Raw genomic sequence first — 138433 nt, forward strand, 5'->3', positions numbered from 1 at the left:
TGCGGGTAGTTAGTGACACAGATTTCAACGTATAATACGTGCGCAGATTACACCCTGCGGAGTGTGTTTGGGGGGTTAGGTGAAGATGCAGCCTCTTGCGTCCTCTCTGCGAATTCTGGAGTCTCAGAGCAGAGACGGAGCCTGTCCTGGGACTGCTAAGCCTTAGACCCAGTGGGTTCAGAGGCGCCCTTCCGGATTTGTGGACCTCTACGAAGGAAACGCTAGGGGCTCGCTGATTTATGCGCATTCCTTTAAAATTGATCGAATGCGTGTCAGAAGCCCAAGACCTGGAGAATCAGAGAAATGTGCAGCGCGTCGCTCACATCCCACTTTTCGTAAGCAAAAATGTAGCGTTATCCAAGAGGGCTGCGGAGATTTATGCCTAGGTTTTAGGACAGGCACACAATAATTAAGTTTTCATCTGCTAGGCCGGCCGCCGGGTAAATAACAGCCGGCTTCATTCTTCATGAAAATACCCACTTTCTGATCCTCGCACATCTACCCAACGCCGACAAATGCCTGAAAGGTGTTTGCTATTTTCAATTGGATTTTAAAGGGAAGAAAATAGACGTTGGCACAGAAAAATCCCTCCGTGAAAGAAGCCAAGGCCTTTGCCACAGTTGATTTCACTTCTGCCCGGCCCGTCGCGCCCTTGAAGAGCTGGATCCACCCGGCAGAAATCATGACAACGGTGCCTCTGAGTCGGTCAAGCCTTTGCAGGGGGTGTACGACGACGCGGGCTTCCTCCAGGTGCGGGGACGTGGGTGAGCCGCTGCGGACTCAGCCGCCTGATGTCGCTCCCCTCGGGGACAGAGGAGGCTCAAAATCTTCACGCTTCTCCATGAACCCTTTACTCAAAATGGAGGCTCAATCCTTTAAGAGCCGGCCTCGCTTAGGGCTTGCGGGTGTGCAGCGGGACGTAGGCCGAGGTCAAGGCCCTGGACGCCCGGCTCCGCGCCGGGCGGACTCGGGAGAGCCGGGGACCCGGGCCCAAGAGTCGCCCCGCAGCTACAGGCTGACGTCACCGCCGCCGGAGCGGGCCTCTGCGGGCCTCTCTAGGCGTTATTTGATTAGGACACGCCGATTGGAACGAATGTTTTGTGCGGGTGCCCCCTTCTCTGCCCCGCCCCTCCTTCCCCAAGAGAATAATCGGGTATTTAATCTCTCCCAGTCTTAATTCTTGGCAGCGTGGAAGGTGGTTTGCAACGGGAAATAAAACTTGACAGGAGCATTTTCTCTAAAAGGGGTTCTGAGACGGGCTGAAAAGAAACCGTGTTTTTCTCTACCAAATACTTCCGCTTTCCGAGCCCTGGGCCGTGGGGTGGGGTGAAAACCGAGGGCGCAGAGAACAAGCTGGGCACGAAGGACCGCGTTGTGGACCTGAGCAACCAAATCGGGTGACCGGAGCAGCCGCGCGTCTCCGCCTAGGCGGACATGGAGCCTCGGGCCTCCGCGACGCTCCGCATCCCGAGCCGCCCGCATCCCGAGGCCAGGACCCTGCGCGCACGAAGTTGGCCCGGCGAGGGGTCCGGTTGGTACCTAGAGTTGTACGTGGCGCTGGCTGAGGGCGGCTAGGGTCAAGCGAGAGAAGAGGGCGCTAGGGAGGGCCTTAGAACGCTTGGCTTTAGCTCTGAGCCTTTTGGCCTAGGGGAGATGGTGACAAGAGCTGGAAAAGCTGGTGGCGAGAACACCGCTGGGGGCTTTGTTCCAGCTGCGGGTCTAAGGACCCTGCTCAAAATGGAGGGGGGAATGGGGGTGAGCGGCAATGCAGGCGTGGGTTGTCCCCGGTTGCTACTGGGTGGGAGAAGCTGGAGACAGAGAATCCCGCTCCCGCCAGCTTAGAGAGAGACCTCCCCCCGAGCCGCAAAGGTCAAGTCCTGGCGCCATGGCCGCCTCCACGGTCAGGGCCGGTCAGGGCGGGTTGTGGCGACGGCCTGTCCGTAGGAAGGCGCAGGACACACAGCTGGCTGGGCTCTTGGACTGGAGGCAGGGGTTCTTTCTTGGTTTCCAATTCCATCGCCCCCAGCCCTATTCAAAGGAGTTCAGGCAGCCAGAGGTGGGCCAGGCAGGCTATGTCTTGGTCGTGTCCTGGGACAGGAGAGGTGGAGAGTCCAGGAGATTTCCAAGCCCTGGGAGGCCTAGCTTGGGTGAGAGGTGGCACCTGCAACGTGGGGAGACTGGAGGTGGCAGGATCGAGTTCAGAACTCCCATGGAAACAAGGGACCCGGCAGGGCCAGTGGGGCTTGTGGGCCAGGAATTAGATGGGGCAGCAAGCACCCTGCTGGGAGCCTCTTTTGAGGTCCCTGAGTCCACATCCTCTCCCTCAGTGCGTGGCAGGCCTTTGGTAAGACCTTTGATGTTCTTCTCCTTCCTAAAATCTGGGCCAAAAAAGTGAGGTACACTCTGCCAGAAGTAAAAATCCCTGACTCCTGGGCCCCAAGAACCCCCTCACTGTGCTCTGCAGGTGTGGGAGCCCCTTTCCCTTTTCCCATAGCTGGCTGCAGCACGGCACCATATCAGGCCCACTGGTCAGCAAATAGCTTACGCCTGGTCTGCCGCCGAGCTTATTGCTCCAGGTGGATTAAAGAGGCCCTGCAAATGACTTGTCTTTTTTTCACAGAAGACAGAAAAGCCAGGCTTTAATCCTTAGGGCTGCATGGTGGAGCAGGGCCTTGAGGGGACATTAGCTGCCAGAGAGATTGTGGATGGATACCATCGAAGAACTGCCTGGCAGGGCATGTTGCGCAGACTCTTAGGGCAGGGTTGGACTGGACAAGGGCTCGCTCTTCTCCAATCTGGAATGTGAGCTGTGGATCCTAGCTGAGTAGAAATGGAGAAGCCTGGGGAACTGTCCTAGGAGGCAGCTGAAACTCGAGGCATGGGGGTTTCCTATGAGACACAGCTGTGGGGGCCAAGACCCCAGGGCCAGAGCTGAACTTCTGGTTGGGCCACCCTTGTTTGTTCTCTTTATTGCAGACCTACTCAGCTGAGGAAACCCGTTTGGGCCGAAGTTGCAGAGAATGGAAGGCAGACACTGAGAATCAGGGCTTTGCTCTTCAAAGTTGCCCTCACCCCACAAGTGTTCCCACTTGGTAGGGGGGGGGAGATCTTTAATAGTACACAACAATAAAAATGATAGTTCTCAAAGGAAGTAACCCTCTTTCTCCCATCAGTTTGGGACTCACTAAACTAAATAATAACCAGATTGTTCGGGTGTCTGAGACCTTCAGTTGAGCCCTATGCCCCACCCCTCAGAGGCCAGGAGAAGGATGTGGACTTTTTCAGATGTTTAGGGACCTCTGAGAATTGATCCTGTGGATCAGAACCAACCAAAAGGTCAAGTTCAAGGTATTACCTGTTCTTATGCTTTCGGGAAGGGTAGAGGAGCTTGTGGTTGGGTGGGTACCTCATCAAGCCAAGGGGATAAATTAACCCCTGCCTCCACCTGGCAGTGATAGAGGGGGAGTCTCCTGATACTTCATCACAGCCTCAGCATGTGTAGCCTCCAGATAGCGCCTGGAAATGTGATAGACTGGCCCTGACCTGCCAAAAGACCATTTCCTGGTTTCCTGAAAACAAATACTACATTTCCTGGGCCTTCTCAGACAACCCATCTCCCAGGCTCACCATGGAGGACAGATGTACCTCCAGGACACCTCCCACTTGGAAGGAGAGAGCCCCCAGTGGAGGCCTGGCCTCCAACCCGGAAAGGGCTCTGTGGCCATTTCCACCGTCAGTCCTCCAGCTGGCTCTTACACCTGCATGCAGTATGGTCACTAGGGTTGAAATAGTCTTCTGTGTAGCTTTCTAGAAATAGTTTTCTGTGTGACATTTAAGGACAGAGGAAAGTAGGAGCTCAGACCAGCAAGAAGAGGCAAAAAAAAAAAAAAAAAAAAAAAAGTTGGTGTCTTAAGCGATCCACAGATAAATGACTGTAGATCTTTGGGAGAGAGTTTCCATCTGTCAAGTGGGTTTGACTCCTCCCAGGCCGGCTGCCATCCAGGATTGCTGGGCCTAGAAAAGCAGGAGCTGGGTCCCAAGAAGAGAAAATGGAAGTGTTGCCGAGAGAGAGAAGGAGAGAAAAAGGACACGGGTAGGGCCTTGGAATGGAGTATTCAGAAGGTGAGAAATCCGGTTCAGATCCCTGGTGGAGGCCAGAACAGAGGAAGAGTCAGGAAGCTAACAGCCCGCTTCTCTGTGCTTGAGTACTGGGTGCCATCCAGTGGCACCTCGGTTCTTGCTCAGACTCAGAGAGGCATCAGAAGAGGCAGGAGGCTGAAGAAGGGAAGACTCAGCTGGAAAGAGGCAGGGTGGGAGACAGGCCAGCAGGAGCTGCAGGGAGACAGGACCAACTAGGGAAGGAATGTGATGAGCGGGCAGCCTGGTGTTGGCCTTCAGACTGTGGACTATCCACTGAGCAATCAAAAGGCAGCAAGTGCAGGCACTGGGGACTTGGGAATTCTCAGATTTGGGGCACTGTGAGCCACTGCCGGCACCTAAGCCAGCCCCAAGGAAAGAAGAGGGCAGCCTAGCAACCGGGCCAGCGGGGGTTGGGAACCCTGCTCGGAGGTGCTCCCTGCCTCCAGCTCTAACCTCCATTGGAGTGAGCGGGTGTTAAGCTGCCTACCAAGTGACAGTCCTTTCTGCTCATGTACCTCGGATGACTGTGCTGGAAACACCCCCCAGCACAACAACCCCGGTGTAAAGGCCTCCCATTACCGCGGTACGCACTGACCACGCCAAGGCTATCCAACCCCGGGCATCGCCAACAACCGCCCTCCGGCTTCTGCCTAGACCCCTCGGCTGCAAGAAGAAGCGGAGGCGTCAGTGCTGGGCAGAAGCACCTGGACACACTTTATTCCGATCTCCCACCTGGGAAGGCGCGTGGAGCGCAGGGCGCAAGAATCGTCCCTGCCAGGACGCACTCAACCCGCCCGAGGAGGGTCCTGAAGCGCTGCAGAACTCCCCAATCCCCCCATCTTTAGGGCCAAATCAAACGAAGCCTTGGAAAGACTTGGTCTGCTTTGCTGAGCAAATCGTCTCGTTAGCTGTTTCAGCTTGACAAGACTGGCGCGGGCGCCATCCTTCTCCTCTCCGGGTAGCCATCTCCAAATACTGCGCGGGGAGCGACCTGGCCGGCCCTGCGAGGACTGCCTAGACCTTGAAGTTTGGAAAAACAAGAAGAGATTGAAATGGTTCCCTCCCTTCTCCGCAGACACACGCACCGTCAGGCCGCCGCCACTTCCTGCCTTTGTTTTTCTTCCTCCAAAACATTTTTGGCCTCTTGCATTACGTAGCTGCCGTGGGGCTCCGGGTAGACGATTAAAGGAAACGCACGCTGAAGGCTGTTTTCTGGAGATGGCCCCGCGCTGTGGAGCTCCTGAGGAAGAACTGCCCATGGGAAACCAGTCTTTAGGGCCAATGCCATAGTCTTGCTCATCTCAGATTCCTCAAGAAATGCAATTCAGACTTGGCCTTTCAGGGTAGCCTTGGCCCCCGTCGAGTCTTCCCCTGAGCCGGGTGGGCTCAGCAACGCTGTTGGGCCTCCTGCGAAGTGGAAGAGTCAATTAGACTCAGAGCAAAGTCAAAACCAAGGACCCGCAGCTCTGCCTCTCTTGCTTCCTCGAGATTTGGTCTGCTCCTCGGAACTATGCCCACTCTCGAACTCCCCCCCACCAAAACATTCATACCGCGGGTATGTTCTGGGCAAGAGGAGCTGCAGCAGGCAAAGCTGGGAACAGTGTGCAGCCTTGGGGATCTGAGCACCCCCTCCTGTCCCTGCTGGGGAACTAAACCATTCGCCACTCCAGGCATTTCCCTTTCTCCTGGTGTCAAAAGCCTTTCCCCTCATCCATCTTCACGGCAGCACCCCCACAGGCTCCCTCCCGGCTACAAGTCCCACCCGGCACCCTAATTCAGTACAGCCTTCGGAATTGCCCTGCCCATTTCTCCCGGAGTGCCTTCCTCCTCTCCAGCCTTTCCTCGGGAATTCGCCTTTGTCTCCTGCAGACACCCATGGGATCCAGACCTGCCGGCACCCTCTTGGCTTGGCTCTCCAGGAGAGGCATTGGTTATGCGGAACAGAGCATATCCCCATACCGACCTTTCTGTGGGGACTCCTCCCTGGCACCAAGGGGGAAAGCGATCTAATTAGGAGAGGTGCTGCATGCTGCTGGGGGAGGCGGCCTGGCGTCCCCCGCTGGCGGGCCACCGCAGCCGGTCTGCTCAGGCACAAGCTGAAGTTGACTGCCAAAAGTGCTATAAAACCCCAGGTCTGTCTAGAACTGTTTTCGGTTCTCCTAGACGCCCCCGGGTTCAATTATCGTCTTAAAAGCCCTAATACAAGTGCAAGAATTTGTTTGCCTTCACCCAGGGGCGGGGCAAGCCCCGCAATGGTGGCGCCTTTGTTATGGCAAAGTCACTGAAACCCCTCAAGCATTCCTTTTGTTCGAGGGTGGGGGTGGCGGGGACTGGGTGGGCTGCTAGGAGAGTTTAGGAGAGCCAAAATCGAGCCAGGGAACGCTCAAATACTGCTGTTCGGGAAGTCTCCTTTTCCCTTTTATCCTCTGTCTCCGAGAAAGAGATGCTGTGGAGAAATAAGTATTTTGCCTTGTTGGTCACCGCTGGAAATCGAAGTTTCTTCGTCGCAGGGCAATCCTATAACTGTGATTCCTGGCTTTAGGAGGTCTCAAGCTACCCTTCCCCAACAACCTTCCTTTCCACCAGCCCTCCTCCCTCACACTGCTACTGCCCTCTGCACAAGTCACAGTGGACAAATGTGTCAAGCTGAAGATGCACAAATAATTTCAAGTTCAGCTCTCAGGGATTCAAGGGGCATGAAAGTTCTTGCAGCAAACCCTGAATAAAGAGTTCATTAAACCAATGTGTCTGAGTAGTATGATTTGTGATAAGCTAACCTTGTAAAGGAGGGAGTTAGGAGCCACACAAACATTAATGCTAATAAATTAGTTTACTCTACTACAAAGTAATTACTCGATATTATTGATATTTACAACCGGCATTCAAATGCAGTGGTGGGCCATCATTTGGAGAAAATACATAATGAGAATATTTCTTTTCCAGTGCAATACATGATTAGATTTGTTATTGAGTCAGTTACAGTCAGCTCAGCTATAAATAAATAAATCGATGTTGACACTTAAATACCAAAGATCTTAGAGTTTATACTCTAAATCTCCCCAAGATATATAAATACCTTTGGCTATTTCCTGCGTGGGGAAAGGGAAAAGGTTATTCTTTTTCATTTTCAACTTTCTTTCAGCGACATCCAGCTCCTTCCAAGAAGATAGGTGTGGGGAAGCCTCAGGGCTGGGACCCTCCCAGCTCCTGGCCCTGCCTGGCTGCCCCTTGTCCTCTTCGTCGCTTCTCCCAAACATTGTTCATTCAATCCTGCAGGGTGGTGAGCATTTTTCACCATCAATCTTTCCTCTTCCCAAGAAAGCTAGACTCACACTAGCCGATACGGCCTCTGTCTGTATCTTTAGCTCAGATCTAGCCTTTTCAGGAGTTCTTGTCACCCCAAGGTGCTGGGAGTTTGGGAAGCGCGTCCTTTTTCTTTGGCATTGTGTTTCTTCTGTGGGATGAGTAGCAGGGAAGGCGCCGAGCCTTCTGAGTTTCTGCCCTGCACATCCCTGGTTCTCACGCTTTGTAAGTAAGGAGAGGAGGCGCGTTACCCCTTTCTCAACCACGCTCCCGGATCTTCGCTCCTTTCTCACGGCCCCCATTCTCGCTACAGCTCTGGAGTTCGCTAGCAGCCTAGTGGGCCCCCGGAAGGTGCAGCATACCCAGGAGAAGGCTCCTCGGATGTCAGCGCCTCTAAAACAGCCCAAGACTCGCCTCTACTGCATGATTTCCCGAGTCCTCAGCTCCAGAAGACCAGGCGGGCTCGCGGGCCAGTGCGCAGCGGCGCAGCCCCGGCGCGTCTGGAGCTGCAGAGGACTCCGAACCCCTGCAGGCAGCGAGCAGGAGGAGGGGGTTTCTCCAAGGGCAGGGTGTGGGGTGAGGACGCCCGCTAGGAGGATGAAGGGAAGGTGGATCCCGGGTAAGACGAAGGCCCTCCGGGACCTGCGGATCCCTGACAAACCGCGGGGGAAGCCGCCCTGGTTGTTGGCGGTTTAGGGACGGAAAGCACTTAAAGCGCTTCGGAAGTGACCATGAATGCGAGCGTGTAATCAAGTCACCGTGCAAATCAGGCAAGCCACGAAGCAGGCACATCCACGGCTGCGAACCCTGGCCCCAAAGGGTCGGAGGCAGAGGTGACTCCCCCAGAGCAAGTCTGTGGGAGGGGGACAGCGAAGAAGGAGGCGCGAACGCGATCCTCCAAGCGAACTTGTTCCGAGACCACGCACGGGCCACACACCGATGAGCTCCCACCCGGCCACCCCCAGCCTAGGGCATCCCTCACCCGGGGAGTGGTGGGTGGCAGGAGTTGAGCTCTCTCACCGCCCTCGGCGCACTTGAGAGCCAGGACCGTGAGCGCAAGCAGAGCACAAGCGGGGCGCACCCCAGCCCCCAGCCTCGCCGCGCGCCGGGAGGCCCCCCAGCCAACATGAGTTACACCGGCGATTACGTGCTTTCGGTGAGAACACCGAGTGACGATCTGTTGCTTCCCCTGAGGTGGCTACAAAGAAAGGAAGCCGGGGAGGGAGGGGGGAAAAAAAGGAAAGGGGAAAAAAAAAAAAAAAAAAAGGCCCGGACTAGCTCGCAGCTTGTCAATTTCAACATCGGGTCACATGACCAGCACCTCCCTGCTAAGGATGGGGATAGATTTCCACGTCAGCTTACGTCTCCAAATTTCTACTTCACGGATCCGCTTCAAAGAGGCAGCTGCAGTGGAGAATCATGTTAAGCTCGGCTACTGCGGAGAGCCCAAGGTAGCCCAATGATGGATTTTGATGAGCGTGGTCCCTGCTCCTCTAACATGTATTTGCCAAGTTGTACTTACTACGTCTCGGGTCCAGATTTCTCCAGCCTCCCTTCTTTTCTGCCCCAGACCCCGTCTTCGCGCCCAATGACATACTCCTACTCTTCCAACCTGCCCCAGGTCCAACCCGTGCGCGAAGTGACCTTCAGAGAGTACGCCATTGAGCCCGCCACTAAATGGCACCCCCGCGGCAATCTGGCCCACTGCTACTCCGCGGAGGAGCTCGTGCACAGAGACTGCCTGCAGGCGCCCAGCGCGGCCGGCGTGCCTGGCGACGTGCTGGCCAAGAGCTCGGCCAACGTCTACCACCACCCCACCCCCGCCGTCTCGTCCAATTTCTATAGCACCGTGGGCAGGAACGGCGTTCTGCCACAGGCTTTCGACCAGTTTTTCGAGACGGCCTACGGCACCCCGGAAAACCTCGCCTCCTCGGACTACCCCGGGGACAAGAGCGCCGAGAAGGGACCCCCGGCGGCCGCGGCAACCTCCGCGGCGGCGGCGGCGGCGGCAGCGGCCACGGGCACGCCCGCAACTTCAAGTTCGGACAACGGCGCCGGCAGCTGCCGGGAGGCGGCTGCTGCGACGGCGACGGAGGAAAAGGAGCGGCGGCGGCGCCCGGAGAGCAGCAGCAGCCCCGAGTCGTCTTCCGGCCACACTGAGGACAAGGCCGGCGGCTCCAGTACGTATAAAGGCAGCGCCCTGCGCTTTATGAAAGGGGAGTTGGAAATCTAGCGCAGCACCGCTGTTAAATTTTTATATGCTGTTTTATAAGCATATAAGGTTTATGAAGGGCCTTTAGGTTTCCCCCAACAAAACTTTGTTATAAAAGGCGGGATCACGTGGCGAGTGCTGAAATTGGCCGTGAAATACCCACCGGCCAAGGCATGCCTGCAAAAAAAAAATAAAAAAAAAAATACAACTCCCTTTTTCCCTTTTTCCTTCTCAGCTCCCAAGCCCGGCACCTCGACCCCGCTCGGGGCCAGCTCGGGGCTGGGGAGCCGGAGGTGGGCGCCTGTAAATTCCCCCTGCAAGGGTTCTGGGAGCCTTTGATAGCAAGGTAATCCGGAGATTTTTATAAAAGCCATGTGTTGCGCCGGGTCTCCAGTCCCGGCCGGGATTCAAAGGCATCGCTGTTTAACGATGGCGCTAGAAGCGTGCTTAACAGATAAAATAGCCCGCTTAGCTCGAGCAATATATTAAAAGAAACAAATTAACCCAAAGTTGGCCTTTTTGTCCAAAGGAAGCCATTTTCTTCTGGCGCAGTGGCAATTACGTGCCGCCTTCTGTCCAACCGCATGTTATTCAGAATTGTTATTCAATCTGTCAAAAGCGGGTTTTTTCCTTTATGTCTTGAGTTTTATCGAAAAGGGGAGCAAGACGAGCCTGTCCGCAGCTTTGGGAAAACCCTCTTCCCTCCACCTTATTTAAAACAGCAGCCTTGCTCTAACGGGGGACCAGGATGGCTGTGTGCCCTTGGGGCTCAGAGAAGGCCCAGGGTAGGGGGCTTCCGCTGCCATCTCCTGACCTCACAGAAGCCAGGAGGCTGGCCAGGAAGGCAGGAGCTTGTGGCCCGTACTCAGGCTGACAAAAAAACATCAGCTGCCCCAGATGTTAACGAGGAGAAAGACGGGCTGGGGCCGCCTTTACTGCCTCGGGAACCGGCTGCCCAGGTGCTGGAAGGTGAAATGTCCTCCAGCGGCTGTTTGTTTAGTCTGGCCGGGCTGGAGGCAGTGGGCAACCCCCACTCGGCGGCTTTGAAAGCAGCCTCCGCAGCACAAACTCGCCTGTTGATGTGAGGAGCCCTCCTTTCTGCTCTGGAGGCAGCGTCAGCAGCCTCCCCCGGGGCCTATCTAGGGAACTGACTCTTATCTGGGGCTGAGCTTCCTCCAGCAGCCTGTCCCTAGCCCACAGTAGGAGCCTGAAGGTAGAGGCCTGGGTAGACTCTGATGAGGCTTAGGCAGGGCCTCCAAACCCTGGAGCTAGCTGTTTTCCTCCACTCAGGGTGCTGGGATGGATTGCAGCCCCCCCCCCCACACACACACACCTGGCTTACTGCCTCTTTTTCCCTCCACAGGTGGCCAACGCACCCGAAAAAAGCGCTGCCCCTATACCAAGTACCAGATCCGAGAGCTGGAGCGGGAGTTCTTCTTCAGTGTGTACATCAACAAAGAGAAGCGCCTGCAGCTGTCTCGCATGCTAAACCTCACCGACCGTCAAGTCAAAATCTGGTTTCAGAATAGGAGAATGAAGGAAAAAAAAATTAACAGAGACCGATTACAGTATTACTCGGCCAATCCGCTCCTCTAAGGCTCTGGCCAGCTGGAATTGGGTGGGGGGCTTCATACACATGAGATTATATGCAGATTTTGCCCTTGACAAAGTCAAGGCACAAGGTGACTTTTGAAGAAAGGAGGTGTGCAAGAGAGGAGCTGCTATCGGGAGATAGCCCTAAAGGAGGCAGCCCAGGAGGCAGCCCGGGACTCTCTTGGGCATCTGTGGTTAAGATTCCTAATAATAATTGGATTCGGAATTGAGCATCAACAAGAATGAATGGTTTGGGACCCCTGGTGGTTCACTCTTGGAGACTACGGAGCTTTGGGCTGGGTGTGGTCTCCATCAGGGACTGGGCCCCCTGCCAGGCCCCCTGGAGATCAACCCCCCCTCCCAGGACCCTCCACAAGGAGCCTGCCCACCCCCAAGACCCTTGCATCAAGAAGCTATTCAATCTCCAAACCCAGTTCAGCTTGGGGACAGGAGCAGGAGGAAAGGGGAGGATTCCTAGATGTCCGTAATGGGGCTGCTTTCCAAAGCCAATGTGAAAGACGACTGGACTAAGATGTGGATATGAGGTGGGAGGCTGCTGATCCTTGAGGGAAAACAAAAAATTCTACTATTCCAGGTGGCATTAGTGGCTCCCCAGCTCTCCTAGCCACTCATCGCACTGTCTCAGGCCTGAGCTTCTAGCAGTCGCTTCCTGCAGCTCACCTAGGTTTTCCTACCGATGAGGGTCTTCATCCTGGTCTGTCACTCAGGCCTAAAGTCTGGTTGCAGAGCAGACGATTCCCTGAGGTAGAAGACATCAAAAAGCTAAGAAGCTGCACCCAGTCCGCTGGCCCTTGGATCTCTATAGGAAATGCCCATGGAGTGCAGCAGCTTGGCAAAGTCTCTGCCACACTTATTTGAAGCTTGGATTTGCTCAGCGGAGGAGTGGGCCTGGCCAGCAGTCCCCAGCGATGAGGGGCTCAAGTCCCCCAAAACACCCATTTCCGGCGCTGCACTCTGCCCTTCAACGCCTCAGAAGAGAGCTTGGAAGCTTCCAGCGACCTTACACGAGCTCAAGAGTGATTTGGAATTATTTTAAAAGATAAATATTATATTATATATATATATATTTCCCTGCAGGAACCAAAGTGAATTTTAAGAGATGCAATGTAGAGGGGGAAAAAGATGAAGAAAATATTTAAAGGCTCTATCTGTTTACAGTGTTCCACGGTTAAACTCACTCACTGCTAAGAATATTTGAATGTACGCTTCATACAGGGATGGTGTTCAAAAGACTTGTAAATAAAGGAACCATAACCTATTTTGTTTGAATACTTTTTTCTTTTTCTTTTTTTTTTTTTTGCCATTAGTTGGTTTCCTTTGGGGTGTTGGAGGAGGCGGGAAGGGTGTTGGGAATGGTCTTTTTAATTGCAATATTTGGAAAGTGTTGGGGGTTTTCTCTGAGGTAATTTGCCGGACAGTGTCTGGGGACTTCAGCTGAGAGAGCCAGAGCCCTCCCGTTGAATCTTCTCTGCCTCCCTGGGTTAAGAAGAGTCTGGTGGCTCTGTTTGTAACAGGAGTGTTGGCCTGTCCTCCATTTTCACTCACCACAAATGTCGCAGCATGTATACAGGCTATAGGGCACAAGGAAAATAAAGACTGTGGAAACTTGAGTATTGGGTCCTGGTGTGACATTCCTCTCCTTGCTCACCTTTTACTGCCAAATGTCTACTCTCCAGCACCCACACACACACACACACACCAAGGAAAGGGCAAGTTACCAGGCCTCTGAGAGTGTGGGGAGGTGGCTTAGTCAGGATTTAACTCCACCAGAAAGCCAAAGTGACTGGCCAGGTCCTTTGGGGAAATAGGGTCCCAGAAATGGGATATCTCGTGACCTGGAATATGGGGTTTCATCTTCTGAATGACCCAGCCCTGGGAGAAAATCTTGGGGCTTGAGGTGGTCAATGGGTCTGATCCCAGGTTGGGCTCCCTCACCTCAGGACTAGCAGGACTGAAGTGGAACCACTCTTGGGTGCCCTGGGGAACCCTTCAGCAAGAGGGAGACCGGCCTGGGTACAAAGACAGAGCTCTCAGGAGTCTCTAAGGGCGCTTTCTCCCCAGCTCCCAGCTGAGGCTGCCTTTTCCTTTTGGGGAAAGAAAGATGCCGGTTTCCTCTTTGTTTGCTGCCTTTGAACTTCTGCCTTAAATTTGGACATCACCCATAACCTTGAGGGGCAGGGCGGAAAGGCCAGAGCCTTTTGTTGCCACCCCACCCCACCCCACCCTCTCCCTAGCCACCCAGGCAGGGCCAGAACAGCAGAGATCCGAATTTGGAAAGAGGCCCCAGACCCCAGACTCCGCTTTGTTTATTTGTTTGTGTGTTTGTCTAACTGGCGCGACTGGGGAAACCGAGCTCAAAGGGGAGTGGAACAGACCCCCGAGATGAATGTCTAGGTTGATAGACACAGAGATGAACAAGGACTCTCCTGGGGGGGCAGGGAGGGGGTGGGGAGGGAAGCCAAGGTTTAAGGGAAGACTTCCTTTAGGACAGTTAAAAATTAACCGAAGTATCGCAAGTTGTTAGAGAGAGTCTAGCCAGGAGGACTGTTCGCGGGCGGGCGGCAAGCGGGCGCGGGTTTGATTTCTGAGCCCTATAAAAGCCCATCCTCCGATGGCTGTGACAATGTGGTCGTAAACCCGTCCGGGGCCGGCCAATTTGCATATTTGGAATGCGCTGCTATAAACCCGGCTGGGGTTTTGCAGCAATTTCTTAGATGTAAATGTGAGATCTCTTCAGCAGCGGTCTGGGCACATTTTCTCCCTCTGTCTCTGCCTGGAGCCTGCTTCTCTCTCCCGGCTGCGGCTGGAGTTCGGGCCGGGCCTAGGCGCTCAGCCGCCACGAGATGGCGCACTTCCGATCAATGTCAAAGCCGCCGGGGAGCCGGGAACCCCAGCGCGATTCTTGGCCTTTGTTCGCTTCTGATACTAAGAGCAGCACGTTACATTATTTCACTTGTCCCGCTCCCCTTTATACCAAAAAATTGGGGGCTCACCTTCAAGAAATGATTGGTGTAATTTAAAGCAACGCGCCTTCTCCAGGCCTCGCAGGCGTCCCGACGTGGAGAAGCCAGCTGTCCCTTGGCAGTGATTTTCGGAAATGTGTCAAGGTAAGAGGCCACAAGTTTAGCAATTTCAGACTGGCTGGGGCGAGAGTGGGGAGGTGGCCGATGTCTGAGCAGGGCTGGGGAAAGTGGCTGGATTTGTGCGGTGCTGGGTGACGCTGTAGGTGCTCAGCACATCCACACTCCCCACCCCCTCCCATCGCTCCCTAAGTTTGAAAAGCAAGGGGAGGCCTAAGTGGAAAAGTTGACGATTTTAGCTCCTCGCGCAAGCTAAAAACCCAAAGCGATCTTTCGATCTTTCGATTTTGTAAAAATATTCAGAATGGGATGACCCAGGGATGGGGGCGGGTGGAATCTGAGCAAAAGGGTCCCAGCTGTGCTGGGATAGGGGATTGTGGGGGGGGGGGGAAGGGGGAGTTGGCGGGACTGGAGAAAACGGAAAGTTCCTACTCAAAACAATGGGGTGGTCAGCAACCGTGGTCACCAGGGCAGGCTTATTCCCTGGGGCAGACATTGGGGTTGTCAGTGGTTTCCAAATAGGTGTATTCTCTAGGTCTATCCAGCAGCCTGGGGGAAACCTTTGTTCTGAAAAAGGCCAATTCAGAAAAGTCATTTGATTTTCAAGGCTTCCAGAGAAGTCTGTGTTGCTTATTTGGAATGTACCGCTATAAACCTGACTGGGGTTTTGCAGCGATTTCTTAGATGGAAAAAAGTGAGATCCTTTGCATGTTTTGCAAATATGCAAAAATTGTACCGGTAAATACCTATAAGTTTCAAAAGCTGGCACTGAGGATAAAGTCTGATGGACCCATCGCTCCATCCAGGTTGTCATAAAACAAGTTTTAACAAATAATTTCACTTAATTTTGGAGGCCAGGTTCAAATTCCCTCTTTTCCTATATTTAAATCTTTATTCCAATATGTTTTCATCGGTTTCTTAAAATGGTCATTTTTCTCCCCACAAATATACAGTGCATGGGTGAGCAGGGGGAATCTCAGAGAAAGTAGGTGATGTATGTGCGTGCATGTGTGTATAAATTTTATCTATCAAAATCATTAGTCTTCCTTAAGCACAGGCTCCCAAACTCTGCCAGAATAAGGCAACCAAGGAGTGGGTGCGCACACGGTGCTCTTTGCAGCCTGAGCCTTCCCTAAAATCCCAGAGTCTCCTCAAATTTCAAAGCCAGAGGCAGTTTATTATGGACAAAACTAAGGATATTGCAATTTAGGGTGTGTGTGAAAAGGCCCCAACACTTCCCACATCAGGAGAGAAGGACCAGTTCAGTGGTTGGATTTAGAAAAAATACTTAAAGCGGGTTGTTTAAGGATAGATTGCACCTGATTGATTCAAAGCAAACACATCAAATATCCTGGAAATGTTGACATTCTTAAAGATGATCAGGAAAAGAACGTCATTGCTTAAACATTTTTTCTAACTGCAGTTAAATGCACGAATCTGAGAAGTCCAGAATTTTTGTTAAAGCCGGATATGTGGAAGTAGCGTTTATTTTTTCCTCAGCGAGGCCGAAGCCCAACTCCGCGGCGGGTCAGATAATTCTGAACCCTGAAAGCATTGATAGTGACCTCCAGATATAAATTGTTTACTGGCTATCTCAATCTCAACTAGGTACTATACAGTACCTAGTATATTTTTTCAAAAAAATTTTTTTTGTAATAACAGTTTATTATTTCTCGTCGTTTGCAAGGGCCTTCTCCGGAGGAGGAATCGCTATCCGGTGAACTGCATCGTAATCCTCGCCAAAAGGCTTATTCCACCCGCCTGGCGTTTACTTCGGCTACACAGTAATGGGGGAGGGCGTGTTATTACCCAGGTAGAAATGGGCTATATTTACTCCTAACTAATACGTGGGCCCTGGCGGCTTTCACATAACTGCACAGGCCTGGTTGAAACAAGCAGGCACCGAGACTTTTAGGTCAAAGGCATCCTGAGGGCGAGAGGGAAATTCAGCAGCTGGGAGGGAGGACGAAAGGGAGAGAGGGCAAGAAGGTAAATGGGCGAGAGGGACAGTGTGTGTCAAGAAGCCGACCCTTGCAGCAATTGAATCTCTTTTCTTAATCTCTCGGGGTGGGGCGGGAGGAACCTCGGGAAAGCCAAGGCGATCGATAAACGGAATATTCTATCGAGAAAGCTACCATCTCGGTGTTGCATTGTGGGGACTGTGGAGCCTTGGGGGCGGTCGGGGATGCTGAGAGCTCCGAGACAGGATGAGAGGGTTTAACTTGCGCTTCTGTGGGGTTGATACCTTCTTGTCCTCACCACCAGCAGCAGGCCAATCCGCCCCAGGCAAAGCCGCAGGCTCTCTCCATTCGCTCTCCGCGCAGCAAGCCCGGGTGGGGGTTGGGCGGCGGTCCTGGGCCAGAGACGGGTTCCCACACGGGTTTACACACTCTTTTTCTTTTTTTTTTTTTTAAAAAAATTAAGAAACCGTACAAATCCAACATCCCCGTTTGGTTTATTTCAAGGGGTGGGGGGTGGGGGGAAAGACGCTGGAGAAAAACATCCGGCTCTCCTCAAAGGTCGGTGAAGACCCAAGTGCCAATGCCACGGTCTGGGACTCGCAGCTGCGAGCCTTCCACCTCCGCTACTCCGCAGCCGAGGGGCCTTCTTGTAGCAGATGCAGTACCAAGCTGATTTCTGTAACTTTGTTTGGCACGTGCACGCTCTTGGATTCCATCCAGCCTAGAAGCCCATTTGGCCACCCTACAGGGCCCTAATCAGAAGGCCTGAGCTGCCTACAGCCGGGCACCAGGCTTTCTTACCAGTCAAACTGACAGGGCCACCGAATTCCCTGACAGCCCTGGAACATTCTGGAGGGCTTCTCGGCTTTGAGGGGTCTGTGATCTCCTTGAAAATGATGGGTTAAATTATCGGAATACACAGACATGCATTTTTTCACAGGTTAAGAGGCAGAACTTGGCTTTAGATTTTCCAAAGGGGCCCTAACTTCCAAAAAGGTTAAGAAAAATAGGTTTAGTTTAGATCATTGTCTTTCACTGTATTTTCCCAGCCTCCATCATCTCAAGCATGTTGTCTTATGGCCACTGGCCCTTCCCAACCTGTGGTCTGGGAAGTTGCTTTCTGTCTTTAGTCCACAGAAGCACCAAGTCCCCGGCCACTGGCCTGCTGGGGCTTATGTTCTCTTCAAGGAACCCTCTCCTATTCTTGGGACCTACTTCCCAATTGGCAGAGCTTTCCTGAGAGTCATAGACAGTGCTGAGGGGCAAAGTCCCTTTCTCAGGTAGTCCTCGGCTTTGTGGCATTTCCCAGTAGCACTGCTGAGCACAACCGTCCCAGTCAATTCCACCCTCCTGGCAAGGCGAGCTGGGTAAGGACCAGGCCCACCCTGGAAGAGTCCTAGTCTGTGGTACTCTAAAGCTTTTCTGTACTTAAGTTCGTTGGCCTTGTGGGCCTGGCCAGGTTACAATTTGCCTTGGCCCTAGTGCATAAGAGTGATGTGGAGAGCAAAGGGCAGTTCCTAATCTCGTGCACAGACTCCTGACTTGATTAGGCTGTGCTGCTGCTGCTGCTGCAGCAGCCTCAAGACCCTGTCAGATTGGAGAGAACTGGCTTTCTCATAGTCTTGCCTCTTGTCTCACCCTCTCTCTTTCCTCTCCCTCTGTTCTTCTCTCCTGTCTCTCTCCCTAGTCCCCTTTTCTCCACCCCAGATGCCCGGTCCACAGAGCAGTAACCTCGGGGTGCAGAGGTGGAAGTGTCTGGAGCGCAGTGCAAGCGGTGCTGCGGCCTCCCGGGCTCCGCACTCAGAGCTGCTGCAGCTGGCAGAGACTGCAACTGCTTGCATCTCAGAACTCAGCCCCAGGGCTCAGTCGCCCGCCAGCTCTCCCATGCACAGTCTCTGGGTCCTCTCAGGCTTTGCTTCCTCCTCAGAAGCATTCATACTGGGAGGAACAAGGCCAAGTGCCTGGCAAAGCACCTGGTGTGCAAGTCTTTCCCGGCTGCAGAGGCCTGAGCGGTCTGTCTGCTTCCTGGGATCCTGGCGTGCAGCAGTTCTAGTCAAGGCCTCTGCAGGGGCTAGAGCTGGTGAGGCAGGCAGGCCTGGGGCATCCTGGGGCATCCTGGAGAGCTGTAGCCTGCAGGCCAGGGGCAAGGCCGCGACCTCCTGGGCTTCACTGGATCCGGCCGGAAAAGGTCGCATTTCCTGAGACATGTATGAGGCCCACGCTTGGGGGCTAGTGCCCTGGGCCGGCCATTTCCAGTTGACGAAGAGCGCACCCCGTCCCTACTGCCAGGGAAGGAGGAGGCCCCGGGGTCCGCTGAGCAAATAGCCTGGCCTCGGAACGTTCCTATAACTGGGCCGTGAGCCCAGCCCGGCCTGGAAGAGAACGGATTTCCTCACCGCGGGCCTCGTTAAAATGAGCACACGGCGGGAGTGAGGGCTGCCCCACAGCCACGGGTTTGGAGGGGAGGGGGAAAAAGGGAGGGGATGGAGAGGCAGGAGTGCGGTGACACTGGTTCTTGTCATAGCCTCAGGGAGCTTATGAATGCCAAAGCTAAAGGGAGAACTGCAGAATAGTGTGGCAGGGGTGTCCGTTGGCCACCCCCCTCCAAGTTTTCCCCTCCAGGTCTTTACCTTAGGGCAAGCCAAAGACCCTGAAGATCAATGTTTCTTTCACTTTTCTGAAAGACCCTGGAGCTTGGAGCCTGCTTGGGTGATGGGGCTGTGGGGTGCCTGAAACTGGCCCTGGCCTCAGTGTAAGGGTGGGTGAGTCTTTCAGCCAAGGTTGCCAATTGCTTCTACTACCCCCACTCATGCCAACCCACCGAGGCCCACCAACAGGCAAGCATGGTGAGCACACCAGAGACAAAGATTTTAACTGGATCAACAGACTGGCAGAAGAGAGTATAGGGGGGCTGAGAGGCCCGGCATTGCATTTGGGGGAAAATTGTGTGTGGGATGCAAGAAAAATGTTGCAATTGTCAGTCCATTCCACTCTAGATTTCCGACACTCTGAGGGTCCTGGTGGCCTTAGGAGCAGGTCCGCCACTTTTGGGAGACAGCTCCAGGTCTACAGCTGAATGAGAAGAGCTTGGGGGCCCTGACAGAACCACTTAATGTTTATAGTGTACCGAGGGCTAGTGGCAGATTCCGAAACAAGGATGGGGAGCATGCAAGACGGGTTGGGGTTCGCGCCATAAACACCCCACTTATTAACTGTGCGGGGCCCAGAGGCCCATCAAACAAACCCGAAAGAGGGCTCACCTCCGGGCATGGGTCGGGCGAGCCCAAGGGCCAGGTCCCCCCGCCAGCCACGTTGGGGCATCCCCCGCAGTTTCTGGCCTTTGGGCTGAGGTATCGGGTGTGCGTCTCGCGGCCCATCAATACAGATTACATATTTATATCAATCGCGGGCTCGGAGGGCGCCCTCCGAGAGCGGCCCCGCGCCTACGAAATCAAACTGGGAGTGGTCGCACGGAAACTCTAGCTCAGGATTGGCTGCGGGCGCCTGTCGCGGTGCGGGGGGATTGCTAATCGTATTCAGCATGTTTTGCACAAGAAATGTCAGCCAGAAAGGGCTATCTGCTCCCTTCGCCAAATTATCCCACAACAATGTCATGCTCCGAGAGCCCCGCCGCGAACTCTTTTTTGGTCGACTCGCTCATCAGCTCCGGCAGAGGCGAGGCTGGAGGCGGCGGCGGTGGCGCCGGGGGTGGAGGCGGCTACTACGCCCACGGCGGGGTCTACCTGCCGCCGGCCGCCGACCTGCCCTACGGGCTGCAGAGCTGCGGGATCTTCCCGGCTCTGGGAGGCAAGCGCAATGATGCGGCGTCGCCGGGCGGTGGTGGCGGCGGTGGCAACGGGGGCCTGGGTGCCGGGGCGCACGGCTACGCGCCCGCGCCGTTAGACCTGTGGCTGGACGCGCCCCGGTCGTGTCGGATGGAGCCGTCCGAGGGGCCGCCGCCACCGCCACAGCCCCAGCAGCAGCCGCCGCCTCCGCCGCAACCACCCCAGCCCCCGCCGCAGGCCACCTCGTGCTCTTTCGCGCAGAACATCAAAGAGGAGAGCTCCTACTGCCTCTACGACTCGGCGGACAAATGCCCCAAAGGCTCGGCAGCCGCTGCCGAGCTGGTCCCCTTCCCGAGGGGCCCGCCACCCGACGGCTGCGCCCTGGGCACCTCCAGCGGGGTGCCAGTGCCCGGCTACTTCCGCCTCTCCCAGGCCTACGGCACGGCCAAGGGCTATGGCAGCGGCGGCGGCGGCGCGCAGCAGCTCGGCGCCGGCCAGTTCCCCGCTCAGCCCCCCGGGCGCGGCTTCGACCCGCCACCCGTGCTCGCCTCCGGCTCGGCGGATGCAGCCCGGAAGGAGCGAGCCCTCGATTCGCCGCCGCCCCCTACGCTGGCTTGCAGTGGCGGCGGCGGGGGCTCGCAGGGCGACGAGGAGGCGCACGCGTCGTCCTCGGCCGCCGAGGAACTCTCCCCGGCCCCTTCCGAGAGCAGCAAAGCCTCGCCGGAGAAGGACTCCCTGGGTAAGCAGGGCGCGCTGAAGGGCCGCAGTCAGGCGGGCAGAAAGGCAGGCCGACCGACCCAGAGGAGGGAAGAAGCAGAGAGCCAGGAGTCCGTGCAGCAGCCGGCGGGCCTTGGCCCGAGCTGCAGGCAGGCTGACCTTGTGAACTTGCTTTTTAATATTTGGGCGTGGGGACGCAGTAAAAATTCATGTCCAGCTTAGAGCCCCACACCAAGACGTCCTCCGCGCTAGCCTCAGCTCACCCCGACTCGGCGCAAGGACACCGGCGAGCAGCCCCCTGGTATACATGCCCTTCTTCGTGGCCCGGAGCACCCTCAGCCGTGGTCTCGGCCCAGCCTGCGAGGCGCGGCCCACGCGGGGGGAGGAGGAGGGAGGGAAAGTGGCTCGCCCGCAGATAGCGCGGATGTTTGTAAGGCATCCAAAATAAGCAGCCGCCAGCACCAATAAATAAGCCCATTAACCGGCGAAGTTCGAGTTTACGATCCCCCAAGCTTTTTTCAAAGTTGCTGGAGGGGCGGGAATCCTCGTTGCGGGTAGAAGAAAAGGCAAATCCGGCCCGGACGCCGGGGCCCTGAGCTGGGAGTCAGAAAAGGGCCATTTCGCTTCCCCTGCAACTCAGAATCGCCCAGATTGCATGTGTGTCCCTGGCTCCTGGAGAGATGTGAGGGCGGGCCCTTGACCCCGAATCAGCTTTTCATGCCTTGCCCAGGTCCCAACTATGTTCTTCCCCCTCTCCTCACCCGGCCTTGGGCAACGAGGGGGCTGGAGTGAGACACAGTCGTGCTGCCAAGTAAGCACCCCGGCCTTCAGCCTGGGGGTCTTCAGGAAATGCTTGTCTGCCTTGGGGGGAGAAGCAAAGAAAAAGTAAGGCGTTAAGTTCAAGATATACAGACTGCCCTCCCAGGCCGTTCATTGTGCAAGCAAATGGCAGCTTTGTGTTAAAACAGGTGTTTGGAAAAAAGTGGAGGAAAATTTAAATTGTGAGGGTAGATGTAGATTGGAGGCCCACTGGATTTTGCACATGCCTTTTGAAGGACCTGCTCTTTCTGGGCAAGCTGAAGGGAGGCATAACTGTGTGTGTGTGTGACTTAGGGCATCTCTCTTGTGGCACAGACGGCCCAAATTCACCCCTGCAGGCAGCCCACATAGCCTCTATTTAACCTTCCCCTCTTTATTCCCTTAAATGCCAGGCAATTCCAAAGGTGAAAACGCAGCCAACTGGCTCACTGCAAAGAGTGGCCGGAAGAAGCGTTGCCCCTACACGAAGCACCAGACGCTGGAGCTAGAGAAGGAATTTCTGTTCAACATGTACCTTACTCGAGAGCGGCGCCTAGAGATCAGCCGTAGCGTCCACCTCACGGACAGACAAGTTAAAATCTGGTTTCAGAACCGTAGGATGAAACTGAAGAAAATGAACCGAGAAAACCGGATTCGAGAACTCACAGCCAACTTTAATTTTTCCTGATGAAGCTCCAGGCAACGCCGTTTTTATTTTTACTTTTTGTTTTTGCGCTTCCAGAGAGCCATTCTTCTCCCTCTGTCTTCAGCCTCTGCCCAGGAACTCGCACCTGTGCGGGAGCCCCATTCCTCCCTCCCACACTAGCCATCTCGCTGGCGTTACATCTGTGCAGGGCTGGTTTGTTCTGACTTTTTGTTTCTTTGTCTGTTTGCTAGGTGCCGGTTTATTTGTTGTTTTCTGGGGTAAAAGCCATATCGCTCTAAAATTCTATATAGATAAATATTGTCCTAAGTGTCAAGTGGTGACTGGGGTGGTTTGCTGTCTCTGGATTCCACTGCTCAAGATGGCCCCTGTCGTCCCGGTGGAGCTGGTTTCCTGCGGGGGCCCCGGGCAAACCTAGCCGGAAGCCCGAGGTCCCATTGTAGGCGCTGAGGTGTCTGGCCTGAGGTCAATGGTGCAAGGAGCTGCCACCCGGCTCGCGGGCCTGGAGTGTTGGGCTGTGTTTAATCAGGGGATACAGGCCCCTGGGTTTCTTTTTTCTTTCTTCCTTTCTTCCTTGGCAAAGAGAAGGGCTTATGGGCATGGGCATATAGGTTGGCAAAAGGGCTTGACTTTGGCTGATTGGAAAATCGAGAGAGTCAGAAAGATGAATTTTTCCTTCCTCTGTAAGATATCCCAGCTATATAAGAATAAAACAATGACCAGGACAAGGAAACTTCTCTTCCAGTTTGAGTAAGGTCTTGCATTGCGGGACTGAATTATTTCCCTCACCTCTGAATTTCTATATCCTCTGGCTGTGGATAAATAATCTAATGTCGTTTTGTGTATACATGCAGATTTAGTGGATTTTTTTGTCATTAAATAATTGTTACCACTGGTAACACACGACAAGCACACCACAATTCTCCTATCTTGCGGAGGGTTTTTTCCTCACTTTTTTCTCTTCTTTTCTCTTTCCAAAATTCATGGAAGCCGAGGAGGGCTGGGGCAAGCGGAATAGACTAGAAAAGGGAGACATTGTTTGGGTTTCCTTTATACTGTGAAGTTACATGCATAAAAGGGTCAAACCTGTAGGTGCAGAAAAAGAAAAAAAACCTATAAATGCAAATCTGTATAAATGTCTATTATTATGAAAAATTGCCAATCTTGTTTTATGCAAATGCATTCTATCGTTATTATAAATGTTAGTTCTAGCTCTATTTACTTCTAATCTTAAATCAGAATAAATTAATATTGTAATGCTGCTGTGCGTGGAAAAAAGACGATGTTTATGTTCTTATAGAAGAATAAAAGCTGTGGAATGAAGCTTTTTAATTTTACCTCTTTTTTTGACTTCTTATCTTCACCTTCCACTTTATCCCGTCAACCACTTTTACAACAGGAGGACTAGCCCTCGCCCCCTGCAATTACTTTAGGCATCTATTTAAATATTACCTAGACAGTCGTAATTTGTCTGGGCCCTATAGCCCTGGTGCCGTAAGGTTTGTCGGCTTTTGTTCAGTTTTATGACTTGCTAGTATATCTGGATTGTGGCTGTCTTGGACCGGTGGTTTCAGTTGAGAGGGGAGCTGCATAGACAGAGGAAGCCGAACAGGATTTCTTTCGGGAGCCCCAGGGAGGCTCACAGAGGCTGGTTATTTTGTGGGTCCCCTGGTCCTAGATGACCCCATCCTAGGAATCCCGGGAGCAGGCCGGGCCCACAGCACGTCACTAGCGTCCGCGGCAGCGGTTAGGTAGACAGCGGCCGGGCTGCCTGAGCCCCCCCTCCCCCAGCACAACCTCCCCCACCTGGTCGCCCTCCGCTGGGCCACGCGTTTCCTGCTCGCGGGAGGTGGGGGGGGCGGCATGGGGGAGGGGGCGCGGGAGCGCGCGCCCCGGCTGGCTGCCTGGCGGGGAGGGTGAGAGGGAGAGAGCGAGCGGCGGGGAGCAAGCGCGGGAGGCCGAGACCAGACAGGGAGCCAGGCTCGGGGCTGTCCCTGGCGTTTTCGAGTCACCCATGGCTGCCGCTGCTCGGCGCCGGCGTGCTGAGCTGCAAGATTTGGGAAATGAGCACGCACACTGCTTGTTCCCTCTTCTCTCTTTCTCCTTTCGTTCTTCTCTCTCCTTTACCTTCCTTCCCTCCCTCTCCCAGGTTTACCTTACCGGGGCTGGTGGCTTCTTCCTCCGAGATGCCTTAGCGGCAGCCCGGGACACAGTAGGAGCGGCGGGCGCAGGTTGGCGAGGGGCCGGGCCGGGTGCGATCGCAGGGTTCTCCCTTGGCTGCGGCAGTGGCGGCGGTGGCGGCGGGCGAAGCAGCCCCGCGCGGGCAGCACCAGAACTGGTCGGTGATTTAGGTAGTTTCCTGTTGTTGGGATCCACCTTTCTCTCGACAGCACGACACTGCCTTCATTACTTCAGTTGAAATCGTCTCCAGGTACCTGTGCGCGCGGGGGCCGGGCCGGGCGGGGCATCCAGGCTCTGGTCGTGCGGCGCCTGCGGTGGCAACCTCGGCTTTTACCCCCGCTCAGGAGTCTCGTCCTTGTCTCCTTCTCAGCGCTTTGCCAGGCTGCTGGCCTCACCCACCCTCATTCCCACCGGGCCCCGAACAGGTAGGATCAGGTTAGCTGCTCCTAAGCGGACGCCGGGGGCGTGGTAGGAATTCTGGGCCCCGGGCCATTCAAGGTCAGGGGCGCACGCTTCCATCCGGTGCCTCCCCCGCTCCAGGCCTGTGCCTCCTCAGGGACCCCGCTATTCTCCTGCAAGGGTGCAACACCTTCGGCCCCAATCCAGTGTAGGAGATAAGGGAAGATCCCTTTGTCAGTGGAGACTCAGGCCCAACTAGAAGGGACGAGGCAGACAGGAGCTGGGATCCTGGCCTTGTCACTTACCCTTCTTGTAAGCGCTCTCTGCTCCCAGGAGTCGCCTTTGACTCTTTTCTTCCCTCCTTTTTTCCTTCCCTCCTTCCTTCTTCATTTTTCTGTTTCTTTTTTATTTTCTTTACTCCTTATTTCTTTCTCTCCCCCCCCCCCTTCTTCATTTTTGTTTCGTCTTCGGTCTCTCTGTGTCCAGTTTTCTATCTCCATCTCCTCTCCTCCCCTCCTCAAGTCTTCCTTCTTGAGGGACCCAGGGCTGGCTTGGGGAGAGCCTGGGGGAGGTGTCTTATTTTTTTCTACGCGCTCAAGTAGAGGTCGGAATCTGCCAAGGAAGGGCTCGTGTGGGGCGTCTCGAGGTCTGTGGATCTGGGCCTGGTGTGCCGCTGAGCAGACAAGGCCTCGGTTACGATCACGACCGGATGGCGGCGGCCTTGCGTTTCTACTCCGCGGGTCAGCAACAGCAGCCTAGGAGATTAGATTACGGGGCATTCCCTGCGTTTTTGTGTGCCCACACCGAAGGCAAGGAGGCCCTCGCCCACCTCACAAGGAAGCTGCGTTAGGCTGGGATCTGGGCTGAGACTCAGCCACGCTCGGTGGAGCCCGGTTACGCAGGGAACTCTCCAGGAAGCTTCTTCGGCTCTCTGGGTCCTGCCGTTCTCAGCTCCGGCTTTCACCGCGATCACGTAGCCCCGCTAGGGCAAAGATTGGCTGCTTGCTGGTCAGTAGCTTCTATCAGGTTCAGAGTATGTTAGATATGGCTTTTTTGTGCAGACGACTGCTCAAAAAGGAGACACTTGCAGCGCCAGCTTGTTTCAAATCATAGGGGAAAGGAGTTCTAAATTCCAGAACCATTGGAATACAAACTTGAGTCCTTGTTCCAAGTTGTAGTCCACCGTTGGAAGCCAGCGGGACCATTCTCGTTATTGCCGGGAACTGAAAACAATCTTCATCCCTCCCTGCCCCCAACACACAAACATGCGGGCCTTCAGACTCATTCCCACGGAGCAGTGCTTCCTTTCCCTGCTCGGCTTTGGGCCCAGGAACTGTTTTCATTGCTCAGCCCCTGGTCTTCTTATCTGAAAGGCAGGCACACCACGTTCTCCTCAACTCTTCTCTGCCATTTTCAGGACCTGAGTATTGGATTTCTTTTGGAAGCCAAGGTTTTAGAACTCTCAGGAGAGAAGAGGCAGTTTGTAATCACACCCATCTATTATTTCTTTATGCACACGAAAACCCTTTTACTTCCAAAATAAAAGCAGACAGAAAAGCCTGAATAGTCTCTCCCCAAACCTCTGGGCTAAAGAGGGATAATTTTTGGTTTTGTGATTTTCCCTTCTTCTAGGCACCAGTAAGGACTGCTTCACGCTCAAGGCCTGCTAATTATTTAATAACTGTCCTATTTGGAGGGCTAAGGTTATTTAAAGGAACGGTCTTTTTATTTAAAATATTACTATTAATAATTTGTGTCTTCTCTGGGTACGAGAAGTGGGACAGGCAACCAGGCGTTTCCAGCCCGTTTGCAGACAATTACAATTAGGAGCAAACGTTTCCTCTCGAATTAATTTTTCTTAATGAAAATCTCGGAGGCCCCGCGAACTGCCCAATATTTGGGACACTTTGGACTGAAGTGAGGCTGGGGATAACGCGGAGGAATTTACTGGGAAAGGAAACATATTAGGGGGAAGGGGGCTGAGGCGGCCTGGACTGGCCACGTCGGAGTTCATTGTGTCGGCCACTTCCCTCTTCCGGCGCCGGCAGACAAGGGGCAGCCGGTTGGTATCCGCGGGGCTTCTCGGCCTCGCTCTCAGGGAGAGCCTGGCATTTGAGGGTCCCAGTGCGGGATACGGATGTGTCAGGGTTGTTTTTTGTTTTTTGTTTTTTTTTGGGGGGGGGGCGTTACTGCAACTGTTGGGGAGGATGGAGGCAAAAAAGGAGATGGAAGCGCCGGAGGCCGCCCGCTCGGGCCGCCAGGGAAGTGGGCTAATGAGAAACACACTCTTGCAGGCACAGTGTTCACACGTGAATTTAATTACCTGGTTTTTTTTAGGAGTCGCTGCTTTCCGTTTGGATTTGGGGTGGGTTTTTCCTTCTAATTAACAGAGGCCGAGGCCTTTTAATTTACCCCTGAAAGACTCTAAGAGGTGAGAAACACCCTCTTCAATTTGGCCAAGCTGAGGATGGGAGTAAAGTCAATGCCCCGTGCCCCTCCCCATTTTAATTTCTGGCCCTGGACTTGAACAGCGGCCGCCTCACGTTGGGCCTTGTAACTCCGCTGAGCCGCCTGGCCGCTTGGATAACCGAGGCAGACCCGCCGGGAGCAGCGGCCAGGAAGGAAGGGAGAACTCAGACTGGGCCCCAAGGCCAGCTGCTCCTGTGCGGGCCTCCCAGCTACTGGAGCCGCCAGGTCTCGTAGGCCGAATTCTCCTTCCATTGATGCTGCCTTGTTTTTTTTTTATTTTTTGTTTGTTTTGTTTTGTTTTTTGCAGGTCGGGTTTGGGGAGTGCGACGAGGCTTGCAGAGCTCAGCGTTAGGGCCTTCGAGGTCAGAGCACAGGACTGGGGCGCCTGCTGCGTCCGCGAGGGGGGTCGTGATTCCCGCTGACGCGGAGCAGGGAGCGCTGAGCGTGCGTGTGCGCTGTCGGGGCCGGACGCGCAGCACAACCAGGCCCCCAAACCCATCATTCAGGGATGGCTGGCCGCTCCCTCCCTGGCCGCTCCTCGGTGGGGCGCTCACTGGAGACGCAGCAGCGAATGTGGGAGCTCCCCAGGCACCCTGCAATCCGGTCGGGCAGATTCTCGAGGCTGTGTCCTCTGGGACGGTGGTGGCTCAGTTTGGGATGGCTAATGCGTTGAATTTGACTTTTCGCGGCCGGCCGGGAGTAAACTCACATCTCCTGGGACTGCGGGGATTATTTACAGGGAGCTCGCCAACTAAACACAACAGTCTAATTTAACCTTTCCAAATCCTCGTAAATTTTTACAGCTGGGAGCCACGACGAGGTAAACGAATCTGTTGGTCGTTCCCAACTTCCCACCAGCCTGTGTGGCTTCTGAAACAATAACTCCTTATGAAATATCATAAATATAGATTTAAATACAGTAGAGCGAGAATGCGATTTGGCTGATTTTTTATAGCTTCAATTATTGTCTAATTTTATGTGAGGGGCTACGCTGGCCGCACTCACACGCGGGACCTGCGCCTTGCTGATGGCGTGATTAATTGTGATATAAAATAGTCCGCTTAAGAAGTGTGTGTCTGGTGGTAGCGGTGGGAGGGGAGGGAGTCCAGAGGCACGGCCAGATTTGATCTTTTAATCTTCGTTGGCCACAATTAAAACAAACCCGATCGTGGAGCGCCGCGATCCCTTTGCATAAAAACATATGGCTTTTGCTATAAAAATTATGACTGCAAAACACCGGGCCATTAATAGCGTGCGGAGTGATTTACGCGTTATTGTTCTGCCAGGCGGACACGTGACGCGAGCGGCCAATAGGGGCGCGAGCGCCGGCAACTTATTAGGTGACTGTACTTCCCCCCCTGGTGCCACCAAGTTGTTACATGAAATCTGCAGTTTCATAATTTCCGCGGGTCGGGCCGGCCGGCCGGGCGCGGGACACTGCGATGGCCACCACCGGGGCCCTGGGCAACTACTACGTGGACTCGTTCCTGCTGGGCGCCGACGCCGCGGACGAGCTGGGGGCGGGCCGCTACGCTCCGGGGGCCCTGGGTCAGCCCCCCAGGCAGGCAGCGGCGCTAACTGAGCACCCTGACTTCAGCCCCTGCAGTTTCCAGTCTAAGGCGGCGGTGTTCGGCGCCTCGTGGAACCCGGTGCACGCGGCAGGCGCCAACGCGGTGCCCGCGGCGGTGTATCACCACCATCACCACCACCCCTATGTGCACCCCCAGGCGCCTGTGGCGGCGGCGGCGCCAGACGGCAGGTACATGCGCTCCTGGCTGGAGCCCACGCCCGGCGCGCTCTCCTTCGCGGGCTTGCCCTCCAGCCGGCCTTATGGCATTAAACCTGAACCGCTGTCGGCCAGAAGGGGTGACTGTCCCACGCTAGACACTCACACTTTGTCCCTGACTGACTATGCTTGTGGTTCTCCTCCAGTTGATAGAGAAAAACAGCCCAGCGAAGGCGCCTTCCCCGAAAACAATGCTGAGAATGAGAGCAGCGGAGACAAGCCCCCCATCGATCCCAGTAAGTGTCTCCTCCCTCCAGAGCGGCCGCTGCCTCCAAGCCGGCCACCCGGATCTGCCGGCCCGCCAGCTTTCTCTCCAGCCTGTCTTGGAGCCCGCGCTGAGAGCCTCCTATGCAGGGGCCGGGAGCCAGAAGTTGCTGTTTGGGACGCCTCGGATGGGGCCTCAAGACCTCAGAGCTGTGACAACCGGGTCCGCGGGGCTCAGGGGGAGGGGAGGCGGCTACGACCGAGAGAGGGGGCGGGGCAGGCGCTGCGGGCCGAGCCAAGACCAGCCACCCATCTCCCTGGCTGCCCGGAACCGGGACAGAGATACTTTGGGTTGTTCTTCGAAAGCAGCGCGGCAGAGTCTTTTGTGCGGCTAGATTGTCTGGGAGCAGCGGCAGCAACTGCAGCCGGGACGCTGGGGAAGACAGCTGATTTCCTCCACTTCTTGCCTTCAGCCAGTGGCGGCGTAAATCCTGCCCAAGATGAGGCTGCCGGCGACCCGGCCACGAGGGTCCCCATGCCAGATTATTCAAATAAACTGGAGAAGTGATCAACGGCTTTAGGGAACCTAGGAGCGCAGTGCCGGCCTGCCCCGCTCCCACGGCCTTCCAGGGAGGTTAAATAAGAAGTGGGGAGAGTAGAAGGAAAGGTGGGGAAAGGAAGACACACGGAGAAAGTTAATGAGAGGGAGAAAGGAATATTAATCTTGCTACACAAACACAGGGCAGCGTGGTTTCCCCCTGCCTGGCAAAATGATCTGTTTTCAAATTTCACTCATCACCCAAAGTGCGGAGAGTGGGAGGGGAGAGGAAAGGACAGGAGGATAGGAGAAAGGAGGGCCTCCAAGGGGAGGGGGAGCCGAGGTTTTACTGCGTGCAATTGTAAGTGACCGTCCCTGCGTCTGTCTGCGAGGGGTCCATTGTGTCTGAGGCTCTGCCGCCTTCTCTAACCAATTCAGCAGCGCCCTGCACTTTGGTGGAAGACCCCAGGAGGTTACCTAGCCCCCCGGGGGGTGTGCTTCTCCTATTAAATCCTTTTTCTCTCCCCCGCAGGCAACCCGGCTGCCAACTGGCTCCACGCGCGCTCCACAAGGAAGAAGCGCTGCCCCTATACTAAACACCAAACGCTGGAACTAGAGAAAGAGTTTCTGTTCAATATGTACCTCACCAGGGACCGCAGGTACGAGGTAGCCCGACTGCTCAACCTCACCGAAAGGCAGGTCAAGATCTGGTTCCAGAACCGCAGGATGAAAATGAAGAAAATCAACAAAGACCGAGCAAAAGATGAGTGATGCCACTGGAGTTCATTTAGAAAAAAGAGACGGAGCTAGAGAGAAAGAGACAGGACTGCCCATCCCCTTCTCCCACCCCCATCCCACCCAAGCTTCCAGCACCCCGCACAAAGCAGCTCTAAACTCCAGGCCTCACCCCCACTGGCAAACCCTTCTCAGGCTGGCTCCTTGGCCTGCCGCTTTGATGGAGGAGGTATTGTAAGCTTTCCATTTTCTGTAAGACAAAAAAGAAGACGAAGAAGAAGATGAAGAAGAAGAAGAAAAGGGGGCATTAGGGCTGATGGCTGTGTGTGCTAGCTTGTATATATTTTATAAAACCTACCTGTTCCTGACTTAAACAAACAAACAAAAAAACTACCTTTTTATAATGCACAACTGTTGACTGCGGGCTGTGTAGATGTTAGTCTGTGTAGTTAATTTAATTTTCTTTTTGTGTGGCAGAGCTATCTGCCCAGATACTTGAACACTGTGTTTTATTGTGGTAATTATGTTTTGTGACTCAAACTTCTGTGCTGGGTGAAGCGCCCGTTGTGATTGTGAAAGCTAGAATTCAATTTGAACTCAGGTTGTTTATGAGGGGGAAAACAGTTGCATAGAGTATAGCTCTGTAGTGGAGTATGTCTTCTGTATAACTAGGCTGTTAACTTTTGATTGTAAATTAGCTGTAAGGATTTCCCAGCGAAATATATTTTTTTTTTTTAAAGAAAGTGTTCTCCGGATGCGTAGATTCATGGTTTTCTTCACTTTTGAAAATCAGGCATTTTAGTCTATACATGCTCTATTGACCTGTCTTGTCCATTGTATATATAAACCACATATTAAAGAAAAAACAATCAGACCAGCTTGAATATTGTTTTTGCACCAAACAGTGAGGCTATTCGGAGCTATACATATGTGCAGAAGGTTACTACCTATGGTTTACGTTTAATTTTAACTGGGGGGAAATGAATGCGTATTGTAATGGAGTTAATTTTATTGATAATAAATTATACACTATGAAACTGCCATTGGGCTACTGTAGATTTGTATTCTTGATGAATCTGGGGTTTCCACTGGGCTGAACATACACTGTATATTTTGCAATAGTTACCTCACGGCCTACTGACCAAATTGTTGTGTTGAGATGATATTTAACTTTTTGCCAAATAAAATATATTGATTCTTTTCTATTTTGTTCTGGGTCAGCTCGTTGCACCTTCTTCTCCTGGGGCAGGGGAGCCTGCGTAGTCTCTGGGTGGGGGCCGGGTAGAGACGGAAGAGGACAGAATCTTGATTTTGCTCTGGCGGGCTTCGGGGAGCTGGAACCTACCACAGCCAGCCGCAGGCGGGCCTCAGCGCTCCCCACCAGGCCGGCTGCTTGGCGCGAGCAGCAGAGGAAGGCTGGGGAACACCGGGCAGCGAGGCTAGGCTCCCCGCTTTGTGTTCATTTGTGGGACAGCCGGGAGGCCTCTGAGGAGCTGGGCTGGAGTCTCGGGGATCGCTAGCCAGTAGCATAGCAATGAAAGGCCCCTCTTTCATCTTGGCGCCCCAAGAAATTTCCCAAACCCGAGTCCAAGGAGACTGCTAGGCCTTCTCTGGCAGTGGTGTGGAGGGGGCAGATGGGGGGACAGTGGACCGACATTTGAGGGCATGACTCCTAAGGTGTCTCCGAGGAGGGAAACAGGAGTCTGAGCGCCCCAACGTGGATGCCGGGACTGACATTTTGGGGCTCTCAGGAGACTGAAGATCTGCGCCTCCCGCAATCCCACGTCCTGGCTGGCCCGGGAGATTCTGGGCCCTGCTCTGCACGCCCCTCCCTGAGCACAAGTCCTGGCAGAGGCAGGGCCCAGGCAACTGACCAGCCCGAAGCGCCATAAAAGAAAATGAGGGCTGTTACCGTTTATGGGGTGTAAAGGGCTGCGGCGGAACGGCCACAACCTCGGAGGCCGGAGCGCCTTCAAGATGTGGCCAGAGGGTTCAGCCTCATGTCCCCCTTTTCTGTTCTCGCCCTTGTCTCCATCCCCTACCCCCTGCGACTTCTGCAAAGGTATCTGTATTCCGACGCGTAAAAGGGGAACCAGGGCGCGGAAAGGACGAGGCGTCCATTCACACCCCCACCCCCACCCCGCCGCCAGGTTGAGACGCCCTCTGTTGTTGCAGACAGAAGGAACTTCAAAGAATGGGCAGTAAGGGTGTGCCATAAAGGCCGGGTCTGCAAACTGTCTGGAATTCGGCCCTTAATGAGTTTACAACTGTCCAGCCCCAATTAAGATTTTCCACCAAAGCCCTTTCATTTGTTTGCTCTGTCTGCCGCCGATAATGCGGCGCGGAAACAGCTCTCTTTTATGGGGACTACCCTCTCGGCAGCATTGATTCCGGGCTCCACACAGGCCCCCCGTGGACAGGGCCCTCGCGGGCCTACGGCAGAGGGGCGCTGGGCCCGCGGCGGCTGCGGACGAAGTTCAGGCCGGGGCGCTGGGCCGCAGTGCCAAGGTTCGGCCAGCAGATGGCAGTATGGCTCCACGCAAGAGCCGCCCGCGCCGCCATCTCCCGCCGCCGAGACCCTGGGAAGTTCCTAAGATGTCGACTTGACGCAAGCCTTTCTGGAATGGGAGCCCCAGATTTGAGTGAACACTGGTGGTATATTTTCCGTGCTGCTCACGCCGGGATGGAAACCTCGGTGGGAAACAAAGAAGCGAAGGGGGTTCGGCTGACCTGTACCCTCCGGTCCCCTTCACCCTGCGGGACTGCCGCTCCAGGAGCGGGGACTGTCACCGTGTCCAGCCCCAGACAAGCTTCGGGGCAGAGCGACGCTTGGAGAACTCGGCTGACCCGCGGACAGACACACAAGGACTAACGCCTAAAGCCCCGGGACCTGGTGACCCCCCAGAGGGTGTGCAGAGGGATGCACACCGTGGCTAAAGGCCCTGCGGTGGCCCGGGAGACCCCCAAAGGCTGCACCCCAGTACAGGGTCCGACGAACCAGCGCCCGCCGGCAAGCCAGAACCCCAGGACTCCACCACCTTAAATATGTGACGAGAAAATTAGGCAGCTGAAAATTGTGCGGAAAGGCATTCTTGGTGACTGTCTAGTGTGGGTCTGGCGACTGAGTTGCTAGGGATGGGGACTCTTTGGGGACAGACCAAGAACTGCTTTGGTTATTCTAAAATAAATGTGATATTTAAAATAATTGTAACATCCTAGCTCCAGGATAGGAGGTCACATCGTGAAAGCTGCTGCTGCTTTCTCTTGCCGCGGAATTTCCTCGGCAGTGGAGGTACTGAGGTTACTCTGGTGTCACCAGCTCAGGAGGCTAGAAGGAGGGAAGGGACCCTACTCCAGGCACAGTCTATGCCCGACCCTGGACGGGGAACACGCCTCGAGTGAGGGTGTGAGGATCAGCCTCAGATGCAGAATGGTTTCAGAGGGAAAACGCAAAAGCAAACAGAACCCTTCGAAGCACCCCGGAGCCCTGTGAACACTCCACGCGGTGCATTTATTTGGGTTGTAATAGTCTCTGCCAAGCCCACAAAATGTTTACAACCTGCATCTCCGCGCTGTACACGCCATAAAACTGGGGACTGGATTTAGGCTGACATCTCCTCGAGTGTTTCTTCTCTCTCTCTCTCTCTCTCTCTCTCTCTCTCTCTCTCTCTCTCTCTCTCTCTCTTCCTCCCTCCCTCCCTCCCTCCCTCTCTCCATCTCCCTCTCTCCCCTTTTTCTGTTTATGTACACACGCTAGTATTACAGACACACGCATTCATTATATTTCCTTACATAATACATAGTATTTCACAGCATCTGATTGTAAGAAGGGTTTTTATAGCTTCCTGAGAGCCGTCCGTGGCCATGTATTCAAGCGGCAGATAGAAAGCTCGGTTTATGTAACTACAAATAAATGGCAAAGGAGCAGTTCGGTGGTCACCGCTTCTCCTCCCAGGTCGCGGAGGCCCCAGGTAGGTTGCAGGCCGGCGGGGATTTCAGAGGCCTCATGGACCGCCAGGCGGGGCCTCTCTTGCCCTTGGCCCGCCAACGGCTGGGAGGCGGTTCTCCCTGCACCGCAGCCTAGGACCGGCTTCCCTGTACTCCTCCCAGAGAAGACCCCGCGCCAGCCGGAGCTCCTTTACATTCGTCAGGGATGGATTTGTCCCGCGCCGCGACCGGGGACCGTTCACTGGATGGAGAACCGATGCGCAGGTCGCGCAAGGGGCGCGGGTGGAAACGTTTAGAGAAGCACATCGCCAGCCCCCGACTCCCAGCAGGCTCCGTCCGCTGCGCGAAAGCTGGGTCTACATTCTTAGATGCCTTGAAATGTTGAGGACTAGTTGGTACCAAGAAGCAGGGGAAACACATTTCTGCTTAGTAGGTAGGAACTCAGCCCCAAGGGGAGCCGTGGACAATGTCTTTATCTAAAGACAGCCAAGCAGATGAGAACCCCGCCTACACGTGCCTGTTCCAGGCCAAGCGTCAACGAATGTTTCTGTGAATATTATCACATATAATCTAGTGCATGTGTGTCTTTTCAGCCAAATAAATAGGGAAGCAATGGCTCATGAACACGAGGCGAAAGAGGCCTTATTGAAAGCCTGACTTTGGCCTTTTCGTTTTAAAACCCTGCCACAGAAGGCATGCGGGGAGAGAGAAGCCTAGAAACGAAAGCGAGGTTTCGGCGCCTGTGGGACTCGGACCAGTCGGCTGACTTGGGCCCGGAGAGGCCGAGGCCTTGCAGGCAGTACATGGATCCTCCTTGGCCCAGGTGCAGGGTCAGCGCGCGTCCTGTCAGGACAGCTCCGACCTGCGCGAGGCAAAACCGGGCAGAGATGAGCCTGTGGCGCCGGCTCTCAGCACTCTTGGACGAGACTGTGTTCCTGCCTGTGCTTCCCCCAACCACTCCCCACTCGGTCTGTCAGGTCGCGTCACTCAGGGCAGGTTCTACTTTAAACGCCATCGTTGTCGGTTGCTCCAGCTATCCAAGTCTAGACAGACGGAGGCAACGGCGGTCCGGGGTCTTTCTCTTTGCATCTTGCTCCCTGTCACTCGAGGAACAATTTATTGGTCTAAAGCTGTCTAATTCCTCCTCTTTGATCTCCTAGCCCTCTTCTTGTTTATTTCGTCTTCTTTTAACTTTCTTAGGTTATTATTTCCTGCCAGAAAGCGATGCTATTTAGAATATTTGTTTTTTTATTCTCTTCCCGTCTTACCCCCCTCCATTCCCTAGCCAAGATCCGCTAGCATCCTGATCCGCCATAAAGGACATCCCGGATATTGCCGCCACCCCCCCACCATGGCCCCTGTGCCTCCAGGGGACACCACCCTGGCCCCACCTGCCCCGACAGCCCCCGATTCCCCATCCACGCCCTAGGGCCGTCCACTAAGCCAGAGCTGGGGGCTCCGTTGCATCCGGGTCTGATCCCTCCTGCCGCCTTTTGTGCTCCTAAGACCCCCTGAGAGGGTGCGGTGAACAGGGCGGCCTGGACCCTCTGAAAGTGATGGGAAGCGCTTTGTACAGGAGGAACCAAACTCTATAATTTAGAGGAGAATTTCCGGGGCAATTCCATTGTGAGGTCGGGTTTATGGTGTGCAATCGAGCTGAGCAGTAAAAGTCGTACTGACCTGGCAGCCAGGCTTTCTAGAGTGGCCTGGGCAGTTTATGAGGCATTTAGGGGAAAGCTTTGCCCCACCACCCTCCGGGGAGCGGTGGGCGGCAGGGGCTTTGGCTGTTCCAACCCTGCGCAGTGTTTGGAGGCTTAGGAAGGTAAGCTCCACCAGTTGGGGGCCTGGATGGGAGGCAGTGAGACCACAGTGCGCTCCACTCTCTGCGAGATTGTCTTTGGAAAGGTGAAGCCGCAAGAGCTGGGTGGCGTTTTGAGACGGGTCTCCCTATTTGTCCTTGGGGTCTCCAAAAGAAATGGAGATCTATAGTGTGCTGCAGTCCCCAGGCACCTGGGGCCTCCCTGCTCTCCCAATTGGCTCTAAAGCCAGTTTGCTCCCCTGCCCTCGGTCCCATGAGTTGCTGCAGAGGCCCAGAGGTGGTCCAAGTAAAATCTACTAGAAACCTCAGGGTGCCAGGGATACCTGGAAAGGTGCAGGGCCTGAGGTTCCTTCAAGCTGAGGAAAAGAGACTTGGTTCCCCTTCGACCAGGGAAAAGCAAGGGTTGTGGAAAGGACAAAAGAGTGTCCAGCCATTTCTCAGGCTGCCGGAGGCCAGTCAGGTGCCCAGGAGCGAAAGTGCAGAGCCTGAGGAGGCAGCGGTGTCCAGGAGGAAGGGGAATCCCACGTTAATAAATCTGTTAGCAAATGAGGCTCATTAATAGATAAATATTTCACTGCTTCCTTTAGGGCAGATAAACAGTGCGCGACTGATTAAGGAAAGGAAGCCAGGAGACCTTGACTTTATTCGAACCACATGGTTCCAGTTTGCTGTGGCGTTCTCGTTGCAGCTGGAAGCGAAGCTGCGCCGGTTCCCTCCTGGATGGGAGTAAGTGGGCCTATCGCCCGCTGGACTTGGGTGGGAGGAGATTTACCCAGAGCAAAGACTTGCCCACTCGGTCACCATGGGGCTTGCGTGGGGGAGTAGAGCCCCTCGCTGGGCTGGGTCAGTGGACAGAAGAGGGGCAGGGGGGACCCGCAGGCTTGGTCCAGGGTTCAATAATCAGCAAGAACGGGCTGTGCCCGGCCGCCCCCGGGTGGCCTCTGCAGGCTAGGCGTCCAGGTTGCCAACCGACTAAGCGCTCCCACGGAGCCTGGGGTGCTTTTTTCCCCTCAGGACGCCAGGCCGGCTGGGCGCGGGCAGATTCGTTGGCTACATATTTGAGCCTCTTCCCCTTCCATTCTAGGCTGCCGCGGGCCCCGCGGAGAGAGACCACCTGTGAGGGCTGCTGAGATTGGCGGAGGCGGTCATGTGGGAGGTCACGTGCTGCGGCGAGCTCCGTCCAAAAGAAAATGGGGTTTGGTGTAAATCTGGGGGTGTAATGTTATCATATATCACGCTACCTCGTAAAACCGACACTGAAAGCTGCCGGACAACAAATCACAGGTCAAAATTATGAGTTCTTCGTATTATGTGAACGCGCTTTTTAGCAAATATACGGCGGGGGCTTCTCTGTTCCAAAATGCCGAGCCGACTTCTTGCTCCTTTGCGCCCAACTCGCAGAGAAGCGGCTACGGGGCGGGAGCCGGTGCCTTCGCTTCGACCGTACCGGGCTTGTACAATGTCAACAGCCCCCTCTATCAGAGCCCCTTCGCGTCGGGCTACGGCCTAGGCGCCGACGCCTACGGCAACCTGCCCTGCGCCTCCTACGACCAAAACATCCCCGGGCTCTGCAGTGACCTCGCCAAAGGCGCCTGCGACAAGGCGGACGAAGGCGCGCTGCACGGTCCGGCCGAGGCCAATTTCCGCATCTATCCCTGGATGCGGTCTTCAGGTAGGCGCAACCGCTAGGCGGGCCGGGTGAGCCGGCCGAGTGGGAGCGGGGAGAACCGGGCTGGGGAGCGCGGAGCAGGGAGCCAGGCTGCTGCGAGCCGGCCGCCCCTTGACTCCTGGCGGCGCTGCCTTTCTGGTTTTAATTAGAGCCGAGGCGCCATAGCGTGGAGAGCCCATAGCATTGTATGTAAATGAGGCTCATAAAACTTTTTATGGCCCAATTAATGGGTTCAATCCTCGTAAATTTATTTAACTCCATTTGCCTTGGAATTTTAACATTAAGTTTGTTTGTTCGCTATTCCCCCTCTCTTTCTCCCTCCCTTTCTTCTCTCTCCCTCCCTCCTCCTTTTCATTTCAGCCTGGCTTTTCTTTCTCAAAAGCAAGGAGAGCCTAACCCTTCAGGGCCCCTCACACGCCCCTGTGCCAGGGGCCATTTAAAGGCTGGGGTAGGTGTATGTGTGTGGGGGGGTGTCAGGAGCGGGAACAGAGGGTCGGAGTGCCCTAGGAAGGTCCGGGGGTGGGGACACGGGCTGCTGGGGAGAGAAGGCGCCCCTGGGGTGCTGGCCGCCCTAGAGTCTCTCACTTGCCTAGCCAGGCAGAGAAGCGGCCGGCTCGTCTTTGAATGGCAAAAGCGCAGCGTCTCCCACTTGCCCACACTCTATATTTACAATTTCTCTTTGTCAGAGGGAAGCAGGACATTGTGAAAGCCTATCCGGCTGGAAAGGGCGGTTGTAAAGTTGGGATTCTGCGCCTTCCCTCCTCATGGAACTGCCTGCGCGTCTGGCACCGCAGTTGGGGTCTTCCCCTACCACTCCCGCTCCTCCCCCAGCTCAGTTCTGGGGCGCGGTGCGGAGGGGGGACTCGATCCCGGGTCAGGGCCGGGATGAAGGTGCGACCTCTGGGACAGCGGCCTAGCTAATTCACTGTTCTGTCATGTCCTTGTTGGCTTGTCTGTCCCTGTGTCCATGTGTCCATATGTCTGTTTGCAGGGCCCGACAGGAAGCGAGGCCGCCAGACCTACACTCGCTACCAGACGCTGGAGCTAGAGAAGGAATTCCACTTCAACCGCTACCTGACACGGCGCCGCCGCATCGAGATCGCCCATGCGCTCTGTCTCACTGAGCGCCAGATCAAGATCTGGTTCCAGAATCGCCGCATGAAGTGGAAGAAAGAGCATAAGGACGAGGGTCCGGCCCCCGCAGCAGCCCCCGAGGGCTCTGTGCCGGCTGCTGCAGCCACTGCCGCCGCTGCCGACAAGGCCGAGGAGGAGGACGACGAGGAAGAAGAGGATGACGAGGAAGAGGAATGAGGGGCCGCCTAGCCAGGCCCTTGGCTGCACCAGACACTCGGGAAAGCGTCTTTAGAGACTCAACGATTTTATTTACAAAAGTGGGAAAAATAAAATGTTTAAAAAAAAAGTCCCCAACCTGTACCCCATTACCCACTCCAGCTCCCAACTTTTCTGGACTGAGCAGCCACCTAGATCGGGTCCCCTTGGGGATCCCCTCTGCCTCCGAGGACCCCCTGCAGACACCCTCCTCAACCCAAGGCCGGCTGGCTCTGTGTTGGCAAGGCTAAAATACTACCTAGCACAGGCCTCGGAGAGGCACTCCCAAACTACCTATGGGCCCAGCCCCAGCGGGCCTCCACTCCCAGGAAGCCCAGAAGTGTCCCAACACTGGCAGGCACCTAGCACCTCCCCCATACTGTCAAGGACCTGACTCTCTCAGTACTACCTACTTGTCCCAAACTACCTATTTTGTGCTCACTGGCTCACCTGCTACCTAGTGCCGGCCCCTCCCAGGCCAGGCCCCTGCTGCTTGCGGCTGACAGCCTTTGGGGTTCCTGAGGCTGCACTGAGAAGGTGCTGGGGTCTGGGGACCAGGGCATTGGCTTCTATTTAAATTGAAGAATAATTTATTTATTCCAAAGCATTCTAAGTGCTGCAACCTAGAATCCCTCCCTCTCTGGCCTGGGTACCCCAAGTTCAGGCCCATCCCCCACTTCTGGAGGGGAGCATTCCTAAGCTAGCTGCAGAACTCTGAGTTAGCTTCTGTTTAGTAGGACTGCAGAGATGCTCCCAGCCTCCCTGCCCCTTCCTGGTCCCTGTGTCCTACTGCCCAGCCATGTTGAATGACTTTTCCTACAATAGCAAATAATGTATATTTGAATAAGATTTTTTTGTCATTTATATAGTCTTGGAGCTCATTTGTAGGGCAATGTCTTGACTTGGGAAGAATGTGTTAATGGGGTGACTTTGTAGCATGGTGTGTTGTCTTGAGCTAACTCTATAGCAGGTGGGGAGAGCTAATGCCCTCCACAGTGCCCTTCATCTCCTCTGTCGTCCTGCGTCCCCCTCGTCCCTCTCAGCTCCTGGGGTTCCAGGAAAAGGAAGGTATGCTTCCAGTCTTGCCCAGCTAACTGTGTTTTATGTAACAGAAAAATAAAGATGCTTGGTGACAAAAAAACGTGGACTGCTTGGGGGGGGGGGGCTGCGGTAGAAGGTGAGCATGGCTGGAGAGCAAGCCCCGGCTCTGTGTGTGTACCCAAAGAGGCTTTAGAAAAGCAAAAGTGGAAGGACAAATAGAGTCCCAGTGCTGGGTGTTGAATTGCGTGTATATGTGTGTTGAGTCCCTTCTTGTGTGGATTTTTTACGTGTGGATTTGTATAGGTATCTGTGTACTTCTTTTTGTACGTGTATTTCTGTGTATGTCTGTGTGTATTTTTACACGAGTCCATAATTGTATGTATTTCTGTGTCCGTAATTGAGTGACCGTGTTTCTGTGTGTAAATAAGTGCACGTATTTCTGTGTCCATACTTGAGTGTATGCGTTTCTGTGTGTCCATAATTGTGTGTATTTCTCTGTGTGAAATTTTTTGTCTGGTTTTTGTGTGTGCGGACAAACATCTTCCAAATCCCTTGAAAACGGAATCTTCGATGGATACATTGTATTCTATGAACCTCCCTAAAACCCTCCATAAATTCCATGACGGAATCTAAAATCCGCTCTTTCCTCGAAGGTTATGGGGTGGGCTTGCAAAGGGGTATCACTCTGCGACTGATCCCGAATTCTCCATGAGCCCTGAACCTGGCGTCAGGCTAGGAGGTGCTTTTCGGGGGTCTCTGACGCAGCCGCTTCACCCCGCATTCAGGCCAAACAAGGGCGCCCCACTGCAGCTGAGGGGTATGAGAAGGGGCAGGGGCCTCAGACCCCGGCTGCAAGCCTCGGCAGGGGCGTCTGGGTGCCGGGAAAGATGAGGGGTTGGGGAAGGGGCCAGGGGCGGTGGGGACAGCGCAGAACAGCGTGAGCTCGGCGGGCGAGGACCTGGACTCCAGTCTCCTGCCTGGGCTGGGCCCTATTCTTATTGCTCTTTTAATAAAAGACCCAACTGGGTCGGTAAAACCTGCGGCCCCAAGTCGGGGCGGCCTCCGTGGTAAGATGGCGCCCGTGTAAGAGCTGCCTCCTCTTAGAGATGGGGAAAGGGTCATAAATCCGTTGTTGTTTATGAAAATTTACAACTTTGCAATACAACTTTATGAGTTGTTCGGCCCTTCCATTGGCCGCTGTCGGTCATGTGGATGGAAACCGTGAACATGAACTTTTTTATAATTTCCCTTGCGAGAATAGAGCCGCATTCTTTTGCTCCGCTCGGTCCTGCCTGCTTCGGAGCTCTGCCTTCCAGCCCGGCTCTGCTGCGCTTTGTCCGGCGATGACGAGCGAGAAGAGGCCCGGGGCCGGGCCGGCCCAGCCGCTCCCGCTGGAGGTGGGGCGCGCTCAGTTCCCGGCGCCGCGGCGGCCGCTTTGCAACTCGCAACCTGGCTAATTTCCTGCGTCCTCTGGCACCAGGAAGGAGGACGATTCGTCTCTCCGGGCTGCCCAAGCGACAGCTGTCAGAGGGGCAGGAGCTTCTGGGAGCCGCCATCTGAAGGTGAGACATGTGGGGAGACAGGAGCAAAGGTGGTGAGATGGAAGCCGGCGCCGGCGGCGGTGGGAGAGGGCACCCAGGGAGGCTTTGAAGAGGGGTATACTCTCTTCACCCACATTCAACCCGTTCACATTCGCCCCCCCATCACACACTACAGCCACACACACACACACACACACACACTCCCCTCCTCCCCGTGGCATAGAATACCCGCCTTCCTGTGGCACAGCGCCCTGGCACGGGGCAGGAGCACTGAGGTCTCTCTCCCCTTCTCCAGCGACCTGCCTGAACCCCAAAGGAAGTGCCCCTGCACCCTGCGTTCCCGCCAGCCTCTCGGGTTTGGATTTGTTTTCTTTTTTTCATTCATGACCCAATTGGTTCGACTGAATTGGGGATAGTTTCCGACCTGGGAAGGTGGGAAGAGGTGAGGGCAAAGTGAAATAATTAATTAATCGACAGGCGTTTTATAGCATCAACACAGCACCTTCTATTCCGTGGGAACTGGTTTCCGGAGAGGAAGGTAGAACGAGGGGGAAAAACCAAAAACTTACTAATTCAGCCAGAGTCTTCTGCTGATCGCCTGCTTCCCTCCACGCGATTTTCCGATGAGAAGGGTGTCAGAAGCGCGGAGGGAGGGAAGAGGTTCGCGGGTGGAATTCTGTGTTGGAGGAGAGGATGGGGTTAATTGGCTGGGTGTTGCTTGGCGGGAAGTTTCGGTGCAGAGGATGGAGTGGTGCTATTGCGAGGGGCAGGGGCCCGAAGCTAAGGTTGAAGGGGGACGCAAACCAAGTCTGGGCGATAGGGGGACCCCCCCCACCCTCCTTGGCGCAGCGGGGTGGCGACCGTGCGCCCACCTTCCGGGAGCGGCAAGAGGACTGTGGAGCCGCCTGGGCGGAGGGGGCCGCGAACGTTGGCTTTATGTCGCGCGGTGGCACAGACCGCGGTTTGTCCCGGGTGTCTCTCGGTCAGATTTGCCCCGGGAGCTTCCTGGGATAGCGGCCAGAAACCGCCCTGAGGTTCTGTGCTCTAGTTGTTTTTGTTTGTTTTTTTGGTTTTGGTTGTTGTTTTCCCACCTTAAGACAATACCTTGGTGTGAATTAGATATTTAAGAAGGGGCTGTGGGGGTTCGGGACGCCCGCCGGTGCTTTGGGTGCGCTCAGGGCGGATAAAGCGGCGTATTTGCATCGAAGGGCCGCGGGCGGCCTGACTGCGGCTGCCGCGGGCAGATTATTTATTGCGACCGCGCCGGGCGCTCGCTGCTGCCACGCTGTGGCGGTCGCCGGGACCGACGCCAGCCGCAGCCCCGCGTCGTGCAGCCAGGCGCGACTGCTGCGCGGGCCCCTCAGAGATTCCCGAGGAGGCCGAGGAGAGGGGGGCGAGGGAGGACCTGAGGGGCGGTCTCCCAGGGCCTGACTGGCCCGGAACCTCCCCCGCCTTGGCCACCTGACAGAAGCTGGACGCCCGACTAGACTCGTGTCCCCCTTTCCCCCCAGCACCATGGAGACTGGTTGCACAGGCCGCCTGGCACGTCATGGTTGCTTCTATCCAAACTGCGTGTCCCAAGGCGCCCTGGGGGCGCACGCTGGTTCGAGGAACGCGCCGCTTTGGGATTTTGAAATCAGAGAGACCACTCATAGTCCTGAGGCCTGCAGGCCTGTCTGGCTCTGAGGAGGATTGGCTATGGCAAGGAAGGTGGGCTTTGGTTCCAGGCGAGGGCCTGTGACAGGCAGAGGCCGCACCTGTATGCTGTGGGTTCTGGCCTGGTCTAGAGATCCGGGCGGCTGAGATGGCCTTCAAGGTTCCCCCACACCGGCAGGCCACCATTCAGCCTGGCGAAAGTCGAGGAGCTCAGTGGGCAGCCCAGGGAAAAGGCGGATTGTTGGTCCCTGCTTGCCATCCCATCCCCCTTGAAGAGCAGCTGAAAGGTAAGTGCTTTCTGCGTGGCTTTAACGACGAAGAGAGAGCCCTGGTGGCCATTCTCACCATCCCAGGAAAGGCTCTCTCCACAGTCTGGGGCTCCTATTCTTGCCTGAGTCAGTCTCTGTCTCTGTCTCTCCATATATATATATATATATATATATATATATATATATATATATATATATATATGAGAAATAAATTTGGGCGGCTGCCAACATATGTACCAGTTTTGGCTAACATAGATATTTCAATTTAATCATTTTTTTCCATCTTAGTGCTCATAGAAGCTAGAAATATAATGGTTTTTGGCTGTTAGCTGAGAAATCAAATTCTCTTGTTGGCTGGGACCATTATTAGATCGAGAATCCAGGTCAAAGCATAACAAATAATAATAACAGTAGTAAACTGCCACCAGCCCCAAAACTGCGGGACATGGAGTAATGAAGCAGAAATTATAAATGTAAACATTTATCAATATCTCCAAGTGTTTTTTCATCTTACATAATAATAACTTGCTTGAAATCACTGTCATCTGATGGTCTTGTTTAAGAAACAATAACTCAAACATGATACTCTTGGAACGTAGCTTTAAAAAATAATTCCGTTTTTAATTTTTGACTCTTGAGGTTTCATTTTCATCTATCAGATCCTTTCCGTGAAGAAATACAAGGGAAATATTAAATTCTATCCTCTCCTGCCAGGTCTTTCATTATATATGCAAAGGAGAAACTTTCCCGGCTTAGTTTTATTGGGTGCAACCACAAGGTTTCTGGGCACAGTCCCCAGAAGGTTGGCAACAGCCGCTTTCAAGGGTGCACACTAGGCTTTGAGGAGGCCGACCTTAGCCCAGTGCTTTCCCTTTTTTTTTTTTCTCTTTGGGGGAAGTGAGAACAGGAGAAAAAATCGAAAAGCAAGCAAGAAATTAAGGAAGCTGTTGCTGGATTCCTAGAGGGGCATTGCCACCCCCCAAGTCCTGAACTCCATTCTCTGTATTTGCCAGAGTTTTACAGATCTTATAAACACCCTTCAGAAATGCAACCAAATCGTATAAATAGTCTTTCTTCAACATCCACAGAACTACTAATTCAAGGGGTTTTACAAGCCCAACAAATACAGTCATAAAAATGCCATTGGAAAGATATCACATTTTACAAAATGAGATTGATCCATGCGCTGTAAAAGTCAACTCTCTGGAAGGCACACCTCTCATCCAACAGAGGGGAGCCCAGGACAGGCTTTTTATGTCCAGTCTGGGAAAGGCCAGGCCTGGGACTGCGGTAAAAGCAATTCAGACGATTTCCTGGAGCCAGCAGACAACTGGTCCCCATTCTGGAGCGACTGCGGGAGGCAGGCCCTGGACCAGTCCCAGGAAAGGCAGGAAAGAAGACACACCCCAGGACACTGTGGGGCGTGGGGATCCCCAAAATCAAGCACATCAATTATCCCTCAGCCTTGGGCCCAACGGAGCTGGCCTCTGTGCCCGGCTTGGCCAGGGACCCTGGGTCGCCTGCACTTCTGGAATAAGAACAGAGATTCCACATCTGGATCTTTCAGTTCTGAGCAGTCCAGGTGGCAGAGGGAGATTCCAGGGGCGCTGGGCAAGGGGAGCATGTCGCACCGCTGCCTTCGGGGCTCATTCTCATGGCTACTCTTCTGCAGGTCCCTTTCTTGTTGAAACCAGTGATTTCTGGCCTCTCGGTTCCTGGGTTCAAACGCGAGACGGGGGCGCACAGCTTGTGGGGGTGCTTTGAGGCTAGGCAGTCGCTGGCCATTGGAGGGGAGCGAGTGGGGACTCAAAGGAGACGTGTTGTTTGTGGGAGGAGGGGACCCGCGGCGGAAGAGACTACGTTTGGCCGCGTTCTGGTCAGCTTCAGGTGAGCCTTCCGCCCTCAGTGGCTGGCAGGCCCAGGCCCCTGGTGGGAGTGGGGAAGGAGAACAGGAGGGGATGCACCGATTCCTAAGGCGCAGGAATAAGGAGAAGGAAGCTCAGGCCTGGTTTCTCAGAGCCCTTCTCTGGCTCCGGAACCCGCACCCAAGGGTAGGGGAGTGCAGGGGGAGGGGCAAACTCAGGGCCTTGCTGGGCGCACAGGCCGCACAGAGTAAAGCCATTCTTGTCACCGCCCCCCCAACCACCCGCCATGCGTGCGGCTGTCAGGTTTCCTGTTTGGAGGTGAAAACCAGCAAAATCTAGCAAGGCAAAAAGGGGAGGAGGAAAGAGCGGGCCTGGCGGGCCTGGCGGGCCTGGCGGCGGCACGAATACCCCTACCCGGGCCTGATCCGCACGCCTCTGACCCGGCAGTGCCCGCGGTTGGCGTTCGGAAAAGGGAGCCGGGCGGGCCGGCTGTGCGCGCCCATTAATCTGCCGGGCGGGCGGCGGGCAGGCGGGCTGGGGGCTGTTTGTAACTTTGCTGCCTCGGTCGCCGCGGTCCCCGGGGAGCGGGCTCCGGCGCTCGCTCCCATTGGCCACCGCCGCGTCAGCTGGTGCGATTTGCTGCTGTCGCTTTTGGCGTTCGGCCATCCAGAAACAAACCAGTTCGATGACTACTAATAGTTATAGCCAGATGTACTAATACACAACAAATCACAGTCCTGCAGTGGGGCGCGCAAATGAGTTCCTATTTTGTGAATCCCACTTTCCCCGGGAGCCTGCCCAGCGGCCAGGACTCCTTCTTGGGCCAGCTGCCCCTCTACCCGGCCGGCTATGACGCGCTGAGGCCCTTCCCGGCCTCGTACGGGGCGTCGAGCCTCCCGGACAAGACGTACACCTCACCTTGTTTCTACCAACAATCCAACTCGGTCCTGGCCTGCAACCGGGCGTCCTACGAGTACGGGGCCTCGTGTTTCTATTCTGATAAGGACCTCAGTGGCGCCTCGCCCTCGGGCAGTGGCAAACAGAGGGGCCCCGGGGACTACCTGCACTTTTCTCCCGAGCAGCAGTACAAACCCGACAGCAGCAGTGTGCCGGGCAAAGCCCTCCATGACGAAGGCACCGACCGGAAGTACACGAGTCCTGTTTACCCCTGGATGCAGCGGATGAACTCCTGCGCGGGTAAGGCATTTCCCTGTAGCCCCCCAAAGAGAGTGGAAGGAGAGGGGGAAGGAGGCAGGAAAAGAAGGAAGGAGGAGACAGAGAAAGTCGACAGAGGCAATAGAAACACAGAAGGAAATAATGAACAAAGTTTATTTGGCTTTTAAAAGAGATATTTTAAAAAACCCAACCCATTCCCAATGGGGCAATCAAGCTGTGGCAGAGTGAAAGCAAGCCACTAGTGTCCATGTAAGGTGACACCTTAGGGGAGTGTGTGGGGGTCACTGCCATACTATGTGAGACCCCGTGACAGGGGCAACCTGAAGAGAAAGCTAGGATGGATGGGACAGAGCACCTGCCCACACTGCACCCTGGTAACACCCTGCTCAGGTTCCCAAGCGGAGATGGCTTTCTCACCCATCACTGATAACTCCCCTTCACCTGCAACCCCTTCTCCTTTCTGCCCTTCAGAAACCCATATAGATAGAGGCCCTCATATGACCTCTTCCAGGGTCTCCCGAAAGCCTTGGAGGGCCACATCCTAAGGCTCGGTATTTTTTCTCTTTTCTCCCACCCCTCCTCCCCTTCCACTCAACTGCTCACTCACAGCCAACTTCTGCCTCCTTCTGAGGCCCTGCCTGAGTCTCATACACCTAGCTTGGGGGATCCCTCCACCCATGGGCCCCTTTGGCACCAGAGCAGATAGCCCTTCACAGTCCTACATTTCCAGGAACCCCATATGGCCCATAGCTCCATCTCTTTGCCCCCCCCCCCCCAGTTTCAAAAAAACTCCACAGGGACTCCTTGGAGCAGGACAGAACCTAATGCGGATTTTAAAAAGTATGGTATTTTGCTTTAAAATCCACTTGTTTTTTCAAGGGAGCTCTGCGTTTCTCAAAAGGGCCATACAATTGGGGGCGATTTACAAAGACTTGAGAAGGCTGACCATTTTAATTTTCCAAAAAGTGTGTTGTGGAGCCTTGACATGGCTGGCCACAGTAGCACCTTCACAGAGCTCTGTGTGTGAATTCAAAGTGTCTAGCCTGCCTACACAGTGTTCCACACCCACCACTCCCACACACACACACTACACTCCCACAAAAACACGACTTAAGTACCCCGAATTAAGAATGCTTATCATATTCTTTTGCTTGTAATGCTTTCTTACAGAGCAAATTTTTCAAAAACAGTAATTTCCCACCCCAAGTTGTTTTAGGTGGAAAACATCTCGCGTGGTATGAAATAATCTTCTCCCATCCAGCCGACTTTTGGCCCAAGACGTAGTGGGAGAGGATGGAGTGGAGGCGGGTTGTTTCCAGTCCAGAGGCCCAGGGGCGCTGGGTGCGGGGCTGACTGGTTTGGCTACCCGATCCTGGTTTACTGGCGCCTGGCCATTTCTGCCCGCAGGTGCTGTGTACGGGAGTCACGGGCGCCGAGGCCGCCAGACCTACACTCGCTACCAGACGCTGGAGCTAGAGAAGGAATTCCACTTCAACCGCTACCTGACACGGCGCCGCCGCATCGAGATCGCCAATGCGCTTTGCCTCACCGAGCGCCAGATCAAGATCTGGTTCCAGAACCGCCGCATGAAGTGGAAAAAGGAAAATAAACTCATCAATTCCACACAGCCCAGCGGGGAGGAAGCTGAGGCAAAGGCGGGCGAGTAGACGCCTGGGCAGGGACCAGGCCAGCGCTGCAACCTCCCTTGGCTTCGCCCCCTTGCCTTTGCCTGCTCCCCAACTTTTCTCCCCACCTGCTCCCATCCGTGGGGCTCACGCAGCTTCAGGGGAGCCCGGAGCTTTAAAAACGCCTGAGTATTTATTTCTTACCAAAAAAAAAAAAAAGAAAGAAAGAAAGAAAGAGAGAAAAAAAAGAAAAGAAAGAAAAACACCACACACACAGCCAATCCCAGCGGTGGAGCAAATCGCACTGCACCCACAGTCCGGCTCTCCAAGGCTGCCCAAGCCCGTTCCGGATCCCAAGGCGCGCCCCAAATTCGTCTCCGGCTCTTGTACAAGCGTCTCTATGCGCCCCTGAGTTCGGGCCGCGGGGTTGCTGAAAAGGAAAGAGCCCCGGGACCGAGCCCCTTTTGGTGTCTGGGCGTTTTGGCCTCGGTTCCTAGCCATCAAGTCCCGGAGGGCACCACCAAATCGACTCCGGCCACTGCAAAGAGGGGCCTAAAGGCTGGGGCCCCAGCACTGCGGTGGCCTCCGAGGCAGCCCCCAGACAGGAAGAAGCGCGAGGAACAAAGGGGGCCCTGAGAGAGCCTTAGTCTTTCGGCCCTGCGCGCAACCGTCCGTGGAAGAGAAGCAGCCTCAGCCGAGACCAGTCAACCTGGGCGCGGGTGGAAGTTTACATCCCCGGGAGCAACTGGGCTCCCGAAGGCTCCGGGCTCCGGATTCCCGCTCCTTGCCTCCGACAGTGCTGGTGTTGCCACCACAGCAGCTTTCAGGACCTCAGAAGGGGACCAGGGCCATGGGAGCGGCAAGAGTTCTGGTTTCCAAACGTGCCAGGGGCGCCTGCGACGCTGGGCCTCCAGCGAGAAAATCTCCCCATGCCTTTCGGCTATATTCGTGGTTTACTTTCGTCTTTCAGATCCCAGGAAAATAACTACGGAGATACTAGGCACTGCCACGAAATGCTTCCATTAGCGCGCTCATTTTACTCCTGGAGGTTTAAGCAAGACCCTAATAACTCGGCCCACGGATCCCCAGCCCCCAAGCGGCTTCTGTGGCTGCGGGGAGCCTGGCCCACTCGCTGGGTTCACAGAGAACCCTCCGACTTGGGGCCCGGGTGGCTAGAGAAAAAGGACCCAGTGGTGAAGACTCTCCAGGCTGGATACTTAAAACAAATCAAATAGCAAACTAACGACATGAAAACCATATTTACACGAAAGAAAAATCGAACCTGGTTATAAAAGTATATGGAATTTGACCTCGCCTCGGAGAAGCACTACACAAAAGCTATCTTTAATAGACGTCTGTCATTTAAGAGCGGCAGGGACACTGCCCCTCATGCGCTCGCAAAAACAGAGCCATAATTGTAGCTGCTGCTGTGGGCAGGATTTATTTCTCCAATTGGCTAAATGGCCTCCCCCCTTCCCCGAAGGTGATATCTGTATTTTCAAATTTCAGAGCTGCCGGCACCACGGGCAGAACCGACCCCAAACTCGACACAAAAATAAGAGGGGCTACACAGCGGGGAAATAAAGTTGTTGTAAATAAAATCCAAGTCACCATCTCCCCCCAGTCCTCTGCATCCTCGCTGGGCACGCGATCGGCAGCTGACGGCCTCACAATTGGTACATCCTAATGGAACTGCGAGGGAAATGCAATAATTTTGCCATAATGGGCTGTAACCTCAATTCGACCCCGGCCCTTGCAGCCCCGGGTCGGAAGCGGAGCGATGCGCCTTGCCTCCAGCGGGTGGCGCTCGAGTCCGACTGAACGGCGGCGGCGGGCGGCGGGCACGCGCCAGGGGCGCGCGCGCCACCCCTCTTGCCTCCACCCAACTCCCCCATTAGTGCACGAGTTTACCTCTAGAGGTCATCAGGCAGGATTTACGACTGGACAACAAAAGCACGTGATTCGAAGTCGTACCCCATATTTGGGTGCCTACGTAGGAGGGAACCAAGTACATGTCCCAGTCATTTCCATAATTCATCATAAATTGTGCAAGGGTGCTATAGACGCACAAACGACCGCGAGCCACAAATCAAGCACACATATCAAAAAACAAATGAGCTCTTATTTTGTAAACTCATTTTGCGGTCGCTATCCAAATGGCCCGGACTACCAGTTGCATAATTATGGAGATCATAGTTCCGTGAGCGAGCAATTCAGGGACTCGGCGAGCATGCACTCCGGCAGGTACGGCTACGGCTACAATGGCATGGATCTCAGCGTCGGCCGCTCGGGCTCCGGCCACTTTGGCTCCGGGGAGCGCGCCCGCAGCTACGCGGCCGGCGCCAGCACGGCGCCCGCCGAGCCCAGGTACAGCCAGCCGGCCACGTCCACGCACTCGCCTCCGCCTGACCCGCTGCCCTGCTCCGCGGTGGCCCCCTCGCCCGGCAGCGACAGCCACCACGGCGGGAAAAACTCCCTGGGCAACTCCAGCGGCGCCTCGGCCAACGCCGGCAGCACCCACATCAACAGCAGAGAGGGGGTTGGCACAGCGTCCGGAACCGAGGAGGACGCCCCCGCCAGCAGCGAGCAGGCGAGCGCGCAGAGCGAGCCGAGCCCGGCGCCGCCTGCTCAACCCCAGATCTACCCCTGGATGCGCAAGCTGCACATAAGTCATGGTAAAGCCAGCCTTTTCCTAAATCCACGCGGCCGCGGGGGCGCGGCACTCGGTCCCCCTCTCTCCTTTACCGCCCTCTCTCCCTCTCTCTCCTGGTCTCGCCTCTTCCAGCCCTCTGGAGCCTCTCCCCGCGGGTCTCCTTCCCTGCCTTCCTCCTTCCTCCTTCTCTTCTCTGCGGCGCCCAGCGCTCGCAAGTGGGGGTGGAGGGAAAGGGCGGATAGCCAGGCAAGTTTAGACGTTGAAAGGGGGGAAAAGGAAAAAAAAACCATGTCGAACCCCAGCGCCTCGGAACGCGCTCCCGGGTCAGGCCAGCCGAGCAGGGCGCAGAGAGGTAGAGGATGGCAGTAGGGACCGTGAATCGGGCTTGTCAGGGCGGATAATTTATGAGGAGGGCTACGCTGGGGAAACAGCGTTACTAATTAGAGTCCCCAAAAAGGGGCTTGGCGGGGGGGGGATAATCCAGGCGACAGCCGGCGGGATTCTGAAGTTTGGGGCAGGAGGGAAAGCAGGAAAGGAAAGGGAAGAAAAAGAAAGCAGGCGCCCCAAGCGTGCAGGCTGGAACAGGAGGCGGCTCGCAAGGCTGGAACTTTAAGGGAGGGTGACCTGGAGGCCACTGGGATGCTCAGAAAAGGGCCTTGCTTTGGTGGGTTTCTGAGCGGTAGGCAGCCTCGGGGGGCTGTGCACCCCGCCTCGGGGAGCCTAGAGCAGGGCCAGAGGGCAAGAGAAGGGTGAGGGAAAACCAGGCGATTCTCCGGGACGCGGCTCCAGCCTCGGATGGGCCGATTGTTCCCAGAGTCAAAATCGTATTGTTTTCTCTCTAGAAAGGAAGAGGGAAGGAAATTCGGGAGGGGTGGGCAGGCGAGGAGCGAGGACTTGTTGAGCTTTTCTCCCCTCTTCCTTGCTCAGGACCCTGGCTCGTCCAGCTGGCGGACTTTTGGTATTCAGGGGTTGAGGAGTTGGTAGCTAAACCGCTGACTTTTCTGTTGCAGACAACATAGGTGGCCCGGAAGGCAAAAGGGCCCGGACGGCCTACACGCGCTACCAGACCCTGGAGCTGGAGAAGGAATTCCACTTCAACCGCTACCTGACCCGCCGAAGAAGGATTGAAATAGCACATGCTCTTTGCCTCTCCGAAAGACAAATTAAAATCTGGTTCCAAAACCGGAGAATGAAGTGGAAAAAAGATAATAAGCTGAAAAGCATGAGCATGGCGGCGGCGGGAGGGGCCTTCCGCCCCTGAGTATTTGAGCGTTTAAAGTACTGAGCAGTATTAGCGGATCCCGCGTAGTGTCAGTACTAAGGTGACTTTCTGAAACTCCCTTGTGTTCCTTCTGTGAAGAAGCCCTGTTCTCGTTGCCCTAATTCATCTTTTAATCATGAGCCTGTTTATTGCCATTATAGCGCCTGTATAAGTAGATCTGCTTTCTGTTCATCTCTTTGTCCTGAATGGCTTTGTCTTGAAAAAAAAAATAGATGTTTTAACTTATTTATATGAAGCAAGCTGTGTTACTTGAAGTAACTATAACAAAAAAGAAAAGAGAAAAAAAACACACAAAAAAGTCCCCCTTCGACCTCGTTTAGTGCCAATGTTGTGTGTTGCACTCCAGTTGTTTAACTGCATGTGAGTGGAAGTGTTCCTGTCTCAATAGCTCCAAGCTGTTAAAGATATTTTTATTCAAACTACCTATATTCCTTGTGTAATTAATGCTGTTGTAGAGGTGACTTGATGAGACACAACTTGTTTGACGTGTAGTGACTAGTGACTCTGTGACGAAAACTGTGACTCCGAGCGGTGTGTCCCTGCGTGCCTTTGTAGGACCCTTTGCACGAACTCTGGAAGTGGCTCTTATAAGCGCAGCTTCAGTGATGTATGTTTTTGTGAACAAAGTTACAAATATTGTCCAAGTCTGGCTGTTTAAGCAAACTGTGATCAGCTTTTTTTTTTTTTTTTTTTTTTTTTTTTGTATTTGTTTTTAAGGAAAAAAATACTGACTGGAAACAAAAAATAAACTTTCTATTGTAAGTTCTCTTAGTCTGGTTTGTGCCCAATAGTGCGCTGCTCTTTCTGCTCTTCTGTCTGTTTGTCCAGTCCTGGGAGTGTGTGAGTCTGAGGCCACCTGAGCAGCCTGCCTGTGCAAGGAGACCTCAGACCAACACTCTGACCCACCGCCTAACTACCTCTGACCCATCAGAAAGTTCAGTGCAGAAGGTGGAAAAGCTATATAGGTGGTTCCAAAGCCTGAGTCCAACCTGCCCATCCCTGAGGAAACCAAGTTAACTTGCTGAGTACAAAAAAAAAAAAAAAAGAAAGAAAGAAAGAAAAGAAAAAGAAAGAAAGAAAAGCAAGAGAGAGAAAGAAAGAAAAGCCCAGGGCTTTGTTAGCAGCCCTCCGGGCCCACACAGAAGCTGCCTCTCTCCTAAGGCCATCCTGGGCCTCCACTTGAAGAGGTTGCTATGCCAAGTTGTGGTCCCCAAACCTTCTTCCCCAACCGACACAGGCACCCCTTCCCACTCCTCACCCTGAACCCAGTTGGCTTCTTTTGCTACAATTAATTTGCTACAAATGGAAGGTACTTACCCCATCTTAGCTCGATTGGGAAACTCCTCAGAGCAGCTAAAGCGCAACTAGAGATTTGCACATTTACCGACTGCTTACACTGATGCCGTCTTTCCTTTTAAAAGTTATAAAACAGTAAACTTTATAAGCCCCAGTTCCGGCTATATGACATTTGGGTGCCAAATGAATAGGGTTTTGTCTATGAATTAGATCGTAAAATCATCCATAGCACAGACAGATCGGCTCACTGGCTATAAAACGTCACGTGGGGCCATTAAAGTAAGTTTTATGGTTTTGGGGAGTTGACATCCAACATTATATACCACATAACATATAATCTCACTGACGCTGGACTCCATTTGACTCTTTTGCAGGCTACGTGTGCCGCCTGGTCATTCAAATTGTCAATTTTAGGTCCAGAAGTGTCCAAACCACAAGTTCTCAAAACTCTGAAAAATGGCTCCCTTCGAGTTAAGGTAAGTTCACCTCCTGAGCGCTTTCAAGTTTATTTGTACTCTGGAAACTTTCTTCCTCGATCTTTCTTTTTCTATTTCTCTGGTGCAATAACTCAGAGGTTGCCTCTGAATTCAAAAGGGGAGAGCAAACTTTTCCTCTGTCTCCCTGATCAGAGCCAGGAGCCTTCTCTGCCGAGACATCACGGTGAACAGCGCCTGTAGCCGCGCTGCATCCCCAGGCCTAACTTTAATTGTTGCACCACCGCGGATGTTAATGACTTCCGCTGCTCTCGCCGGCGTGCAAATAGATGATTTTGTGTGCGAATGAGCCAGTGTGTGGAAACTTGGCAGGGCCGCCCCCCATGCCCGAGCTGGCGGGTCCCGGGTCTTCCGGGGTCGCGGAGCCCTGGGGTGGGGGCTGGGAGACTGTGGGGCGCGGGGGCGCGGGCGCCGAGGACCGCGCAGCGTTTGGGAGTGCTTGGAGTTTGAAAGAAAGGCCCGGGCAGGGCCGAGGCGGGCTCTGGCGGGATTCCTTACGGGGCTGTGGCAATATGTCTTCGCAGGCCTAGGTCTTTTGGCAGCACTGAATTGAGGCGGCTGCCTTCGGGGCAGAGTTTCAGGCTGGCTGGTGAGAACTTGAGGGTGGCAGAGGCCCGCGAGGCGTGGGCCGCACCTCCAGGCTGGGCCCCTAGGTTGCTAGGCCGAAGCCAGGACGCAAGCGCCCAAAGGACGCTGGGGACCTCCGGTCCCCACCTGGGGGTAGGGTTCACCACCCCCTCCCCCGCACCCGAGACCAGGCCCTGAACCTTGCAGGCCTGCACGTTCGTTTTATTTCGATGGGACTGTTCTCACCCGCCTGTGAGTCTGAAGCAATAAACTTTATGGCCGGATTTAACTTTAGTGTTTGAATCCCCAGGCTAAATGAAAGGAGTTAAAGCGCTTTCTTTTCTTCCGCCTTCCCTTTCTTCTCCCTCTCTTCTTTCCTTTTCCTCTCCTCCTTTGTAGAATTAAACCATCTACCTACAGGACCCTCAAAAGGCAACACAGGCATCCCCCTAGATAACACTAAAGATGAGAGAATTTTACTTCCTCTTAACATGCAGGGGAAATTCTTCCAAACTGTGCCCTAAAGTTTGGGGGGAAATCGAGGTGTCTTCAATGCCCAACTTAAAAGTCCCCAGAGCCATTAGATTGTTTTCCCTGACACGTCATAAAGGGTAGTTTAGGGAAGAAATCGGTCGTTTGTCATTAGGAGATTTCCGCCTATCTTTTGTTAGCTGCTCTTTCTGTTTGATCCCAGGAAATTTACATAATCTATGATTTCCAAAACAGTCCCCAATATTGCACCAACGGGTGAGGTAAGGTGAAATGAATTTTTCCTGGGTGCAATTCCAGCTTGGCCTCAGTCACCCCCTCTGGCCCCAACCCCCCACATTCTTCAGTGGCAAAGCTGTGGCTGGGGATGCTGTAGTCTTTCCTGGGGTCTTTCTCTGGATGGGCACCCACAAGGGACCCACCAGAGTTCCCCCTACCCCATTTGAGGAATTAAGTCAGATTCTCCAACTCAGAAATGAAACAAAAAATGGGATCTTGTGTCTCCCAATGTTTTTTCTCCTTAGGAATTGGGTAGTTGTCTGCAAGTGCTAATTGGTTAAGATATATACTTAACTGCTTAAAGTGAAAAACTTTAAAGTATTAATTTTGAATTTCAACCAACTGTATTGTGCAGCGACCACTTCCACTCAACATAAGTCCAACAGATGTCCCCAAAGTCAGAGGTCCAAAAAGCAAAACCTGGGAAGTTTTTGAAAAATCGAAACCCTCCCACAAGTCCCACTTCTCTTGAATAATGAGTGGCAAGGCGAATCCCTGAACTCATTTTGTGTAACCTGTTAAAGTGAGCATTGCTACTTCAACACTCAGGAGAATGTGTCTGTATCTTAGTGAGAGCCAGAATAGAAACTCTCTTTGGGTTCTCTTTTATGATTTTATGCGTCTGTGAGAATTCTTGGAGTCTTTGTTTTGCTGCTAAGAGTTTTGAGTTCTTTATTGGAAAGTACTGGGTGAAGGTTTTGTTTTAGTTGCTCATTTGGTGATCTTGCTTGAGTGATTTCTTGGTGACTAAAATTAGTAGCAGAAAAAAGAGTGATTGGGCTGCTGGCAGGTTCACTTGAGTAACTTGCCTGGAAGAAGCAGCCACCCTAGCTCGGTGGCCACATCCCACCCTGGGGTGTGGAAATGGTAGAAAGGCTGTTGGACCCATATCCAGCATCACAATATAGAGAATCCTTCCCATGATTTAGGAGAACTAAAGTCTATAAATATTGTCAGCTTGCTTATTTCTGGCTCTTGTAATCTTCATAAAACTTTAGAGAGTAAAGAGTAGGCCAACTCACATGGAGTTAAATGACTAAAAAAAATACAGCATTCAGTCAGACCTATGTGAGAATTATTGGAGGGATTTTTTCTTGGTTCCTATTTTCATAGGAAGCATAGTCAAGAGCATGGCTGGTTCTCTGCTCATTTTGTAGGTAAGTTATTTCTTCTCCTGCGTTCTTTTGGGTTGTTTTTGCAGAGGAACTTACTTAGAAAAAAAATCTCTGTCATTGAGGGCTTTATGAAGACATCCAGCCTCAGCCGGTGGCAGAAGTGTCTGTCTGTGCTCCTCGGCTTGTAAAAGGAGAAGGTGTCCGAAATGTGCAGGGCCCGGTTTGTTTCTACAAGCTGAAGAGACAATATTTCCTGAACTATAAATATAATAGGAAGCTTCTGGTCACACTCACTTAGGGGTTTGTTAGGGTTTCCATGGTCTAATTTCACAACATTATGCCAAGATTCCTTTTCTCCTGCTCTTTCCCCTGCTTCATTGTTGGCGGCTCTGGGAGAGCAAGACAGAATTTTCTACCAGAAACAGAGTCATGTTCATTTGTTGAGACGTGAAGAGTATTATATCCAAACAATTAGTAGGGGGAGAGCAAATTACATCCTGAAAGATGGGCTATTACAGAGGAAAACAATCCTTTTAACTTAAAAGATGCTCTTCAAAGCCTCTCCCCTGCCGAAGCTTGGGAGTCTGTCCGAGGTTTGCCCACCATGGAGAGTGCAGACCAGTGTGGGCTCCATCCCTCTGGCTTCTAAGGCTGAATTTCTTTCTAGTCAATGACAAAACTATAAATGGGGCTTCCAGACAGGGCTAAGGGGGTCAACCTAGGCTCCCGCCTATATAGGAGTGGGGAGCCACAGTCCTTGCCATTCTAAACCCCAGAACTGGAAGATCTGCCTAGGTTTGTTTTGTTTGGTGTTTTTCACAAAGAAAGCTGTCCTTCTCCCACCAGGTCCCCTCCCCACAAACCGGTCTTTTCAATAATAATATTTGTTATGAAGGTTATTGGGTAATTATTGTGATTTTGTGAAGCAGCCCTTGCTGGAGGTGAAGTCTGTCATCGCCTAACAAATGACGCCCGCGCAGTTCACTGCCGGGTTAAGTAAATGCAGAGAAGATAAATCTGCACACCCTAGGAATCGCCAGCAGAGCACGCTTTAGTACAAGTTCACAGTCAACTCGCCTGCCTGGGCCAGCTTGCCCCACAATTAGGGCTGCGTCTTTATTTTTAAATAAAGAAAAAAATGTCTCCAACTTCCATTACCTGCTTTCTCCCCATCTTCTTTTTTCTTTCACTTTTTGTGAGGTTCCCCATACTACGCCACATTTTCCTTGTAAATGTAATGACGAGTTATTTCAAAATAATCCCATTCCTATTTTAAGTGCTGACAAAAAGAGGTAGGAGGCTGATTTGACAGGAAATAGTCATGAACACACAAAAATATCTAATGCACCCTCTTATTCCAAAAGGCAATGGCAGAAGTAGGGTGTCCCTGAAATCCTGTGAGGGGCCCTTCCCCTGAAAGAAGAGGCAGAGCTTTGTATATCTTTGTGGTTAGTGAGTTGCAACTGCAGGTCAAAAAGTTGAGGGTCAAAAGTTTACGTTGTGCAGCACTCTTAGTCATCTGCCCAGACAGAGTTTGATGTCAATGTTAGAGCTGCGATCTTGACTATCAGCACAAAAGATAAAATGGCTCGGAGTGACGCGTGTATCACGGTATGGACTCCAGGTGAACCCTAGTGGTTGAATGACCTCAATTACGGAGAAAAGGATAGAAAATTCCTCTTTTCAAGAGTAATACATGCTGTATTTCATCTTGAATTATCGCTCCCGCTCTGAGGGAATAGCAGCAGGTAAATAGGCATAGATTACTGAAACACCAGCACCTTAGATGTTGGAGAACCAGGAGTCTGTGGGTTTGTCACAAAATTAAAAAGCTCAAAACTCATCAGTGGACCTTTAAGAAATAATGTAGAAGTTTCCAATGTTTGTCATCCCTTCAAAGGCAAGAGCATGGGTAGGAAACTTCCTTTATTTGAAAATGGTGATTTTAATTGGTCAGTTGTTTTCTTTTTAGTACATATAATGATCCCTAAAGTATGTAAGAACAAGGGTAAACACAGGCACTTCTTGCAAAATGTATTCTTTGCAATTTTCAAACACAATGTTTTTTTCTGAAATTGCCACCCACTTAAATGCAAAGAGTTTTTAGAGCTGGGAAGGGGAAGGAGGAAGTGGAAACCTGCCCCCTCAGAGGGACAGGATTCCTCCACCCCTCCATCAGTGAGAAAATGCTTTTTGGTACCATGAAAATTTCCTGAAGTTGGAAATTTTTCATTAGGTTAATTGTTAACCCTACACTGAATGTAAGAGAAATGCTACAATCTATAAGTGAATAAACTGGAAAGAATAAGCCATTTAACTAGGAAGGTGGAATCCACAAATGCCAGACCACTGTGACAGATTTCTATTCTCCAGAAAGTATTATTTAAAAATATATTTGGAATAAAAGCTAAGGAAAGGGGAAGCAAGCTAAGGAGGAAGGGTGGGAGAGTAGAAAAGAAAGGAAACAGTGTGTTAAGGAAGCCGACTGGAACCATGCCTCCTGTGTGAGTTGCAACTGGAGAGCATATATATATATATATATATATATATATATATATATATATATATATATATATAATTGTATATATATATAATTATCTGTTAAGTGTTGATGCCATTAGAATCTATTTTCTGGAGAACACAGTTCCCTTTTCTATGTATTGATCTTTAAGTAATCATTGTAGGAAAGCAGAGCAGAGAAAGATGAAAATTTGTTTCTGGTTTTTCTGTTTAACTTTAGAGATAAGCTAATTCAACTACTCAGAATGTTGACTCTTGCAGGGATGTTTAAGATCATCCCAATATATTCTGGTTGATTGGATTTGTTGGTGCCAGTTCCGTTCAGTGGTAAATATTTCCTAAACACTGCCTTCATGGAAGTAATCAGATTGCTTCCACTGTGCGATGTGTAAAGTTTTCACTCTGGCCAAGAGCTTGAAGCCATATGGGGGTGTGCCAGATGAAAATAGAAGAAAGGGAACAACTGTGGTGATTACAGTTACAGCAGTGAACACTTCACCACATCTGGGCTAGCAAAATGAAGAAAACTGAAATCCCCTCTATTACTTACCAAGACAATTATGTGTCTCTCTCTTAGAGAAAAATTTGTTATTGTATTATTGGTTAAAAATGTGCCATGCCTTAGAAACATGTTAGCTTCAATAATCACAGACACCTCTTAGCTAGTTTTTACAGTAAAAGGTACCTGCAGAAGTTACTGCTTTTAGTACTTACTTTTTTATTTGGAAGATTTTGATCTTTAGGCCTCTCATACAAGCCTAGTTAAAATTCATGTGTAATCTGAATATAAATTTCAATCCTATGCCTGGGTCCTGTACATAATTATAAACTACTACAAGGAAATTACCCCCAAACAATTAATTGGTCAAATGGCTGATAAAATATTGCTTCTCTAAAATCATACGCCTAGTGTAGGTGGGGAGAAGCCATCAAATACCACTATCGGCGTTTTGAAATTCAGCCATTCCCGTGTGCGCTCCAGAGATGTGTTTCAGATAGAGAACAATCAGTCTGGGGGACTCTCACTCTAAAGAACAAAGGACAAATACAGTCAATACATTCCATAACGTTTACATTTCCTTTGCTTTCCCCAAGTTGGTTTTCCCTGAGAAGGAGTGACCTGGGCAAAGCACCCTGCTCTCTAAAAGACACTGTATAGACCTTTTAGAAGCGCAAAGTCCAAGGCCGAGGTGAACTTCAGGTCAGCGCGTCTAACAAATATGAAAATGTCGGCTGGTGAAGGGCGCGCCTTGTGATTTAACAAAGACTGTCAATGTGTAAGATTAATAAGAAACAAAATGCACACGGTGTCACTGTTCGGTCACTTTGAAACTTGGGACAGGGTTGCATTCAAGAGGAAAGGCTGTTCCAAATATATTCAAAATGATTCAAATCAGATTCAAACTAGACTGCAAACACTGCCTTCCTCTCGCCCTCCCTCTCCCTTGGACTCTCTTCGTTCTCCTTCTCCATCTGGGATTCGAGGACATGATGAAAAGTTATTTTACTTAATGGGATTTTAAGAAAGCTTTTGTTGGGAATATATGTTATCACTGCACGTGGAAATGAGCAAATGCGCTTACCAGTTTCCCAAGAAAAGGATAACGCTTTCACCCTGCTTAGGACTAGAGCCAGTTGGTGTGCGAAGATTAGCATGCTCTGCTCCCTCTCTGCTCCATTTCAGAGCATCCCATCTTTTTCTTGGGCGAGATGCTGCTGGTAAACTTCAGTTTATTTATTAATTGAGTTAGTTTCTTCCTGGCTTTACTTTGGTGTCTTGGATCTTATGTAAAGGCAAGAGGTGTGTTTTTTTTTAATGTTTTCTTTCCAAAATATTATTTGATTCAATGGAATGATGCTATGGTTTGCACAGAGAGATTGTGGAAGGATCAGAAAAGGTACTGAGATTGTTTATTACAGCCATAAATCTTGCAGTAAAATGTCAAAATGTCGGTGTGTGAGATAACACTTGGTGGTCCTGGCTCCGTTTGTGTTTATGATAGGAACCACAAAGACAAGTTACAGGCCTTGGGGGATTCTGTGTAAGCCCATCTTCCTAAAGTAATAGAACCACATGAAACACAGGCACAGTTAACGCGTTTAGGTTAACCATATACAAAACAGTGTCCATGCCTTGTTAATACTTTAAAATAGAAACCCGGTAGATGATTCTGAGGCTAAACAACATGAATTTTGTGTTTTAGTGTCTGTAAATAATATTAAACAGACATGGTTAAGACCTTAGTATTCATGGTATGAGAACGGCAAAATTTCCTTGTCATGTATTTTTTCTCCCCCTGAAGGTCAGAAAGCCCAGTTTTGTAAATTACATTGTGTATGTATATTATTCATATTATATATATTCAGTATATATGTATATATTATTTTTTCTTGCTATAGAGAGATATTGGTTTAGGCAGCTGTATCACAAGCTAGATTTCCCCCGAGTCTACAGAGGATGTCTAAAGATTACACTCAGCATTGGTTTTTGTCTGTGGCTCAGATTTCATTAAAAAAAATTTTTCAGGTTGCTCCACGTCAATGGACAGCACTCTTCACAGACACACAACCAATGTGGAAAACCTCTTTGTACCACTTCAGGGTGATTCCAGTTAGAAAGCTAACATGATCCCTTTTTTAACCTCTTTTCCTAAATTAGTTTAAAGATTAGTCCCATATAATATGCATTATGTGGCTAAGCATTAAATGACTATCCATCAAATGGATATTCCAGTATTTAGTAACTCATATGAGTAACCGATATAAATGAAGATAGAATTGACATTCCTTTTGAAGTGTCTCCAGGCTTAGGCTATAACTTTCCTTGTCTGCTTTCCAGACTCAGTTGTGAGAAGGCTGTTTATACTGTTCTTTGAAAAATCAAATAAGGTGCACCAGCTGAAAAATCCTTGCTTTGCATGCCAATATGAATGTATTTTTAGAATGGTGACTATGCTAGTTTGCACTGCTTTAATTTAGCCTGAAAAGTAGAGGATCTAGGTATGTCTGTTACTCAGAAAAATACACAATTCAAGTAAGGCATCAGTATTTACTTCAAGGGTCAACACTGGGTAGAATTAATAAGTAATTTATTTGCTAATAATAGTGTAATTAGTTTACCCATCAAATTTCAATTACCAAATGGCAGGTAACAGTCCTCTCTCCCCCTTTCCAGAGCTACTATTATCGTTAATATGCTAATTTTCAGCAATTCAAAAATTATAGACTGTCCTGTAAATATAACTTTAGCCTCAGATTCAGCCCGAAAGAGCAGCATTCAAAAGACAAAACAAAAAATTCTTCGCGCGAAAAGACCCGTCAGCGATCATACTGGGCAGTGCCTATTATATCCTTAGCTTGTTTTTGTTTGGGAATTGTTCTGAAATAGGAAGTTGTTGGTTTCAAAGCTTGATTTTGTGGAGGCGTCGCTTCTATCCATTCCCACCCTTGGACCACCTTCTCTCTCACAATCGCACATAGTAAATGGCGAGCATGTTTAACTCTCACATCGACACCTTCATCAAATGAGATGCTATTGTAAGGTTCAGATTTTTCTTAGGGAAAAAAATCCCACATAGATAATGTCTCTAAAAGCAAGAAAAAATGAAAAGTGCCCATCTAGTTATACTGGAATAGCCTCGCTTTACATCCTCTGGCTGCTGACCCCACCGCCCTCTGCAGCTCCCGACCCGCTGCTCAAAGCCGGGGATCTCGGGGGCGGACGCGGCGAGCACGTTGTGGGGAAGGGGATCAGCTGGTGAGAAAATGGGTCTGTTGGCCTCATTCGTTTCACTACGGGGCCAGAATTAAAACCAGGATCCCCCCTTGGCCCTGATACCATTCCTTCCCCCAGCCGGCCTCGAATCTTGGAGGACGTCATGTCCAGCTAGATTGGGCCGGAGGTCAGCGCTAGGCCGCGGACTCCCGGCTGCCCTGAGGCCTAGGCCAAGAGCAGGGCACACATAGGGCACGGCTAGGGCATCCGAGAGGACCTGACGCCTGACGGGCCAGGAATTCCCAGCGGGATCCAAAGTTGGGGGGTTGGGGGACCAAAGAGCCAGCTCCCTCCTTCCGCCTGGGGCTGGACAGCAGTATCCATCATCTCCCGCGCGCTTCCTGATCCGGGTCCGCGCGCGCGGCAAGCCCATTGGCGAGGGTGGGTCACGTGGGGGTACGGGGCGGGGCACGCGCGAGGCCGAGACGGAAAGCGCCCGCGCGCGGGCGCGGGCGGGGAAAGAGCGGCGCGAACTTTGGTGGCATTGGCGGCGGCGGGAGGGGGAGGGGTGGGCGCTTGACAGCGGGGGAAGGGAAGGGAGCGGAGGAAAGGGGGGGATGGGAAGCGAGGCAGGAGGGGGAGGGGCCTCGGCGAGCCCAGAAAAACGACAACGCGAGAAAAATTAGTATTTTTGCACTTCACAAATTAATGACCATGAGCTCGTTTTTGATAAACTCCAACTACATCGAGCCCAAGTTCCCTCCCTTCGAGGAGTACGCGCAGCACAGCGGCCCGGGCGGCGGAGACGGCGGCCCGGGCGGGGGCCCCAGCTACCAGCAGCCCCCAGCGCCCACGGCCCAGCACCTGCCGCCGCTGCAGCCCCAGCTCCCCCACGCGGGCGGCAGCCGCGAACCCCCCGCCTCCTACTATGCGCCGCGGGCCGCCCGCGAGCCCTCCTATCCCGCGGCCGCGCTCTACCCAGCGCACGGTGCCGCCGACGCCGCCTACCCCTATGGCTACCGCGGCGGTGCCAGCCCCGGGCGGCCACCGCTGCGCGAGCAGCCCCCAACGCACGCCAAGGGTCCCGCGCACGGCCTGCACGCGAGCCCTGTCCTGCCACCCGGGCGGCAGCCCCCGCCACCGCCTCCCCCGCAGCATCGCGCGGCGCCCCCGGCGCCCCCGCGGCGCTGCGAGGCGGCTCCTGCTACCCCGGGCGTCCCGACAGGGGGCAGCGCCCCCGCGTGCCCGCTTCTCCTGGCCGACAAGAGCCCGCCAGGCCTGAAGGGCAAGGAGCCTGTGGTGTACCCCTGGATGAAGAAGATCCATGTCAGCGCCGGTACGTGGCGCCGATGGGGAGACGCGGGAGGGTGAGCTGGGGCCCGGCCCGGGTTTGAGGGTCGGGGCGGGGGTCAGGAGGAAAGGCCGAGGGGAAGGGGGCCTCGGGAGGGGAGCCCCCATCTGGCCCAAGCTACAGTGGGATGGGATGTGTACGCGCCAGCCAGCCGCCTGATCCCAATGTGAGAACCCTTTTGTACCCAGGGTCCCTTTATCGGGAGATTTACGAGACGCCAAACTGTTAGGGCAGTAATTATAGCCCCCATAAATTTAATTGCCCTGGCAGAGGCTTCAGGCCATGTGTCTTTGAAGCTTTTCTTCAGCCCCGATGCCCAGCACCATTCTTTATGACTCTCGGGTGTTTCCCGTTGTCAATAGCCTGTGAAACATTTTCTTTGCCTTTTTATGTATCTTGCGTGAACTTGGTGTCAGGTTATTATATAATGATGATGTCCAATTGCTCTTCCCCACCCCACCTTCTCTCTCCTCCTCCTTTCCTTCTCTTCACTCCCTCCTCTTTGGCTTCCTCCTTGGGGTTATGGGCTTTCAGTCAACCCCAGTTATAACGGAGGGGAACCCAAGCGCTCTCGAACCGCCTACACCCGGCAGCAGGTCTTGGAGCTGGAGAAGGAGTTCCACTTTAACCGCTACCTGACCCGGCGGCGCCGCATTGAGATCGCCCACACGCTCTGCTTGTCCGAGCGCCAGGTTAAGATCTGGTTTCAGAACCGGAGGATGAAGTGGAAGAAAGATCACAAACTGCCCAACACTAAGATGCGATCCTCCAACTCGGCCTCAGCCTCAGCAGGCCCTCCAGGGAAAGCACAAGCTCAGAGCCCGCACCCGCATCTCCACCCCCACCAGGGCGCCTCCACACCCATTCCCTCTTCCATATAACCTTCTAGGGATCTAGACCAGTTTATTTCCCTCACCTGCTTTTCACCTCTCTTCTGCTCCTTCCCCCATCAACCCCTATCCGTCTGGACCATAACAGACCCCCAAACAAAACTCAACTTGGTGAAAAGGATAATAAAAAGGAAGAGGACATTATCCCGGTAAGAGCTTGTGCTGGTTGCCACCCAACAGAGGACAATGGCCAGGATGTTGGCTGGTGGAACAACCTGCTGGCCTGAACAAGGCTACCAGGTTTGGGTACCTGAGAAGGACCACTTGGCACCAAATACTTTTGAGATGGCTAAAGTCAGCTGGACCCCCCCTTGCTGACTGGGGACATGCCCATGTCTATGCGTTGCAAGCAGAAGAAAACAGACCCCTTTCCCACCTTCCTTACCTCTCCTCCCTCATTAAGGCAGCTCATACAAGCTTGTCTTGAACTGAATAAATGAGTAAACATTGTGGACCGTACAAGATTATTTAATTCTCAAAATGTATAGACTTTGCTGGTAGATGTGACACATAATAGTTTCCCTTCCTTGCATTTATTTAAAATATTGTTGTAGAGATATTGTTGTCTTATTCTGAGGCACAATCTCGGGGGAGAGGGGAGTACATTTAGACCCATGTGCGACTGTACAAATTGTGGTGTGGCTATATAGAAAGCCATATGCTAAGAATAAACTGTGTTAAAAAAATTAAAGTTCTAAGACACATTTGTGTGTTTCCTACTTTTAATTAAACAAAAAAACAAAAAAGTTAACTGGATTGAGATGCTTGACCTTGCATGTGATAATTTTGTAGATGGCTTGAGTTGTGTTCACTTGGATACTGAATGCTCACATAATTTGTGTGAGTGTGTTCAACTTGAGATGAACTCATGTCAAGTTTGACCCACTGTGGGAAAAGTTCCAAAGAGCATGAAGGCTCTTGAGCTCTGAGAGGGCTCCTCTTCTTCCCAAACTTGGCCAGGCTTTCAGGCTTCGAGTCTCTGTAAGGCATAGAAACGTGTCCTTCCCTGCAATGAAAGGTGAAACCAAGCAGTGCTGCGGGCCCAGGAGTTTCTGCAGCTGTTCTACATGCTGAACTCTGAGCACACTTGGAAAGAAGTGGTCCCTTTGGTATTTATTGCACCTTCACACTTAATCTGCCTGTTTCCCTGGAGATAAAAAATAGTTTGTGCAAAGGGTTGAGATTGCTTTTTGTTTCTTGGCTGTTTTTAAGGTTCTCTTCACTAACTACAGCTTAGGAATTTTTGTTTATTTGCTTGTTTCCTTCTTTCTGTCTGTCTTTATTTTTTGGAAGCAAGATCTTTCAAAATAAACTGAAGTTTCCCAGTACACCCTCCCAATTTTCTCCTGAGGAAAGAAAAGTTTAATGACACCCCAAAATGCACCCTGAGCAGGATAGACCTGGGAGTATTCAGTCCTGGAAGAGAGCCAAAATCTGAACTAGGATCACTTCTGTCAAATGCTCCTGGATCTTTCTGCCCAACCTAGAAACCTAGATTCAAAAGGTTGAAAATCAAACCCACTTCTTAATCTCCATAACCTTAGTATTTGTTTACTGATTTACAAATCAATTAAGAGGATTTAAACTTGGTTGTCACTGAAGGGACAAGATACAGAAAACAATACACACTGGCCCCAGAATATTAGGACTGTCACTTGGCCTTGAATGAGGGCAATTTTTAGTTCATGTAATGATTTTAGCAGAGATCGGAGGGGGCACTCACCTACCTCTGCAATAACAGAATTGTTTTAAACACATTTTCCCATCAGTGGTGAACCCTTAGCCAGTGGTCAGTGCTATTACTCCTTCCACCTCTGCTGTCCTGTGTGTGATACAAGGGGCAGCAGCTCTCTAACTGTGAACAAACCAGATCTGAGAGGAAAGTGGTGGATACCAGTCGCAGAGGGGCCTCCACCTCTCCCGAAGAAAATTCGGGGTCAAACAAGTACCCGCCTTCTCAAGTCAGGCCAAACCTGGCATAAAGTGCATTTTATAAGGTGTGGACGGGAGCCAGGGATTTCTGGAGGCATTGAAACTGCTGCTGAAACTTATTAACCCTCCCCCTACTACATGCACTTGTAAAACGAAATTAAATCACGCTGAAAATAGCAATTTTCCCAGGAATCATTAATCACCTCATACAATAAATACTTCTTTGTAATTCAACAGCAATTCTGAAAGGCATTCTCTGGGAAAAGTCTGTGGAGATGCGAGGGATCTTCTTGCAAATAATGTGGTCCCGGGCAAAGATGCAGCATCTTGGCTGTCTGCTCAAAAAATGCCTAGACTCTTGGTGGAAACTGAGTGTCGAGCTGCAAAACCTCAAATGGCAGATTATCATCATTTAAGGTAAATTCTTATATTTCTCCTTTGTAGGGAAGGAGGGGGATGGGGCACTCATTAGCTTCATACTGGAGGCAGCTGTATGGGGGTAAAATGGGTAAGTTTCTTTCACTTACTCTTATAGTCTATCCAGGAAAGGAAGAGAGGATTGAGATTGTTTTTCTAATATTCCAGGACAAAATGGCATTTTTACCCAAACTGTCTTGATTATTAAAGTGCTGGTAAGCGTTACCAAGTCAAAATGGTCCAAAATGATCCAATCCAAATGATTGTGTCATTTCTTCAGTGTTTTGCCGGTTTCAGATTTGGTCTTTAAGGAAGCTTGTTATAACAGCTTAGAACGTCCCACTTTGTGCTTCAAAATCATGCATTGTCTGCCCTTTGCTAGGGCAACCATTAGAGTTCATCCAGAGGACAAATTTTCTATCTCATTAATTGTTTTTTTTTTTTAAAGCAAATCCTACTGGCCCCTCAAACCCTTGACCTTTAAAGACAGTATTTTGTGTAAGCTCTATAATTCTCCTACCAAAATGACCCTTATACACGCTGTCCTCTTCTTTCTTTCTCCCTCTTCTCTCTAACACACACTCATCTGCTTTAGTCACAGAGCCAAGCTGTGCATGACTCCGGAGATAAAAGTTTTGTCAACATCTGAAATCAACCTAAATCGGATAGGAGACACTTTAATGGTCACAGTTTGAATTAAGTACTTAACACTCTCCCCCCTGAAGAAAAATGGCACTTTGCAGGCTCTCTTTCCTAGTTTTGCTGAAATCTACGATATACCCGGTGTTTTATTACAGCAGGAATTCAACTGTGACAGGCATAGTAGAGTACTTAATACCCAAGATGGAGCTCATGGGAAGATTACTAGCTATATGGGGAGCTGGCCCTCTGCACAGTGTCTCTGACTTTATAGTCAGTTGTCCCAGGGTGCCCACATTCCCCTCACCTCGCAGCCTCCTCTCCATGGGGTAGGTATCACCATCTCTCCTCTGTCCTCCTGCTCTCCTAGGCTTCCAAACTGTGCTGCTCTTCTCACCACTGCTGCCCTTCCTGCAGTTTCAACATCGAAACAGATCAACGGCTCTTTAGAATAAAAAGAAAGAAACCCAAAGAATCAATGTAGCAAACAGAAACCCTGGTCTTCCCGTTTGAGTGCATGGGTTCTGTGCAGGCAATAGGCTGTTCTTTGCACTCCCTTGGTCTCTGCATCCCTAGCCGAAGTCCTGTATTGAAGAACACAGGCTCACCCTTCCTAAGGGCTGCTCCTGTTGCCCTTCTCTATATTATATAGGAACCCAAGATTAACTGCTTCTTCTCTCAAAGAGTATGGGCTGGGGAAAACAGGAGGAAGAAGAGATGTGTGCTCTGTTTGATAGAATCAAGGAGGCTGCGGGGGCTGTTGTGAAACACTCTGTTCTGAAACTTCTGCCTTGGAACTCAGTCATGTCTTCTCAAGGCCCCAAGCCCATCCAATAACCTCCACCCCCTTTCATGCCAGCCCCAGTCTCTCTGGAATTGATTCCTGGGGCTAAAAGAGATCCCCTGATTGAAAGAATGTCCTAGGTGAGAGAGATTTGGAGACCATTTTGGTTCAGTCTTCTGAGGTTACCAGTGGGGAAACTGAGGCAGCTGAATGCTCCCCCCTCCATGTTCTTTATGTTAATGAGTGTGTAGATTGAACAGAACCTTTAGTCTCACAGTGGATAGGGGTAAGTGCACAGGCATCTTTCCTCGGTGGAAGGCTGTTTTGCCTGCAGTGGACTAACTGGATTTACACTAGATGTGGATGGCCACAGGTGTGCTTGGCCAGGTTAGAAGGGTGGGTTCTTGCCTGATGAACCATCAAAGCACCCAGGGAGAATATGTAACTAAACCTCCTTAGCCTGGGTGCTGAGATAGGTAGGCTGACCTCTGGGCTCAGGAGGGGACAGACGTCAAGGTGCCTGGGGGAGCAGTGGACACCCCACTGTCCACAACTGTCATTGTCCCAGAATGACTAATTCTGCTATTCTCACCCTGAGATTTCAATGGCGTTCGCTTGCCCCAGAGCGGGGCAAGGACTTCTACGTTCAGGAGGCCTGGTAACTAAAAAAGCCAACCAAGGACCCTGGTTGCAGCAGATAAAGGTGTAGCGCCTGTTCGGGGGAGATATTGAAATTGTAATCTTTGAGGCCACGTGACTCATTAAATAATTAATGCGGATCATCAGGAATGGATCGGAGTCGTCAGGGCCTCACTAGGAATGACTCTCTCAGAAGTGAGACCCCAACTTCCTATTTGATTTTTAAAAACACACACCCTCAGATTTATCTCCGAAGGCTTTTAACTCCTTCAGGAGGGTTGAAGAGAGCCCTGGAGCGGGGAGGAAACGAGCTGGCGGGCCCACGTGCAGGGCTTCTGCAAGTCCGGGGAGCTCTGCGAGTCCGGGGAGCGCGCAGCGTCCGGGGAAACGTGAGTTGGGGCTCGGGTTTTCTGCGGTCACATCCTGGCTGTGGTGATGAAGTGGGACGGACGCGCAGACAGTTGATAATGTTCTGATTCACACTGGGGAAGGCTGCAGAGATACCACAGGACGGGAGCGCGGCTTTGTTCAATTTTCCCGGTGTTCATAAATCACCCGCGCCGGGCGAGCGAGGGAGCAAGCGAGCGCCAAAAACGCGGAGAGAGGCCACATCGGAGGCGGCGGCCATTGCAGAGGGAGAAACCTGGGCAACATCTCTTTGTGACTCATTATTCTGAGCGATTTATGGGGAATAGCATCCATGAATATTTGACTTGGGGATAAGGAAATACAGCAATAATAATAACCATAATAATTATAATATTCATAAGCATCGCTGAGGGGGGGGCGTGGCGGATGGTGGCATAGCAGATCTTTCTGGGGCGAAGTTGAGTGGCAACGTGCAGAGTAGCTAAGCCCCACCTTGCTCAGGGTCATAGCCAGGAGCCCCAAGGCCAGGGGGCACTCACATTTGGGGACAGAGAGGGCGAGTTTGAACAAGAGAAAGGGGCCCAGCATGGATTCTGAGTCCCAAGCGCCTGATGGAGGGTGGGGGCTGCAGGTCGAGGTGGAGGCAGAGGGCAGCTAGCTGCTGGTTTGCGGCCACTTGTTCAATGTGCCGGGCGCCCTGAAGCTTGAGGGTCACGGGACTTGTCGGCTATTTGGTAGCCCTCTCGCTATCAGCAGGATTGCTTGGGTGCGGGACACACATCGAGGGCTGCTTTGGGGCTGGCTGGAGTGCGGGGAGGCGATGCGAGTTTGGGTGAAGGGGTTGTAGGGGAGGGATAGGGAGGGCTGTGGGAACAATCCATCGGCAGAGTCCCAGCCCAGCGGAGAACTTCTCCCAGCCAGGGCCCATCCCTCAGGACGATTCTTTGCCCCTTCCCCAACATCTTCCCCCCACTTTCCCAGTTGGCTGACCATTTTTGCTAGAGAGCAAGAGGGGGTTGCAAATATCTTGAGGGACGAGGTGGCAGCAGAATTAGGGCATCAAGCGGCTTGTCGTCACTGCACAAGGCGAGGCTGGAGAGGACCCCCAGATCCAGTATTGTCCCATGCCCGAGTCCTCCCCAGTTTCCCCTTATTTCCAGCAGCCATAGTTGGCCTGCTGTGAGGGACTGGGAGCTGCTGTAGTCCTGCCAGCCCAGTGGGACGGTGAAGTGACGAACCTAAGGCTTGAATGAAGCAGAAGACAAAACCTCTCAAGGCTGCCCCCCGGCCCATGGGCTGAGCCGGGCTCTGATTTCGCGCCAAACAGAAATGAACACTATTATTAGTGAGGTTTCAGGAGAGTCCGTGATTGAATGCTCCCAGACAAGGCATCCCTTTGTTAGCAAAAGAAAATAAAGCGTGCATTCACATTCCCCTAGTTGAGGTGTGTGAGGAGCTCTCCGAGCAGAGCCGGCACCAACATCGAAGCCCCTTCCACCTTCCTATCCTGCTCCGCCTCGTCCATTTTCTTCCTCTTTCCCTCCTTCCCACCCCCTACATAAAAGAAAAAGAAGAGTGTGGGTGCGGAGATGGAGTATGTATTTATTTTACAAAAATAAATCACCATCTTCAGGCCATTTGTAGACTGAAACCTTTGGAGCAATGAGTGCGCCGCATGGACGAATGCCCTGGCGACTCCTCCGTGTCCGCGTCACCCCGGGGGCCACCCTGGCGCCCGCGCCGACCGCGCTTTCAACTCCGGTCCTCCAACTCCCTTCCTCCGCAGCCACCGTTCACCCTCTGCTGTTTATTTGTCCGCAGAGCGCCTGGACACCGGAAAAGGCGATTCCCTGAGCTCTCGGAGTTGGAGACAATTTGGGGTTCAGTCTTACACATCTCTCGAGGTAAGCGCTGCGTCCAAGCTCATCACCGCGCGGAGCTTTGCTCCCGGCCATTGGGAGGAGTTTGCTCCGCGGGGCAGCTGCAGCCCTTTGAAAGAGGTTCTGGTCAATTTTTAACTTCGGAAGAGTTTGGAGTTGGATTCCCTTCAGCTGCACGCTCCGCGAATGCGGGGTTTCAGGCAGACAAAGAGGGGCCGCAAAGCCGGCGTTGTGCAGGAGGGGCTGTCGCAGAGACCAAAGATGTGTGTGCTTGGGGGGCGGGTGTGTCAGAAGGGTGTATTTGTTTCTTCCGGCAAGTTCCAAACAAACCACTACATGGAACAGCAGGGCAAAAGCAAGTAGAGGCCACGGGCACCGCGGCCGCTGCGTGGGCCGCTCTCCTTGTCCACTGTTCGCCGCGCCTGCAGAGACTGTGAGTTGGGAAATTGTGGTCAGTCCCAGCTCTGCGTTGAGGAAACTTGTCTCGTCGCCTTGCAGTTTTTCCTTGGCATGAGGGAAGTTGCTGTATTTCCAAAGTGTAGACCGTCACAGGCCGTGGGACTCCTGGGTTCCTTTAGCCAGGCTAATCCGCTGTTCTTCCTATGGGAAAAGCACAGTTTTTCTATCTTCGCGTTTTCTTTTCCTATTTGGAACAAGAGGAAACTCTTTAAAATTCTTTTCAAGTTCTGGCTTAATTTGTTCTCTTAGTTTGGGATGCAGGGAGGTAATTACTGTGGTTTATTACCTTGTAAAAGAACCATAAATTTCGTGCTTATTTGGGGGAGGGGCTGCTGGACTAGCTTTCAGAAGCTTAGTATGAAGGAATGGGTTTGCTTTGTTCTTTCAAGGATTACTTATTTTAAAAAGTTTTCTGAGATTTTCTTTCCTATTCCCTAGGCCCCAGTCTTCCCTAAAATTTGCTTCCCCAGTAGATATCAGGTTGTTAATTAGTTGCAACATGCTATTCACTGATGCTCTAAGGCTGATATGGTGTTCTGGATACAATTATTATTTTATTAGATAGGAAGTAAAAAGAGTAATAATAAAGTTGGGTTGCTTTCAGCTACTGTACGTCTTTATATCAAGTATAGATGGAGTATTTCATGGATTTGCAACTCAGTGTGTACATATGATTTGCATCTCAGCACACAATAGAAGCACTGCATATGTAAACAGTTGCAGGAGTTTGAGACCATGTGTATAAAATGATATATACATTCATATGTATCCAGAAAACGGAGCCCGTTTGTACTGCAGTTGTACCCACAGGAAATATCTCATGTTAAATAATGATCTAGAACCTACACACACACACACACACACACACACACACACACACTGGGCGAAGAGAGCCTTACCTGATGTAGAGTGGAAAAACCAGTGGCGTTAACTAAGGGGAGAAAAATGTTAAGTGTATTTTTGACAGAGAAATCAGATTGCAGTGTTTGAATACAGATATATCTAATCTGCCAACAGCCTTGCAAATATTGACTAAAGCTCTGTATCCTGGGTCACCTGCTCTTTTGGAGACAACTTTCTGCCTATTTTGGCTCTGGAGGTATGGAACCAGGGCATGTGTCCGCAGCCCTGGCTGGCCAGGTTGGGGGCTGGGGGCGTGAGGAGAGCAGGCCTGGCAGCTGGGTTTCCCAGCCTGGGCCTACATACTTGAGCATCTCTATTCTTGTTCTCTGGAATGGAACTTTAAAAGGCCCAGAGCCTTGCTCCAGGAAAGCGGATTTCAGAGTGGTGAAGGAGGACTCTCAGCTGCTGGTTCTCTAGTGGCTTGCCCAGACCAAGGTCTCTCTTAGGGAAGCCATTTTCACCTCCAAAGTTAAATTTCTTTTGACTTCCTCAGATTTCTTTTCTTCACATCCCACCAAGTCACCTTATCCCACCCCAAGTCGTCAATGTTAATTGTTAAACAGCAGTTGGAGCATTAACTGGGCTGTTAATAGCAGCATGGAGGCTCCTGCCTAGAGCTGGGATGCCTCTGGGCCTTGCTGGCATTAAGGCATTTCTCTGAAGCACTACCAAAGACTTCTCTCATTGATTTATGGCCTTGGGAATTTCGATTTGCTCCAGACTGTTCTGAGAGTTCTGAAGGGGTCCCCTTCTCATCTTTGAGTAGAAGCCTCTACAGAAACTTTGGTTGGGGGCGGTATGTGGAGTTTGCCAGCAATTCAGGGCAATAATTCTAGGTCCTTTCTAGGCTATCTGGAGAGCTCAGTGTGAAATATTTGGTGGTGGGGGTGGGGGTGAGGGTGGTTAAAGGAGCAGAGGAGAGAGTATTAGTGATCTGAGTCCTTGAGGGGACTGGAGAGTGCTTTTTAGAAACTAGCCTTTGGTCCTGTCCCCCAGCCCCAACCCCCAAACCTGAGAGAAATAGGCTTTCATTTTGGGTTCTCACTTTCCAGCTTGTGGCTTAGGTCAGAGCTGGGAAAGCTGACATAGAGTTTCTCTCCCAGGTATACCACAGACAGAAGCTTATTGGAATATTGCCACCAGCTTAGGCCGGGACTCAATTCCAAGGGATTAGGTCGCCTCTTCTTTTATTACCCTTCTGATTTGGATACCCCCATGACCAGGCCCCCTTACTGAGGGCCTTACATTCTTACCAGGCCTCTTCCGTTCCCCGCAGGGGAGGCAGGCAGGGAGGGGCAGAATCACGCATAGCCTCCTGCAGCAGCTACAAGTGAGTCCTCATCGTGAGAGAGGCCTAGCCAGCTGAAGACCTACTCTCTCCAGAAACAAAACAATATGGCATGAGGATCTCACTACCTCCGAGCACTTTCAAAGTTCAGAAACTAAAACCTGAAAAGAACTTTTCAGACAGCTGGTGAGAGGGTGAAGTGTTGAAATCAGTGTCACCAAGCAGAAGGCAGGAGTAGGGGTGGTGGTGCTTATTTGTTTCAGCTAGGTTCCTTCTGAGCAGAGTTGGTCCAGTTCAGTTTCTGCTGCTGGCCACAAAGTTTTCTTAGGGGAGGTGCACAGACCGGTCAGCAGAGAGGGTCCCAGGTTGTCTTGTAGGTTAATTCAAGGGATGCCAGCCAAGGTTCTCTTTTTTTCTCCCTCTCTTGCAGAGACAGTTAGATCTTTTCCCCTTACATTTTTCATCATTAGAAACCTATAATTTTGTGTATCACTCAGCTATGCACTGAGGAAATGCATAAGTGCAGGTTTGGCCAGGGAACTGAGTCCTTCCAGGTTTTGCAAAACCCTGAACCCACCACTCTAGAGCCAAGCACTACTTTCCTAGGGACTCCCTTCAAACAAAACCAACTGGACTTGGAGGAGGTGCTTTAGCCTTTTGTCAGGTAATTGTAGGCTCTTTTTGGTTTCTTCAGTGGCTGTGGTGTATGGTGTGGGTGTTAGCAAACTCCGTACAATGGCAGGCAATGAGGGAATCCACTGACTAGGCCAATCATTACTGGGTTTTCTTCTGGAAGCAGGGCCTGGGCTTTGCCTTTTGATGTATTTGCCAGAGGGCCAGAGAAGACTATAGTGTGTGGGTGTGCTGGGTTCAGCTGGTCCCTGAGTGAAAGACTGTAAGAAAAGTTATGTGGACTGTAAGAATGGGGACAGCATTGTGTTTCCTTGTGTTTGGATAGAGTGTAAAGAAATATAAGCGGAGATAACTGGTCTTGTGTGGCACATGTTGTGTGTGGCGGGGGCGGGGGGGGGGAGTGAAATGCCCCCAGTGTCCTATTGCCCTAGACCAAACTCTTCCCTGCTGCTGGTCAAGGTCCCCTACTTCCCCTCCCCCAAAGCTAAATGTTCTGCTTGGAAACCTAGTTCCTTCAGTGATTCCCTATTTCAAATAAAAGGATTTAAGTTGACGTATGACCACGTGAGCACATAATACAGCGCATTATTGTGGCATTTGGAGCGGAGACCCGGACGGCTTCGCCTGTGATTACGTTTTCTAGATCCTCTACGGAGCGAGAGCTTTTTCCCCCACCCCCACGCACCCACCTCCTCCTTCTTCTTCCCCTTCTCCGTAGAGCGCTCTCCTAGCGGGTTGCAGTTTTCAGTGCTCATGGAGCGGTTCTGGGCCAGCTAGCCGATGGGACTCGAGGCCGCACCAGGAGGATGGAATTTATTTTAAGGTATTTCCGTTGATTGTTCCTATCTAGAGTGAGTTATGGCTGTGAGAGACAAAGGTCAGGCCAGGAGACCCTGGTTCAGGGACAGGACCCCAGCCACTCTCTTCCTTTGTTTCTCCTTTAGAATCGAAACCGTTTGAAACATTCTCCAGTAGCGCCTCAGACTGAGTTTAATTCCCTGGAAAGTGTTGGGGGGTGTAAAGGAAAGGGTACTTGAGGGCTACTCGGTGGGCCTGGTGGCCTCCAGCACTAGGGTGGCTTTGTCCACTATAGTAGGGCTTGAGTCTCCGGAGCTGAGCCCCAGGCAGAGAGAGGGTCGCAAAGTGCCCTCGCAGGCTAAGGTGGTGGGCACTGGGCGACACTGCCTAGAGGAGATGGGAGCTGGGTGAAAAAGGGGAATCACTCCCCGTGTTCTCTGTTTGCTGGCCAGGGATGGAAGCTAGGGCTGACCTGGGCAGCCAGAGCAGCTGGGAAAGGGAAATCAATGAGTGTGCAGATGCGCTGCCATTTTATTGATGCTTTGGGCCACTTTGTTCAGTGCTGGGTTGTAGGACTCGCTTTCTCACACACGGGACGTAAGGAGCTAGACCCGGAGGACGCGCCTTTGTTTCCTTGAGCACCCTCTGCCCGGCAGGGGTGGAGGGCAGCTCAGATCTAGGAGAGGCTTGGGGAGGGGGTGAGCGTGCTGGGTGCCCAGAAGCTCAGTTATTCTAACATTCGGGAGACCGAGGAAAGAGGGAGCCTGTGGTGGGTTGAGGCTTCATAATACGCGTGGTCTGGCCACCCCCTTGTATGGCCCCAGCCGGCTTGGAGAGTGGGAGAAATGGCCGGTGCACCCTGGGCTGGAGGAAAGTCTGGAGGCAGAGTCTGCAGGAAACAGAGGCAGACTTTTCTCCGGCTTCAGAGCTCTTGAAATGGTGCTATAGCCAGAATAGAGGAAGATGAGAGTTAAACTGTGTGCTTCCAAATTACTGGGGAAGCCCTAGCTAATTGGGCTTTGGGGACTCAGTACTTACTCCTGGGAAGGAGGGAAATTCCCTGAAAAGGTGAAGGAAACTTTGCTTTCCTCTGCTCTTGAAGCAATCGGAGCAGAGGAAAGGGGTGCCTACCAGGAGTCGGAAAGAAGATTTGCTCCATGACTTTTTTTTTTTTCAAATCGTATTTCTTTCTGTACTTGAAAAAAATCAAATCAGGCTTCCCCTAGTAGAGTGCAATTTACTTCCCCAGAATGGAAGGGTTGCTCTGTCCTCCCCCTTTGCCAGCCTCGGCACTAACAGTGTTTAACTGAGGCAGTTTCAAGTGCTCTAAAACACCCCTTGGAAATAAAATGTAAGCTTTAATTGCTGTTCAATTACTTGTCAGCATTTCATTTGATTTATGACCCAGTTCTGGCGCATTTTTGACCCAGTTAAAGACTCATAAATAATATAGTTTTGCTAGAAAGAATGAGAGTGGGAATAGAGGTTTGTTAAAGGCATCTTTTTATTGTCGCTTCAGCACCAGCAAGCGGAATAAATATCTAAGGAGGACTCTCCAGCTGGTTCTGTATAAAACTGTGCACGGTGAAAAGAAGCCAACAGTCACATTTATAGGGCGCCGGTTGGCTTTTCCTTCAAGGAAAGCTCTAAAGCCACTCTATTATAGCTACACTATAGCTATAAAAAAGACTTCATCCCCTTTTACCCCCAAAACGTCAGCTTCACCCTCACAGTCAAGTGTATTCCCTCCCCGTTCTGGGATTTTGATGCCTCTTCTTGCCAACATTTATTCTTCACCTTCGCCCTTGGCTACACAGCCAGCCAGCCCCCCAGCCACTGAGGCCCTCGGCGACATAGTCACAATAAAACGCCTGAGAAGGTTAGAACGGCACCAGCGCACCTTCGTTGTTGCAAATATTCTTCTAGTGCTGAGAAAATGGTTTTTTTTGTAGTCCCTTATGGGCGAGAGATCGGGAAATACAGGGGCTTGGGGGAGCCAAAGGGTCGTCTCCGCAAAGAAAACCTCAGTGGTTTTGGTGGAGCCGGGTGCGTGGCTGCGGGAGTTGCCTAGAAAGGGCACGGGGGCAGCGGCGGGTAATTTCTCACAGTGAAAATCGACAGGCGGCTTTTTTCTCTTAAAAAACAATAACAAACAAAAAAATCTTCAGCTATTACAAATTATTATTATTTTTTAAATCAGCTTGCCTGCTTTGCCCCAAAAGCCAGCCCTTTGGATTTCGGCAGAGAGGCCTGAACCCCGGCAGTCTGCGTGTCAGGGCGCCAGACCTCAGCCTTGAGGCTGGAGCCCGGCTTCTGCCCACTGCAGCTCGCCACCCAGAAGCCACCTAGTCGGGGGCGGGCGGAGGCCCCAGCCCGAGCTCCCGCCCCAGCTTTCCCACGGCCCCCCGGTTCGGCGGGTCCAGTCCCCGAATTTTGCCCAGCATGGTCTCCGTGCTGGTGGAAAGGTGTGCGCCCCAGGCGCTCCAACCCTCACCTCGTCGCCCTCGGCCCTCGCTGCCCTGGCCGTCCCCTTCCCTGGCAGGTTCTCACAGAGAGCTGGCAGCCCCTGCAGCTGGCTTAGCTGAGAAGGCGGTGAGAGTAGCGTCAGCAGTTTGGAGGAGAAAGTGCGGGTTGATTATTGACCCACGCCTTCTTCAAATGCCACATCCGACCCACCCGGTTTGAAGAGAAAATGCCGCCGAGCGGATTTTTGCTCCGGCTCTTGCCTCCTACGCGGCCCGGTCCCCCTTTCAAGTTGTGCTGCCGCAATATGCCATAAGGAGCAAGTGTTTGCTGTTTTGTGCTCTGTTTACAGCTTTGGGGCGCCGAGTCATAAATCTTACCCAGCCATAAATGACAAAAACCATTGGTATGCATGAGGCCACCCTGGCCGGGAGTGCTTTTTGATTTCTCCCTTTTCCCTTGGCTTTGTTTTTGCTCTAAGGTGACACTTTGGCTCCCTGACAGTTTAAACATACTACTTATATTTTTAACACCTTCCTTTGAGAAGGACCAGCCGTTGACACCTTGGAATTACACGAAAGCTCCATTTCTCTCTGTTTGCCACACACATACCCTTACAGAATTCGCTTCTGAATCTCAGGAGTTGAGGGAGGCACCAGGAGGGAGAAAAGGCCATCCTCCTTAAAGCTGTGGAAATATTACCCGGCACACGCAGGCCTTTCCTTTGCTCAGCGTCCCTGTATACCACTAATTAGGGGGGGAAGTACCGTGGATGTCGGTGGGTGTTGGGGCCAGAGCTTCACTGGTCTTTCTCGTGAGTGAGCTGTGTGTGTGTGTGTGTGCACTGTGAACTCCGCACACAAGAGCTGGGGACCCGGGCTTCTAGTCACCCTTCGGTGTACCTGAGCCCAGAGCGTCCCATTTCACTGTCGGACCACCGTGCGGCTCCCCCAGGCTCCTCTCCTCCTGGCTGCCAGGATTTCAGGGTTTCTGCCTAAAAACATAACCAAAGGCAGCCCCTCCTGCTCTTGGGGAGATCTCTCAGAAAGGAGGCCCTATCCCAGCCCCCCCCCCCAAGATTGGTTTCGAGGTTCTTGGATTGCGGGTGGCAGGTGAGGTTAACTGCCCAAAGTCCTGGGAAATCTCTTTTCCTGGTTCTCCATCCCCTGGACCCTCGACTGGAACTATCAGGGGCAGAGGGTTACGTGGTTTCTTAAACGGATTCCTAAGAAATAGAGCCCGGCAAGAGATCCCCTTTGTGAAAGCCGTTTGTCCTCATTAGCATAATTTTCCTGGACTTTAGTGACGCCCAGGAGCAAGGAGAGGGAGGGCGTTGAGGGTTGGGGGGAGGCTGCCCTCCTCCCGCCGCCACGGAGCTCTCCCTTCGCTCCTGTCCCTCCCCTCGCCTCAGCCCCATCCCCCACGCCGGCCCGCGCTTCCCCAGCAGCCTCGGCCTCCCCTCCCGCCCGCCCCCAGCACCCCCCAACGCACCCCCGACCAGCCAATGCTCCTCGTGTAATATTCATAAGAAACATACCCAAGTCGGTGCCACTAGCCCAGGCAGAGCCCCGCGCAGCGCTAACGCTTATCTCCCAGCCGCGGCTGCTGCCCTCGGGAAGGGCAGGGGGCGGGGGTGTGGGGGAGGGGTGGGTGGGTGGGGTGGGTGGGAGGGGGGGTCCAAGCCGCCCCAGTCCGCCCTGGGCGAGCCGTGCCGGAGCAGCGAGGCGGCCACGCTCTGCGCCGCGGCGTCCGGACCTCGGGGTCTCCCTCCCGCCCGCCGTCTCGGCTGATGCTGAGGGTCGGTGCCCATCCCGCGCCGAGGGGACCCGGCCGGGCCGCGGAGCCGGGCCGGGGGCCAGAGCCCGAGCCGGAGCCTGCGCTCGCGGCGCTCGTCAGAAGTTAAGGTAAGCAGGGCCACAACCGGCCGCTCTCAGCGCTGAATGGCGGAGTTTACGTCTCGGTGATTTATGGCCGCAGACTTAAATCTCGGTTCAAGAAGAGTTCACAAGCCGGAGCTTCCTTCCCGGCAGTGACTGATACCCTTACACTTCGAGTTCAGGCCGCTTTCCCATCCCCGCCCCCACCTCCTCCCTCTCCCCTAGCCCAGCCGCAACTTTTCTGGGTTGGGGAGGACTAGAGGGGTGAGGGGTGGGCAAGGGGACGCGGGGGCTCTTACCCGATGTTCCCGCTTAAACTCGGGGCGAGGGCAGGCTGAGGAAGGTGCGGGAGTGTAAAGAGGGAGCGGTTTCTGAAGGAAGGAGGTTGAATTTGGGCATATCTTCCAGAGAGACAATAGGGCTTGCTTCCTGCACTCAATTTAGCCTCCTCAACTCTCTTTCAGCTCTTGCTTGCACCTGGGGGTTATTGTCCAGAAATGGATCTCTTTGGAGGAATCTCCTCCCATCCCCAACCCTTGTTTGGGGGTGCAAAGCAAAGTTTCCTGGCTGGCAAATTTCCAACTTCTTTACTAGGTTGCAAACTTTGGGGGCTGGTTGGGGGGGGCGATTGTGTGGGTTCCAAGGTGGTTATCAGCTGACCTCAAACAATAGGAAGCACTTTGGTGGGATCTCCAAAGTGAATTCATATTTTAAATTTATGAGGGTTGTTGTTTGCTCTTTGATTTTTAAAGATTTTTGTTATTTTACAAGACAATGCACAACTTGATGAAAAAAGACTTAGGTAAACAGCAGGCCAGTGTAGCTTGTGATAATGGATTAGCAAGTCACTTGAAATACTGCACGTTCGAAATCAACTTAATTTTGTTTTATCTAATATCTCGCTGTTCAAGTGTCTGGAGTAATTTTCTTAACCTGTCGTTTTATTTTACACAAGCCTAGTATCTTAAAAATTTATAATGGCAGACATTAATACTGCCAAACGTAATAGGAACTGTTTGCAATGAAAGAACAGGAAACTGAAATGTTTAAGTGCTATTCAGTTTTAAATTTTATTTTATCCTTTATTTACTTTTTATCAGGGTGTGTGTAGCTTCCTATCTATTTCCAAATGAGAAACAATACTCCAGGGCTCAAGATCATGCACAATAACTCCGGATGAGGGATGCTGTAATTTTTAATTGAGGTTCTGGAAAATTAATTGTGCCTGTTTTCCAGATGTTGGTCAGATTGTTGGTTTCCTAATGAAATCCAAAGGAGTCCATTATTAAAAACAAAATTACAGTATAACCATCCACTGGTAGATACTTATGTCATTATTTTTTCTAGTTAACAAAGTGTCTGCTATTCCTGGAAAACTTGAATAACTCCAGGATTCAAATACACATAGTTGGGGTGTGAAGTGTAAATCATTTTCTTCATGAATTTGTCATTATAATTTTGTTAAATGGTCCGAGAGACTAACATTCTCTCTGTGTGTGTTTGAATATATGAACTCACACGGAACTTTTTGAAGTGAAGCCAGAGGTTGACCATGCAGAAGTTGAAAACAAAAATAAAACATAGATTTCAGTTCTGCAAACTGCTTTCTAAATAAAAAAAATATTTGAGAAGGCTTTCAATTGCTTTTTAGGTTTCCAGGGTTGCCCTTTACTTGGTGTTTCTGAAGCAGGCAAATAGGCCAAGTAACAAATATCAACAACAACAACAACAGCACACAAAGATCAGGGAACTCTGGCAAGATTTTATGGCTTGTGCTTCCATCCCTCGTCCGGAGCCAAATGACCCCCATACATCAAATTACATAGCAGTTTCTAAGACAGAACCTATTATCGTTAAGTTGGAAGGAGAGTTCAAGCCGTGGTCATGGAGATGAACGCTGGTTTTTCAGGTTCCTGGTGGGTTGTTTTTTTCTCTAATCCATCATGTTTTAACAGGTAGAATTTGATAGTTGCCCTTAATAACAGCACCTCAGAAAGTCCAAGGCAGGAGGGTCTGGAGACCTTTTGTAACAGGGGAAAAGAGGTGGGAGTGGCTTGCTGGAACTTGCCTGAGAAATAGGACAAGAAGAGGAGTAAAAAGCTGTTCAGGATTTGAGTTTGACTTGCTGGAGATGGTGTTGTTGTTGGTCCCTCCCCACACAGGATGTTCCATCTAAAGTTTTCTCTTTCCCCGTCTAAGCTACAAGAGGTTCATTTGGAATCTATCCCCTGCACAAGGGTAGACTAACTGTTTAACAAGCTCAGCTTCTGAAACCCAGTAGGGTCGAGTAGCGCAATTGCCTGAAAAAAATTGTGCATACCTCTCTTGGGTTCTGGAAGGTCCAAGAAGGGGCTGGATGGGAAGTTGTCCCGTGTCTAGGGCCCTTTTGACAAATATCAGTCCTAAAGCTAGGACTGGAGAAAAAAATTGGCGACTCAAGCTCCCCTTTGCCTCCTTGGCCCTGCCCCAAAATCTCCAGAGGGAAGGAGTTGCGGGACCCTGCTGGAGGAGGCCAAGGAGCGGAGGCGAAGGGACACCCTGAGTTTCTTCTTCCCTGGAAAAGAAGGATCCCAACCCGGTTCCTTTCTAGCCCATCAAGCCTTTCTTCTTTTGAACTTCAGCTCCCGAGACCCGGCTTCCAGCCCTCACTCACTCTTCTCCTCTCTCCCCGGAAAACCCCCCAACTCCAGACGCAAGTTAAGCAAATATTTGTAGCCGTCAGTAAATTCCAGCGGCTTTTTATAGCGGGGCTCTCTGCGCCCGGGGCCAAGTCGTGCTGCTAAATATTGCTGACCACTTTTTCTTTTATGGCTTTCATGTCACTTAGCTATTGAGAGTAAGATGGATTTGCGCGGAGCCCTCACAGCGCTACGCTTCTCGCCCCCCCCCCCAGGTCTGCGCAGGGCAGCCATTGGCGGCGGAGCGTCACGTGACCGCGGGGGCGTGCCAATGTGCGCCCTCACGGGTGTCAAGACCCTGTCAGAGTGTGCGATCAAGATCGTGAAACAACGCGATGCAAAAAGCGACCTACTACGACAGCTCGGCGATCTACGGTGGCTACCCCTACCAGGCAGCCAACGGGTTCGCTTATAATGCCAGCCAGCAGCCGTACCCAGCATCAGTGGCACTGGGCGCCGACGGCGAGTACCACCGACCCGCCTGTTCACTCCAGTCACCCGCTAGCGCTGGGGGGCACCCCAAGGCGCACGAGCTGAGCGAGGCATGTCTGCACACCCTGAGCGGCCCGCCCAGCCAGCCCCCAGGCCTGGGAGAGCCGCCCCTGGCCCCACCACCACCCCAGGCCGCGCCCCCGGCCCCACAGCAGCCGCAACCACCACCACAGCCCCCTGCACCAGCTCCTGCCGCGCCCCCACCCCCCTCTTCAGTCTCCCCACCTCAGAATGCCAGCAACAACCCTACCCCTGCCAGCGCAGCCAAGAGCCCCCTTCTCAACTCGCCCACTGTGGCCAAACAAATCTTCCCCTGGATGAAGGAGTCTCGGCAGAACACAAAGCAGAAAACCAGCGGCTCCAGCTCAGGTAAAGGGGTGCCTTCTGGAGGAGGGTCCTCTGGCCTGGCTCCCAGTCCTCCAAGCCACCTCCAGCCATAGCCAGCACCATCTAGGATTGCTGGAACATTTTCAAGAATTCACCCCTTCTCTTTCCACCCTACAAAGGGTTCCAGAGTCTTTGCAACTAGGGAGGTGACAGGAGTCTGTGTGCCCAGGAAACCTCAGAGAGACCTGATGGAAGTCTCTCTGGACTTCTTAAAGAGCAAGTGGGGCCTAGTGAATTTGGAATCCACTCTTGGAGTTAGGAACTTTGGGGCAGAGCAAACTTGAGCTCCACTTTTTTTTATTTTTAGTACACCTTATTTCTAATGAAATAGTGGTACCCATCCCACACTGAAATGTGGCAGAATAAAAGCAGGCCTAATCACCCTTCAAATCAGAATCAGTGCTTTGCTTATAATCAGAGCCTATTTTTAATTTTTTGCTCCAGCAGATGGAGTGGCTGCCTTACCTCTGGGAAGGCCATACTCAGACTTAGTATAATGAAGACAGCCAGAGATCTCCTGGGGGAGGGGATTGGGACTTGTCATCCTAATAGGAAACACATGGGCTTCCTGCAACTGGACTCTAGTGGAGGACAGGCCCTGAGTCTTGGGCTTCCCAGTATCTTGGTTACCATTGTCTCTGGCTTCTCCAGTTACCAGTGCTCTATTCTGAGCCTGAACATCAGGGACCTTCCTGGGCCAGGATTTGGGGGGCCAGGGAGGACCAGAGGGCACAAGATTAGTGGGCAAAGGTGGGACAGGTTGCTTGATGACATAGATAGTCCTAATTAATAGGATCCAGCATCAGAGGCCTGGGCCTCCCCACCAGAAACGGATACTTTTGATAAGATCTCTTCCTTTGAGAAGAGAAGGCCTTCCAGATTGGGGCTTCCACTCCACCCATCTCCACTGGGGAGATTAAACAAGTGACCAGTTGGAGCAACTGTCCAATTTTTCAGACAGAGAGGGAAAGGTGTACTGAGCATATATTAGGTGGTCTACATTCCAGGTACTAGGAAGGGAATGAAGATGGTGAAGACCTGCCCACAGGGAGCTTGTAGTCTGCTAGGACTGAAGGATCAATAAATGAGTCAGAGAGTGACTAGCTCCAGGAAGGAAATACACACCAGCAAACGGGGGGTTAGATTTTTCTGTCCTTTGCCCCCTTGGAGGAGCCTATGATTTACAATTTAACTGAATGAGGGGTTAGCTACCTAGGACAGGACAGAGGCCAGCACCCAGTTCCCCCTCCCCCTTCCTGGGCCCTGACAAATGGAGGACTCTTTGGGGCCTGGAGCAAGGAGGGGCCTCATTGGGTCAGAGGCTGGGCGGGGCTGCGGGCAGACCCTGACGCCACTCTTCCTCTCTCTTCTGTCCTGACAGGGGAGAGCTGCGCCGGCGACAAGAGTCCGCCTGGGCAGGCATCCTCCAAGCGGGCGCGCACGGCCTACACGAGCGCGCAGCTGGTGGAGCTGGAGAAGGAATTCCACTTCAACCGCTACCTGTGCCGGCCGCGCCGCGTGGAGATGGCCAACCTGCTGAACCTCACCGAGCGCCAGATCAAGATCTGGTTCCAGAATCGCCGCATGAAGTACAAGAAGGATCAGAAGGGAAAAGGCATGCTGACGTCATCAGGGGGCCAATCCCCAAGTCGCAGCCCCGTGCCCCCCGGCGCTGGTGGCTATCTGAATTCTATGCATTCGCTGGTCAACAGTGTCCCCTACGAGCCCCAGTCGCCCCCATCTTTCTCCAAGCCCCCCCAGGGTGCCTACGGGTTGCCCCCCGCCTCCTACCCTGCACCCCTGCCCACCTGCGCGCCCCCACCGCCCCCACAGAAGCGCTACACAACGGCGGGGGCAGGGGCGGGGGGCACACCCGACTATGACCCGCACGCGCATGGCCTGCAGGGCAACGGCAGCTATGGGACCCCACACTTACAGGGAAGCCCCGTCTTCGTAGGGGGCAGCTATGTGGAGCCCATGAGCAACTCTGGGCCGGCCCTTTTTGGCCTAACTCACCTCCCCCACGCCGCCTCGGCTGCCATGGACTACGGGGGTGCTGGGCCGCTGGGCAGCGGTCACCATCACGGGCCTGGGCCAGGGGAGCCTCACCCCACCTACACGGACCTTACCGCCCACCATCCTTCTCAGGGAAGAATTCAGGAAGCCCCCAAGCTCACCCACCTGTGATGGTGGGCTTGGGGCTGCGCGCCAGGAGAGTCCCCCCACCCCCACCTTTCTTCATCGTTTGCTTTTTTTGTTTTAAGGTTTTCCTGCCCCTCCCTTCTCTCTCTCTCTCTCTCTCTCTCTCTCTCTCTCTCTCTCTCTCGTCCGCCCTCCTTTCCCTCCCCCCACCCGTTTTGTTTTCTTTGGTAACGCGTTTTTATAGTTTTTGTGACGTAGCAATCTTGGTTGCTGGAATGACTGTCAGTATCAGTAGCGATATTTATCTCCTCCTGCCCCTCGCTCGGCCGCTGGCCCTGCACCCTTTACCTTCTCTACTCTTTGATCAGAAACAGGGTATATGAACAAATTTTCTAGCCGAGTTCTTCAATGTGAATTTGTTCGTACATTATGGCTCCCGAGGGGAAGCGATTACTTTTTTTTTAATTTTAGTGTTTTTTTTTTATTGCACTTCTTGTAAAGAGCGAGAAAAAAATCAAAGGCGCTTTGAAACAGGGCTCCCTGTGCAAGGATGACTAAGTGTACGTCTTTCCGTGTGTGTATGCTGGTGAACAGTCAGATTTATTTATATTTTTTTTGCAAGCATTGAATAATCTAAGTTTTAAATATTATTTATCCCCATCCGTTCGTATTTATATTAAAGAAATTCTGTACCCTGATTGTTCAGAAGGTTTCTTGGGCCTTTTGTTCAATAGTGTATTGGCGTACATAGGAAATTTTTTTATTTGAAAGGGAAATGTAATTCCTTTATAAAAACGGTAATGATGCAATAATACCAGAGAGGATCCAGCTTTCGAAAACAGTGATTTAAGTTTGTAACATCCGGCGAAACTGAAGAAAACCTGTAAACGAGAAAAAGACTAGATTTGTTTTGAGAGTTCTACATTCCTTGCTGCTCACACTGAGAAACAAAACAAAAAAATAAAGTTTTTATTCTGAATAATATCCGCGTTCGGAAGAGGTTCTTTGGCCGAAGATGGGGGTCTGCATGGAATTGAGGCGGAGGCGAACTGGCGGAGCAGGCCGCGGCCACCCTGCAGCTCCAGCTGGGGCCTGGCCGGGCGGCTCGTCCGGGAACACGGCGAATTCTCGGTAAAGCAGCCGGAGCTCCTGGCGGCCGCAGCTTTGGAGACGCCGAGCGGCCAGCCCGCTGGGCTGCCTGGTTCCCAGCTGCCACGGAGGCCGGCAGCGGGCGCAGGGGCTGCGGAGAGCTGAGTGCGGGAGAAACAAAGGCAGCCGGGCGAAGGCGCGGCGGGGGGCGCACAGGTGCCGGGCGGCCCCGCCAGGAACTAAGGCAGGGCGGTCTTCTGGTCCACGATCTTCCTCCGGTCAAAGCGAACCAGCCAACGCCTTTAACCCAGGGAATCGCCAGCCTCGCGGAGGATGTTGAACACTTTCTAGAATCAACTGGTCTCTCCGCGGATGCTTCGAGCCGAGGAAGAGACTGAACTGCTCACCCAGGTCTACAGCACAAGAAGCACTGAGCTCCGAGGAGCCTCCGTGAACCCTTCTCTGGACTGCTGGAGTCCTCGCTTCGGTTTCCTCTCGGAGTTTAGGATTTGCCATTCTCTGGATTTATTTCCTCTCCTTCTTCCCTCCCCGCTTTCCTTTTATGGCCCCAGGGGGAGGAGAAGAGAACAAGGAGATTAATATCTTTCTAATACAAATGCAATTTTATAAGTACTTCTTCCATTTGATGCTACAGTAGCTAAACATTACATTTCTACTCCTGGATTTAAGATAGGGCTGCCTACGGGCTGGCTGGCAGAGGCGAAGGCAGGCTCAGGAAAGGGAAATTTTTTCATCTTCAGCGGAGAAGGAACCAAATTTAGAAAGTGCAAACCTCAGAACTGCATCCCCATCAGCATCCTTCCCCCTCCCAAAGCTGGAAGTGAGGAACCACCTGCACCTGGGGATCAGGAGCGACCCATGTGAGAAAGAAATCCCCCTTCTCCCTGGATTGTATCTTTCTGATGCAGAGATGGGAAATGTCGCCATTTTGTTTGCAATCCAAAATATCCATCTTCATGGCCCCTATCTTCCTCCTGAGAAGCTCCCTCAGATGATCTTTAGAAACAGGCACTGGAGCCATTTCTGGGTACCTGCTGAGTCCGCAGGAGCTGCTTTTAGGAAACCTCCTCACGTTTTAAGCAAATGAAAAGGGCTAGGAAGATGCAAAGCCAGGCAGCTTTAAAGATCTGGGTGTTTTCTCTCACAGCCAGAGGTGCTTCCGCCACATGTATCCTGGGGCTCCTGAATATATATATATATATATATATATATATATATATATATATTCTTTTTAAAGAGTTTGGGATGTGGAAGATGTATATTTGCTCCCTATCCCACGGTACGTTCCCTGCTGAAATATGGCGCACCTCAGAAATGCAGAGGCTGGAAAACCAGTCTTTGTGAGGACTGCAGCCTCCGCCCTTCTGGTTGTTCACATCTGAACTGAGCAAGCTGAGCAGATGCAGGAGTTTCCTTTTAAGTAATAGTTTTAGAGAAGTGCATAAAATTACCTGGGAAAATAAGCAACAGTGAGGGTGGGGGAGAGGGAGAGAGGAGAGAAGAGAGAGGGAAGAGAGAGAGAGAGAGAGAGAGAGAGAGAGAGAGAGAGAGAGAGATCCATCCATTCAGAGAGGAAAATCTCCCAACGATACCATTTCTAAAATTTACTCTTTAGCTGACCGGTTTGGAGACTCGGAGTCTTCCTCCTTCCCTCAGGGCGGAGATTTTTAAATAAGATTCCAGTATGATTTCCCACATCTTGCCAGTCAAGGCATTCATTTTGGCTTTCAAAGAAAAAATATTGATCTCACCCCCAGCTTCCTAGATGTTAAAAAGAAATCCTTATTAAAATATCTCCTGAGTTAAAGCAATAGATTTGGGGAAGATTTCAGTGTTGAATGGTCAAAGAAAAGGGTTTTCTTCCAGATGGTATTTGAATTAAGGCCGCTGAGGCAGCAGAAAGCTCTCACCCACGCAGCCCCTGACAAAGCCGCGGAGATATGGGGGCAGCACAGCGCTGGCTGCTCCTTCTCTGTAGCTCCCCCTCCCCTTAGCCCCTCAATATTTTCTGGTAAAACCAAATGCCAAAAGCTGCCATTCCAGAGTCCGCAAAGCACCTTTCTTAAAAGCAGCCTTATAACTCTTTCCTCTGCCAAAAAAATATCTTTAAAAAGATATTTTCCTTGTTTACTTGCGTTTCCTGCTCTCCTCTTTGCTCGGCCACATTTGATCTTGGAAAGAGCTCGAAGCTGAAATGTGTTCTTAAAGGCCAGAAGCTGTCAAGGCTTTTGGTGAACAAGATTGATCGCGCCCAGACTTCCTTCAGAGCTTTGTTTGGAATAAAAGCAAGAAAACTGAAAAACCTCACATTTTCCAGAATAGCATCTCTATCTGTAAGGCGATGCTCTGGGCTAGTCAACGATGGAGGCCACTTTATATTTAATTTCCAACGCAGGAGCCCTTTGATGCTGGCCTCAGAGATGGAGTCCTACCCTTGTGCCCTGCTCGGCCTGTCTTGTTTTCTACGTAGGTTTTTCTCCCCCGCCAACCTCTCTCTCCCTGGCCGTCAGGATGATTTATTTTTCTGCCACCGATGCCTGCCAGCTTGGGGAGTCTGATCACTTGGTCCATTTCAAAGGAAGCAAAAGCGAATCATCATTCTCAGGGTTTGGGGGAAAAGAGACACCTTCAGGTTTCTCTCTCAACCTCCTCCCCTCTTTATGGCTTGGTGGATTTTTAAAAAGTTATTGTTTGGTACCTAAAGGTGTTATCTTTTGAACCCTCCAGCACAGTCCAAGATGCGCTCAGTCTCAAGTCTCCGAATCGGAAAAAAAGAGAGCGTGAACAGAGAAAGAGAACCTTTATGATTCATTCTTGGGTCACCCTGTCTCATCCGCAGTGCTGTTTCCCACAACAGAACCCCAGTGCAAACATCCTTGGTGACCAAGGAGCGGGAAGGTGCGGGAGACAATTCGGGCTGCCAGGGAGCACTCACTGCATCTGAATCAACAAGCCCCAAATCAGAGACACGAGGAGAAGAAGGGGAGGAAAGAGAGAGAGAGAGAGAGAGAGAGAGAGAGAGAGAGAGAGAGAGAGAGAGAGAGAGAGAGAGAGAGACAAGCGCCTTCTCCCTCCTGCTAACTTCCAACAGACTTCCTGGAAATCAGAAATACTCACCGCACCCGAGCCCTACGGGTATGAAACCCAGAATGCCAGGAGCCGCACACACCCGCTCGGGTCGGCATTTCTTTGGCTGGCCGCCGCCCTGGCTACAGGGATTTGGACACATGGCCCTGGGTGGTTGTCTCGCTTGGCACATGCATCTATTTCTCTCCAGCCACTCCTGAAAAGTTGATGGCGCAGGAAGGTCGGGAAGCTTCGAGAGCCGCCTCCCGTTTTCCGCTTCCTTCTGGAGCCAGACGCATAACTGCCATGGAAAAGCCGGCTAACAATGGGCTGGGGTCCGGGTCCGGGGGGCGCGGACTCGTAGCAGGGCTTTGGGAAGGGGGTGAGGGTCAGGGGATGAGGGAAGGAGAGGTGACAGAGGAGATAGGGAGGGGGAGAGGGGAGAATACAAAAAAAAGGAAAAGTAGGAAAGACAGACAGAGGAAGGAAGATAGAGAGAACAGTTCTGAGATCCAGGAACTGGTTTTGGAAAAGGCGGAGGAGGATAAAGGAAATAAAAGGGGGGGGGGGAAGAATCCTCTCTCTCTCTCTCTCTCTCTCTCTCCTCTCTCCTCTCTCCTCTCTCCTCTCCTCTCTCCTCTCTCCCCTCTCCTCTCCTCTCCTCTCTTCTCTCTCTTCTCCCTGTGTCATCTCTCCTCTCCCTCTGCTCCTTCCTCCTGCCTTAGCAGAACTTATGTGGCTGGGATGCGGGCCCTCGGGTGTCAAAACTTTGAAGATTAATGGATTACTTTGTTAATGACTGCAGGCGTCAGACTGAGGTGCTTAAATGATTTGTGAGGTGCGAGGCGTCTTCCCGACAGTCCCAAACAATGCGCGGAGTGTGCGGGGGAGGCAGAGGGCAGCCGCCGGCGGGACCAGCAGCAGAGCTCACACTCGCACACTCTCACACACGCACACGCATTCTCAGGCGCACACACCAGGTCCTTGCTGATCGGAAGGCAGGCAAGCACCCTCGCCCCCACGCACTCCCGGGCATCCACACCCACACCCACATATATGTATTTTTGCCATGAAAAAAGTGTAAATAAAGCCTCTCTGGCCCCCAATGAGGCGTTCCTTCCCGACTTTTTTGGATCAATCAAACAGACAGTGGCTTCTTTTGATTAAAGCCCAAATTGTCATTGGGCAGAAGCAATCATGTGACAGCCAATTCGGTCCAATTTCAACCTTGTCTCCATGAATTCAATAGTTTAATAGTAGCGCGGTCCCCATACGGCTGTAATCAGTGAATTAGAAAAAAAACACCCCAGCAGCGATCTTCTATGATAGATTTTTTTTCCCTCCGCACTCGCCTTTTTCCTGGGCCTCGCCCCCCCAAAGCCCCTCCAGAAGAGGGAACTTTTTCTCCGAGGGGGCTCCAAGGAGAAGGCCATGAATTACGAATTTGAGCGAGAGATTGGTTTTATCAATAGCCAGCCGTCGCTCGCTGAGTGCCTGACATCTTTTCCCCCTGTCGCTGATACATTTCAAAGTTCATCAATCAAGACCTCGACGCTTTCACACTCGACACTGATTCCTCCTCCTTTTGAGCAGACCATTCCCAGTCTGAACCCGGGCAGTCACCCTCGCCACGGCGCTGGCGGCCGCCCCAAGCCGAGCCCCGCGGGCAGCCGCGGAAGCCCAGTGCCCGCCGGCACCCTGCAGCCGCCCGAGTACCCCTGGATGAAGGAGAAGAAGGCGGCCAAGAAAACCGCGCTGCCGCCCGCCTCGGCCGCCGCCGCCGCCACCGGCCCTGCCTGCCTCAGCCACAAAGGTCAGTCCAAAGACTTGGCCCCAGGTCCCGGGACCCTCTTTCCCTTCGGGGCTGCCCCAGAGCGGTTCTGGGGAGGGGGAGGGGAGCGTGGGCTGGGAGAGAAGGCGGAGAGGGAGAGATGCTTGGCTGCCTTCCCTTCCCCTGTGGGCTCACAAGTGGGTTTGATGGAGAGAAAAGGCATCCTGCGCTCCACAATGAGACATATATATTTTTAAGAAGAGGGGGGGAAACTTTCCCTAACTTGTGTAATGTGGGATGATTTATTTGAGTTGGAACTGACCTCCTCTTGTCTAGTTGTCCTAGAGTTTGGCTTTTTGACAGTAATGAAGAGTGATAGATCGCTCTTGCTCAGCTAAGCAGCTGATGCATTAATTATAAATTGTGGTGTGGGTAATATAAAGTTTGCTCCCGGATGGAGAGGTTGGGGGGAGCTCCAGGAAAGAATCGGATGGAGGTGGAAGAGATGGGGTCTTCCCGGGCTGGGCTCCCAGGAAAGGCAGCACAATAGCTCTACTGCATCCAGGGGCGGCCATTTTGTTGCCGTTGATTTTTTCTGCTATATTTATTCTCCAGTGGAATAACCCCGCTCGGACCCCTCCACCTCCAACTGTGCGTGTGTCTCTTGTTGGTTTCCCTTTCCGCAGAATCCCTGGAAATCGCCGATGGCAGCGGAGGGGGCTCCAGGCGCCTGAGAACTGCTTACACCAACACGCAGCTTTTAGAGCTGGAAAAAGAATTTCATTTCAACAAGTACCTTTGCAGACCCCGAAGGGTGGAAATTGCAGCGCTGCTGGATTTGACTGAAAGACAAGTGAAAGTGTGGTTTCAGAACCGGAGGATGAAGCACAAGAGGCAGACCCAGTGCAAGGAGAACCAAAACAGCGACGGGAAATTTAAAAGCCTGGAAGACTCTGAGAAAGTGGACGAGGACGAGGAGGAGAAGTCGCTCTTTGAGCAAGCCCTCAGCGTCTCCGGGGCCCTTCTGGAGAGGGAAGGTTACACTTTTCAGCAAAATGCCCTCTCTCAGCAGCAGGCTCCCAATGGACACAATGGCGACTCCCAAAGTTTCCCAGTTTCGCCTTTAACCAGCAATGAGAAAAATCTGAAACATTTTCAGCACCAGTCACCCACTGTTCCTAACTGCTTGTCAACAATGGGCCAGAACTGTGGCTCTGGCCTAAACAATGACAGTCCCGAGGCCCTCGAGGTCCCCTCTTTGCAGGACTTTAACGTTTTTTCCACAGATTCCTGCCTGCAGCTTTCAGATGCAGTCTCGCCCAGTTTGCCAGGTTCCCTCGACAGTCCCGTAGATATTTCAGCTGACAGCTTTGACTTTTTTACAGACACACTCACCACAATCGACCTGCAGCATCTGAATTACTAAAAACATTAAAGCAAAACAAACCATCACAAAACAAAAACCCCTTTGACCAGGTGGTTTTGCCTTCTTTTATTCTGAGTTGATTTTTATTTTATTTTCTTCTTGACCTGCTCTCTCCCTCCTCTAAATGTTGAAGATTTTCTGTTTAGTGATTCCCCTGACCCAGTTTCAGAGGCATCTTTTACAGATTATTTTGGAGTTTTAGTTGTTTGAAATCTAATCCAACAACCCTCTATGTGATTTACTGAAAGCAATATATGAGGCCTGCAAGAAAGTGATCATATAATTGTATCTTCACTTTCTTTTTATTTTTGTATTACATTAGGATGCATTGTCATGCGTATTTTTGGTAGAATAAATTCTCCTTTGCTATAAGTAGCTTTCTTATTTTTTTCTACCCCTCTTTCTCAAGGCTCCTAACGGTTTCTTTTTCTTCTTTTAGTCTAACTTGGTAAATAAAATTCTGGTCACAATTCATCTTCTTTTTCAATTTTAATATATTTATTAAGGGGGCATGTTCAAAATCTTCAATAGACAGCAACAAAAAAAGAAAGCCAGAAAATGGTTAGGGCTTTTGAAAAGTGTTTTTTTTTTTTTTTTTAATTTAAGGGAATGGATTTGTTTTTTCAGTGTAGAGGTTCAAGCCATAGATTTAAATTGGTAATAGAAACAGAATTGGGAAGCCTCAGAGTTGGGGCAAGCCCAAGCTTTTGATAGTGGAGAAATTAAAGTGCCTATAGAAACCCCCAACTCCAGGAAGAAGGAACGCGGAGTTTCTTTAACAAGCTACCAATCTCCAGGTCAATAACTAAGTTATCAAGAATTCATTTATTTATACACATTTGTTTCAAACATCTACATTCCAACCCCTCCCCCACAAATCCCCGAACATTTTCAGTGTGGTTGATTAGTTTCCCAGCTGCTGATGGCTCCAGGCAAACAGACCTAAAAGATAGAGAAAAACAAAAATAAAACCAAATGATGGTTACTAGCCGGAAAATGCACTTCAGAAAGGGTTCTTTCCAATCCTCTGGTTCAGTCATTCTAGGATTCTTTTTTTAAGGGTCAGAAAAATCAATATTTCATTCTTAAATCTGTTTACATGGCAAATAATGGATCATTAAAGCTTTGAAGTCAGGTTAGCAAGCTGAGATTTAAAATGGAGTATTTCTGCACCCTAGGTTATAAATTAATCCAGTTTCTAGAAAGAGAGATAAAGCACTTTAAATGAAATATCAATAAAATGTGATCTAGGGTATGTTACTGGGTTGTTCTGTTTTTTTCCCCCCCTCCTTATGTCTCCCCATATTTATTTTTCCCTTCCTGAGCTCTGTTCTGACGGCTACTTACCGTGAGAAAACGCAGCGTGTAAGCAACATGTGTGGGGGGCGGGTTGATTTAAGAACCCAGCTCTTAATAGCAAAGGCTTGGAAGTTACAATGAAATCATGGTCTTTCTCCAAGGGTTTGCTATCTACCTTCCCCCACCCTTTTACCCCTAAATCCCAGCAGCGGCGGAGGCGTGTGAGGACCCTGGCGGGTCTCCTGCCCCGGGCGCGGCGCGGAGCAGGGCGGCCCGGCGGCGGCCAGGGCTGAGCCGCCGTTTGCGATTCGTCCTACGCTCATAAATCAAACGCTTTCTATGAATGAGAATGTCATCAAAGAGATCAATTGCAGGAACACATGCACAAATAAAAATCCTCTTACGTATTTGCCGGGGATCCCCGTCCGAAAGCATTAAGTTAGAAGGCGTTTAGTCATAATTCATTTTTATTGCTCTTTTAAAACAACAGCTTGGCTGAGCCGCGTATGCCAGGAACAGCTCGCGGCCTCCGCAGCGGCGTTTTGTCTCCTCCTCGCTCCTTCCTTCTCTAGGAGAAGAGCCCCGAAAGAGGCGTTTGGAGCCCAGCAAGCCGCTTGCAGGAGATCATTTAAATAGTGGCCAAGCTCGCTTTCCACCCACTCTCCCCGGGCGTTTAAAGGGACTTTAGCTCGAGTCGTAGGGCGGGGGCCTACTTGCCTAGAGGACCGAGGGTCTCCTACCGGGCAGAATGAGCCCCAGGATTTCGTGGGGGTGGGGAGCTACGGAAGCCTGCGGGCTCGAGGCCAGGGAGGCTGCCTTTGTGAGCAGCACCGGGAGAGCAGCGCTCAGGGCGGCCAGCCGGGGCGGAGCGGGCTCAGCTGCGAGAGCCGGGCCTGCGGGGAGAGGGGAGCAGTGCGCTGAGGCGGGTGGGTAGCCGGCTCAAGTGCCTGCCTGTGTGCCCGTGCAAGCTTGTGATCCCAAGAAATACACCCACCCCTGCTGGCCCTGGAAAGAGCCCGGGAGGGAGGAAGAGAGGAGAGCAGAGGTCGAGAACTGGCAGAGGAAGGACAGCGGTTGTGGCGGGGGTGGCTTTGCGGCGCGAGCCTTGCGGCCTAGGGCGTCGCGTAAACCCCGGGCGGTGGAGGCCAACAAAGGGGCAGGAATAAGGCAGGGGGGAGAACACACTGACGAGCTTGGGCTCGGATTGCAGATCGTGCGCAATGCCAGCATGGACCTCCTCATGTCCTGCCTCCATCCCCATAGTAGCCCCTTCTCTCGCCGTCGCTGGAGGCCTTTGCGTTCCCAAGGAAGCCGCCTCCAGGAGGGCCGCCTTGCCTTTTCCCTTCTCCAGGATGAAGTTCCCCAGATGCTGAAATGGGGTCAGGAGTGACCTTTCCTGCCTGTGCTCCCTCTTAACCGTGATTGGGGATGGGTCAAAAGTCACAGAAAAATAACTTTCCAAAAAGAAATGTTTAGGGAAAATGTTTCTTTGCCACTGAGGGAATCCATAGTCAAATGTCTGCAAGAGTTTTCCCTCTTGGGAGGACACGTTTTGAGGGAACTGCTGTATATGGAGAACAGAACTCAGAATACAATCCTTAGATAAATTTCATTTGTCTAATTCCGATGTGGTAAACATGGTCAGAGTAAAATCGACACAGCATTGGCTGCAAAGCTTCCTGATGATCTCTGGATTTCTACCTAAGAATGCATCAATTCTCGGCCTCTGTTTGGCCTTTTCTCTCCACAAGCCAAGGGTTGACATGAAACCTAACAGTAAACAGCAATTAACGACCCCGTCAGAATCAGAGTAGGATGAGGGTGATGGAGAACAGGACCCCTGGCCTAGAATGACGCTCAGATTTGCACGTGTCTCTCTAGGGAAAGATCTGAAGGTTCACACAAGGAACTACACAGTTACAAAAGGGAGGAGGTGTTGTGGGGGAAGAAGAAAATGTCCCGTCCACCATCAGCCATCTGTCCACCGCCCCTCCCACCTGCCAGCCCCCCATCCCCAATTCAGATACGCAGTAGAATGGGGGGGGGGTGAATAAAGGAAGCTCTATCAACTCCTAACATTCTCCCTCCAGAAAACGAGAAACGTTGCGCGAGGGGTGGGAGTTGAGCGTACTTTGTGGGAGCTGTAGTCTCGCCCTTTGAGGGCTCAGCCGCAGCGCGCCGGCTCCTGGGTCTTGGGGAGCCGGCAGATGGCCTGCAGCGCATGGCCCGGCCCCCACGCTGGCCACGTCCGTTAGCGTCATCTTTCTCCCCCGCCTCCTAACCCTCAAAATCTAGCGGCCGAGCTGCTCCGGATCCCATAGGGCTCCCAGAGCAAAGCTGAGTGGGGAGGAGAAAGGGGCGGAGAGCCAGGAGAGAGGGAGGGCGGAGAGCCCAGCGGCCCCGGCCTTTTCCGGCGAGCTCAGCTCCGAGGGTTCAGCCAGCTCCCGGGCGTCAAATTACCGAAGCTCCTCACACCCCTGCTAATAGTCCGTGGGGGAGGTGGGGTGGAGGTTAGAAGTTTCGGAGACCCTCCTTGAAGAAGGGAAGTTTCTTTCTTGTCCTCGTCTCCTCCACGCCCTCCCAGCCAGCCCTCTGCGCACTTCCTCTCCATTCCGAGTCTGGAGAGCTGGTGGCCTATCTTTAACCGAAGCCACCATGCTCTGCGCTCCTCACTGCCCCAAGGCACCACAGCAGGGAATGTGCAGCGAAAGCTCCGGGGGAGCTTGGGCTGCTGTGCTGGCCCGGTTCCTACCCTTCATGCTCGGCGCGCTCCGATCTCCGGCCCACTGATTCCCGACCCAAGAGTGCACGGAGCCCTCTTCCCTTCTCACCTCTTGCCAGTTCATCTTTCTGAGAACGGTGGGGAGGGGGCGGAGACGAGAAAGGGATGCCTCCCAGCCCCCACCTCAGGGGGGGGAGGGCGAACGGAGTCGGCGCGCGGAAGGCAAGCCTCTGCTCCCCTTCGCCCCAGAGCTCGGAATCTGCCCTAGCAGCCGCCGCAGCTGCTGCCGCTGCCTGGGGGGGCGACTGCGCGTCACCTAGACTGAGGAGCGCCGGGGATTTAAATGCCACTGAAACGGTGATCCATCACTGCGGGAGCCAGCAAACTTTCGCAGGAGGCTCCGCCATTGGCTGACATAGTCACGTGCCCCTCCCGTAGCGCCCTCCACCCTCCGGCCCCCCCTCTTGCGCACTGTACATTCATATCATTTTTCTTCTCCGGCCCCATGGAGGAAGTGAGAAAGTTGGCACGGTCACCCAGGGCTTCGCCGGACCCGGTTACTCAGTGACAGATGGACAATGCAAAAATGAGCTCCTTCCTGGAATACCCCATCCTCAGCGGTGGCGACTCGGGGACCTGCTCAGCGCGAGCCTACCCTTCCGACCATGGAATTACAACTTTCCAGTCGTGCGCGGTCAGTGCCAACAGCTGTGGCGGCGACGACCGCTTCCTAGTGGGCAGGGGGGTGCAGATCAGCCCGCCCCACCACCACCACCACCACCACCATCACCACCCTCAGACGGCCACCTACCAGACTCCCGGGAACCTGGGGGTGTCCTACTCCCACTCGAGTTGTGGTCCAAGCTACGGCGCGCAGAACTTCGGGGCGCCTTACAGCCCTTACGCGTTAAATCAGGAAGCAGAAGTAAGTGGTGGGTACCCCTCGTGCGCTCCCGCTGTTTACTCTGGAAATCTCTCATCTCCCATGGTCCAGCATCACCACCACCAGGGTTATGCCGGGGGCGCGGTGGGCTCGCCTCAGTTCATTCACCACTCATATGGACAAGAGCACCAGAGCCTGGCCCTGGCCACGTATAATAACTCCTTGTCCCCTCTCCACGCCAGCCACCAAGAAGCCTGTCGCTCCCCTACATCAGAGACGTCTTCTCCAGCGCAGACCTTTGACTGGATGAAAGTCAAAAGAAACCCTCCCAAAACAGGTCAGTCTTGCCATTCCATGGATGTCCCTTGATGATTGTGGAAGGAGTTTGTATGCTTAGTTTCCAAGGGAAATATATATATATATATATATATATATATATATATATATATATACACACAATTTTAAGTTCTTGCTACACACCAGTGTTGTAGGACGTGGGGAGATTGCCCTGGTGTGTTGGGGCAAAGGAGCGTTTGGGACTGTTGTGTTTTCAAAGGGGCTGAGGGTTAGAGGTTCTGGAAGTAGGAAGTGGGAAGGTGTGTGTGCTGGGGGAATTCTGTTAATATCTCCATTAATCACGGGTCTGACCACGCTAATGGTTGACTTCAGATTAACACTTTACACCTCATCACTCACCCTCCCCAGACTGGTGTGTTGTGAAATTCTTGATCTCCCGTTTACCTGAATATTGTTCTGAAACTGTAGGGGATCTCATATCGATTGTAAAAATTGTACCTTTTTCTCTCGTCGCTTCCCACCCTGTCCCTAGGGAAAGTTGGAGAGTATGGTTACGTGGGTCAACCCAATGCGGTGCGCACCAACTTCACCACCAAGCAGCTCACCGAGCTGGAGAAAGAGTTCCACTTCAACAAGTACCTGACGCGCGCCCGCAGGGTGGAAATTGCCGCGTCCCTGCAGCTCAATGAAACCCAGGTGAAGATTTGGTTCCAGAATCGCCGAATGAAGCAGAAGAAACGAGAGAAGGAGGGCCTCTTGCCCATCTCTCCCGCCACGCCGCCGGGAAGCGAGGAGAAGGCCGAGGAATCCTCAGAGAAGTCCAGCTCCTCGCCCTGCGTTCCTTCCCCGGGGTCTTCTACCTCAGACACCCTGACTCCCTCCCACTGAGGTCGGCCCAGCCCCAGACTCCGCAGCCCAGGCTCCTCCTGGGCTGGGACTTCTTACCCAAAGCACATTCTTAGCTTATCTTCCTTTCCATTTGCAGTCTCTCTCTTTCTGATCCTATCTGGGGAGCTCCTGGGCAGGATAATGTGTTTCCAAAGAATTCTTCACTTGATCTGGGGGGTGGGGTGGGGTGGAGGATGTTAACTCCTTAATGCAGATTGGGTGGCAGCATCAATTTTCTGATGGCTCCTAACACCCCTCCCTACTTTTAGGCAATTTCCGCAGAACCTTCTGTTCCTCTCAGATGCCCTTTGGAAAAGTCTCCTTTGCCAGCAGAAACATGTCAGAGAAAGGCCTCTCATCTTTTATCTATCTGTATATTTACAGTTCTCTCCTACTTTGACCTCAAAGAATGATAGAAAGGAGAGAGTCCAGGAGCTCATGAAGAAGAGATGCACTATGAGTGTGTTTACACGATTCGTTTTTTAATTTAATTCAGTTTCATGTGTGTGAGTTTGCTGGTTGTAAATACTTTGTTCTGAGAGATTTATCTTTATACAGATTTTTTTTTTAGAAATGTTTAGATTAAGTGACTAAAACAGGGTGGGCAAACTCTCAAAGCTGGTACAATTTTATATGTGATTCTAGGTTAAAGAATAAAAGGCCTCATTTCAACTCAATCAGTTGCCTCAGAGGGTAGCCTCAATTTGTTCTTTTAGTGAGTTAAGAAAGCCTGCAGAACACAAGGTTCAGAAATCTTGCTTCCTGTGCTTAAGTCTCCCTTCATCCCCACCCCTTTCTTGTTTCTCTGGCCACAACACTCTATTTCAACTCTGTGCTGGATTATTCAGAACCTAAAGGTGTTATTCAAATGAGCTTCTTCTTTCTACAGTTATCTTAGCTGGACATGGTGTATTTTCAGCTCAATTGTTAATGTGATGGATGGCACAATGAATGTATATTTTGTGTGATTCGTGAATAGTCTTTTGCATGTCGCACAATGTTTTGATGTCCCTGAAGTACCACACTGAGTTCTATCAGTTATCCTTTGTGAGCCTATGATATTCCCCATTTCCTGTACAATCATGAGCAGCTCTGAGATCCTGGAGTGATGTGATCCAGAGCAGAGTTTACGGGTCTTAAGATGTCTGTAATAAATACATTCAAGTTTCAGATATGCTTAAGCATCCGTGTATTTGGCTTGGCTACTATTTGTTGGTTCCTACAAAGTTGGCTCATTTCATGTGGGGAAGGGGAGACAGGTGGTGTGCATTTTCAAGGAGGTGGGACTTCCCTTGAAAAAAAAAGTAAGTGCTCTCTAATAGGTAGGTGAAGCTTCCCCATGAGTGTAATTGCACCTGACCAATGTCAACAAGAGGCTGATTTCCTTTAAAATAACAACAGCTCCTTTATTATAATCAAAGTTCATAATGGAAAAAATAGTGAAGAAGTTTATGAAGCAGATCTATTTTTGAAACAAACATGGGTACTTCCTGGGTCAAGTGCTAACCTTTTCACCTCCAACTGAATGTTGACATATATATAAACAGAACTCCCTTCAAAAGCCAAAACTCTTCAGTCAGTCTTTCCTCACATCAGTGAACCAAGAGCTAAGACATTCACATTTAATTAGCTCCAGTATAAAGCTGTTTGAAGATGGGGTCCCCATCCCATGCTTCTTCCTTGTTTTTGGATTATCAGTGTTTCAGTATATTCTACCCTTTAAATTGAGTGTGGTCTCTTTCCAGTAAACCCTTGTATACCTCCTCCTATGGCTCCTGTCCATATCTATCCCATCCTGGCACCCTCTACATGCCCCCTCCCATCTCCTTTAGGTTACACATCTCATTCCCAGCACATTCAGCTTTGATTTCATAGACATCATGGCTGTAATGGGTCCTCAAGTTCTAATTCCATGCCAGAAAAAAAGTTTTTATTTTCTTCTCTGGGCTCAACAGGTTTTTCCAGGTGAACTTGTGGAAATCATGCCGAAGCCCATTTCAATATTCATGTCACTCATGACCAAAGCATGTGTTTGCTCTCAAACAGAATGCCAGCAAATCAAAGAGTTCCAAGTGGCTCGCCTAGATTCCTTAACACTTTTCCTTTACTTTCACACATTTTTAGAGGCTTTAATTTTAGCCCCAAGGGTAGAGCAAAAATTTTACGGCATCACAACAAATACAGACATATGACTTCCTTCCTCTCCAAAGGGTGTTTTACAAAGGATGGGCTAACGGTAGGAGGAGGAAATCCTACAAAAACTCAAAATTTGCAGCCCCCCTAGAACACCCATGAGATTTCCTGTACTTCCCTGTCAAAGGGGGCAAGCTTGGACTTTGCAGGCACAGTTGCTGCGGCCATATCAAGGGCACCCGGTGCCCTCCCCTCGGCTCCTGGATTCTGGGGTTGCCTCTAAAAGACTCAAGTGGATGGAGAAGAACTTCAAAGTCGGCCAACTCTTTCTTTCATTTCCCCTCCCTGGCCTTATACAGTATCTTTTGTTTATTAGTGTAAGGCCACACAGCAAAACAGATGGCTGGTTCCCAAATACTTTAATGTGCTAAAGTGCCATTTGCATGCCACTGCCGAGATTTCAATATCCAAAAGCAGGGCCCGACGTGCTGGAATCCCGGAGATTCCAATCTTCAAGGTGGTGGTTTTAATGTAACTCAGAAGAGAACGATAAATTATAGGTAAACATCTCAAGCCTTCTTTAGGTCATGGAATAAATCAGTTAATAAGCAATGCATTTAGGAAGCATTAATATACCTTTCAACAAGAAAAAACATTTGTATCTTTTTAGTTGTCCCAATCGATTAAATCAAAGGCGCTTTAACACATCCTAATTTCAAGGTCTCTATTTTTCCGTTTTGGTCTCTGAGGAGTACAGTTAGCTCCTTGAACAATGACAGCAATGGGAAAACAGAAAATAACATTTTATTGATAAATTATAAAAAGACAACAGTCTCAATTAGGGATTTGGGATAAGTACAATATAAAACTCCAGTTTTCAAATGCTTTTTCCTCACTTCGTTCACATTCATGGAAAGTACTCCCGAAATTCAGGGCATCCCCAAACTAGGCTGAGTTAAGAGCTTGCTGTAGCTCTGAGGTCTGCTCTCGGCTTCACCTTTGAAAGTTTACTTTTGGAGGCTATTCAGATGCCGTGGTGTTTTCCTCCGAGGCAATCAGATTCAAACTGATCAATATTTACTCAGTCTGAAAGGGTTGTTGAAAAGGCTGCTAACAACAAACTGCTTAGCTGCTCACCCCTGTTTAATCTCAGGTTCACAGAAAGTTCAAGAAGAGATGAATGCAGTGATGGGTCACTTTAGAATGAGTCCCAGCGGTTTATCTGAGCTCTCCGCTAAAGGCAACAATTATAGTTCCATTCCTCTTTGGGAAAGCGGCAACTTTCCTATTATTCTTTTGCTAAACAGTGTTTACTAGAAAGTTAAAACACTTTCATCTCCCTTCCTGGCTCTTGTTTTGGGAGGGGGGGAGAGGAGCTTCCAGCTGTCCTTCTCTTGCGTCCTCCTCCAGCCTTTTGCCCATCCTCTAGGTTTCCTTTGACTTAAAATAAATTACATTGAATATTTTAAAAAAACGTTAAATTAGCCTGACAGAAAAGATCCGATTTATTTCAGATGCCACGAGCTATGAAATGAAGCTCTTTGGGCCATTAGAGTTTATCTTCTTTGCAAAAGTACAGGGCAAGATTGAATTGAAATCCATTTGCGTTTGAGTAATATTGACAATCAGAGCCCCAATATCCATTTGAAATGGCTGTTTAGACAGGAGTGGGGGCGGGTGAGAAGGGGGAATTGACTTGTGCAGAAGCAGATACCTCAGGTGGAAAGTCAACTTTAAAATTTTATGCCCTCCTAGTACACAAATTACTGAGATGAAAAAGGAAGACCCAAGGAAGCCAGTGGGGAATGGTGGGAGAAGACACTGGACACTCAAGCTAATTGCTACAGCTCTTCAGGGGTCAAAGTTCATGTAATCACTGCATAAATGCATACTAAATAGGGATTTATCAAGCTTTTCTGATGGCTGAGCACGTCTGTGGAAAAAAAAACACAAAACAAAACGGTCACTGCTGTTTGTGTTTCTTCCTGGAGAATAATTATTCTTGCAGTAGAAGCTCTAGGAGTCTGAGTCTTTAATGTACTATTTTGAATGACAGGCAAATGTTCTGTTTTAAAATTTTGAAATTGGTGCATGGACAGCATCTTTCTTTTTTATTGGATGGGACTGTAAAATACATTTCTAACTCTTAGAAATACTATGGCTTTTTCAATACACACAAAGACACAAGTTAACGTGTCCCTATCAGATAAGCTACTCTTAGATGGCTAACTTTGGTGACTCTCTGCTGTAGATGAGACTACTTTTGCCTGAATCCTGAGAGTACATAGAAGTTCCGCCTTAGGACTATTTGTGCCTAAATGTCCGGAATTGAAAGGGACCCATTATCCAACCTTTCATGTTAATGAATCAGAAAGACAAGGCACCCAGAGGTGGATTGATTTGGCTTAGAGCCCATAGTACTTATACTTTCTATATCAAAATCAGGGTGGCTTAGAACCTGACCATGCACTTCTTAATTCTAAATTCCTGATTTGATTTTGCTCATTTATTCTATGTGATTTGTTTCAGGCTGGATATTGTTTATGTTTTTCCACTTTGGGTTTACTAGCCACCCGGAGTCAAGTCCTTGATTTTGAGGCCATCAGGATTAATGATCTTTGAGACAACCTCCTAGTTGAATCTTTCTGCCATCTTGCTTGGACAATAAAATGTTGGTCTACCTGCTGTGAAAGACATATGCTCTTAAAATATGAAAACAGAGCGAGAGAGAGCAGGTAAAATTCAATACATATTTTTGTTGTTTTTAAACCTAGACTAGGGAAGAATAAATGAAAGAGGAGAGGCCTGCACCCAAGTTCAACCTCCATTAAATTGTCAAGAGGTATCGGCTAGAAAGGGCTTAGAGATACAAGAAATATCCAGGAGGTGTCTTAACCCTGAATTTTTTTCTATTTGTTTCTGTTTGGTTTGTGGCACAGCATAACCTCCTGAATTGTTATGGTCCATATTTCTTAATTTTATCCATGACCTACTCATGTACCTAACACACACACACACACACACACACACACACACACACACACACACACCCAGACAAATGCCAGCCCAAACAATTAAAGTTTTTTCACAACACAACTTGCTAGATTTTCCTTCCTGGTGGGGTTCAACTAATAATCTCAGCTGAATCTGCTGCCCAAAGGGACATTTATGGCTGTCAATGTTTGAAAAGCTGAACTGGAATCCCTAGAGTTTTAGAGCTTTGTTTTTAATAACATCAGTCATCAAATACAACTGACTTTTGATTGCAGAACTGCAAACCAAATATCAATTAAGCAACTGCTCCGTAGATGCTAGCCTATGAACTTTAAAAAACCAAAACAATTTCAAACCCCAATTATGTCCTACAAAATATTCTGGAAAGATTACATTTTGTATTTATTGGAAATAAATGAAAAGACCAATGTCTCTTTTTCAACATTTCCAGACACAACAAAAATATGTCTCCATTTTTTAAACAGCCCATTAAATTTTTTATTATTAAGAATGTGTTTGTGAAACGTCTAGTCACAAGGCTAATCTGTAGAAACCAGATTGTTTTGCGTTTTCATTTTAGGCTTAGGTTGCTACTTTAGGAAAAAAATTGCGCAACTGCAACAGAAAATAAAGGAAAAATTATTGAATGAGTTTTCTTTCTCTTTAAACTGGGATACTTTTTTAACCACGCTGGACAGTTCACAAACGATGACTTGCTTCCTTTGGAAAAAAAAAAAATCTTCCCAGTACCATCACGAGAATGCAGAAAGCAATGATTTAAAATGGGAGCCCCCCCCCCCGCCCCCCCCCGGTAATATCAGCAATACGGTTCAGGGAAATGTTCCATCCCGAGGAACAAATGGGGTCCTTCCTTCAGGACGCGCAGGAGCAGCCGCTGGAGCTGGGCTCCGTGGGGCAGCGCGACCGCGCTAACTCGGGCGCCGCCGGCGTGGCGTCGGGCGCGGCGATCAGCGCCGGCCTCTCCACCGCCCGGCGGGTGCTAGTGTCTCAGGAGGATGTTTCGGTCTTCGCGGCCCCATGGGGTGGAGGGGAGCCCCGACGCCAAGGTTAAGACGATTTCCTGCCTTGGCTTCCCCAGCTTCTCTCTCCGAATTCCTCTGCAAACGCCGCCTCTCCCTGCCTCGCGGCCCCGGACCCACGCAGAGCAGCGAGGGAGCTGCATCCCGGCCCTTTCCGGTGTGCGGGCTTCGCGGCCCGGGGCGGCCGGCAGCTGCGCGGGTCCCAGCGGGAGCCCGGGGGTGGGTTGAAAATGGCTGGAGCCTTCAGTCGGGGCAAATCCGCTGAGGCTCCGAAGGGCTCCGCTTTGTCTCAAGGGATCACTAGGCCTCTCGGCTCCTTATGCTTTTCCCGCCAGCATCGCCCTGCTTCCAGGTGCCCCGGGAAGGTAAAGCAGGAACCGACAGGTGCGGCCTTAGGGGTCTGCCTGGCTCCTCCAGGTGAGGGCCTCAGGGCTTCAAATCCTGTGAACCCAGCATGGAGGACAGAACCTTCTTCCGGGGAGAAGAAACCCAGGTCGGATGCCTAGCCCCCAGTTCATCTTATTAAGATTTGAAAGGGGGAGGGAGATTTTACTTCCAGCTTGGTCCCTCCTAGATATTTTCAAAATACATTTACTTGAGTACCATTCATTTCCCTTCCTGTTCAACTGAGATGTTTTGAAGGGTAGAGGTGGGGGTTGCAGGTGTGATGAGTAGAAGTTTCTAAACATTGGATGTTCCTAGAGAGGCTAATGCTTCTCTAGTCAGGGAAACATCCTTCTCAAATGTCCTCTCATTCAGTTGTAGAGTCAAACCCTGCCTTGCCTCAAGTCTCACTTCTTTCTAGAAAGTTTTCTGTGCTCCTTCCCACTCATTTAGCTGAGCGTCTCCTCAGAACTCCACCGTTTACACAGGAAGCTTTGTCACATAACACCTAACTGGGACTGTGAACTAGTCTTGACTCCTTGGAAAGGATCTTAAGCTTCTTGAGGGCAGGGCCTTTGACTTCCAGTAACATGGAGAGATCGTCCCTGTAGGATACTTAACCTTTCTATACTTTCAGATTCTTAAATTATACACTAAGGTGACTGTTCTTGTTGACTTTTAAAATTTATGTGATTTTGTGGTTTTTCAGTATCTTCAAAATCTGATCCTAAATTTTTACATGGCTTTTCAGTATCTTGAAAATCTGACTTATTCAGGATTACTCTGAGCCAAGTAATGTCAAATACTATGTCAGATACTTTACATACATTGACTCATTTAATCTTTCCTCAGCCCCAAGAATGAGGTATTTTTGTTATCTTGATTTTACAGATAAGGAAATGGAGGGGTACAAGGTGTTAAATAACTTGTCCACTAAACCCAGAGCCCAGACTCTTACCCACTCTGTTGTAGTGCTTCTCCACAAGGCCAAGCACACAAGACCTCTATAAAGAGTTATCGAGCTATCATTATTGTTTTTATTTATTTGTTTATTTATTTATTTTAAATTTATTGGGGGTGACAATTGTTAGTAAAATTACATAGATTTCAGGTGTACAATTCTGTATTACATCATCTGTAAATCCCATTGTGTGTTCACCATCCAGAGTCAGTTCTCTCCTTCCATCACCATACATTTGATCCCCCTTACCCTCGTCTCCCACCCCCCAACCCCCTTACCCTCTGGTATCATTCATTGTTGATACAGGTACTATAAGTGGGTAATTGCTTACTGGTAAAGAATTAGAGAGCTGGAGAAACTGACTGTTTAATAATCAGACTTATATGCAAACTGTGGCTATACATTCTTGGGAAAATAAGCAAGTGACAAATATTTGAGTGAAAACAAAGCTAAAGAGAGGTCAAATTTAACAATAAAGTCAATAAGAGGACTACTTTAACAATAAAATACTTTTTCCATATCTGACACTAATTGATTAAGGGAATTCTTTGCAGACAGAAAAAAGATATCCTTTATATTCACAAGTTATGTCTGTGGCATGTCCAACATGTGGACAAAAATGGAAATGTTCAATATAAAATACAGATGTTTTATCTCTATGAAAGCCAGCATCCATATGGTTGGAAACATTTGAATGCATGATATTTCACACACACCGCCCCCACCAGTTTTCATTTGGATATTTTATGTACTGCAAATCCAGTCACAATTTACATTTGAAGAAAAAGGATGAGAATAATTCCTGTTCACACAAAAGGGCTAGTCCTCATAGTTTACTACTTAGCACTTCTTGACTAAGAATAACCAGAAGAACCAGGTTCAACAAGAATTTGAAGGAATATATTATGAGGCCTAAAAAGAGCCAGTCTTTAGAAGCCAGTTCTTCTCAGAACTCAATTTACATAGTCAGATTAAGACTTGTATGTAGAAGAGCATACTTTGCTTTCTCCTACTTCTCTTACTTTTATAAGTAAACAAGAAGTTGGCATAATTACAAACATAAAAATATTACTAATATTATTTAGTTATAGAATGGCCGAAAGTAGGACAAGAAGAGACATTAGAAGTCATCTAATCTGGGTTTTCTATTTTACAGGTGATGAAACTAAAGCCCAGAAAGGTGCTAGCAGCAATAGTGGTAAGAAAAAATATTTACTTATATCTTTAATATAAATGTAAGTGGATATTAAAAATGGCAGGCAAAAATTAATCTTGGGCTAGATGTATTAATAACATTAATAATTAATTACTGTATTAAGTATAGTAATTACAGTAATTAATTACAATAATAATTAAATACTGAAGATCTAAAAGTTATTATTAATAAGTAGGTTTGAATAATGAGTTATGTGGCCAGAGGGTTTCTTCCTACCTGCTTACCTCCATGAATCCTACAGAGAAACTGGCTGATCCATTTTATTTCTCCATTTCAAAAATTCTGTGTGTGGTTTGACAGATGAGACAGAAAAAACCAAGAAGAAAGCCAAGCTTCTTAATAGCCCTGCCCCAGCCACTCAGATGACATGTTAGCTCCCTGGTTGCTGCTTGATTCAGGCACCCTGGAAGCTGAGGGAGCATTCTGGCTTCATTGATCTGTTCCCTGTGGACCACAAGGACTTGCGATTCATTATCTTAAATAAAAAATATTCCTTCTGTGAGAGAGATCCAGACTTTACCAAGTTGTGACAACTTATTTTCTTAAATTTGTTTTTTCAATTACAGTTGACATACAATATTGTATTAATTTCAGGTGTACAACCTAGTGATTAGACATTTATATATCTTATGAAGTGATCACCCCCATAAGTCTAGTACCCATCTGACACCATACACAGTTATCATAATATTATTGACTATATTCCCTATGCTGTACTTTACATTCCATGACTATTTTTATAACTGGCAATTTGTATTTCTTAATCCCTTTCAAATACTGCATGATTTCACTTATACATGAACAAAATAAACCAAATAAATGAATAAACAAAACAGAAACAAACTCATAGACACAGAGAACAAATTGATGGTTGCCAGATGGGAGGGAGTTTGGGGGGATGCGTGAAAAAAAATGACACCTTATTTTTTTATGTTAACATTAACTGAAGGCTTTCTTTGTAACAGATGCTGAGCTAATAGTTTTATGTACATTATCTTGGTATAATCTCAGTAGGCTGTGCATAAGTCTAGCAATCTTATGATGTAGGTTTTATTATCCCCTTTTACAGAAGAAGAAACTGAAGCTTAAGTATTTTCTGTAAGTTTCTCACCATCACATAGTGAGCGAGTAATAAAGTTGGAATTTGCAGCCCATGCATTTAATCCTTACATTTTGAAGCCTTATATCTTAAGAATGTGAGTATAATACTGTAATTAGGACTAACCTTAAATTTAATTTCCAATTGAAAATGTTTATATTTTAGGAGCCTGATGTTAGGTTATAAATATGTTATATAGGTACACTATGAATTATCTTAGCTGTTTACAAATAAAAAATATGAGAATATATAACTATACACATGCATAGAAAACGGTTTATTTTTCTATCTGGGGTTTTACTGCTGACAGAATTGAGGCTTTCAGAATAACAATGACTTTCTTGCAAAACTCATGGTGTAGCAAAAAGATAGAATGGTTGTAAAATATTATAAAAATAAAATTATTATAGAAAGAAAGGGAAAAACTCACTTACCATCACATTCCCCCAAATATAGCTGTTTTCTGCAGTGCAGTGTTTGTCCCAATGCGTTTACTTAAAAGCAATTATTGTGTGCCACAATTTGAATTCTACTTTTTTCACTTATGTTATATCATAACATTGTCTGTGTTTATGTAGCATATTTTTTATTTGATGATTGGTGTATATACCAGTGCTTATTGTCTCCGATGTCTTATATTTCTCTCTCTCCCTCTCCCCCTCTCCTCCTCTTCCCCTCTCGCTCTCATTTTTCTTTCTCATTTGAGAATGACGTGAAGGCATCCAGTCCAGTCTGTGATTGAGCATTTACAATTGGGTGAGGTGTGCGAGTGGCTCGGTACCTATCCGCTGCAGGTGCCCTGGAGAAGCACCTATAAATTTGCTCTCTGGCTCTAGGAATTCCTTCTGGCTTCACCTCTTCCTGACCTCCACTAATTCTGTCCCTCCCCCCACTTGGAACTTCTGCTCTCAACTCCTTACTCTGATTTCTTTCTTGCTGCCTTATGTTTGAATCCAGTCTCATGTCTTTGTCCTTCATGAATGAAAACATTTATTCAGGGATGATGTAAAATTTTACAGAGAGAAGATACCTCCCTTTTCAAGGAGTGTACAAATCATTATGAAACGTGTAACTCATTATATAATTTATTTCATATCACATTATTCATTCATATTTTATTAGAATTTAGTTAGCCATTTAAGCTTTTAGGATTTTATTATAAAAGTCCTCCTAGAGAGTAATTGGGGGTGATATCCTTTCTCCCCAAAATGTGTAAGTTGAAAGTAAGCCTTTAATTCCAGTTGAGACAATGATCATCACGTGATTTGTGTTGTAAGATGACTTTTGCTGCAGAAGACAAGGTGTCTGGGAAATATAAACTTTATGTCCCCAGTTTGTGAAAGGCAAGGGAATGGAAAGAGAAGAGGGTGAGAAGTATAGAAACTTGGGGGTTTTCAAGTGTAATTCAGGAATGATGAAAAGGGAGGATAAGATAGATGGAAATGACACTGGGGAGATTGTGCGCTGACAGAAAAGGGGATCTAATTTTGGGAAAATTTTGTAGATGGAGTCTATGTCCTTAGGATTTCAGGGTGATCAGTTTTTCTAGACCCAGTGCTGGAATAGATGAGACACCAGAGGAAGTTTTAAAACGCTAAGAAACCCTAACAAAGGCTTTGAAATTTGAAGGCCAAAAAACCGGAGCAAAACCAAATAATAACTCTGTTACAGGATATGGATAAAACTTATGTTCCACTGATGCATCCTGATACAAAAATAACATTTTGACAAGTGTAGACTGAGTATGGAGCTGTATGACAATGCTTGCACCTGTCCTCCCCTGTAAGTGGCTAAGAGCATCTTGTCAAGGCTTGTCATCCACTGACCTCACCACAGGACTGCAGATGAGAGGAAGGCTAAACTGCCACAGCCTAAACTGTCTTTGTGTGTGTGGCTGCAGGGCTGGGCCTGAGACTCTGCTGCCTTAAATTCCCTCCGCTCAAAAAAAGGGAGCCATTCCTCTCCCATCGCCCCTTATATTTGACCAAACAATTAGGGTACCCATTTTGCCCCTGTGTCTGCTTTTCTCCCAGTCAAATGCCTACAAGCTGAGCTCAAGGGTCTGTCCTCTGTGAAACCTGCCCCAGGGAGAGGGAGAGTGACTCCCTACTCCCCTGTCCTCCGTTAGCATTTTTTATTTGTCAGAGCACTTCTCACTTTGGCACTTTAAATTCTATTAACCTGTTTGTGACTCTTCTTTGTAAACTATTCCAGGATAGAGACCATATCTTATTAATCATTGATTCTTTCTACCTTGTTCAATACCTGGCACGTGGCAGACACTTGATAAATGTTTGTTGAATACATGAATGAGTGAATGAGTGAGGGAATGAGGGAGACATTTTTGGGGTTCTTTCTATAGTTCTCAGCTATTCTAAGGTGGTTCATGGTTCCCTAAGGCTAGGAATACAAAGTGTGATTTTAAGTTCTTCCTTGTTTTCAAAATATTTTCTTTCTTCTTACTGAAGTTAGCTTGAAGTTCAAAATTCGTTCGTGGAGAATTGACTTGTCATGATACAATGAGGTGTAAAATGGTTTAAATGTAAATGTTCCTTGAATTAACATACTGACTAAAGCTCATTGAAACTAAAGTGCAACCAATCAGTCAATCACAAAGTGTAAATAACTGATACTAGAGTCCTTTCTGTTTTGACAGGGGGATGGAGGTCAGAGAAAAGTTAGTGCTTGGGCCTTAGTGGGGATGAGAGAGGATGGGAGGTCAAAGGGTCACCTAGGTAGAAACAGAGCATAGATAGCGGAACTAGGGGCCATTGATTTAGCACTTCCTTATTGTCTTAGTTTTAAAGAGAAGTATGGGTCATGTTTGCAATTTTGTGAGAACAATGTTGGGAACTATATTGCACGAGAACACTGCTTTATAGGATTTGCTAAGACCTGGGTGTTTTTTGTGCATGTATCCACTTTAAAAAGCTGCTTTTGTTGCAGAGGAACTACATTTTTCAGAGGAGTTAATTAAGGTCACATGATCTAGATTGTACCCTAAAGTATCACTTCCAGTAGTAGAACCGTTTGGGTACTTAGCAGGACTGACTGAATGATATTGGAGATGGCCCTGACAGGGAAGGTTAGAAGTTACGGCAATATTTGATTTTGAGATGGATCCACCTAAATGGGCGCTGCCATGATCTACATTTTATGGTAAATTGCTTGTTATCAAAGGAACTCTGATACCTCAGATTATTCATGTGGAGCTACTTAAATAGCTCAAGGCACTTCTGGTTAGTTCTCTCAGTACCTTTGGAAGTGGAGAGCAAATATGTGCAAACAGAGGCCCAATGTTACACAACTGGTTGAAAATTGGCTGTTCATGCAGTGCCAAATGATCAGTGTGACTTTTTTTATGAACCTCCCTCGAACTGGAATTGAACTAGAGTATTGGTTTAAGAGCCAGATGTCCTGGGTTTCAGTTTCTAGCTCCGCACTAAGTAGCTGTGTGACATATCACAGATCACTTCTCCTCTCTGGGTCCAAGTGAGACTATATAAACGTGAGGGCTCATTCCAGACCGAACCCTTTTTCTATGTTTCTACTCAGTTGCAACCGCTAGGGTATTTGACATAACAGACCAGTAGCCAAGTTTGAACTGGAATGCGTCTTGTAACCCATTTAACCTCTACTTTATATATTAAAAAAATCATTTTATACTTTTCTATTGAATATAAGTGCATAAAGTGCACTAATCGTGTACAGGTGGTTGAATATTTTAAAAGTAGGTATTGAATTATAATTTAGTTATAATAAGAGTCAACCTTTTAAAATGCATACTTCAGTGAGTTTTGATAACTGTGTCCTGTTGTGTAACACCACCACAGGCAAGATACAGGCCATTTCCATCATCCCCCAAAGTTCCCAGTGCTTCTTTGCGGTCAATCTCCTTCCACCACAAGCTCCTGGCAACCACTGATCTATTCTCTACCCCTGTAGTTCTGCCTTTTCCCAAATGTCATATAAATGAAATCATACCGTATGCAGACATTTCTGTGTGAATTTTTTTCTGTAATGCTTTTAAGATTCATAACATACCTGTGTAATTGCCACCTAGATCAAGATATGGTACTTTTTCTAGAACCCCAAAAGGTTCTCTCCTATCCTTTTCCAGTAAATACCCTTCTCCCACTATTCTGACTTCTACTATTTGTATCAGTCTTATCTGTTTTGTATGGAATCATACAATAGCACTGTATGGCTTTTTTCCCTTAATGTAATAGCTATAAGATTCACTCATGTTATAGCTAGTGATAATGTATTCTTTTTAAAAATCATTGTGCAATATTCCACTGCATGAGTATACCACATTTCATTTATCCATCCTACTGTGATGACATTTGGTTTGCTTCGAATATTTGGCTCTTTTGAGTAAAACTGTTATGAACATTCTGATTGCTGTCTTTTGACAATATTCTTTTGAGAATATGCACTCACATCTCTTAGATATATTCGTAAAAATATATAGAATTGCTGGATCATAGGCTAGGCATGTGTTTAGCTTTATTAGATGCTGTCAAACAGTTTTCTAAAGTGGTTGTACCAATTTATACTCTTGCCATCAATGTATGAGAGTTCCAATTACTCCACATCCTTATCAACACTTGGTATTGCCGGTCATATTTTAGCCTTTCTGGAGAGTTGTAAAGTTACCAATACTTTTTCCCCCCTATTTTTTTTTATTGTGGTAAAATACACATAACATAAAATTTACCATCTTAACTATTTTAAGTGTACAGTTTATTGGTATTAAATACATTCACCATGTTGTGTTACCATCACCACCATCCATCTGTAGAATTCTTTGTTTTGTAAAACTGAAACTTTATACCCATTAAACAATAACTCCTCATTCCTCTCCAGCCTCTGGAAATCACCATCCTACTTTTTGTCTCTGTGATTTTGACTACTCTATGTGCCTCATATAAGTGGAATCACACAGTCTTTGTCTTTTTGTGACTGGCTTATTTTACTTAGCAAAATGTCCTCAAGGTTCATTTATGTTGTAATATATTACAGAATTTTATTCCTTATTAAGGCTGAATAAAATTCATTATATATATGTCACATTTTGCTTATCCATTCATTTAAAAGAGGATACTTGTATTGCTTCTATGTTTTATCTATTAATGAGTAATACTGCTATGAACATGGGTGTACACATATCTTTTTGAGACTTTGCTTTCACTTCTTTTGGGTATATATTTGGAAGTGGAATTGCTGGATCAGATAGTAATTCAATTTTAAGTTTTTGAGGAACTGCCATACTGTTTTCCACAATGGCTATACCATTTTACAGTCCCACCAACAGTGCAGAAGGGTTCCGATTTCTCCATATCCTTGTCAACACTTCTTATTTGTTTATTTTTATAATAGCCACTTTATTGGGTGTGAGGTGGTATCTTGGTTGTAGTTTTGATTTGCATTTCCCTGTTGATTAGTGATATTGAGCATCTTTTCACGTGCTTAATGGCCATTTGTATATCTTTTTTGAAGAAATCTCTGTTCATGCCTTTTGCCATTTTTAAATTTAATTTTATTAGGATCCTTAGAAGGTTTATCTTTATTTTTATTTATTTTTTATTTTTCAATGATAGTTGACATGCAATATTATTTTATATTAGTTTCAGGTATACAGTGTAATGGTTAGAAATTTACATAATTTATGGGGGAGGCTGGTTAGCTCAGTTGGTTGGAGCGCGGTGCTGGTAGCATCAAGGTTGCCAGTTCGATCCCTGTATGGGCCACTGTGAGCTGCGCCCTCCTTAGAAAAAACAACAAAAGAAACAACTCCCATAATTTATGAAGTGATCCCCTGATAAGTCTAGTACTCATCTGGCACTATACGTAGTTATTACAATGTTATTGACTATATCCCCTGTGCTGTTATTTACATCCCTGTGACAATTTTGTAACTACCAATTTGTACTTCTTAATCCCTTCACCTTTTTTATCCAGGCTCCCAACCCCCCTCCCATCTGGTAACCATCAGTTTGTTCTCTGTATTTAAGTGTCTGTTTCTGTTTTGTTTTTTTTTGTTCTTTATATTCCCCATATAAGTGAGATCATGTGGTATTTGTTTCTCTCTGTGAGACTTATTTCATTTCGCATATACCTTCTAGGTCCATCCATGTTGTCACCAATGGTAAGATTTCATTCTTTTTATGGCCGGGTAATATTCCACTGCATATTTGTGGCACATCTTCTTTATCCAGTTGTCTATCGATGGACACTTAGATTGTTTTCATATCTTGGCTATTGCAAATAGATCTGCAGTGAGCATGGGGATGCATGCTTTTTGAATTAGTGTGTTGGATTTCTTCGAATAAATACCCAGAAGTGGTATGCTGGGTCATAAGGTAGTTCTATTTTTAATTTTTTGAGAAGCTTCCAAACTGTTTTCCATAATGGCTGCACCAATTTACAATCCCACCAACAGTTTATGAGGGTTCCCTTTTCTCCACATCCTTGCCAACACTTGTTTTTTTATTTATTGATGATAGCTATTCTGACAGGTGTGAAGTGACATCTCACTGTGGTTTTAATTTGCATTTCTCTGATGATTAGTGATCTTGAGCATCTTTTCATATGATTATTGGCCATTTGTATGTCCTCTTTGGAGAAATATCTGTTGAGGCCCTCTGCCCATTTTTTAATTGGATTGTTTGCTTTTGTGGTGTTGAGTTGTATGAGTTCCTTATAAATTTTGGATATTAATCCCTTATCAAATATATTATGGGGGAATATCTTCTCCTATTAGTAGGTTGTCTTTTCATTTTGTTGATGGTTTCCTTTGCTGTTTTTGTTTTCCAAAACAAAAACATTTTATTTTGATGCAGTTCCATTTCTCTATTTTTTCTTTTGTTTCCCTTACCTGAGGAGATATATCAGAAAGAATATTACCAAGAGCAATGTCAGAGAGTTTACTGCCTATGTTTTCTTCTAGGAGTTTTAGGGTTTGGGGGTCTTACATTTAAGTCTTTAATTCGTTTTGTGTTTATTCTTGTATATAGAGTGAGAAGGTGGTCCAGTTTTATTGTTTTGTATGTATTTGTCCAGTTTTCTTAACACCATTTATAAATAGGCTGTCTTTACTCCACTGTATATTCTTGCTTCTTTTGTCATAGATTAAATGACCATATATGTGTGAGTTTATTTCTGGGCTCTCTATTCTGTTCCATTGATCTATGTGTCTGTTTGTAAGCCAGTGCCATGCTGTTTTGATTACTATGGCCTTCTACTATAGTTTGACATCAAGTTGCATAATACCTTCAACTTTGTTCTTCTTTCTTAAGATTGCTGTAGCTATTTGGGGTCTTTTATGGTTTCATATAAATTTTAGGATTATTTGTTCCAGCTCTGTGAAAAACACCATTGGTATTTTGATAAGCGTTGCATTGAATCTATAGATTGCTTTGGGTAGTATGGACATTTTTACTACTGTGTTTCCCCAAAAATAAGACCTAGCTCGACAATTATCTCTAGTGCGTCTTTTGGAGCAAAAATTAATATAAGACCCGATATGACATGATATGATATGATATGGTATGATATGATATGATACCCGATCTTATATTATAGTAAAATAAGACCGGGTCTTCTATTAATACTTGCTCCAGAGATAATCAGCATTAGAGCTGATTGTCTGGCTAGGTCTTATTTTTGGGGAAACACGGTATGTTAATTCTTCTATTCATGAACACAGTATATGCTTCCATTTATTTGTATCTTCTTCAGTTTCTATCTTTAATATCATAATTTTCCAAGCACAGGTATTTTACCTCCTTGGTTAAATTTATTCCTAGGTATTTTTTGATGCAATTGTAAATGGGATTGTTTTTTTTAATTTCCCTTTCTGATTGCTTGTTATTGGTATATAAAAATGCAACCAATTTCTGAATATTAATTTTGTATCCTGCTACTTTACTGAATTCATTGATCAGTTCAAATATTGTGTGTGTGTGTGTGTGTGTGTGTGTGTGTGAAATTTTTGGGATTCTCTCCATATAGTATCATGTCATCAGCAAATAATGGCAGTTTTACTTCTTCATTTCTAATTTGGATGCCTTATATTTCTTTTCCTTGTCTGACTGCTGTGGGTAGGACTTCCAGTACTATGTTGAATAAAAGTGGTGAAAGTGGGCATCCTTGTCATGTTCCTGATCTTAAGGGGAATGCTTTTAGCTTTTCCCTGTTGAGTATGATGTGGGGTTGTCATATATGGCCTTTATTATGTTGAGATATGTTGCCTCTATTCCCACTTTGCTGAAAATTTTTATCATAAGTGGATGCTGGATTTTGTCAAATGCTTTTTCTGCATCTATTGATAGGATCATATGATTTTTATCTTTCATTTTGTTTATGTGGTGTATCATGTTAAGAGATTTGCAGGGTGGGAGATGAGGGTAAGGGGGATCAAATATATGGTGATGGAAAGAGAACTCATGCTGGGTGGTGAACACATAATGGGATTTATAGATGATGTAATACAGAATTGTACACCTGAAATCTATGTAATTTCACTAACAATTGTCACCCCAATAAATTAAAAAAAAAAGTGATTTGCAGATATTAAACCAACCTTGCATCTCAGGAATAAATCCCACTTGGTCATGGTGTATGATCTTTTAAATATATTGCTGAATGTGGTTTGCTAATATCTTGTTGAGGATTTTTGCATCTTCATGAGGGATATCGGTGTATAGATTTTTTTTTTTTGTAATGTTTTTGTCTGGTTTTGGGATCAGGGTAATGGTGGCCTCATAGAGTGAGCTTGGGAGCCTTCCCTACTCTTGAATTTTTTGGAATAGTTTGAGAATTACAGGTGTTAATTCTTTTTTGAATGTTTGGTAAAATTCACCTGTGAAGGCATCCAGTCCAGGACTTTTGTTTGTTGGTAGTTTTTTGATTACTGATTCAATTTTTTTTTTTTTTTTTTTTTTTTTTTTTTTAAAGATTTTTATTGGGGAAGGGGAACAGGACTTTATTGGGGAACAATGGTCAAATTGTTGTCCTTTCAATCTTAGTTGTGGGGGGTTCTGTTCAGCTTCAAGTTGTTGTTCTTTCAGTCTTAGTTGTGGAGGGCGCAGCTCAGCTCCAGGTCCAGTTGCCGTTGCTAGTTGCAGGGGGCACAGCCCACCATCCCTTGCGGGAGTCGAACCGGCAACCATGTGGTTGAGAGGACAGGCTCCAACCAACTGAGCCATCCGGGAGCTCAGCGGCAGCTCAGCTCAAGGTGCCGTGTTCAATTTTAGTTGCAGGGGGCACTGCCCACCATCCCTTGCGGGAGTCGAGGAATTGAACTGGCAACCTTGTGGTTGAGAGCCTGCGCTCCAACCAACTGAGCCATCCGGGAGGCAGCTCAGCTCAAGGTGCCGTGTTCAATCTTAGTTGCAGGGGGCAGAGCCCACCATCCCTTGCGGGACTCGAGGAATTGAACTGGCAACCTTGTGGTTGAGAGCCCACTGGCCCATGTGGGAATCGAACCGGCAGCCTTCGGAGTTAGGAGCACGGAGCTCTAACCGCCTGAGCCACCGGGCCGGCCCCACTGATTCAATTTTGTTAGTAGTAATTGGTCAGTTCAGATTTACTGTTTCTTCTTGATTCAGTCTTGGAAGATTGTATTTTTCTAGGAATTTATCCATTTCTTCTAGATTGTCCAATTTGTTGGTGTATAATTGCTTGTAGTATTTTCTTATAATCCTTTGTATTTCTGTGGTGTCCATTGTCACTTCTCCTCTTTCATTTCTGGTTTTATTTACCTGGGTCCTCGCCTTTTGTTTTTCTTGATGAGTCTGGTTAAAGGTTTATCGATTCTGTTTATCTTTTCAAAGAACCAGCTCTTGGTTTCATTGATTTATTGTTTTTTTTTTTTTTTTTAAGATCTATTTTGTTTATTTTGCACTGTGATCTTTATTATTTCCTTCTACTCACTTTGGGCTTTCTTGCTGTTCTTTTCCTAATTCCTTTAAGTGTAAGTTTCAGTTGTTTATTTGCGATTTTATTTTTGGTTCTTGAGGTAGGCTTGTACTGCTATGAATTTTCTTCTTATGTAGGACTGCTTTTGCTGTGTCCTATAGACTTTGGGTCATTGTGTTTTCATATTCATTTGTCTCAAGGTATCTTTTGATTGCTTCCTTGATCTCATTGTTAACCCATTCATTGTTTAGTAGCATGTTATTTAGCTTCCATGTGCTTGTTTGTTTTTCTGTTTTTTGTTTTTTTTCTTGTAATTCATTTCTAGTTTGATACCATTGTGGTTAGAGATGCTTGATATGATTTTAATCTTCTTAAATTTATGGAGACTTGTTTTGTGGTGTAACATGTGGTCTATCTTGGGAAAAGATGTATATTCTGCTGCTTTGGTGTGGAATGCTCTAAAAATATCAATTAAATATATCTGGTCTAGTGTGTCAGTTAAGTGTGCTGTTTCCTTGTTGATTTTCTGTTTGGAAGATCTGTCAATGGGCTGTTAAAATCTCCTGCTATGACTGTATTATTGTCAATCTCTCATTTTATGTTGGTCAATATTTGCTTTATATATTTAGATGCTCCTGTGTTGGGTGCATAGATATTTACTAGGGTTATATTCTCTTGTTGGATTGATCCCTTTGTCATTATGTCATGTCCTTCTTTGTCTGTTATTTTAGTTATTGTTTTAAAGTCTATTTCCTCTGATATAAGTATTGCTATTCCAGCTTTCATTTGCATTTCAATTTGTATTAAATATATTTTTCTGTCCCTTTACTTTCACTCTATGTGTTTCTTTCAATCTGAAGTGGGTCTCTTGTAGACAACCTATGTATGGGTCTTGTATTTTTATCCATTCAGCTACCCTATGTCTTTTTAAAAAAATTTTTATTGGGGAATATTGGAGAACAGTGTGTTTTTCCAGAACCCATCATCTCCATGTCAAGTCATTGTTTTCAATCTAGTTGTGGAGGGTGCAGCTTAGCTCCAGGTCAAGTCATTTTCAATCTATTTGTGGAGGGCACAGCTCACTGGCCCCTTTGGGAATCAAACTGGTGACCTTGGTGTTATGAGCACTGCACTGCAACCACTGAGCCAACCAGTACCCTATGTCTTTTGATTGGAGCATTTAATCCATCTACATTTAAAGTGATTATTTATAGGTATATTGTTATTGCCATTTTATTATTCATATTTATGTTTTCCTCCCACCCCCCTTTTTCCTCTTAAAAAGTCTCTTTGACACTTCTTGTAATACTGGCTTGGTGGTGATGAATTCATTTAGCTTTTTCTTGTCTGGGAAGCTCTTGATCTCTCCTTCAATTTTAAATGATAGCCGTGATGGATAGAGTATTCTTGGTTGTAGGTCCTTGCTTTTCATCACTTAAATTTTGTGCCACTCCCTTCTGGCCTGCAAAGTTTCTGTTGAGAAACCAACTGATAGTATCATGGGAGCTCCCTTGTTAGTAACTAACTGCTCTTCTTTTGCTGCTTTTAAGGTTCTCTCTTTGTCTTTAATCTTTGCTATTTTAATTATGATGTGTCTTGGTGTGGGCCTCATTAGGTTCATCTTGTTTGGAACTCTCTGTGTTTCCTGGACTTGTATGTCTATTTCCTTCACCAGGTTAGGGAAGTTTTCCATCATTATTTCTTCAACTAGGTTCTCGATTCCTTGCTCTCTCTCTTCTCCTTCTGGTACTCCTGTGATATGAATGTTGGTACACTTGATGGTATCCCAGAGGTCCGTTAAACTATCTTCAGTTTTTTTTTTGTTTTTTGTTTTGGATTCTTTTGTTGTTGTTGTTGTTGTTGTTGTTCTGATTGGGTATTTTCTGCTATCTTGTCTTCCAAATTGCTGACTTGATCTTCTGCCTCATCTAATCTGCTGTTGATTCCTCGTAGTGTATTCTTCATTTCAATTATTGTATTATTTTTGACTGGTTCTTTTTTTTATGGCTTCTATATCTCCTTTTATGCTTACTTTCTTTTGTTGAAGTTCTTACTAAGTTCCTTGAGCATCCTTATAACCAGTGTTTTGAACTCTGTTTCTGGTAGGTTGCTTGCCTCCATTTCATTTAATTCTTTTTCTGAAGTTTTCTCCTGTTCTTTCATTTGGGACATGTTTCTTTGTTTCCTCATTTTGGCTGCTTCTCTGTGTTTGTTTCTATGTATTAGGTAGATCTCCTATGTCTTTCAGTCTTAGCTTGGTGGCCTGATGTAGTCGGTGTCCTATATGGCCCAGGGGCACAATCTCCCTAATCACCTGTGTTGTGTGCTCTAGGAGTGTCCCTTGTATGGGTTCTGTGTGCCCTCCTGTTGTAGTCGAGCCTTGATTGCTTTTGGCGTGTCAGTAGGTGGGATTGACTCTCCAGTTGACTGGCTGTGAGGATTGGCCTCGCCCACAGGGTATGAATTGCTGTGTGTGGGCTGACCCCACAGAGGGGGTTCCTGTGCCTTTTGAGACCACCATTTGGGTGTTCTGCTTGTGGAGCTAGTGCTCTGTTGTGGTCTCTGCGTATATTGATTCTGGAGCCTCTTGGGAGGAGCTCCAATGCAGGCCACAGTCAGCTGCTGTCTATGACTGGCCTGGGGCTACCTGGTAGGAGCTATAAAATTATCTGCAGTTGGTTGCTGCCTGTTGTGGACCTGGAGGTGCGTGGAGGACGCTGCGCTGCAAATTGATGCCAGCTGCCACTAGAACCGGGCGTGGGGAAGCTTAGCAAAAGACCCAGGACACACTGCGGCCTGACATCACCTGCTGGCTGCCCGTAAGGCTCAGCTACTGAAAGAGCCTCAGTCATTATGTGGGTTGGGTGAGGCAGGGTCCCAGGTAGTCACCAGGGTGAGGTGAGTGTTCACCATTGTAATGCAGATTTAGGTTTGGTGGCAGTGCTGAGCCTGCCTTTGTCCATTTTTTAACTGGGCTATTTATTTTATTGTTGAGTCTTAGAAGTTCTCTATGTATTCTGGATATTAGTAACCTCTACTTTTAAACAGAATGAAATTACGTGTGCAGAGGTGTGGAGAATCCAAAGTGAACAGTAATAAGCCAACCAACAGGCTCAAGCAGTAGTGAAGCTACCTTTTGTTGCCAGAAAGACCTGAGTTTTAAAAATATATGGTTTCTATTATCACTAAGAAATAGTGGTGGTCGTGGGGAGCCTTTCCTTCCTGATTTAATGACCCATTTAATATTTATTTAATCTCAGTTTCCTTGGCTGAAAGTATTTAGGGGATTAGTTGGTGAGGACCCTCCTCCTTCAGCCTTATCAGAAGAGACAGGTGAGTTTATTCTCTTTCGTTTGAGATGGACTTTGGAACCTCCACTGAAGTCAGGATAATTAATATTCAAGAATGGCAAGTGGCTACAGAGAATCCACAAATGGAGTGTGGGTACATGTACATGTACAAAAATATGCTTTCTAGTGTCAAAGGTGGTTTCCAGGAAAAACAGTGAGGCCAAAGGGTCCATTTAGGATTCAGATGTGATTCTTGATAGTGATAGCATCAGGCAGGTTTGAGCTGGTGGGCTATGGGTGGGCCTTGTGGTTGTTCATCTAATAACATGCCTATGAAAGTACAGCCCAAACCACCAGAGTCTTTGTACTCTAAACTTAATGTAGACTTTTTAAGTTTTTGTGTGTACCTAGGAATCACTATGCATTTTAGAGTATTTCTGGCCACTGTACAAATACATGAATCAGAGTAAGGAATAGTCAGTCAGACTTGAATTAAATATATATTCCCATAATGGTGATTATCCTTTTTTTTCATGACTTGACATTATTATAGCAAGCTAAAATAATAGGAGATAAGTAGCTATTATAAATGAACCATTAAAAGCAACAGTATGCCAAAGTTATCATTGATCTCTCTCTGTCTTTTACTTTATAAAAGCTAATGTAGTGAATTGCCATGGAGTTACCTACTTTAATAATAAATCTGTTGTGTCAGGGCAGTGGCCTGATGTTTTCTTTTACATATAATTTATAGTCTATTGATTTAATCCTTTGAATATCTTACCCTATTGGTATAGCATAAAACCATTTAATGGAAAGACAGAAGAAGCTTGAGATGAAACCACATGGCAGAATATTTTTATTGAAGATTTCTACTTGATCAATAGCCAAAAAAATATGAGCTTATTTTCAGTGACAGTTTCAAGTTTAAAAGACCAAAAAAGGAGATGCTTTGATTCATCATCTGTTTGGATAATCGATTTATAGATGTATTTAGAAATTTAGATTTTTTTCCCCCACGGGTAGGGGAGGAAGGCTATGGAGACATTTTAAGAAGACACTAGCTTCTTTTTTTAGTAAGTCATAAACAAGAATGTGGAAAATGAACTCAAGTAGCAGTCAGTTTAATGTGGCTACATAAAACGTTGATGCTGGGCTGCTAAAGCTCTTCTCTCAACTTGTGGAAGAGAAAGCCAGCACTTTATGCTCTTCTAGCCAATGTCTGGCACCTTTCCATTTGGCAACACATGCCAGGATGCCAGGCGCCACACCACCACTCTCTCACTTGATTAGAGCTGCTGACTTCCTCTTATTGCCAGTTTTACATTTCTGGCAACAACTGCTACCACAGCCCTGTCATACCTCCTGTCTGAAGAAATCTTGACGTTAGTGTCCAGCTCCTGTGCTTTTTTTCACTTGTCTCAGGCAAAAGTGTAATTAGTCCCATCAAATATGGCTGAGAAATAGCAAATATAATAGAAATTGCACACAGGATTAATTTGACAGAAGGCTTTTCTCTAGTTTTGTCCACTCACCTATATATTTATTTGTTTATTTTTCTTTCGATGTCACAGATCTTACCCAAGTAAGCTAAAAAAAAAAAAAAAAAAAAAAAAAAAAAAAAAAAAATGACCATGCATCATTGTCATGTCACAGGCATAACTCAGTTTGGAAGGAAGCAATTTAAGGATGGCTATCCTATTACCATGCTTTATTTTTCTTCACCTAATGCAGATAGCTGTAGAGAATATGAAAGAACACCTTAATACTCACCCCTTGAAGAGAAAGCAGTGATTTTTTATGGTGCTCATAACTCATGCCATCAATTTTATCTGTGGTAGGTGCATGTCAAAATCAGAGTAATTAAATGGAATGACAATCCTGTTAAATGTGTTCATGCCATTGCATTGCAATAAAGCATGTGCAAATTTACAATTAAGGCTTGTCTTTCTCCTTAGCCATAGAGAGTTGTGACAAATATTAAGTTGCGCAGCCATAGGGATCCAAAAGGGTATTCATCAAAATAAAAACACCAGGTGGATACTCTCAGGATTATAATGTCTTCTTATGCAATTACTCTTTTTCACTGCATATTTTTTGACTGAATAATAATTACTTTTGCACTGAGAAAAGGCAGAATCAGCTAGTTTCAACTTGTTTTATTATAACTCCCCTTTTAAAAATTTTCAAGACAGCATAGAACCATAACTGTTTATTCAGATGAAAGTATATTTGTTCCAGTTCTTAGCTTTCAAAGGGTAACAGATTCTTTCAAATACAGCACACTGAGTCTTTAATAGTCACTTTGCTGCTACGAAACACACCATTAAGATGCATGTGGATAGTGTGGTTAATTTCCTAAGCCATCACTAGGAATCATCAATACAACAGAGATAAAGGAGACTTGAAACCTAGCCCAAGCAATGAATTGACAGCCATCTTTAACCACCATGACCTAAGAATGACCCTGTGCTCTGCTGAGTGTGGGAGTTAGACATGTTGCAGAGCACAGGAATCAGATATCTAACAGGCCTGGAGGCCCCCACTGTGCGGCAACTGCAGAATCATTTGCAAGGTCTGATACACACATAGGTGACAAACAGTGACGCTAACTCCATGCTCTTTTATTTTATATTTTGAAATAGAGTTATGAGCATGTTTATTTTAGTTGCTCCCTGCTTTGTAAATTTGTTAAGGTTCATAAAAGAACAATTAACAAATTTTTATGTTACTTAAAATATTCTAATTTGACCATGTCTTCAAATACTGGTACTGCATGCGCATTCATTTTGCACGTATGCATATCAAGAATTAATTTTATGGCAGTGGAACAACATATCCTAAAGTGCTTAAAATCACACCTGGCCTTTTATGATAAAATGTACTCTTTGTTTTGTTTTTGGTAGCTCTTTACCCCTAAGTCTTGCTTACATTTTACATTTCTTGCTTAAATATTTTTTAAAACTTATTGGGGTGACAATGGTTAGTATTTTCTTTTTTAATTAAATAGCTTAAATCTTTACAACATGGTCAGTAATGATAGTTTAGGGGAAGCACACATACAGAGTTGTAAAATGTGGATTTAGTCTTGATTGTCATGCTCTCTTGTTGCAGAGCTGCTATGTGAAGTGGTTATTTCAATAAAGCAGAATTATTAATAAGGTGATAAACTTTTAGAGGAGCTAAGCGATAGGAATGCAGGTTACCTTTCAGTGACTTAAGTGGAGTTTGGGGTTGTTTTCTCTTTTGTAACACTTCTTTTCCCAGGATTTTCATGAAGAAAGGTAGATATACTCACCTTAAAAAAAAAGATATGTTAAATTATTTGTGCTATTAGCATATGCTAATACATGACTGAAATGTTTACGTATCAATCAATGAAAATGTAAATAAGGTGATATCTGTACCGTCTCCTCCAAGTGTAAAATACATGTAAAAGATTATTCATAAACAAGAGTCATAATAATACTCTGTTTCGCTGAAGTCTCTGTGACTTTCTGGTTTTCAAACCCTCCAGTAGCTTGCAAGTAGATCCTGCATTTGGCATTTGCTGGCCACTTAGGAAGTTCCACAGGCAGCCCTGTGGGAACTGGACTTCCAGGTCTTTTTTGGGGGTTATGACCCTGAGGCATTGGTAAACGCAGGATAGAGCTGGAGCTTCCACCCTGACTCCATTGCCCTTTGCTTCCTATTTGCTGTGCTGAAAATGGTAGAGGTTTTGAATAAAATCTTCACAAATACTGAATTTTAGCTGAATGACCTTCTCTCCAGGGCCGTTACAGGATGCCAAATTCTACTGCTGCATTTACTTTCAAGCTCTTGATTTTCCCAGGATAGCATTTCATGGTTATTGTTCCTTGCTGTGCTTTTAATGAGAGAAACAGGTAGCGAGCTGCACACACTAATTGGTAATGCTTCCTAATAATGTTGTAATCCGGGTTTATATAATAGCTCTTCTCTGAAAAGTGTGGCGGGAACTGTGGCTAAGGGAAGAGTATTGCCTCCCTGGCTCTGTGACAAATGAGGATTTTAATCTGATTCATAACCTTTTACAAACAGCTCCATCTTGACCAGCCCACAGTATTTGTGACCTGTTCAATTTATTAATGTTTCACATTGGGCCTAAGTGCCTACAATGGGGAAATGACAACAAGTGAGTACCAGTGACCTCATTAATATGGCTAACACTGCTAAACGGATGGCTTGGCATTATGGAAGTTTGCCCCGTGGAAACCTTTCTACCTGAGGACAAAGATAGTAAGACACAATTTTTCTTTCTTTTTTTATTATTTATTTTTCAATTAAATTTATTGGGGTGACAAGGGTTAGTAAAATTACATAGGTTTCAAGTGTACAATTCTATAATACATCATCTATATATCACATTGTGTGCTCACCAACCAGAAGACACAATTTTTCTGTTGGCTACCGCAGAGATTTGTATGTTCTGCTGCAATGCTCATCTGCATACACCCCAATGCTTTGTCTTTTATAAGTAGTACCTTTTGTACTCACATGCCCCCTCTCTGTAAATGGGATTCGTTTTTGGCTTGAGTTGTTTATCATCACAAATCTGTAATGCTTTTAGTAGAATGTTTCCTGGTTCAGTTTCAGGAAACAGAAACCATTCTAGCCTTTTAAGAAGAGATTTAAATCTAGGGAATTTTGTCCTTGTAAAATTGGGGTTGTGAGCTCAATGTTGGGCCCGCAGGAGTGACTCCCTGAACAGTACTGCTAAACTGGCCTGAAATTTTAGCTGCTACTTGACCAGGAAGGTGGGGAATCAGGAGCTGCCATCGAATGATGGAATTCAAGAGCTCCACAATAGCCGCACAAAGCTAGTGATTAGACACTGAGCTCAGCCACAGAAAAGCCCAATCTCTCCCCTCCCCAGATCCACTTGCCAGCAGCAAGAGAGAACAGTGGGATGGTTGCTCTCACCTCCCTTCCACCTCCAGATATCATATGATTGCATCTGCTTGGTGGGTCCTGATTCCAGAAGTTTTGCTTCAAGGGAATATAGGGTAGTATATGTATTTTAGCTTTCTAGTCTCTGCAGTACTGGAAGGCACACTAGAAAGGGATTAGATAGATGTTAATTGCTAATTCAATTTTCATCTCACAGCCTACAGAAGCAAAAACGTCTAACAGGATGGGAAATCCATCTTCTTCTTTTCCTGATGCGCTTTGATTTTCATTTAGACAAGTGAATTTTTCACTAAAGTAGTAAAAATAATGATTCTACAATATTTTTCTACTGTTTGCCTGAAGTAGTTTAGTATCTTCACAGCCCTTTCCCACTTGTTGATTGAAGATGTAATAACCTGGGTCTCTGAGATTTTCCATCTTCTGTTCCAACCAGTTGCTCTTGATTCCTCCATTGGCTCCCACTTGTTTATGTCTCACCCCAAAATTATTGCCTTGATGAGGTTGTGTTGCTTGGCTTCAGCTTTCTTCCTGGAAAGTATCTTTGGGACCTTCCTTGTTCTAGTCTCAGGAGCCAGGGGAAATGTTAAGCAAATCCCCACCCCTGTTCTTCTAACCCCAGCCTGGGTGTGTCAGTTGGACCCCAGTCATTGGGGAGGGAGTGGACCCAGCAACAGTTATGTTACTGAGATACTCTTAAGTCTTGATATAAAATACTCAAACAGAGCTAGGTATGTCATTTGAGCAAATGAAACCATTTAGGGACTGCATTTATTTCCCACTGCTGAGCTGCCCTGTGGAATTGGTACTGAGTACAGTCACAGAGTAGGCATGTAATATTGGTTGAATTAATCACCGAATTTAGTGGTCAGGATGCCACATTTTCAGAACTCATTCATGTATTTTGATAAATAAGAATTATGCTTTAACTTTGTGCATCTTCCTTTGATGTGCATACCTTACAAAGTTCTATGCTGTCAAGCCATCTACTATATAGTGTGGTTTAATTATGAAAGGGAGCATAGCAGAGCTCTTCAGGTAATTTATTGTACTCACATAGTTGAAAGGCCAGGGACAGTCTTCAAGAGCAGCTGGTTTGGACTCACATGATGTCATTAGAACCTATCCTCCTTTCTTTCACTTCCAGTGGTTATATGGCTACCTTCTGCTTCATTCAATTCATGGCTATACACGATGGCTTGAAGAACTACAAGAACACATCAACCCAGTATGAAATCCAGTAGGAAAGAGAGTTCACTTTTCCCTTAACACAAACAGAAGTGGAAGACCTGAGCTTCCTTAGCCCTGATTGGCCTGATTTAAGTCACATGCCTATCTAGGAACCAATCAGTGGCTGGGCGGATGGGAAGCTCTGATTGACTTAGTGTTGGTCTTAAATTCCACTCCCAAATCCAGAGATAGAATCAGCTTCATCATGGATTGAGAATGGGGTTGAGGTGGATCCCCAAAAGGAGAGTTAGGAATTGTCATCACAGGAAGCAGAGGAAATGCTAGACAACAGAAGTAACATGTCTACCACAAACAGAAAGCAAGCTGTCTCTACTAAGAAGATACTGTGTCCCCAGACGTTTAGAGAGGAGATATGAAGTCAAGAACCACCTTTAAATTTTTGGCTGTGTTTCAGTGTTTTGAGCCATATGTCCAATTGATCCTCTGAAAGCGCTTTTTTTTTTTTTTCCATGCAGGAAACAAATGAAGTCAAAGCTGAGAGCCAGCTTTGAGGATATGAGTCTAGAGTCAAACTAGATGGCCCATGATGGAATATACCATGCAGTTCTCAAGAATAATTCAGGACTTTAGGCGCTATTTGTCTGGATTTCTGTTTTTCATTTAAAATTGTTTTTTGCAATAATATAACACAAAAAGAAAAAAAAAAGAAACACGCAAATGTAGAGAGATTGTACAATGGACCGTCTACTCACTACCCAAATTAAATAGCTACCTAGGTTTTGTCGTTATCTTCATCTATCATCTCCTTTTCCTCCTTTGCTGAAACACTTTAAAGCAAATCCCAGATCTCATGCCAGTTTACCTCTACCACCTCAGGATCAAATGTTCTTTTGTTACTTGTTTTGTTACTGTTATTTAATACAAGTAGGAATGACTTAGCTATAAATCCAAATATTATGGGGCATCAGGAACTTAAACTTTTTTTTGTTTCTAAGCCCACAGAAGCCAAATACACGTCTGACCCAGGACCAGGCCCACAGAGTATTCACAATACTGAAATATTGCAGCATTACAAACAATAAGAAAGGAATTAAAAGGACAGGTGTGTTCTTGCCTACATGGCCAGCATGTTGGCTGGTTTCCTGTTGAAGCAGTTGAGACATTTGAAAGGTACCACAGCTGCCAGCTTTGTAAATCTGACATCTTTAACAGTTGTCTTTTTATTTGAGAATTAAGGTTTTCTCCTTTGTTTCCTGGAAATTGATCTCCTTAGAAAACTACCTATAAAATGAGTATAAAGCTCAAAGTTTATTTTAATGTTATTAATACTATCTTGGGTTCAATACAGGCACCCAGTCTGGTTAGCTTGAGCCATTTTCTTATGTACAGGTTGATATGCAGGGATAACCAAGTTCCAAAAGAAACTTGTGGTTAGAATTTTTATGCTAAAAAATTCAACTGGGATTGTTTTCAGAGAGGCTATAAATCAAAGTTTAGACATATGAGTTACCAGTATCTCTTTAAGTAAAATATCTGGTATAGTTTCTACAAAGTTTCCAGTGAATCTTGTTCCCTGAACCTATAATTCAGAAGGTCCCATGAGGCTTTGATCTCTGGCAGCATTTCCATTGCAATTGATCTAAGTGAAACAAGGCAGAGGTGGAAAGAGCAGCTGGAAATAGCTATTGATTTATTCATTTGACAAATATTTATGGAGTTTTTGTTATGTGCCTGGCACCATGTTAAGTACTGTGGGTAAATTAAAGAATAGATGATAGAGACCCTGGTTACAAGGAGCTTATAGTCTACTGGAGTAAGACCTTAACACAAAGTAGAACATGAAGTGTCATAAAAGAAATGTGGGAATTCTAAACAGGAAAGTATTTATTACTTCCAGATTCTGGCAGTTGAAATGAGCTAGGGAGTATATTTTGGATGTGGACATACAAATATGGGCAGGAAAGAAAATAAAGGTCCTGCAGACCATTACAAACCGTTGTATCTCTTACAGAAGAGCCACAGAGAGGCTGCTGCCCTGGTCCTCAGAGGTAGGGAGAAACAGTGGTATTGCTGTTTGTCAGCTCATGTTTTGTATATTAGTTATGTATTATGTATAAGTTATGTGTTGCTTATTGTAAAAGAGACAAAAGAAATTACGTGTCAGATATTCTGATGCTGCTATACCATATCAGTATCCTGTGAATCTGTTGTAGCTTTGCTTCTGTAACACCTCCAACATGTGGGGATGCATAGGGAGCAACATGTAGCTTCCATCAATGTTTAATGTGAAATAACTTTAATTCATAAACTTTGATATGTAAAGTGCACAGAAAGTATAAATAAGAGGGGACAAGATATAATACACAACAATGATTAAATTCTATTATATCTCTATAAGTCTCGCTGTTTTTCCTCGTGTTCCCTGCCATTATCCAATTCTGGGTCAATGGTTCTCATTTTGGACTCTCTGCTTTTAGCTCTGTTCTCTTCCATTCTATTCTCCATTCTGCAGAGTGAAATTTCTAAAACACCAATTTGATTATATTTCTGTTTGTTTAAAAATCCTTAGATGGCACTGCATTATTCTTAAGATAAAATTTGAATTCCATAATGGGCATTATTTGTAAGGCCCTCCACAATCGTTTGTTAAGGGTTGATTGTGTGATCAAAGAGCATCTAAATATAATATAAGCAACTGAAAAAAAAGTTGAATGGTATAGTATGGGGTAGTAAACAGTGACAGATATCACATAATACATTTATTCTAACTATATCTTGTTTGATATTTTTCTTACCCTATTTCTTACATGAGCCATGTAGTGAAGCTGACTTTATAGAATAGATGAATTCTTTTCTCTGTAAAGTGAATTTCTGCATTTTCAGTCTTTTCCACACTAAATTTCATTATAGAATTAGAAATTGATCCTTCTGTAATGACTGTTGACCTTAAGATAAAAAAAAAAATAAAATTTCAAGCATCATGTGTTGAAAGGAAATGAAAATATATTAATTTAATTCAAGTTTAAATATATAAACATATATTTAATATACAATTTTAAGAGTTAGGATTACTTCTGTTTTTGAGACAATGAAATTATGGTCATTCCAGAAAGATGCCAATGACTTGATTGAATACAATATAGCATAGTGAATAATATTCATAATTTATCAATCTCCAAATTTTAATAATCTACAGCAGGATGGCATGGGATTTTCATATTCTGATTCTTGGTACCTTTAGAAATTGTTGACCTTAGGAAACACAAGTTGATCTGGTCAAAAGAGGGAGTGAGTTACAGGAAAAAAGCCAATGCAATGATTTAAAATAACAGTGACTTTAACAGATGGGATGGTACATTTATTGGTACTTATTCAAAGGAAAATAGAGTGACAAGAAAGTAACATAAAAAAGATGTTACTAAAACATAGGCCAAGAGGTCCTGAACTTTTAAACAGTCAATCAGGGTGATGCTCCATTCAGTCATTAATTCATTCACTCATTCATTCACTTACTCATTCAAATGCTTATTCAATGTTCATTCAAAAATACTTACTGAAGATCTCCATACCAGGCATAGTAAGTAAGCCCTGGGGATGTAATGACAAAGAAGTCAAAGTTCTGACTCAGAATTTTCAGTCTAGTGTGGGGATGGATGTAATGAGTGAGTGGAAACAGACAATAAATAAGTACATAATAAATCCGACAGTTAATTTTTGATAGAGGTAAGTTCCATGAAGGAAATAGGACAGTGGGAGGTGAGAAAGACTGCAGAGGGAGTGGTTATTTTATGTAGGCTGATCAAGAAAGGATTTTTCTCAGGACAGAGCAGAGACCTCTATGAGGAGAAAGAGAAATAAAGGAATGGGAGAAGAGTGTTTTGGTTGAGGGGACAGTAAATGCAAAGGTCTGGAGGGAGGATTAAATTTCGCATGTTTGCAAGAAACTCAGGGGCAAGGGAGAGATGTGAGGTGGAGAGGCAGGGAAAAGACCACACTAGGCCATGTGAGCCATGATAAGGAGTTGGGAGTTTTATTTTAAATGAAATTAATGAAAACCTGCTATGCCAAATACTGTCTTCAAGGAGTTCACAGTCTAGTAGAGAAGACATATAAAGAAATAATGACAAGCCAATGTGATAAATTTGGCAACAGTTGATTTCTACCTTCTACCCGTGGTTCTCAGCTATGGCTGCAAAGTAGAGAAAGACATATGTAATGCCTGGTGCAATCGTCAAATTTTCTGATTTTAATTGAACTGAGGTGGGCCACCATATTTTTAAGAAACTGCTTCTAGATGATTCTAATGCCATCAAAGTGTGAACTACTGCTGAGGACAAAGGCTTGGTTCCAGTGGGCAGATGTTGGCAGTTTCCAAACAGGTTCACTCAAGAAACCACAAGTATAGCTCCCTGGAAATGTTCCTTGAAGATCAAGGCTGGAACCAAATAGCTTACGTAATGTCCAGAAGTTCATGTTCATAAAGAAATGTGTTCAAGGGATAATCACAAAGCCCAGAGCAGGTAGCTTGATGAGTCTTGTGTACATTAAAAGAAAGAAAATTAAAAGAACAGCTTTTCAAAAGAACAATGGTACCAAAAAAAAAAAAATCAGAGGTAGCACATATATTTTAGAAGAGAAATAAAAATGAAGCTATCAATTTGACAGTCAAATTACTGAGTCCTGATGGTTAGCCACTGTTTGATGTTCTAAATAGTATGAGACATCTGCCCTACAGCAAGGGAGGAACAAAGGGAGCTGTAGAAATGTTAGCTTTTAATATGGAACCTTGGCAGATGCTGTCTTCTGCAATCCAATGATTCATCTCATGATTTGTAGGACTGTTCTTGGTACATTCACACAAAATACACAACAGCATTTATCAGTCTTTAGTTTTTCTCTTATTGTATACTCTGAGAGAACTAAGGCAGTGAGTGATGTATCACATCTGGGTCAGTGTCACGATCCAAAATTAGAATTGGTGTACTACTAATACCATTTATAAAAATATTAAATAAATAACACTACATCTTAGTGACTTGGAAAAATTAGAGGCAGCACTTCGAGACTTATTCTTTTCTTTAGGGTTTGTGAGTAATAGAGAGTTGAACAGAATATGCATAATGTATTGAGTTGATTCTGATATCTCAATTTACCACACACACTCTAACCTTATTACTGACGTGTGTGTGTGTGTGTGTGTGTGTGTGTGTGTGTGTAAGTAATTTGGACCATTTAAACATATCCTGCTCATTCTATTTGTTTTTCACATTTTCTGTATGAAATTACTCTATGGAGTAGTTTTCCTTTTTACATATTTTTAATTTTTTACATTTTACTAATTTACCTTTGCTAAAATCTATTCAGGAGATGTCAACAAATAATAAGCTCCTAATCTGTTACCATTATACTGCTTCAATCTTAACCATTCTGCTACTTAGAGGCCATTCAATTGCCTATGCACTTAAATATATAATTTTCTCTAGATGACCATGATTTCTAAACTTTTGGATTTCATGTACTTGTAAAATTTAAAAATAAGTAGGGAAAATCATATATGGTTGCAAATGTTCTATTTTCCCAAGTAAGGACATTAAGGAAAATAAACACTGTCTAATAGACTTATCAGTTCATTAAGAAATGTTAACTCCAAAAAAGTAAGAAATGACTTCTCTAATATTCCTTCTAATTCTAAAGTTCCATGTTGAGTGCTGATTATATAGAGGTGATGATAGTTGCCTTTCCACATTCCTCTATAATAACCATCATACTTAGCACAGTGCTAAATACATAGGCGGTGCCCAGGAAATATTTTGAAACCAATATTCTAGTTGTTTTAAACTCACATGATAACTGACACAGCAGTAGCTGCTTAATAAAGATTAATGAATGAGTCAGTGGATAAATGAATGAAGGTTCTTTGTGAGTTTATGGCGTTCAGACACTGATTCTCAGCACTTTGAGCAGGTAGAAGTAATCCCCAAACCTGATGCATAATTTCTTCTCTACGTCTATCATTGTGCTGCTGTAAATAAACAGCTACAGTCAATAGAAATATAAATTTGATTACAACGGTTGTGTTTCTGCTATTGATTAATTAGCTTATTATGTAGATAATTTTTAATCAGTACTTAATATTTTCCAATGTATTTTTATTCTTATGCTTGAAAGTGAGCTAATCATTAACTCTGCAAGTAGTTTGATATCTTTTATCTCTTCTATTCCCTAAGTACAATAATCTTTTAACTACCCAACACTTTGACGTTGAAAAGTTGATGAAAAAGGTCAGGTAACTTCCTAGGGAAATGATACAGGTGCTTAAATGTTTCTCCGTTCTGCTTTGATCTTCAGACTGCATGCTTCTATTGACTACTATTCATAAATTGGATACAAGTGACTTATTATTCCTTCTTTGAAAGTAATAATAGCAGTTAGGATCAAGAAACTACAAATGGATCTAGGTCCTGTCCCAAGTTAAAGGAAAAAAAAGATGTAAACATAGGATTGGCTCGCTGAAAATATAAAATTTGTACAGAAGTATTTAAAGTAAAAAGAGTCCCCTCCTGACCATCCCCTTCCCCTACTTCTAAGGGAAAACCCTTGCTAACAATTTGGTGTTTATCCTGATACACATCCACATACGAACCAAACTTCCTAAAATTATACCTTTTAAAAAATTGTGGTTAAAAAACAGATAGCATAAAATTTGCCAATTTAACTATTTTTAAGTGTACAGTTCAGTAGTATTAGGTACAGTAACATTGTTTTACGTACGTAGTATTGGGTACAGCAACAGATCTCTAGAACTTTTCATCTTGCAAAACTGAAATTATACCCATTAAACAACTCTGCATGTCTCCCTCCCTTCAGCACCTACTAACGACCATTCTACTTTCTGTTTCTATGAATTTGACTATACATTTTTTAAAAACCAAAAATAGGATCAATCTACATCTACTGTTAGGTAATTTATTATTATTATTTTTAAAAATTTGACTATGTGTGAAGAACTTTCTTCCACGTCCCCATTTTTTTAAAAAAGTGAAATTTATTTGCTTTCAGTTCCCAGCCCATTAATTTTTTATGATTACAAAAATACTACATTCTCATTATAAAATGTTTCAAAAGTACTGAAAATGATTAAGAACAACAACAAAAAATATTCACCTACAGTCTTCTTAACCTAAACACTACCTCTATTATTATTTTGACACATTTCCTTTTGAGCTTTTTAAAAATCTACTTTCCTCTCTCCATTCCCATTTAGATCATAGAACACATACAATTTGTATCGTGTCTTTTTCACTTAATATTATTTTATAATCATTTTGGCTTCTCATATAAAAATATTTGTATATGTATTTTCAAATAGCTGTAAAATATTCTATTCTTTCTATTATCATAACTTGCTTTAAGCATTCCCTTTGTTGGGCTTTTAGATTGTTTCCAGAATTTGCTATCATAAACAACTCTGGCACATCTTTGGGGATAAATAATTAATATTTTCATTATTTCCTAAGGATAGATTCCCAGAAATAGTAATATTGGGTCAAAGGGTGAAATTATTTACAAGGCCCTTGATTCATATAATCAAGTTGCTTTCCTGAAAGGACCAAGTTATGTTCCAAAATGAAGTGAGCATAAATAGCCATTTCCTTGCATTCTGGCCAGTATTGGGAATGAAAACAAATTTAAATATTTTCCAATATGATTTTTGGATGTAATTTTTATCATTTTTAAATATTTTAAAATGTAGAGATTGTTCTCTTCTTTTCCACTTGTTCTTTTCTATATTGCCAAATATGTTTTATGTTTATCACATTCCCTACATAGAACCTAGCACGTATGGAAAGAAAGCCAATAAATTTAAGATTTAAGATCCTTGAATGTAAATAATTTGTCTACACTTGAAATAAGTAGCTAATTAATATTGCTGTTAATATGTGTGTTGCTGGAATAGTCTTCATGTATCAGACTGCAAACATTGTTAAATTACACTAACTTAATACCTCTTTACTACTCTCTATAGAAAATAAATTGTAATATAGAGATTTAAAAATATAAAAGCCATCTGAAGTGGCACAACCAGAAAAATTTTGCGTAAACTCCTACAATAAAGAAGCTAGTGAAAGCAAGTTTTATTGTGAAATAAAGAACAAGGACTTTTATTTAAATGATGAAAACATTTCCATTCAATTTTAATGTCTTTAAATGACACATTCCCTACTGTTAATAGCAGTAATCCCCGTGGAGAGTAACGTTCTCGTTAAAGTCATAATAGATCTCTGTTCACTCATTTAACAGCTTGAGGTACACTTTTTAGACAGTAGGATGGTAATTAATCTTTGCTGCAATATTTCTTCCATGACTTGTGAAAAAGCAGGATTTTTGTAAGGGTATCATTACAATTGGTGAATCTGTGGAATTACTACTAGACATTTTACAGAAACTTAACGTTTTAAATTAGAGATTACCATTTACAAAGTTAGAATCATCGTTACCAATCAACAATTCTTTTCTTTACAATTGTAAATCCTAACTTTGGGCTGTAGAAAGAATTATATGCCATTACATGTCATATTATGTTTCTCATTGAAAATTTATGTCAAAATATTCTGGTATTTAGCAAAGCATTTTAATGTACTGGAAGACTAATTTACATTCCATAATCAATAATCTTAGTTATAATCTGAGAACATATTTCTATCAAATTAAAATTTCATGTATTATATTAGAAAAGTAGACTAGCTGAACTGCATCTTTCTAATAGTTTACATCCATTTCTCATTTTTCACTAAAGGCTCTTACTATACTTTATGGGTATTTTTCAACAATTATTATTACTCATTTTAAAAGAGAAACTGAGGTGATAGATGTTAAGTGGCTTGCCAGGGCCATGGAGCTAAGAGGAAGATATTAAGATTGCTGATTCAGTCCTTCTCCATTAGACCAAACTGTTAGTATATAATGATATATAACACTTGTTAACCTTTTGGGGCCTTTGGAAAATACACGTGTGCGTATGAAAGAGGGAATGTTTTAAATCAATACACAGCTAAACCAAGATTTGAGTAAGGAAAAGCTCATTAAAATGGAGTCATTGAAAACTACAGTGTTTTTCATTAAGTTATCTCAGTATACTTGCAAAGTATTGTCTTATGATAAGTATTACAATTTCCTTTTCCTTATCAAAATGCAAAAATGGATTTTTTTAAAAGAAAAAATTCCATAATTACATTACTCTGACTTAACTATTCATCTGTGTATAAAGTGCATTGCTGTTTGTGGATTGTTTTTCAGGCATGGCTCATATGCATTTTTTTTTTTTACATAATTACAATCATAATATACAATTTTTACTTTAGATTTTTATAACTTTATTTTACATTGAGGTTTAAGTAATTCCCTAAGGACCTGTATGAATTGAAAATGCATGAACTTATAAACAAATTCAGGCATTCTAATAATCTATCACATACTGAGACTATTTTGCAACAGACTATTTTGTTAAACTTTCTTGACTTCATACTGAGGACCTGTCAGAATCATGTAACTGATTCTTTCAGTATAGTTATGAAAGGAGAACAGCAGTACAGAAATTTTCAATGATCGTTCAGAATAGAGTCAGGCATGAACAGGCCACCTGGGACAGAAATGGCAGGGTGGGAAGCAATAAGACTGTAACTGAATTGAGGTTTTTGAAATGGTCATTATGAGACTCTGGGTGGGTCTAGAGAGGAAGTCCAAGCTGTTGGGAGGAAGATATGCCAATCAAATTATATGTATCTTGAAAGTCCCGTGTGGGTATAATGCTGTTCCTCAACAAGCATGCAAAGCACAGGTGCAGAGAATCCAGGAGCT

The 138433-nt window shown here is 48.2% G+C and overlaps 10 protein-coding genes and 2 long non-coding RNA genes across 20 annotated transcripts; 10 read left to right on the top strand and 2 right to left on the bottom strand.

Moving 5' to 3' along the window:
* Positions 1–8893: 8893 nt before the first annotated feature.
* On the top strand, positions 8894–12550 carry HOXA11 (homeobox A11). The gene is made up of 2 exons (XM_019726231.3): positions 8894–9623; positions 11019–12550. The coding sequence occupies exons 1-2, from the start codon at positions 8903–8905 to the stop codon at positions 11249–11251; spliced, it is 954 nt and encodes a 317-aa protein (XP_019581790.3). The 5' UTR covers positions 8894–8902; the 3' UTR covers positions 11252–12550.
* A 6252-nt stretch (positions 12551–18802) lies between these two features.
* HOXA10 (homeobox A10) lies at positions 18803–23597 on the top strand. The gene is made up of 2 exons (XM_019726152.3): positions 18803–20834; positions 22024–23597. Exons 1-2 carry the CDS (start codon positions 19868–19870, stop codon positions 22296–22298), a joined length of 1242 nt encoding a protein of 413 aa, XP_019581711.1. The 5' UTR covers positions 18803–19867; the 3' UTR covers positions 22299–23597.
* A 4854-nt stretch (positions 23598–28451) lies between these two features.
* On the top strand, positions 28452–31317 carry HOXA9 (homeobox A9). 2 transcript variants are annotated; one of them, XM_074340913.2, is made up of 2 exons: positions 28452–29536; positions 30384–30608. In XM_074340913.2, the coding sequence occupies exons 1-2, from the start codon at positions 28766–28768 to the stop codon at positions 30465–30467; spliced, it is 855 nt and encodes a 284-aa protein (XP_074197014.1). In that variant the 5' UTR covers positions 28452–28765; the 3' UTR covers positions 30468–30608. The 2 variants fall into 2 exon arrangements, with proteins under 2 accessions (XP_074197014.1, XP_019581712.1); XM_019726153.3 differs by having other exon boundaries at positions 28461–29345; positions 30384–31317.
* Positions 31318–36940: 5623 nt separating this feature from the next.
* Positions 36941–40492, top strand: HOXA7 (homeobox A7). Its single transcript, XM_019726151.3, has 3 exons — positions 36941–37079; positions 37438–38025; positions 39014–40492. Exons 2-3 carry the CDS (start codon positions 37647–37649, stop codon positions 39331–39333), a joined length of 699 nt encoding a protein of 232 aa, XP_019581710.1. The 5' UTR covers positions 36941–37079; positions 37438–37646; the 3' UTR covers positions 39334–40492.
* A 1425-nt stretch (positions 40493–41917) lies between these two features.
* HOXA3 (homeobox A3) lies at positions 41918–87121 on the top strand. 8 transcript variants are annotated; one of them, XM_088797692.1, is made up of 5 exons: positions 41918–41954; positions 54130–54231; positions 71777–72268; positions 83150–83795; positions 85195–87121. In XM_088797692.1, exons 4-5 carry the CDS (start codon positions 83270–83272, stop codon positions 85998–86000), a joined length of 1332 nt encoding a protein of 443 aa, XP_088653818.1. In that variant the 5' UTR covers positions 41918–41954; positions 54130–54231; positions 71777–72268; positions 83150–83269; the 3' UTR covers positions 86001–87121. The 8 variants fall into 8 exon arrangements, with proteins under 8 accessions (XP_088653818.1, XP_088653817.1, XP_088653816.1 ...); XM_088797691.1 differs by having other exon boundaries at positions 71777–71859; XM_088797690.1 differs by lacking the exons at positions 41918–41954; positions 54130–54231 and adding an exon at positions 67386–67524.
* HOXA6 (homeobox A6) lies at positions 44061–48566 on the top strand. Its single transcript, XM_019726150.3, has 2 exons — positions 44061–46920; positions 48307–48566. The coding sequence occupies exons 1-2, from the start codon at positions 46479–46481 to the stop codon at positions 48564–48566; spliced, it is 702 nt and encodes a 233-aa protein (XP_019581709.3). The 5' UTR covers positions 44061–46478.
* On the top strand, positions 48603–53161 carry HOXA5 (homeobox A5). The gene is made up of 2 exons (XM_019726148.3): positions 48603–51199; positions 52188–53161. The coding sequence occupies exons 1-2, from the start codon at positions 50305–50307 to the stop codon at positions 52436–52438; spliced, it is 1146 nt and encodes a 381-aa protein (XP_019581707.1). The 5' UTR covers positions 48603–50304; the 3' UTR covers positions 52439–53161.
* Positions 63571–65879, top strand: HOXA4 (homeobox A4). The gene is made up of 2 exons (XM_074340911.2): positions 63571–64270; positions 64820–65879. Exons 1-2 carry the CDS (start codon positions 63643–63645, stop codon positions 65164–65166), a joined length of 975 nt encoding a protein of 324 aa, XP_074197012.1. The 5' UTR covers positions 63571–63642; the 3' UTR covers positions 65167–65879.
* Positions 74065–79906, bottom strand: LOC148758327 (uncharacterized). The gene is made up of 2 exons (XR_016021034.1): positions 78411–79906; positions 74065–78050 (listed from the first exon to the last, which is right to left on the bottom strand). It is a non-coding gene; the product is annotated as an uncharacterized LOC148758327 (long non-coding RNA).
* A 1165-nt stretch (positions 87122–88286) lies between the features above and the next one.
* Positions 88287–93802, top strand: HOXA2 (homeobox A2). Its single transcript, XM_019726142.3, has 2 exons — positions 88287–91944; positions 92589–93802. The coding sequence occupies exons 1-2, from the start codon at positions 91563–91565 to the stop codon at positions 93326–93328; spliced, it is 1122 nt and encodes a 373-aa protein (XP_019581701.2). The 5' UTR covers positions 88287–91562; the 3' UTR covers positions 93329–93802.
* Positions 93803–94134: 332 nt separating this feature from the next.
* On the bottom strand, positions 94135–97690 carry LOC109444627 (uncharacterized). The gene is made up of 2 exons (XR_002136911.3): positions 97459–97690; positions 94135–94270 (listed from the first exon to the last, which is right to left on the bottom strand). It is a non-coding gene; the product is annotated as an uncharacterized LOC109444627 (long non-coding RNA).
* Positions 97691–97757: 67 nt separating this feature from the next.
* Positions 97758–100587, top strand: HOXA1 (homeobox A1). Its single transcript, XM_019726144.3, has 2 exons — positions 97758–98569; positions 99062–100587. Exons 1-2 carry the CDS (start codon positions 97921–97923, stop codon positions 99415–99417), a joined length of 1005 nt encoding a protein of 334 aa, XP_019581703.3. The 5' UTR covers positions 97758–97920; the 3' UTR covers positions 99418–100587.
* Positions 100588–138433: the final 37846 nt, after the last annotated feature.

This window comes from Rhinolophus sinicus, chromosome 4 (genome assembly GCF_057876585.1).
Source record: "Rhinolophus sinicus isolate RSI-liver-muscle chromosome 4, RSI-T2T, whole genome shotgun sequence".
Classification (NCBI taxonomy): domain Eukaryota; kingdom Metazoa; phylum Chordata; class Mammalia; order Chiroptera; family Rhinolophidae; genus Rhinolophus; species Rhinolophus sinicus.

Coding starts and splice junctions, on each gene's coding strand:
- HOXA5 (XM_019726148.3), top strand. CDS start 50,305: ATGCGCCTTGCCTCCAGCGGGTGGCGCTCGAGTCCGACTGAACGGCGG. Junction 51,200..52,187: donor CAAGCTGCACATAAGTCATG/GTAAAGCCAGCC, acceptor TTTCTGTTGCAG/ACAACATAGGTGGCCCGGAA.
- HOXA10 (XM_019726152.3), top strand. CDS start 19,868: ATGTCAGCCAGAAAGGGCTATCTGCTCCCTTCGCCAAATTATCCCACA. Junction 20,835..22,023: donor GCCGGAGAAGGACTCCCTGG/GTAAGCAGGGCG, acceptor CTTAAATGCCAG/GCAATTCCAAAGGTGAAAAC.
- HOXA7 (XM_019726151.3), top strand. CDS start 37,647: ATGAGTTCTTCGTATTATGTGAACGCGCTTTTTAGCAAATATACGGCG. Junction 38,026..39,013: donor TCCCTGGATGCGGTCTTCAG/GTAGGCGCAACC, acceptor GTCTGTTTGCAG/GGCCCGACAGGAAGCGAGGC.
- HOXA6 (XM_019726150.3), top strand. CDS start 46,479: ATGAGTTCCTATTTTGTGAATCCCACTTTCCCCGGGAGCCTGCCCAGC. Junction 46,921..48,306: donor GCGGATGAACTCCTGCGCGG/GTAAGGCATTTC, acceptor TTCTGCCCGCAG/GTGCTGTGTACGGGAGTCAC.
- HOXA11 (XM_019726231.3), top strand. CDS start 8,903: ATGATGGATTTTGATGAGCGTGGTCCCTGCTCCTCTAACATGTATTTG. Junction 9,624..11,018: donor GGACAAGGCCGGCGGCTCCA/GTACGTATAAAG, acceptor TTCCCTCCACAG/GTGGCCAACGCACCCGAAAA.
- HOXA1 (XM_019726144.3), top strand. CDS start 97,921: ATGGACAATGCAAAAATGAGCTCCTTCCTGGAATACCCCATCCTCAGC. Junction 98,570..99,061: donor AAGAAACCCTCCCAAAACAG/GTCAGTCTTGCC, acceptor CCCTGTCCCTAG/GGAAAGTTGGAGAGTATGGT.
- HOXA2 (XM_019726142.3), top strand. CDS start 91,563: ATGAATTACGAATTTGAGCGAGAGATTGGTTTTATCAATAGCCAGCCG. Junction 91,945..92,588: donor TGCCTGCCTCAGCCACAAAG/GTCAGTCCAAAG, acceptor CCCTTTCCGCAG/AATCCCTGGAAATCGCCGAT.
- HOXA3 (XM_088797692.1), top strand. CDS start 83,270: ATGCAAAAAGCGACCTACTACGACAGCTCGGCGATCTACGGTGGCTAC. Junction 83,796..85,194: donor AACCAGCGGCTCCAGCTCAG/GTAAAGGGGTGC, acceptor CTGTCCTGACAG/GGGAGAGCTGCGCCGGCGAC.
- HOXA4 (XM_074340911.2), top strand. CDS start 63,643: ATGACCATGAGCTCGTTTTTGATAAACTCCAACTACATCGAGCCCAAG. Junction 64,271..64,819: donor GAAGATCCATGTCAGCGCCG/GTACGTGGCGCC, acceptor ATGGGCTTTCAG/TCAACCCCAGTTATAACGGA.
- HOXA9 (XM_074340913.2), top strand. CDS start 28,766: ATGGCCACCACCGGGGCCCTGGGCAACTACTACGTGGACTCGTTCCTG. Junction 29,537..30,383: donor CTCAGAGCTGTGACAACCGG/GTCCGCGGGGCT, acceptor TCTCCCCCGCAG/GCAACCCGGCTGCCAACTGG.